At 41.9% G+C, this 128,637-nt stretch overlaps 4 protein-coding genes across 6 annotated transcripts; 2 read left to right on the top strand and 2 right to left on the bottom strand.

Annotated features, from left to right (window-relative positions):
• Positions 1-3,592: 3,592 nt before the first annotated feature.
• LOC134627107 (MICOS complex subunit Mic10-like) lies at positions 3,593-9,402 on the bottom strand. Its single transcript, XM_063473038.1, has 4 exons — positions 9,321-9,402; positions 3,973-4,020; positions 3,772-3,881; positions 3,593-3,680 (listed from the first exon to the last, which is right to left on the bottom strand). The coding sequence occupies exons 1-4, from the start codon at positions 9,379-9,381 to the stop codon at positions 3,672-3,674; spliced, it is 228 nt and encodes a 75-aa protein (XP_063329108.1). The 5' UTR covers positions 9,382-9,402; the 3' UTR covers positions 3,593-3,671.
• A 3,284-nt stretch (positions 9,403-12,686) lies between these two features.
• Positions 12,687-27,555, top strand: capzb (capping actin protein of muscle Z-line subunit beta). The gene is made up of 9 exons (XM_063474107.1): positions 12,687-12,934; positions 17,457-17,546; positions 20,185-20,306; positions 21,311-21,424; positions 21,513-21,654; positions 22,007-22,123; positions 22,226-22,291; positions 23,104-23,180; positions 26,388-27,555. The coding sequence occupies exons 1-9, from the start codon at positions 12,932-12,934 to the stop codon at positions 26,473-26,475; spliced, it is 819 nt and encodes a 272-aa protein (XP_063330177.1). The 5' UTR covers positions 12,687-12,931; the 3' UTR covers positions 26,476-27,555.
• A 2,644-nt stretch (positions 27,556-30,199) lies between these two features.
• On the top strand, positions 30,200-99,499 carry celsr2 (cadherin, EGF LAG seven-pass G-type receptor 2). 3 transcript variants are annotated; one of them, XM_063474108.1, is made up of 34 exons: positions 30,200-33,961; positions 54,964-55,665; positions 63,894-64,116; positions 71,653-71,768; positions 71,865-71,953; positions 78,418-78,575; positions 78,995-79,158; positions 79,443-79,568; positions 81,183-81,352; positions 81,753-81,932; positions 82,016-82,129; positions 82,316-82,472; positions 82,655-82,796; positions 83,023-83,143; positions 84,508-84,691; positions 84,811-84,912; positions 85,042-85,136; positions 86,170-86,379; positions 86,597-86,780; positions 88,831-89,149; positions 89,296-89,463; positions 89,538-89,661; positions 89,748-89,948; positions 90,035-90,209; positions 91,623-91,735; positions 91,974-92,056; positions 92,814-92,940; positions 93,033-93,143; positions 94,395-94,525; positions 94,612-94,697; positions 94,801-94,971; positions 95,888-96,100; positions 96,193-96,415; positions 98,216-99,499. In XM_063474108.1, the coding sequence occupies exons 1-34, from the start codon at positions 30,418-30,420 to the stop codon at positions 98,238-98,240; spliced, it is 9,051 nt and encodes a 3,016-aa protein (XP_063330178.1). In that variant the 5' UTR covers positions 30,200-30,417; the 3' UTR covers positions 98,241-99,499. The 3 variants fall into 3 exon arrangements, with proteins under 3 accessions (XP_063330178.1, XP_063330179.1, XP_063330180.1); XM_063474109.1 differs by having other exon boundaries at positions 98,219-99,499; XM_063474110.1 differs by having other exon boundaries at positions 98,271-99,499.
• A 1,769-nt stretch (positions 99,500-101,268) lies between these two features.
• Positions 101,269-126,269, bottom strand: dstyk (dual serine/threonine and tyrosine protein kinase). The gene is made up of 14 exons (XM_063474111.1): positions 125,059-126,269; positions 120,949-121,358; positions 114,278-114,772; positions 113,926-114,121; positions 110,636-110,874; positions 109,547-109,630; positions 109,263-109,439; positions 106,020-106,149; positions 105,451-105,607; positions 104,804-104,936; positions 104,550-104,663; positions 102,778-102,892; positions 102,490-102,624; positions 101,269-101,892 (listed from the first exon to the last, which is right to left on the bottom strand). Exons 1-14 carry the CDS (start codon positions 125,255-125,257, stop codon positions 101,705-101,707), a joined length of 2,772 nt encoding a protein of 923 aa, XP_063330181.1. The 5' UTR covers positions 125,258-126,269; the 3' UTR covers positions 101,269-101,704.
• Between the last annotated feature and the right edge of the window lie 2,368 nt (positions 126,270-128,637).

A 128,637-nucleotide genomic window follows, 5' to 3' on the forward strand; every position in this document is an offset into this window, starting at 1 on the left:
TGTGTTCGCCTTTATTCCCTCTAAACCACTAAAAAAAACCCTTCGGGATGATGAAATGACAATAGCTGGTTACTAACCAGAAGCTCAGAGGGTTTGATTTATTTCAGGCTCCTAAGTATGTTTGGAGTGAAACCACTGACAGACTCATGAGCAGTTGCTGAAATGCATTATGCTCCCCGGTTCTCCTGACTTGTGATTGGACTCCGTTCAAAACTAATTTAAACGGAAACATAAGGGGACAAGCTTGGAGTTGGGCCTTTGGTGTAGTCCATACCCAAAGTGAGATACTGATAGATGTCAGTGTCTTCTCTTGGCCTAAACCACTGACAGGAACCAATATATGCATTCAGTGGAGAATCCATTATGAAAATACACAACATGCACACACACAGTGTTGAAATACAATCACTGGACACTTTATTAGATTTACCGTTTTACCACAGAAATGCTTTAATTCTTTGTGGCATAAACGGAACAAAGTGCCGGAAAAAATCCTCAGAGATTTTGGTCCATATTAACAGCATCACACAGTTGCTGCACATCCATCATGTGAATCTCTCAATACAAACACTCCCAAAGGTGCAAGGTGTTTGAGGTGTGATGGTGACAGTATGTTATCCTGCTGAAATTAAGCAGCCACTAGAAGATGGGTACATTGTGGTCAGAAACTATACTCAGATAGGCTGTGGTGTTTAAAGGATGTTCAGTTTGGTGCTGAGGCAGCCCAAAGTGTGCAAGGAAAATATCCTCCACACGTTTACACCACTACCATCAACCCGAACCACTGATACAAGGAAGTTTGAATCCATGCATTCATGTTGTTTATTATTACCACATCTGATCCTACCATCTGGTTGTCGCAAGAGAAATCCAGAGATGTTGATCTGCAAATTTTCTGTTTCCCAGTTGTGGTGACCCCTGTGAGAACCTTAGCCTAAATTTTCTGTTCTTAGCTAACAGATGTGTCCTCTGGTGTGGTCTTCTGCTGCTGTAGCAGCTCTTCTGTATACCTTAGCTGAGTTGATTGAGTAAGCAACAGTATGCTTTCATATCAGTTTGAAGCAGTCTGGCCATTCTCCTCTGACCTTTGATAAAATCGAGGCATTTTTACTCAGACAGCTGATGCTGAACGGATATTTTCTCTGTTCAAACCATCATCAGATGGCTGTGTGGGAAAATCCCAGCAGATCAGCAGTTTCTGAACTATTCGGACCAGAATGTCTGGCAACAATACCATCTTTCTTCTCTGTTCTGATGCTCGATGATGTTTGAACTTCACGGTATTTTTGACCATGTCTATGTGCCTAAATGTGTTAGCTTTACTGCCATGTGATTGGCTGATTAGACCCCTAACCAGCTGCAGCAGATGACTGCCCCTCCCTGAGCCTGGTTCTGCCAGAGGTTTCTGTTTAAAAGTCCCCAAGTGCTTGCCCTCGATTTTGGGGGGTTTCTCACCTTACAATATAAATGCTTTGAGGTAAACTGCTGTTGTGATTTGGCACTTTGTGAATAAAACTGAACTTAATATTTGGGTTAATGGGCTGTTTAACACGTGTAACTAATTAAGCGGCCATGCATGTGAATAAAACTGTGCCAGATGATCGTTATTAAGAATTATACAGATTTAACTAACGAGTAAGAAGTGCAATTTAAGATGCTTGTACGCTTTTACTTTATTATTGATTGCTGCCGTCATAACATTTTAAGGTTAAAAATTTATGACAGTTATACCTTAAAAAGTAATATTTTGAACACATACTTCAATTAAATTCAATTTACAATTTGTCATAACAAGACATATCAATTAATGCACAAATGTTTTAGTGATATGAATAAATTAACACAGCATAGCACTTATGGGACGATTTTTTCCCCCTCTAATTTACTAATAATAGAGTGTCATGGGGTTTAGTGTTACTACTTTTACTTAAGTAAAAGAGCTGAATTTCAGTTCCATTAGTTCTGATGTTCTGGTAGTAAGTCGAACTGAGCCAAGCTGTGGTAACTACATGGAAATAGGTCCATTAGTCTTGTTTTATGTATAAAATCTGGTAAAAGGAAAACGTAAACTAAATGTGTACTTCACTCCTCTTTACCTTATCACCTCTGGTAACATCATGCTAACATTTTCCACGGCAACTCCAAGCTGGAGTCTTGCCCGAGCACATGCATGGGACATCTGGATCTGGTCTTGTACTTTGTGGCAGAAATTTGCCAGCCTTAACAGTTTTAGCCATTAGATGAGTAGTTGGTATTAGGTAGTGTTACTGGTCTTGTAATTATGGTTCATCATGGAGAACGTTGAGACACGTATAGCCTTTGGGTTTTGGCTGCTTTATTACACCTCAGCTGGGTCACCACTCACCTCCCCCTCCACCTTCAGTTCCCACACACGCACTGGCATCCTGTTCCTGCACTTCTACCGACCACTGCACCTTTGCTCACAGGTGTTCAGCTTGGCATGCGTTCATAAGCCCCCCTATCGGTTTCATGCTTCACTTACAAACAAATATTTTAATGGACATGGGATGAGTGACACGGCTTAATTTCTGACAGGCTTACTCTGTGCCTGATGCATTGCAGCACACCAGCTCTGAAGAAACAGGCCTTTGAACGCTTGGGGAATGAATATGATTCCATTGTGTGCAGGAATGTATGTGCCGGGAAAACCGTTACTGTGATGAAGAGGGAAAATATGAGCGTGTGTAATAGAGAGTGCATGCAGCAGTGTTTTCTTTGATGTGAAAGTGTACGGCATGTGTTGTGTTCAGACGTGCAAAGTGCAGAACTCACCTGTTAGTAATAAGCTCCAGTCTAGAAATGGCATTTCTCTGCATTCCTCAGATTCTGCTTCACCAGGGGGCTGGATAAACGTGTGCATGTGCACACGCTCACACAAACAATTTCTCTTCTCTCCCAGCAGTCCGCAAAACCACACATTAGTGATCAATCACACTCACAACAATCTCGCCAAGCAGACACGCAGCCAATGAATACACAGGACAGAAGAGATTCCTCCCAGTATGTTTTCTCCTACTCTGATGAAAACGGTCACAGTCATAGCAAGCAACCCAAAACAGGGCTCCACAGCAGGCCACAGCCTGTTTGGTCTACTATGAATAAAAACCAGACTGGGTTTCCTTCTTCTCGATATCAGAAAGAGATCCAGCCATCCATGACATAAACTAGCGGCTGATATGTGAATGCAAACATAGCTTCTTTCCAATTTTTCTCCTGTCAGTGCTCGGGTTTGTTCATCTAACAGTTGATTCCTCTTTATTCCACCATTCTGCACAACTTTTCATCCTCCCACTCTCTGAGAGGGCTGCAGATGCTGAACCTGGCCCTCATTCCAAAACAGCAGGAGCTCGAGTCTCCCAGCTCATTAACACACAAAATTACCTCCCACCCCCAAACCACACTTCATTCTTCTCGAACATTCGCACAGAAAAACCAAGAAGGAGACAAAGCTTTTTCCCACAATGACTTTATTAAATATATATTTAATGTTTTATAAACACAGCGTGGGCATCATTGCAGATTAATACCAGTACAGCAAAAAAACAAACAAAAAAACTCAACCCCCCCCCCCCCCCCCCCAAAAAAACAAAAAACAAAAACAAGGATTACAATAAACAGATGAGAAAGCCCTTGTCATCTTCAGTCCTTCATTACTGGTCCTGAAAAATGAACACAGAGGAGTCATGCAGCATGATGTGATCGTGTGTCACAGACCTCTGATAAACAATGAAAATTACACTGTGCGCTTACCTTAACCATGCGACCATGAATCAGATATGGTGACCTAAAGTCATGTTGGCAGTTGCTGTAGCCCATGCCCAGTCCCAAGCCTGAACCAAATGACAAAGGCCACGCGCGACCTAGCGGAGAAAAATAATCCCTGTTGGATGGCTTACTAAGAAAAGAAAAAAAAAAAAAAAAAAAAGGAGGGTTTTCTGAAATAATACTTACGTTTAAAGACAATGAGCGAGAACACAATGCCAACACCGAGGCCCGTTACTGCAAAGAGAGAGAATTATTAGTGGTTTTATTAAACTACCTCCTATTGATTTGACTTTATTACTGAGGTAATGTGATCATCTTCCATCCAGCGTGAAAACTGGCCAGCTAAAAATCTGGTCGGCTGTAATGAGCGAATATTTGGTGCAGAAGTTGGAAGGTAGCACCACTTAGCAAGACTAAACTAATGAGCAAAAGACAGGAATAAAGGGGAGGAAAGAAAAAAACAAACAAAAGAAAACGACTTAGAAAGAAAGCAAAGCGTAAAAGGGGTTCAGGAGAGGGGGAACCAATCCAAAGAGGAGAAACGCAGAGGGCAGGAGAGGTGAGAGGTCAGTGGGTGCGCAGAGAGATTGCCAAAGTTGCTCGAACTCCTGAGTCCAGAGTGGGATCTTGAGGAGGAATGTGTTTGTGCGCTTAACTTCACCTCGCTGCAGGCCACACCACACCCAACAGCAGGCCAGCCAGCACAGAAAGCACATAAAAACAGCCATTTGGGCCCCTCCGACTCCTAATTGGATTCAGAGAGCTATGCAGCATGACCGGTGCGCCTGAACCAGAACCCTAAGACTGTTCCCCATTACACAGCTTACAAATGTCAAACAAGACCACAAAAGACTTTGCTCATCCTCTTTATCAGCACACATCAACAATAAATCATTCCTTCTGCTTCCATTTCAAGCAAAGATTTAGATGAAGTTAAGATTTGCCGTCTATTACAGCCACAGTCTTCCTTTGCTCTTCAGCCAGAGCATTTTTTGAAGCCTCTTGATTTTCCACTGACTGTAATACAGTAAAAGCACTGGCAGAAACTGAGGGCAGATCAACATCTCATTTTGGCATCTTTCCTTTTGTCTTGACATCTCCAAAGGAGGGGTGGATTATAACAAAAACATTTGTTCTGGAGAAGAATGAAATACACAACCCACAGGACTGAAAATACTCCACGAGTTTTGCCAGCAAATCAAGTCCAGAGCCTGTTAATTGGGTTGCTATTCATTTAATCATTAGCTGAAGTATTTTCTGCAAATGGTATCAATAATAAAGTCACTTTTAATTACCCTGATTTACTGAATTTAGTTCAATTACAACTCGAGTCGTATACCTCTGGCAAATATTTTTGCATTGCAACACTGCAATTTTAAGATGATTTTGAGTGCATAGTTTCCTTTTAGAACTAATGATGATTCAGTGTGTTTGGACAGAGGCCACTGTTGAGGATCTGCTCTGCTTTAACTAAAGAAATTACTTGGCCAAACATGACAAGGTCATAACAATGTGAAATTATAACAATATTTTCTTTTTATTCTGCAGCTCTACTCTGGACAGACCACTTGTGTTTCCAGCTTTCGGCCTGGCTGGTGAGGTGCGTTTAGGGATAGCACAGCCTGGCATCACCAGACAAACGTGCAAACATGAATTAGTCGATTTAAACATAACGCAGAAAGCAGACGTCTTTGAATCAAACTCGCCCAAAATGAGACATGCGGTTCCAAATAGCCCGGTGTAGACGAAGTCGGGAGGAAATCTGTTTGCACAGGAGATGCATTCTGCAGCAAGAAGTGAGACACAGATTCCCACATTCATCTGGTTCACAGGACAGCGTTAGCAAAGTCTACCACTCTGATCACAACTGGAATATTTAAAACAACTATTGGATAGACAGCCAGGACAGACAAAAGACTGTCTCAGCGTTAGCAAGCAGGACTGTGGACTCGCAAGTCTTGTTCATATTCAGATTCATGGAAAAAATGCAAACAATCTTAGAAGTGTGTGTCAGAAGACCGAAGACCTTAAACTACAGATGATGAAACAATGAAAATAAAGCTCTACAAACAGGTCGACACCTAGAGGGAAAAAAATACCCAAGAGATCCTGAAGGATTGCTGAGTGAATTTCTTTCTGTAATAGTTTTGCCGTCCTGCTCAATACTTTATACGCATATAATAGTTTTTGCATTCCCGCTGACCCAAGCAGTCTGGTTATAATAGTAAAGTGCTCTGTAAATACAACAGAAAGCAGGAACAGTTTGACGCTTTTCTTACTCAACACTCTTTCTAAAAAGACCAATCTTGGAGAGTGCACAGCTGCTGGTTGTCAGCACAGCTGTATCTGCTCTTTCTGGTTAAAAAAGGTGAAGCTGTGGCTCATTTATGGTTGAATCTGTGTCATTGTGGCCATATCTAGATGTACCAAACCTTCTGTGGGAGACGAGTTCAGAAAAACAGCAGCTTGGAAATCACCATGATGTGCAGTTGAAATCTTAACAACCACAGTTACAGCCCGTCTCAATCAGTGAGAATGGGGCTAAAGTAGCGCCTCTTAAACTGCAACGGTGCAGACTCGTGTCTTTAACAGCTAAAGCTGAGGGTGCACGGACATGTGTTGAGGCACCAACCATGAGCAGTCTATTATATAAAGTTTTAACCAACCTTTATGGATCAGAAGACAGACAAACATTTTTTTTAAGTATGCAAAATGTAGTGGTAGGGAACACAAAAGCACCCCTGACAAAATAAGCAACAGTTCGATATTTAGGGGTTTAGTTTGAAATGAAGCATTTATAAAATGTATTTATGCTGAATCACTTTTAAATAGCTACACGCACACATAAGAGCAAGTCTCAGCTTGTTCCAACAATGTGATAGTGTTTCCAGAAATGACATGAATATTCACTATTAATGGCTGTTCTCACTAGCATTGTTTACAAGTTCCTCAAATTAAATACTTCATGTCCGGTAAACACAGTTTTTCCTGACTATGAAGAGGATGACGGCTCTTTTCTCAGCACCACTCTACATGAAACTCAGTCCCTTTATAAAAAGAGCTTGATTTATTCATGTTGTTTTCATCACAGCTATAAGAAAAATGTGATCTTTAGCTACATTTTGAGTCACAGTTCCCACTCTCTACTTTTATTTTGAAGCAAAAATTATTTTAAATCATGCAACAGATTATCTACATATTCTGAAGCTGTGAGAAAAAAATAGCATTATGTCTTGCTTTATTAAAATCCTGGGAGTTCTTAACACATCAAGGATAGGATAAACACATAAGCTTGAATGAATATAAATGTAGGACCAACTAAGCTATTTTTAACAACCCCCTGAGCAGAGCATGTACTGCAGTGTTTCTCTGGCTACCACACACACCTTGGCACAGCTGGCAATTTGCTCCACTGAGCACGAAGCAGTGCCATAATGCACATGTTTTCCTCCCAGCAAGATTACACATTTTATTGTGCTAAGACTGACGTCATTAGGTGTATCTTTGAACAGATGTTTTGCCAGTCTAAGTGTTTTAGTGCTGGACCAACACTGAACAGAATACCACAGAAGACCCCATGGGGGTGTGCTCACTGTAACTCACTGGTGGTTCATCAGCAGTGACTTTCACTGAGGGCCAGAGCCCACTGAGGAAAGTAAAACATCTGTAAATTTCAATATTGCTCTCACTGTGAAAAAATCCCTGCTTGTGTTGTTGCATAACTGATGGTTCTGGCAATTTAAACCTGTCTGCTGCAAACTGTTCAGTACTGTGTATTGTTATTTTGCCATGAAATTTATGGATATTAAATATCAAAGAGACACCGAGATAATGGTGAAAAATGAAGCTTTTGTTAAGTCAACAAGAAGAAGAAAGACTTGCTCATTCACAGTCTTTTCTCAGTGCTTCACTTTCTGCTAGTAATGGGCTAAATTTATCTAATTAAAATAAATAATATTAAACAAAATTACATAAAATTGTTTTAACAATTAGCTCGCAAAACAGTGAACTAAAAATGAGACTTTTCCCCCTTTTTACTCTGAACTGCATGCCAACAATTTTCTTTGTTCAAAAAAAAAAAAAAAAGATCTTTACAAACATCTTTACACTACAAATATGAAATTCTTAAAACATCTGTTTTTGATTTTTTGCTTAAACTTTAACTGCCAAATTAATGCCTGGTGTGAATACAGATTCTGAAGTTCAAAAAATGAATAAAAACCAGTAAAACTAGTTCAAAGGTCACCTGACTCCACCTCTTGCTGCCTGACGTAAACCGCAGATTACAGTAGTCTTAGCAAAGCAGCGGAGAAAATAAATTAAAAAATAAATAAATAGAACAGAGCCCTTACAGCCTGACCTCCACAATGGGAAAAATAAAAAAACAACAACAACAAAAACAGCAGTGCAATAAACCAGGTGTACATGCTAAAAAACACAGAGGCAAAGAAATTAGGTGTTCATATTAAGATTTATATCAAACTTATATACAAAAAATAAATGCCATCTGCTCCCTACAGATTACAACTTTAAATGTTTGTATACAGACACTAATGTCACAAACCTGTACTTAGATCAACTGTGATAAACAACTATGTTACTGTCATATAAATAGATATTTAAGGTGTGAAAAAAAGACACTGATAGATTGTTAACTAATAGCAATTACAAAACCAAATAAACCAAACCAAATTTCCAGACCAGGTTTTCTTGTGTCAGTTTACTTTCTGTTGTTCATGTTTAATTTTAGTTTTGTTTTTATTATTTTCCGTGTTATTTTTTAATTTAATTTAAAAAAATTTAATTATTAGTGTATAGAGGAAAATCAGTGCAGGAATTACATTAAAAAAAATACACTTTCTGTAAGCTGTTGACTGACAGTGTTGTAGACACCCAGAGTCTCAATAAACGGATCCATCAAAGCCTCGTCAGGAAAGCTGTGAGAAGTTTTGTTTAATTAAACTAACAAGTAATATAAATAAGGATAATACCGCTTCATTTTTATTTTATTTTAGTTAGTTATTTTCCAGGTTCGCAGAATTGTTTTAGGTTGTTTTAATTTCATTTCATTTAAAACATATTTTTATTAGTTTGTATATCCCTTCTGCAACTGCAGACATTGTTTGGTTTTATAACTAAAATAAATTATTCGGTCCTTATAATCCCTGTAAGATACTGATTAAGGCTGCAAGTAGTGGAGAAAGGGCAGGTAGATCAAGAGAGTCCAAAAACAGATAAATTAATCTGCTTTAGGGCGTGACTTCGCATACTTTCCTACTCAAACACAGGTAATAACTTCCACCTCGTGGCTATGTCTGCTTTTTTTTAATGATATATTACTACAGAGTTAACAAATATTAAGTTTCATCTGTGGAGCAGACAACTTTGACCTTAGTGTCACACTAAGGTCCCGCTTAAACGACTTCTCGCTCGGCTTTGACCTGTAGCGCGCCTTATTCTCCAGGTTTCACACACAGCCAAGTGTTTAATAAGAGCAGCAAACAATTACACTGCGTGTATAAAAATAAATTAACCTGTTTTCACCGCTGTGTCAGCAAGGCAGCGGTCCCACTTCCGTGCGTGTTCGTCTGCCATGTTTTCTGCAGTCAGGAAGATCTCGCGAGAAAAGCATGAAGTCACATGACTCATTCCTTCACGGCTCCTTCAGTGTATATGTTGTTCGGTAATAACACGTCAGTATTCCGGCTTTTTCCATTCACTTTCCTTTATCTTTTCATGCGTTTTCTTCTTTTTAGCTTTTATGAAATTAAAATTACAACTTTAAATTGTAATTACTTGGCGTGGTTTTTGTTTTATTAATTGATCTACAATAAGGTCTGTCACTAAAGTTAGCGTCATGCCTGAGGTAAAGCCTTATCTCCCACTGAAGGACCTGGAAAAAGTTATTCATGCTTTTTAATCACTTCCCGCCTGGACTACTGTAATTCCCTGGATTTTGGTATACAACAATCATATATCCTTCAGTTAGTCCAGAATTCACCAGCTCGCCTTTTACTGGTATTAAAAAAACTTGAACACAGCACATTTCTTCATTGGCTCCCTGTCCGTTTTGGAATTGATTTTTATATTTTATTGCTTACTTTTTCTTTTCTTTTTTTATTGCTTACTTTTAAAGCTTTAAATCGACTGGCATCTTTGTATCTGTCTGAGCTGCTTCACATTCACACAACTATAAGAGCTCAGATGTCATCTAACCAGTTCCTCCTATGCAAACTTAAAACAGAGAGGTGATCGAGCTTTTGCAGCAACAGCACCAGGTCTATACAAAAACTCTCTAATATCCACACAGCTCAGACAGTAAACACATTTAAGTCGTTATTAGAAATGCATTTGTTCTCCTTGGCATTGGGCTCCAGTGTGACATTCTTTTAGACAAATGCAATTTATTATTATTTTTTATTCTATTGTCTTTTAATGTTGGGTATTGGGCTCAAATTATATGGATATTATTGTAGTTTATCTATATAAATACTATATACTTTTAAAGTGCAGCACTTTGATCAGCTCTGTTGTTTCAAAAGTGCTATTTGACCTTTGACTTTTTGATTTCTTAATCATTCAGTTAGACACAAACACTGTATTTGAGAAAAAGTTACTAAGAGTTTGTATCCGGCTTCATGTTGCAGCATATTTGCTATGATGTAAACAGTCCAAATTATTTACCTCTGAGTAATCACTGAGACATCTGTAAATGGTGAAGACATTTTTTCTGGGTTATATTTGACCTTACCTTAAAACTTCCACTTTGATTAGTTGATTAGTCATCTCACCCAAACACATATGTGTGCAGGAAATTCTGCCTGCATTCACAAAGTGTTGCACATCAGATGTGTGCAGGCCAGGGTTTTCAGTTTAATGCAACCACAATTAAAAAAAATAAACAAAGTTGCCACTGAAATTGGTTGCCCGTGTGATTATATATGCTATGTGTTAAGTAAGAATTTTGCCTTTTTCTTATTTTATTTTCTCAGAAACACTCTGTGTGTAACACTGACTGTTTATGCTGGAAGTGGAGCTGTTCTCAAACACTCAGTAATATACAGATGTTAGTGAGGTTTGCAGGCAGGTTTCTAATTTGGAAACAAAATAGGATGTACGCAGGTTCTTTCTAGGGGGAGAACCTAGTTGGCATAATGTCATTATACGCAAAAGTCTTGACCCACCCCCGGTTTCTTTATATTTTGTTTCCTTGGAGACACAGACTTTCTTATACATTTTTAAAGTGTTCTTGACCAATAGCTCTCCAGGCTTTCTGAAGGTCTTTCAAAGTTTTTACTTTGGACACTGGCTGCTTTTTCGCTCATTTTCAGTCTAGTTTTTTCAGGGTGATGTTTGTTTTCTTTGTTAAGCCACTTATCACTGACCTATGAATCATTCAAGCATAAGGGAAGGACTCTTATGCTTGAATGATTCCGAAGACACAACACTGGGACGAACCAGTATTGTGTCTACAGACAACAGACAACTTAGCAAAGTACTGATTTTAAATTACATCTTTAGGCACTTTGTTGCTAGCAGCTTGTCACACATAAAGAAACAAAAACAAAAAAACAATAAGAGCGATGCGTCTGGCCCTTCACTGGATCCATCTACTATTCACTGAAGCCTCATCAAAAATGGTCTTAGTGGAAGCGTGGCTGTGAAGAAGTCAGTCTTAAGGAAGGGAAACAGGGACAAAGGGTTGCAGTATGACTAATTATACAAGAACTGGACTGAAAATCAGTGGCAGTAGGTCTGACGGGGTGATAAATCCAAATTTGAAATTTTGGGTTCAGGCTGTTGTGAGTATATACAGGGGGGGTAAGGCAAGAGGTACAACATTGAGTGTCTATAGCTATCTGTAAAACACGAGGCTCTGTCATTGTTTCGAGCTGTATTTAAGCCAGTGGATCTTGTCAAAATTTATTCAGTTATGAACACAGAAAAGTACTATGAGACATTGATCCACTATGTAATACCATCTGGAAAGCATTGATTGACAACGGCTCAACTTTTCTGTATGACAATTACTCCAAACACACTGAGTTGAATGTCCTTCAAGAAGCCCCGAGAACTATTCCTGAAGACTGCTTAAAGAAATAACAAGAAAGCTTGCCTAAGAGAGTTCATACTGTGCTGAAATATAAAGTTGGTCATACCAAATATTGACTTTCAAGCTCGTCAGAAGAGCACAAACTCAGTTTTTGCCTTATATACTGTATCAGTATATAAGCTGAAACTCAGTTTCAATGAATAGCTGCATATATTTTTAATTTTCCCAGCAAAATATAGATAAATTATGAGTGGCTCGAGACTACTGCATAGTACGGTAACTCTCAGTATTACAAGTAATAATTATCAAAGGTGATCAGCTTGCCTTTACAGCAGTGCCCTTAGCACAGTAAACTAACGGATTACCATACATATAGATATATATTTCCATCACTATCATGCACTTGAGGGAACATTTAGATTATATTAAACTTAACAAAGGGCAACAAAATAAGACAAATAACATGAAAACAAAAACAAGTTAGAAGTGATTTTCTTTTATAATAACTACTATTAAATATTTAAAGATCAAAACTTAATTTAAAAACATATAAAATTGCTCTTACCACGGAAGATTAATTGCACAAAAATAAAAGTGAGAAAGTAGTTCATAATAACTCACAGAAAAATAGAAATTAAGATCTGCTTTCTTGTTCATGAGACACTGTATACGTTAAACTTGCCGCCGCCTGCAGTCTCCGTGTTTTGGGGGTTTATTTTTTAACTCCCCCTCTGCTGCCCTCTCTGACAGCACATTTACTACACCACTCCTCTCTTTCCATACTTGGCAATGCCTTTCTTGCTCCTTCGCTATTGGCTGCTGCAGAGAAAGGCCAGAGTGACCCGGACATGCAACCGGGGCCTGTTTTTGTGACTGCAGCCTCCTTCCTGTAGCCCGGTTGAGGAAGTGAATTTCGCTGACAGGGCTGGGTTCAGAGAGGGAGACGCGAACAAAACATCTTCATCACGGCTCTCAAAAAACATCAAAGCAACAAGAGACAAAAGGAGCGACCTGTTAAACCATAGTAAAGTTAGGGTGTACACTCATCGGTGAAGTCGTGCTCTCCCCTGCCCAGCTGAGACCGCCGCAGACATGGTAAGGGCCGCGTTCAGGCTGCTGGGAGAGACGGGGACGGGGCTGCTAACTGGAGGGAGGGGGGTGCTAAGCTAAGCTAGCGCTGGCTAGAAGCGCACGGTAGTAACCGGAGAGGAGCAGCAGATGATATAAATCATCGACGCATATTTAACTTGCACTGCTGGCAAAACTTGCGCTGAACTACCGGATGAGAATGAATTAGCTTCGTGGTTAAGCTAGCTGCTGTTTCTTCCTGCTAGTTAGCTCATCGCTAGCCGGGCTACATGCCCCGTAGGCATAAAGTTAGCACAGGATGTTTTGGATTTAACACAAGTTGGTTAATAGTAATGGCGAAGGGTCCTAATATAACACACTGACACACGCACACACGCCTGTGCACATACACTTATACACAGGCTAAAATAGCCAAGCGCCGGGATGCCTGTAGCTAAAATAAGACCGCTCGCTCCTCCTATTCCTAACCATGACAAGCTGTCAGCCTTCTCTGCTTTTCCCAGCCTTATAAGTTTGATCTTGACTGAGCTAATGGTTTCTCTGGGGGAGGATATTACACCCAGTCCAAACAATCCATACCAGCACAGCACTCACTGTTTACTTATTCCTTATTTTGGCTCATTCTCCTACGTTTTCAGCCCATATAGCAGTAGGCTTGCTTTAACTGGACCCGTATTTGTGCTTATCAAAAATATATATATATTTCTATTAATATGCTTGACTTGACCACTTGTAAAATGGGCTTGCTCTGTCTTACACTGTTTATAAAAGCATTCGAAAAATGGGAAGAGCAGCTGTTTTTCTTCCACAGTCGCCTACTCTCTCCTCTTCCTCACCTCATCCATCCTGCCGGGCCCAGCCTCGCCGTTCTCCCCTGACCCTGAGGCTTGTTGGTCTGAGCTAGTGTTTACATGGAGACAGGAGCGCTGTTAAACACAGTGTCAAGAAGCACAGGTGTCTGATGGAGCCTTCGGCTGAGGGAAACGTGAAACGAGGCAGAAAGCATCTCGGAGGAGACAAAGTGGCCTGGGAAAATCTGCGTTAAAAAATTCTGTTACGTTCGGGGTCGCCCTTAAGGAAAAATATTTATGGATGGATTGAGGAGCTATGAGTAATGGATTATTAGGTTTACTCTCTTAAGGCTTTACTTGGGTGGTGATATTAGAGATTGTCTCACCTCTAGAAGACTCTTTCGCTTCATGTTCAGTGTTTTCTGGCCGCCAAACACATATCATAAGCACGTTTTTGTTTGTAATGGATGTCAGGATCGAGGAATTGTAAAGTAAATCCATATATGTTAATGGCTTTTAAGTAGGCATTATGAAACATGTTTAGCTAGATTGCTGAGTGGGAGTCAAAACATTGATCATTGTCTGATAAAGCCAGGCTGGAAGTGTTTGCAACAAAGCCAGTACCTTCTATGGAGAAGCTTGAAAAACATGTTTAGTCCCTTTTATTATCACACACTTAAAAACATCTTCCGGCACATTCCCCAGAGTTTCATGTTGTGGCCGGTCCATCCACTGCTCTTCTCCAACATCCTGCTGTTCGCTGCATAGTTAAGGCAGAAAACCCCCCTGGGGGTAAAAGCTATGTTATGTCAGTGCTCTGTGGTTATCACCATGTTCTTAATTTAGTTCTGAATGGTTTGCTTGGTGAAAGATAACTGTAGTGGTTTCCATTTCCCTAATCCTAAACCTGATGCACGACCAAGATGCTGTTTCAGATTTCTTTCTTCTTCTTTTTTTTTTTTTAAAGGAACATATAAAGGTAACAACATGTGTTATTGCTAATACAACTCGATCTGCTGCTTTACACTGTAGTCGAAATAAGTCCACTTCAGTTCAGACTGTAGTAAAGACACTAAATTGATTTTGGTGCCTTTGGTTCTGCAGATAATGGCTACTGTGCACTGTTTTTGATCATTCTACCAAATGTACCTTTAAGGTGTGTATTGATTTAACCTTACTGTGAAGTTGTAGCCATCGTCTTACAAGCCAGATTGACAGAGAGATGAGAGGCATCTGTCTGACTCAGCTTGGTGGGGGATTGATTGCATCGCAGGCTCACTCTGCAGTACTTAATCAAAGTTTCAAATTACAAGGTTGGGGAAAAGAGAAAACCTAAGGGTTTTGAAGAAGTGTAGACGCAAAGCGTAGTCGTACGCTTATCAGGTGAAAAGATGAAGATCCTTTGATCACGACGACTTTATCAGTGCAGGATTTTCAAGGCTTCGATTGTTCACCTTATTTTATTGTCGCATAAATCTGTCAGCTTGTGTGATTCAGACAAAGTCGATAATGGTCGTTTGGAGGTGGGTGGGGAGGGATTTTGTCATTAAATATCTGTATGTGTGTGGCAGGAACTGGATTAGAAAGTTTCTGTGTTTCTGTCCTGCCAGAACTTGAATGTGTGAAAGTTTAGTCTGTGGCCAAATTCACAGTCCAAGCAGCTAGTTTTACCTTTGGTCTCCCAACACATCCCAGTCTGCAGAAGTGGTGAAGTTCCTACATAAGATGTATAGTAAACAGCTGAGTCTTAAAAACTGAATTACCCGTGAGCAGTTAATTCCAAATAAAAACTCTACTGCACTGTCTCTTTACCTAAACCCTAAAGTAAAAGTTTGACTCGAATGATAAGGATGGACCTGACCTTTAAATGCTACTCTACCACACTTCCTGTTGCCCCATGATGATGATTCCTTAACCAGGTTTCACCTCCTTTGTTCCTACATGAAAATTATCAACCAAACACAACAAACCCTTGAACCACCACACAGCCTAGATAACTTTCAAGCTTGTGCGCTGAGGTGCTGTACATAGTTTTTTTGTTTTTTCTCCAACCCCCTAAATAAGGCTTTTCTTTTTGCAACTCTCTGCAAGGTGCTCACATGACAAATCATGAGAGATGTTCAGTCTGCTGAGCTGGAAAGTTGTGTGTCTGTATTCTAGCAGTGTGGGCAAAGGTTTTCCTGCAAGGGTGTGAGGGTTTCCTGCACGGCAACTGCAGTCGTACCCTTGTACAGAATGTAGCAGGACTTTTATTACCGTGCTGTGGTGGAGACACTGATGAGGGTACGGTGTGGTTGCTTTGTTTACTCAATCATGAGGGTGCGTATTTATACTTCTCTGCGTAATACAGCTACTCAGTTAATGTGAGCCTGAGTCTCTGTAAGTTTGCAGAGCTGATTCATTTTTTTTAAGTTGTGCTTTTTAAATAACATTTTAATTACCACAGCAGAGCATTTCTTTATTAAATGGAACCTACTTTTTCCCCCAACCCCCAATATTAGACTTGTATTCGCCATTTACCTGTTTTAGCTCATCTCACTTTCTTCTGATTGGCTGTGACCCACAAACAGAAGGATATAACAGCAGGTGAATGGAGGCTGCTGTGCTTTAAGACAACGCTATTCTCTTCTTAATGACACACAGCTACAAATAGAAAAAAACTGTCTGAAACTTTTGACCTTTTGGCCCTTGCATAATTTGTTGGGCCTATTTAACATGAGCATCTGCTTTTGAAGTCACTTTTAACATGTGTCATACCTGCACGCCATTGTTGGACATTCAGAAACCCATTCTTGTGAATGTATTATTGAGATGAATCTGCAGTGCATGAAGAGGTGTTAGTTGATCTTAAGATGACAAATTGAGTGAGTATGTTGGTTTTTGTTTTTGTTTAGTTTATTTCCTTCAAAGAAATTCTGTGTTACAAACCCGCGAACTTTGGTTAACACAGGCTGCTAAAGCTTATCATCCAGAAAACAAAGACCATGTCAGGAATTCTTTGGAAACTTGCCTCGGTGTCTGTGGGAAGAGATGAAGTTACAGGAAGAGTTCAGGTGATCCTTCCAGTCAGCACTGCCTGTAAAATCTAAGTTTTCCTCTTTAACTGTTAGTAGCTGTGCTTTTGGCACAGAAAAAGACAAATAGTGCAAATGTCCTTTCACTTGGTTTGGGCCCCAGGAAGACTAGCAACCACTGTTGTGGAAGTTAATGGGGTTCCTTCTAAATAAACAAATAAATAAACAAACGTAAAAGGTTAGCTGTGGTGAACTTACAGTACCAAATCTGCAACATGCACAAACGTAACATGCTTGGATGCAGTCCTCGAAGAAACCAGCAGTTAGTTTGGCGTTGATGACGCTTTGCGTTGGTCAGATTAGTTGAAAAGTCAGCCAGGAGGGGGAAGAGTGACAGCAGAGCTCCGCTCAAAAAGTCAAGTGCAGAAATCTAGGCGATGAAAAACTACGTCATGAGCAGCACAGACGGTTGCTGCAGTGGACACTTTTCATAGTTTTAACACTCAGTTTCCCTTCAGCTTCGTGGATGTTACAACTTAGCTCTCTTCAGTGGTGACCAAGAGAAGCCCGCAGACCACCAATGTTAGTTTAATGTTAAAAAAAACATACAATCTGTGTCTTGTTTATTCTGTATAGCACAGACATTTTGTTTTGAATTCATTTTTTAACTGTGATCTAATGTTACAGTGCTGTAAGCCGTTGTCTCTGCTGGTTGTTTTTCAGAATGACCAGCAGCTGGATTGTGCTCTGGACCTGATGAGGCGTCTGCCTCCTCAGCAGATCGAGAAGAACCTCAGTGACCTCATTGACCTGGTGAGTTACTGTCTGATCATCATCCTGAACACATATTAGGATGAGGCTGTTAAATCTGAAATGCAGTGTGACTAAAACTGTGCCTTTTTGGCATTTGGTTTGAATCCAGATTGGAGAGCCAGAGAGTTTCACTTGTTGTTCTTCAAACAGCTGATTCACAACTGAGAGTGAAATCTGTTCTTCTCCAGAGTGTCTCTGTATTCAGTCTAAAAATTTCCCGTGAATGGGCAAGTCACTTATTAAACTTTAGATAACTTTTACTTCTAAGGTTGAATAATTTGTTAGGTACACCACAACTGCCTGTTAACGCAGCTGTCTAAGCAACTGTTTACAGTGACACTTTCTTGATTCCAGTCGTCAGAGAAGAGATTGCTTAGGAACTTAAATAACTACTCGTTACAACAAAGGTTTGCAGAGGAGCTCTGATTTTTTTTTTTTTTTTTTTTTTTGTGTGTGTGTGTGTGTGGTGTGTGTAATGTTTTTTTTTTTTTTAACCTACAGCAGCAGAAGACCACACTGGGTGCTAATTGTCAGCTGTCAGCTAAGAACAGGAAACTGAGGCTACAGTTCACACAGGTTTAGTTTAACAATAGAAGACTAGATAAACATTTCTTGCTCTGAAGAATGTTGATTTCTGCTTCAACATTCAGATGTTAGGGTCAGACTTCCTGCAACAACATAAAAGCATGGACCCTTGCTGCATTGTATCAACAGTTCAGGCTGTCGGTGGTGGTGTAATAGTGTGGGGGTTAGTATCTTGGCATATTTAAGGCCCCTTTGTACCAACTGATCGTTGTTTAAATTACAGCCTAACTGAGAATTTTTCCAACCTTGTCCAACCCTTCATAACCACATTTTACCCATCGTCTCATGGCTGCTTCCAGCTACATAGAACACCATGGAACCGAGCTCAGATCATCTCAGACTGGTTTCTTCAACATAACAATGAGTGCTCTGTATTCAAATGGCCTCTGCAGTCATCAGATCTCAGTCCAAGAATAGAGCAGCTATGGGATGTGGTGGAAAAGGAGATTTGCATCATGGACATACACACGAGAAATAAGCAGCACCTATCACGTCAACTGCTGTCGTGTCAGTATGGATGAAAATCTCTGAGGATATGTTTCCAGCACCTTGTGAATCTCTGCCACGAAGTATTAAAGGACTTCGGAAGGCAAAAAAGGGTCCAACCCAGGCTATGCCTAATAAAATGGCTGGTGAATATAAATAGCAGTATTAGTAATGTGTTAATAACAATTTATTATGGATTTGTTTTATCAAGCTACCATAAAATGTCAGTCGGTCTGATTTGGGGAAAGGTCTTTCAAATAATAGCATGTCTTATAGTATTTGCATATCTCTATATGTGGTATTTATTTCCATATTATACAAAAGTGAGTTTTGCTGCACACCACTGTATTATTTGGTCAACTGATACTATTTTCAGCATTTTAAAAAGGGTTTAATTATATTTGTTCAGAGTGGAAGTAGCCACACCAAAGGGGAAAAAAAACTTCTGCTTGTGTGTTAGTTATTACTTCCCCCCCCCCCCCCCCTGCAATTTTCTGTATTTGAATTTGGTCTAGTTACTCGGTGCATTTTAACAACAGTCTCAGCTAAAGCTGACAGATTATAACTGGACACAAATCAAATCACACTTCTGCCTCTGTTTGCATTGCACCTTATTTTTGTGGGTATATCCGTACCCTTTCAGCCAGACTCCCCACCTGCTCAACTTCCTCTTCTCTCACCTTTAACCCTTCTCCCCCACCCGCCCGGACAGCTGCTCTTTCCTTACCCTATGACCACTGTGGCTGGTTGTTAGTGATTATTATCACAGCTGTCAATCACTTCTGCTGCCAGGCACCTTTAGGCTCAGTCCCTTCTCAAACTCTTCCACGTAATCATCTGAAATCACCTCTCTCTTTCCGCCTCCTCTTCTCCTCTCTGACCACCCCCCACCCTCACCACTACATCCTCTTCCCACTGGATTTTGTCCACCCTTGTTTGGCTTGTCTCAGCCAGTCTAGGCTGCCAGGTGTGCGTGCGTGTGTTTGTGTGCGTCCGTGTGTGTGTGTGTGCGTGCGTGTGTGCGTGTGTTTGTGTGTATGTGTTTGTTCAGGGGTATGGGGCTTTTTTTGGCCTGGGTAACAGGCGCTCCTTTGTGTCTATGCGCTGATGCAGGAACGCATAGCAAAGGGACTCCATGTCAGTCTGTGAGAACTAATTTGTACCCCCTTATCCTCCAGATATTATGTTTCCCAATGATATTTTATTCCGTCTCCTCTCAGTAACCTCTGCTTATGGGGTGAAACTGGAATGTGAGCGAAAGACGAGAACTTGAAAGTATGTTTTCATCTACAATGAGAAGATCACATGATGTGATCCTCTGTGTTTTGTTAGATTGTTCCTCCACGCATCAGTGATTTTATTTTATTTTTTTTCTTCTTCTCCCCATGCTGGTATCTGTTCTAGGAAGGCTAATTTTACCAAAACACCCTTTCATGTCTCTTGAGTACTCTCACGTCATACGGAACATACTTTATGAAATGTTTGAGGGTTTTAGATGCTCTGCAGCTGCTGTAATTAATCATCTGTGGTCATGTACTGAGCTTTTTCTCCCCATGTTTGCATCCAGGTGCCCAGTCTGTGTGAGGACCTCCTCTCCTCTGTGGACCAGCCCCTAAAGATCGCACGAGACAAAGTGGTGGGGAAAGACTATCTTCTCTGTGATTACAACCGAGACGGCGACTCCTACAGGTAGCGGTCATAGCTGCATTTTAGCCCACTCAGAGGAAAATACGCTGCAGACTGTGGGGTAAAAATGGGGATATTTTGTTGGGCTGCCTTTAGCTTTTTATGGTGGCACAAGTTTGCTGTGATTGTTGAGCTTAAGCAATGTCAGAAGATGTATTTCTATTCATAGTTTCATTCATTTCTTCACCAAGATCTTTTGATCATGGTGGAAGAGTCAGACTACTGTGTAAAATCGTCTCTAGCGCAACCAAAATATTCTCAGTGGTCTCAAAGTCTGGACTCTGTGGTGGCCAATCCACACATGAAAATTATTTCCCATACACCCTGAGCCTCTCTCTTCCCAAGGCTCTTATCCATTTGCTCAGGTATCTCCGGGTTGTGATGGGTTTTTTTTAGCCAGGCAGTGTCTGTTATAATCAGTATATCTGCTGAGGTAGAATTACAAATGAAATTTCAGTTTTTGTCTGTCATGCTAAAAGGCAACAAAATGTCCACATTTCCAAAAACTCACATTTTTCAGTTTGTCTTAATAAAAAAATCTTAATAAAACCAGCACATTATTTAGCTCTCAGTTTGAGAATTAAATTAAAGCTTAATACATAAAAATTCAAGAATTAAGCCTGATTTATTAGAATTTTTTCAAAATATTTGACAAATTTGGAGCACAGAAACCAGCGATTTGCACCATGTAAAGCCAATGTAACAGCAACCCATTTGATAGAGGTTCATGACGGTATCATGGACATCAAGAGAAAGATCAAATTAAGTATAAAATGAAATTTAAAAAAAAATGGCTTCATTCTTTAACTTATGCTTCACCTATATGAGGAGCGTGAACTTAACCTCCTTTGATGTTTGGACTTTTGCTTGTATAGTGCAAGCAAGCTTAAGGTTTCACTTTAAGCAGGTCACTATTTTCAGTTTTAAACACTAGTATCACAAGTATGTTTCTAACAGCTAAATTTAATATATACCTCTTTCTAAAATCTGAATGTTTCATTCATCAGATCCCCGTGGAGTAATAAGTATGAACCTCCCATTGAAGACGGTGCAATGCCTTCAGCCCGCCTGAGGAAACTCGAGGTTGAGGCAAACAATGCCTTCGATCAGTACAGAGACCTGTAAGTGCCAGAGAAGAAATCTAATGTGGAGTGTTTAATAACCTGTCAGTTTCAGCCTCTTGTGACAGCTGATGTCTGTGTTATTCAGGTACTTTGAAGGTGGGGTTTCCTCCGTGTACCTCTGGGATTTGGATCACGGCTTTGCAGGAGTTATTCTCATTAAGAAGGCTGGAGATGGATCCAAGAAGATCAAAGGGTGCTGGGACTCCATTCATGTGGTGGAGGTGCAGGTGAGAAGCAGATGAATGAAGCTGTTTGATATTTTACAGGCTTGTTTGATATTTAGCAGCTGTACCATTGTCAGCCAGGAGAGCTTCTAGCATCCAGGACACTGTTGCCAGATTGCAGATGCTTTTGCATGACTGTCTGGAGTTTAAGGTTAAAACTTAGAAAGCTTTTAGTGCACTTACAGTAATAGACCGGGTTGATAGCAGCTCGAGTAGTTGTCTTTCCTCGCTCAGCTCCATGTGCCATACACACATGCACAGCAGAGCTTCACAAACATGCACCATTATCATTTCTGGATGGTAACATGTTGTCATGTTTTGCATAATTGCTTGTTGCCTCTGTTTTTGCAAACAGGAGAAGTCCAGTGGTCGTACTGCTCACTACAAACTCACCTCCACTGTCATGCTGTGGCTCCAGACAACGAAAACTGGCTCCGGTACCATGAACCTCGGCGGCAGCCTTACAAGACAGGTAGCGTGTTGAACTAAACTGCTGATTGGTCCTCTCATGCTATAGGGATTAATTAATTAACTGAACGTGGTATCTCTTTTTTTTTGTCTGTTTTTTAAACAGATGGAGAAAGATGAGACGGTTGGAGAGTCCTCACCCCACATCGCTAACATCGGCCGCCTCGTTGAAGTCAGTAAAGCCATCGACTTAACTTCCTTCCCTCTCCCTGTCTGAAGCAGCGATACTGCTAAAAGCCGTAAAATGACTGCAGTGTGTTTCTCCTGAATCAGTCTCCTATGCAGGACTCTGCATGACTTCAAAAGTCATGTGATAAACAAGCTAATCCAGCAGCTTACTTGTGTTTTGCTCTCTTGCAATGCCTCTTTTCCTGCATTGCCAGTCTTACTGCTGTTCAAGTAAAGACTTAAAACGGCGCAAAAGTGGTTATGAAACAGTCTAAGAGGAAGCCTTCGCATTAGCATACCACAGTGCCACTTCACACTGCTGATAGAAAGTGAATCATAGGAGTCCTGTGTTGGGTGTTTTATATAGGGAGTACAAGTGTAAAAAGTGGTTTGAAATGGCCATGGCTTTGTTGCAGCTGTGTGAAATTTTGTTGTGTTGATGGACAAGATAGTCTTTTTCATTTTCATGACATCTCGATTGTGATATCTTTGTATATTTGCATGTAACAGGTTCTGCGGGAATATTTTTGGGGACTTTTTTTAATTTTTGCATAAGCAGTTCACAAGTAAAATCCTTAACATGCATCATAGACAGTAAGCCACAGTCACAGTGGTGGTGAGTGCTTCATTCTTCACCCTTGATTTACTGTTTTTTCACATTCAGCAGAGGAAAATCCCTTCGCCACATGGGACATTACAAAACCTGTCATACTTTACATCGCTGTCACACAACTCCATGTTCACGAAGTAAAGCTGTTAAGAATCAAATAGAAAAATAGAGCTAGCGGTTATAATGCATTCATATTGTTTTTCTAGGATATGGAGAATAAGATCCGCTCCACACTGAATGAAATCTACTTTGGGAAGACCAAGGACATCGTCAACGGCCTGAGGTACTGCTGCATAAGCTCTCTACGTGATGGGATCAGTGTTTTCTTCCACAGCACTTCCAGTCAGCAGCTCAGACGACAGATGTTGTCTCGCCTCCTGTGTTTCAGTCTCAACCCTGTATCTGATTATTTGAGTCTGCTTTTGCTGCCCCTCGTCTCAGCTGCATTTCTTCTTCTTTTCACTACACCTGCTCCTTCCCTGTGCCTAGAGATGGATGCTCAATACTGACGCTGTGGCTAACTGAGGTTTAGCTGTGCTTCACCCCAATTTCAATGAGTGGCTTACAGGGGCTTTATACTTTCGTACGTGTGATGTAACCGAAGATCCCTCTGAAAGCCCACAATGTAACATCCGCCATAATTTGATGTGCACCTTTCTGGTAATGTAACTACATGCTGCATTGAAGCGTCCTGCACCTATTGAGATTGGCCTACTGAGTTCCTCCTATGCATTTTTTTTTTTTGCCCCAGTGTTTGAATTTATCAGTGAGAGAATAATAATTGTCTCCTTATAAGGAATAATAATCATAGTCTCAATATGAAGGACAAAAACTTAACACAACAAAGAGCAGAGACCCAGAAGACAGAAAAGTTCCTCTATCGTTTATTACTATCGCATAAAACAGTGGGACATGACCACAAGGTAATTCACATAACACACTAGAATGAAGGCCAGCAACGTTGTTGACCACTCGTTATGTTGTAGGCAAAGATTCACTGCAGAAGTGTAAATGAGCCGTTTGCCTGCTGCTTGCGGGTTTGATTGACAGCGTGTAGAACAAACCCGATTACATCACAAACTCCTTGAACGTTTTTAAGCCATCATCATTAGCAGCTGACGCAGCTCAGGACTCAAAAGATACCTTTTGACAGCCAGGTTAGTGAAACTCTCGGTGCCCACAGAGGAACTGCTGATACCACAAAAGATTCCTCGCTGATGCAGTTATTCCAAGGACACAAGCTCTATTTGTTTATTGGCTGCAAAAACAGCTGAAAAACGAATCTTGTTCTTCATTCTTCAAATAGATTCTTCATGATCCACAAACATTGGCTACGTGGTACATGCTTTCAGTTCATTTCACAGTAGATGAAATATTTCCCACAACAACATGGGGCTTACAGTAGCCTGTCTACAAAGTAGGCGACATTCAAGTCCACAAAATATGTGGAATCAACATAGCAGCGTTTTTTCATAAACTGTTTTTGTCGTGCATTGTCCTGAATTAGTACTAAACTTAAACGGTGTCACCGTGGAGATGGGTGTTTGATCGGTTAAAAAAATACAGTCACTCAATACAGTTCTGTCACAACTGCTTCGAACATTTCAGTCCTTTCCTCAACTGCTCCTGTCTTTTTTTTTTTTTTGTTGCTGCCCTTTGTACTACATTTCCACTATCAGTGTCTCTCCTCCTCTTTAATCCCTCTGTCACCTCTCCTCCCTTGCTGCCTCTCCTCTGTGCTCCAGATCTATTGAGTCTTTGCGTGACAACCAAAAGTACTGGCAGCTCCAAAAGGAGCTGTCACAGGTGCTCACCCAACGACAGACCTCCATTGAGAAGGGGTCAAAGGTACAACCTAGCATGGAGAAGTTTGTATATGTGGGTGTGTCTATCTTTGTCTTAAGGTTTACGACATAACCTCAATAACACTGACAATTGATCCTTACAGTTTCTGTTAATCATTATTTGCTGGGAGATTTAGTCTTTGATCGGATGGAACAGCAATGAAAGGTTTCATGGGGAAGTAGAGCAGCAAATGTAAAAACAGGAACAGGCTATTAAGAGTGAAGGCTGTCATTCAAAGGGAAATGAAGATATGTACAGAAAAAAAATTAAAGCAACTTTTTCCCCCTCAAATTGTTTACGTATGTACACTGTTAGAAGTTTGAATGATCACGCAGTGTTGAAGATCAAAAGGTTGTATTGCAAGTTTTGTTTATCTTTGTGTTCAACTGCTGATTTCTGACAGAGTAGCATACTAACCAAGTCAGAGTATTCAAATGACTCACCCGGGTGTTGTTTTGCACTTTGTTGCCCTAATAAGGTTTTCTAAGATGCCGTGTTTACTCAGCATGTAGCACTGAAAACACTGTGTGTGTGTGTGTGTGTGTGTGTGTGTGTGTGTGTGTGTGTGTGTGTGTGTGTGTGTGTGTGTGTGTGTGTGTGTGTGTGTGTGTGTGTGTGTGTGTGTGTGTGTGTGTGTGTGTGTGTGAAAGCACAGCACTGTAAAGAAAACAGGAAATGGATGATTAACGGGATGGCATTTTCAGAAGAAAGCAGAATAAGTGGATATGTTCACATACACTCACACGGAGGCTTTATTAGGTGCACCTTGCTACTGCAGTGTAGGACACCACTTTTTTGCCTGAAGTCTTTGTGGCATGGTCCATGTTGACATGATGGCATCACACAGTTGCTGCTGATTTGCTGGCTGCACATCCATGATGTGACCACCACAACCTATAGGTGCTCTATTGGACTGAGATCTCGTGACTGTGTACGTATTGAGCAGTGATCTGAGCTTTGCAACATGGTGTGTTATTCTGCTGGAAGCAGCCACCAGAAGATGGGTACACTGTGGTTATAAAGGGATGGACTTGGCCAGTAATAGTACTCGGGTAGACTGTGGTGTGTTCCAAGATGCTCCTCTGCATACTTTGGTCATAATGAGTAGTTATTTGAATTACTGTTGTCTTCCTGTCACCTCGTTATTCTCTGTAAACCCTAGAGATGGTTGTGCAGGTAGATCAGGGGTTTATGAAATAGTTAAAAATAAAAAGTTGGAATATTTTATAATTCCAACTTTGCTGTGATGTGATTGGCTCATTTAGGTATTTACTTTAAAGAGCAGTTGAAGAGGTTTGGTGTTCGGTGAGTGTAAAATATAAATTTGTCAGGGTCATAAAGCTGCAACTGCATGACGACAACTGACTTTAACGGGTGGTTATGTGTGCAGTGTATAAACAGCTAACATGTTGTCATAACCATATGAAATCTCTCTGTGGTGAGACCTAAAAAAAGGTCTCCCCACAGAGAGGAAGACTTGAATTGTTACTAATAAATTTCTTACAGCCCGAGTGTTTCTGTCTCATTGGAGAAACTTTTTCGAGCCCTTTGAAGTTTTCTTGTTTGATTTTTTTTTTTTTTTTTTTTTTTTTTTGCACCCACTGACTTTTCTCACCTTCTGTTTTTTTGTGTCTCCTCCACACAGGAGTGTGCAGACTCTGGCTGACAAGTCAAAGCAGGATGCTCTGAAGGTCGACCTGATGGAGGCGCTCAAACGCAAACATAACAGCTAGAGATGCTACTGTTGTTTTCTTCTGTCTCTCTGTCTCTCTCTCTGCCTCATCCCTGCCATCTTTTCTCTGTTTCTTTACGTCTCTTCCTCCATGCCTGTTTCAGTGCTGCACTCTTGTTTATTTGTGGAAAAACAAAAAAGGAGAAATGCTTAGCTTTTTTTTTTTTTTTTTTTTTTGTCTGGTTGTTTTCATGCATCTCATCTGCCATGAAGCCATTCACTCACGCTGTCTTCTCCCCTCTTTTCTCTCTCTCTCTCTCTCCCCCCCCCCCCCCCCCCCCCCCCCCCCCCCCGTCCCATGTTATGAATATGATAGTATTACCACGGTTAATGATAATCTCAAGGGTCACTCTAGTAATAATCCCTGATGTTCTCACAGCTGATATGTCCTCAGTCGATTTGTAACGAGCGATTCTGTTCCTGCTCTTCCTCTGCGACGAGGACACAGACTGTGCAGTAGGTGGTGGAGGCTTGGCAGTGGTGTCATTATTATGTTCATCAAATTATATTCTTGCATCTATCTTTTTTTTTTTTTTTTTTTTTTTTTTTTCCTATGACACCCCCCCCCCACCCAACCCCAAACCCAAATATATTTGTATAGAATTAAAACTGTCCATGTATAACGAGTGGTTATTCTTCTGGGCAATATAAACGGTGCAAATACGAGGGCGGCCTTTCTGTGTGAGCAAGAACGTTTTTACACTTTATTTCCACTCTGTCCACATGCATGAGAGCCTTTGTGGAGCTGCAGAGGGTGGAAATGAAAACTTCTCAAACATAGGGATGGACTGTTATTATCACCGGGTACACCCTCGTCATAATCAACTCCCCCCCCCACACACACACTGTATAACATGACAGTTTGCTTCCCCTTTGTTCAGCCTGTTAACGTCTTCTCTATCCTCACCTATTATGTCTTTGTTGGGGGTCACAGTTTGTCTTGGTGTCACAGTGGAAACCTTTGTTTCCATTTTGGAGGGGAATCTTTGTTGTATTTTTTTTTTGTTTGTTTTTATTTTGTAAAGCTTATGACTCATATTGTATTAGAGCCTCCAGCAACAATAAAAATTGTAAAAAGCTGCTTGCTTGTTTTAATTTTATTCCTTTGTATGAATGTGATGGTTGGGTGGCTGTGGCTCAGGTGGTACAGCGGTTGGAGGATTGATTTCACAGCTATTCCAGTCTACGTGTAAAATATATCAAAGTATCGTTGGGGACCCCAGATTGCCCCAGTGTATCCATCGGATTGTGTGTTCACCAACGTGAGATAAAGCGCGTGTGTGTGAGATTGAAAGTGTGGGTCTGCTAACAGGGGTAAAGTTAGCTTGATTGTTGCTAATGCAATCATTAGTGAATATTGAGGAGCTATTAGCACTGATAGGCTAAAAGCATTTTATGATTTTTGGTATGTAGCTTATAGTTGAAGCTGTATAACTTCATCTGCTAAAAATAATACCAAACTGTTTGAGTGTTTATTGTAGCAGTGTCATTGTGTTTTTACAGCCTTGTCCTGTAAAAACAAAGTATCGTCCTGTAAAAAATTACAGTAAAACGCTAAAACTGTAAATTTTACAGTGTATTGTTGACAATCCTGCTGCCAGTATTTTACTATAAAATTTACAGGGGTTTTCATACACTGTAAGACACATTATCATAACTGTCTAATTGTTCTTCAATTTCTTCGGTATGGATAATGATATATAGAAAATCTGATATTGTGATGGCCTAAAATGGTTTAGCTTGTAAAATTAGCAGTCAAGCTTGAGTGCAATGTTGCATGAGTTGGATTCATAATCCTGATCCCAATCATTGTTTTAGTCCTCTTCCTGGGTCTGCCTTTGATGCAAAGGAACTGAGTCGGTCAACGATGATCAGGGACCTTGTCTCAGCCACAGCTTCATAAGTGACAGGTTTGTAGCCATTCACAGACCAGTCTAATGGTGTCAGCTCTTTGAAAGCCCACCACAGCTGAGAGGTGAATGAAGATCTCCAACATTTTGCTGCACACACTAAAGGATGTCATTGTCCTTACGACACAGAGCCTGTTTGTCGTGCTGGTCGCTCAGGTACACCTCCACCACATCAACATCCTGTCCCAGGATAGACATGGGTGTTCCGCCACCCTCTTTCTTCTGAAAAACAGCAACCATCTCTTTAGTGTTGTTTACATTTAGATTTCTCTCAGACTAGCCAACAAAAGCATCCTCTAGTGCTCTGTACTCCTCCTTTAGCCCATCGGTTATGCCTCCAACTACTACTTATCAACATAAGACAGAGGACTGCTCAGTCATCGCTTGCAGTGTCTCCCTCAGTAGCAGCAGTCTGAAGATACTGAGTGCACTGGGCTGTAGGAGAGCTTGGTCCTCGCAGGACATTCACTTCTGGGAGTGAGCTCTGCATCATCCGCTGTCAGATTTGGTTGGTATGCAAATTGCAGAGAGATACGAAACCAAGGCTTCACCACATGAGATGTCAGGGCAACTGGTCAACAGACACTAAAGTGTGATGGTGCCGTTCCCTTCGGAGCTGAAACAGGCATAATCTTTAGATTATGGAATTGGCCAGATTTAGTGTGCCATCTTTTATAAAAACTATTTTCGTTGCTGTTCGTCTACAAAAAGTCCAAAAGGGTCTTAGAAACTCAGCACTGACAACTGCATGGAACTTGTGCTGAGACACTTCCCCTCATGCTGTCATTTCATTATTTATGCTGCTGTGTCAAAACGGATTTATTTATTTTTTACATGTTCATTCACCGAAGCAACAAGCAGACATGAACATGAGCAGTTTTGAGCGAGCTTGCAGGAGGATCCTCTCTTTGCTGTGTGGCTGCAGTTTGCCCAGCAGGTGTCAGGCGCACTCAGAATATCAGCGAAGCGCCGAGTTTCAGTCCAAAGTTGCGCCTTGCTGCTCCGCACCCAAACTGAATTGTGTTATCATCGCTTTAGATTAATATGTGTTACTCTGAATATTTGAGTAAATTGAAAAGTTCCTAACTTCTGGAGCCTATCTGCACGAATGCCTCTTGTGATTCGGGTGTGTCTACTGGTACTCGGATGTTGCTTTTATTGCTCTTTAAGTAAGAGCAGGTGAATGAAGCCTTCGGGAAAACAAAGCACGGGAATTAGTGGATCTGAAGAAAACACCCGCTAAACAAAGAGGACTTGAATGTAGCTGAAATGTAATCCTCCTCTTTTTAACATGAGCCCGAGAATGCAACTTATCTTAGGTTGAAACAAGGTCAGCCAAAACCCACAATTTAAGGAATTCCGACCGGTTAATGAGCCAAACCATTCCGGAGGTGAGTGGTGGTGATCAAAACGGTTCTTCTTAGTCGTTATTAGTGAGTGCAGCATTAATACTATACTAATGAACTGAATGTTGTCTAATGAACTCCTTAATCCGACTCTGAATTGCTGCTGTTGTTCTGCGTTAATTAATGACGCTTATGGGAAGTTTCCATTTATCTCCAGTGGCAGGCTTTCTGTCAAGTCCTCAGACCCCTGTAGAGCCTCTCTCTCTCTCTCTCTCTCTCTCTCTCTCTCTCTCTCTCTCTCTCTCACACACACACACACACACACACACACACACACACACACATACACACACAGGTTTATTATAATGAGGAGCCTGGAGACACTGGGGGGGAGCAGGAGCCATTTTTCTCATTGAAGCGGAGTTGCGCGGACGGAGCGGAGGTTTTGCTGCTGCTGCTGTAGCCGGCGTGTGTGAGTGTGTGTGTGTGCGTTTGTGTGGATGTGAGAGCAGCTCCGGCCAAGGTTACTGCGGGTTAACCTCTTAAAAACATCAGCCGGAGTGAGCGGAGAGGAGTGCGCCCGCTGAGAGCATGGCTCTTATTCAACAAAGGGAAACTTACAGGTGGAAAGTTTAAAGAAATTAGGAGCCGCAGAATTCGCCACTCGGGCGCACAAACTGAGGAGCGATGCACTTCGTTAAATGGGATTTGTTGCTGTTACTCTGCTGTTGTAAACTGGTCGCACTGATCCGCTGTTACGTTGTTCACATCGGTGAGGATGCCGGAGCGAGCGCGGTGGTGGCCGGCGCGGAGCGGGGCGCGCGGTGCACCCTGGATCAGGTGCTGGCTCCAAAATTCACCGAGGGGTTCCTGGAGACTGACGCGGCAGCGGGCATCGTGTTTGTTTCGGGCTCCATAAAGTGCCCCTCGCTGCGCTCAAACCCCTTCACCTTGTACACCGTGGAGGACTGCGCGGACTCCGGCTACAGGCACCTCCTCACCAGCCAGTACCAGGTGCATGTACACGGTAGGAACTGTTCAAACACGCGTAAAAGAAAACCTCAGTGGGACATGGAGATCCTCACTTTGTTCAGTACCCACAGCCATCACAGCTTAGAGTGCCACCGAGCAGATTCTGCTCTATTCCCAGTGGGAGGTCTACTGCCTGGCCCTCCAATCCGCTGCAAAGTCACCAACAGCCGTGAGTTTTATTTCTCCGAAGGGAACTTGTTTGTGTCTGAGAAGCTGTGCTGGAGGCAGGACACTCTCCTGGAGCTGGACGTCCTCTGTGATGTACTCACAGGGAGTGGGCTGAATGTTCAAGTCAGCCCCATCTCCATCCACTGGCGTGTGGGAGAGGGCCCCTTTAGGCAGGGCCACATAGAGAAGCTGTTACAAAGGGCAGCTCAGTCTGATTCAGGGATTTTAAGCAGGAGGAGTAGAAGAAGCATCAACAGCAGCCCCCAGTTTCAGCCACCAATGTATCAAGTGTCTGTGGCAGAGAATAAGCCTGCCGGGACTCCTGTTGTTGTTTTGAAAGCAGTGGATGTGGATGAAGGCGAGGCAGGCAGGCTGGAGTATTTTATTGAAGCTCTCTTTGACAGCCGCTCGAACCATCTTTTTGCTGTGGACCCATCCAGCGGTGCTGTGTCTACAGTAGAAGTGCTGGACCGGGAAACAAAAGACACCCATGTGTTTCGTGTGACCGCAGTGGACCACGGCACACCCCGGCGCACAGCCATGGCCACACTCACTATCACAGTCAGTGACACTAACGATCACAGCCCTGTGTTTGAGCAACAGGACTATAAGGAAAGTATCAGGGAGAACTTAGAAATAGGCTATGAGGTGTTAACAGTGAGGGCTACAGATGGAGATGCCCCCATTAATGGGAACATCCTTTATAACATCCTCAACAATAATGGGTCCAATGATGTGTTTGAGATTGATTCCAGGTCTGGCGTAATTCGCACTAAGGGGCTGGTGGACAGAGAAGAGGTGGAAGCCTATATGCTGTTAGTTGAGGCGAATGACCAAGGTCGTGACCCCGGGCCCCGCAGCGCCACAGCTACTGTTCACATTGTGGTAGAGGATGATAACGATAACGCTCCTCAGTTCAGTGAAAAGCGCTACGTGGTCCAGGTGCCAGAGGACATGACCCCTAACACAGAGATCCTGCAGGTCACCGCAACAGATCAGGACAGAGGGAGCAACGCTGTCGTTCACTTCAGCATCATGAGCGGAAACACCCGTGGGCAGTTTTATATCGATGCTCAGACAGGTAAAATGGACCTGGTGAGCCACCTGGATTATGAGGCAAACAAAGAATACACGCTGAGAATCAGAGCTCAGGATGGGGGACGCCCACCTCTGTCCAACATCAGCGGCCTGGTTACGGTGCAGGTGCTGGATGTTAACGACAACGCCCCCATTTTTGTCAGCACGCCATTCCAGGCCACCGTGCTGGAAAATGTGCCGCTGGGTTACTCTATCATCCACATCCAGGCTGTCGATGCAGACTCTGGAGAAAACTCCAGGCTGGAGTATCGGCTCACTGAAACCACGCCAAACTTCCCTTTCTCCATCAATAACAGCACGGGGTGGATTGTAGTCGCAGCCGAGCTGGACAGGGAGAGCGTGGACTTTTACAACTTCGGAGTGGAGGCACGTGATCACGGCTACCCCGTCATGTCATCTTCAGCCAGCATCAGCATGACAATCCTGGACGTCAACGACAACAACCCAGAGTTTACGCAGAAGGCGTATTACATGAGACTAAATGAAGACGCGGCCGTGGGGACCAGCGTGGTGACCGTGTCAGCTGTGGACCAGGACATCAACAGTGTGGTGACGTATCAGATCGCAAGTGGAAACACCCGCAACAGATTCTCCATCACGAGCCAGAGCGGGGGTGGGCTCATTACGCTGGCTTTGCCTCTGGACTACAAACTGGAACGCCAGTACGTCCTCACTGTCACGGCGAGCGACGGCACCCGCTTTGACACCACCAAGGTGTTTGTTAACGTCACTGACGCCAACACACACCGGCCTGTGTTTCAGAGCTCACATTACACCGTCAGCATTAATGAGGACAAGCCCGTGGGCACCACCGTGGTCGTCATCAGTGCCACAGATGAGGACACGGGCGAGAACGCGCGCATCACCTACTTCATGGATGACAGCATCCCTCAGTTTGACATTGACCCCGACACGGGAGCTGTCACCACGCAGATGGAACTGGACTACGAGGACCAGGTTTCCTATACGCTGGCCATCACTGCGCGGGATAACGGCATCCCACAGAAATCTGACACCACCTACCTGGAGATACTTGTGAACGATGTGAACGACAACTCTCCCCGTTTCCTCAGAGATCACTACGTTGGTGCGATTATGGAAGACGTGCCCGTGTTCACCAGCGTGGTCCAGGTTTCTGCCACCGACAGAGACTCTGGCCTCAATGGCAGAGTTTTCTACACCTTCCAGGGTGGGGAGGATGGCGATGGAGACTTTATAATTGAATCCACCTCCGGCATTGTTCGCACTCTGCGCAGGCTTGACAGAGAAAATGTGCCCATTTACACCCTGCAGGCATTTGCAGTAGATAAAGGTATCCCTGCCCTGAAAACACCAGTAAACATTCAAGTAACAATCCTAGATGTGAATGACAACCCTCCTGTGTTCGAGAAAGACGAGTTTGACATTATGGTGGAGGAAAACAGCCCCATAGGCCTCGTGGTTGCACATATCTCAGCCACAGATCCAGATGAAGGCAGCAATGCACAGATTATGTATCAGATAGTGGAGGGAAACATCCCAGAGGTGTTTCAGCTGGATATCTTCTCCGGAGAGCTGACTGCTTTAATAGACCTGGACTATGAGTTGAGGTCTGAGTACGTCATTGTGGTCCAGGCCACCTCTGCGCCTCTCGTGAGCCGAGCCACAGTCCACATCAAACTTGTGGACAAGAACGACAACGTGCCAGTCCTCAAAAACTTCCAGATCATCTTTAACAACTATGTGACCGACAAATCGAGCAGTTTTCCCACTGGAGTGATCGGACGCATCCCCGCGTACGACCCAGACGTCTCCGATCAGCTGCACTACAGCTTTGACGTGGGAAACGAGCTGAACCTGGTCCTCCTGAACCAAAGCACAGGAGAGATCCAGCTGAGCCAGGCCCTGGATAACAACCGGCCCCTGGAGGCCTCCATGAGGATCTCAGTGTCAGGTGAGATTGTTAGATAACTCTCTGTAATCCACCTCCACTCCACCCAGTGAATGAAAAAAGTGCAGTAATGGGAGTGCAGGCTTACAGGGGTGTATTCTTACTGATTCTATTAACGCGTAGTGTCTCTTCATTTACATTTTCTCTCCATTTCACTGGGTAATGGAAGTGATGACGGCTTAAGTGTGTCTCTCTTGGCTTGAGTATTCCAGCGTGATTCTCCTGTAATAGAAATATTCATGAAGGAGGATTAATATTCATTGAAGCATATTTGTAATTCACTTTACAGGAAAAATCACTCAGGGTCATAAAAGTGCACTAAACCATTTCCTTTTTTATTAATTTTTTAATTTGGCTGATTTAATGGGGGACTTCTAACACATGTATTTTAGTCCCCTGGTTATATACACAATCCTGGTTTAGCTCAGTCTATTGTCAAGATATAAATAGCTGTTTGTCTGAGTGAGTAGAGTCTCCAGTGGCAGACTGATCATGTCCCATAATTGCCCGTCATGCCCACTCCGTCATACAATGAAAGGCATAATTCAATAATGGTTCATATCTGTAGCTTTATTTTGTTTGTTAGTGTGTTGTTGTTGTTGTTGTTTGAATGAAGAGTTGATGTGTGTGTCAAGCCCTGTTCTTTTGTTCTAATCTGACAGAAAATGCTTACATTCAATAGCAGCCAGGATGGTGAAAACTGATAATTCTGGTTTGATGATGCTTTTGAATCACATAAAGTTCACATCGACAAAATTTGCTGATTTTTCTGTTCATGAATTAGGAAAGGAAATATCACACAGGTCTAAAATGAGCTCCAGACATTCTTCAGTTCTCTTTTTCTTACTCTGCATGTCTTGAACTGTCTGTCTCCCCTGCACCGTTCATTTTGCGTGTCAGCACAAATTACAGAGTTTTATTTGCTCCTTTAATGAAATTGAACCTAAATTGCACCCAAAGAAAGTGTGTGGTTGTGTGTGGGTGGAGAGTGGTGATGGGAAGGAGGGGTGGTGACGGTGTTGTTTTTACCCTCTGTTGGAGCTTATTTGACGCAGTGTGATCTGCTGTAAATCTGCCTTCTCTTTGACCTTGGCACAAGCTAAGAGAGAGGGAAAGGAGCTGGGAACAGTATTAAGAGATTGGACATGAAGGTTAAGGATGAAAATAGCAATTTAACAGGAAAAGAGCAGATTAAGGCTGGCAGAAACCTTCGTGTTGGTCTTCTTTGATGGCAGTAGAAGTGTGCGTTCGCTGGCTGACGGGTGTTGCACGGACTGGTTAGCGTGGGTAGTCGTTTTGATAGATTTGAGCTGAGCTTCCACTCTCTGGAGAACAATGGTAAGCCGTCGATTAAGGGGCAGGCGCTTGAGCTCATACCAGGCTGTGGTTGGGGGTAACAGCTGTGACTCCACCAAAGACCAATTAGAGGCCGTGGTCCCCCCAGTGCGTCCAGCACCTGCTGGGGTTTATGTGTCAGCACCCCTGCAGGAGACAGAAGGAGACAGAGGAAGGCTGGAGGACAGAGGGGAGGTGAAGGAGTTTTTTGTGTGTATGTACAGTGAATACAAGTTGGAAAATACAGCAGTACTGTAAACCAGCAGAAAAGTCATTAGACAGGAGTTGCTGGAGGAGGAGATGGGGCAGAAATATGAGCTCCTTCTATAGATCCTGCTGACCCCAATTTTCAAAGGCTTTCCCCTCCAGGGACCTCCCAGGTCTTCCCATTATCTTTCTCTTTATGCTACTGTTTAAGAGGCCCCTTATGATGGACGATTTTTGATGGGCTCCTTTGTACGTTGTTGGACTGTGATTAACATCACTTCTGGGTACCGCTCTTCACACCGAAATAGATGTAATAGTTTAAATGTGGCAACACTTTGCTTTAAGTTTAAAGTGTTTCATATGCACCATCTCTGAGAAGGTAACCTTTAAATAATCCACACCATCCCCCCCAAAGTTAGGTTTGGTAAAATAACCCGTTGCACTGAGTGTCGCTTATCTTTTCAAAATATTATTCACATCACTTCCACTCGGATTGTTGTTGAGTGATCTCAGATATAAAACAGTCTGTGACTTAAATGTCATAAATAACCGCTGAAGTGATCGTTGGATTTTGTCGATTTTGATATTGCCATACTGACTAATATTCCTAACTTGTACTGTAGTTCAGCACAACAAAAAGTTTGAAAAGACCTCCTTGTTGCACAGTTAAGCATTTAGGAAAACCACATGAAGTATACAAAGTGTTGCAAACTGCACATACAGTTTTTGGTCTAGTTCTTAAAAATATAAACTGAGCAGTGTGATTCAATGCTTTTTCGTGGAAGAACATTAGACGATCCCCCGTTGTGCTTTGCAGGTTAATTATTTACTGAATGAGTTTCAAGGAGCCCAACTATTAAATGAAAAAATGTGCAGTGTTTAACAATCTAGTTAGAAATGTATCGCAATGAGAAGGGCAGTGGCTGTTGCTCAGACCGGGTCATCTGCCAGTGGGATGGTCAGGGCTTTGATCCCAGGCTCGTCCAGTCAGCACGGCCAAGTGTCCTTGATTAAGATACTGAACTCCAAATTACTCCCGATCAGAGTGTGAGTGTGTGTTTAGTGCCTGCTTTATGGGATAGAGTCTGTGTGAATGTGAGAATTGTAGTAGAAGTAGAAAAGTGCTGTGTAAGTACTAGTACATTTACCATTTAGCAAAGACTCCGCACCACCATTCTGTGATGTGATATACACAGTTTAGAAATCACCTAAACTTTATTTTCTTACTGTTTCTGTAAAAAGATGTTTTCATATCAGACAACATACATGCCAGTACAGTATATATATGTATATGTAATAAATCACTATCAGTCGATAATATTGGCCTTCTGATGCAGTGATTAGCACTGTTTCCCCACAGCAAGCAGGCCCAGGCAGCAAATCCACCACCTGCCTTTCTGTGTGGAGTTTGCATGTTCTCCCTGTGTTTGCGTGGGTTCTCTCCGGGTACCCCACTTCCTCCCACAGTCCAAAGACATGCAATTAGTGGGGTTAGGTTAATTGATGACTCTAAATTGTCCATAGGTGTGATTATGAATGGTTTTCTGTCTCTCTGTGTTACCCCTGCGTCAGACTGGCGACCTGTCCTGGGAGTACCCGCCCCTCTTGCTTTATGGCGGCTGGGATAGGCTCCAGCCTGCCCGCGACTCTGAGCTGGATAAGCGGAAGAGGATGGAAGTTGTTGAATAAATGTTGAAACTAAACCACATTTAAAGTGATGTGGCCAAAAATTAAACAGTATCTGTACAAAGAGGTCATGCACAGTAAACAGAAGGAGAAAGTGTTGAATTGGAAAGCTTGCCTCAGAAATGATTACCCGGGACGGACTAATATCTGCTTTCATAGAGATGATCAAACTTTATCTTGCTAAGATTTCTTCAGGTGGGTTTGATATGCCCGTGGATTTCTTTATGATTTGGGTAAGATAATTAGTGAGGAAATACATGTTATCCAGCAGCAACAGTAGTCCCTCATTGCTATTCAAATTGGCACTACAATCACTCAGAGCCAATAAGCAGGTTCTTCACAATACATCTGACAATCACGTAGCCTGGGGATCTTACTGGCTGTGTGCACTTGCATAAATTAGTAATCATAACAGTTTAATTATGTTAGCCAGTGAAGGAACCAGATTTACAGGAGTGGTGTGCAGGTATTTGAGCCTGTCTCATACTGAGTGGGTGAAAATAGACTCAGAAACACAGAATCAGGATTATGTCTTTTGATTTCAGCTTTGAGGAAACTGTTGTTTTGCAACTCAGCATTTGACAAAATGGAGACTTTTTTTTTTTTCTTGCATGTTTTATATCATGTCGCTTCAGTGTTATGAAGAGAATTCCCATCACACTGCAGCATGAGACACAGGTTTTCATCCATGGGATTAGGCATTCTGCATCTGTATCCTTAGATCTGTCAGACTAGTGTTGACATACCCGGGGCCTCATCTACTGTTCCCAGGCAAGCGTGAGCCTGCATAAATAGGTGTTTGCATTTGATTGCAGAGATTGTTTCTCTGCTTTTCTCTCATCCGTAAAGCCCTGTTAATTTTCATATAGAAAGTGTAGCTAATCATTATCTCACACTGCTAAATGTGAGGTCCGCTCATTTGCCTGAATATTTGTTGCACTCTAAAGTGACTGGCACGGTTTAGCTTTATACTCCGCGAACTGCTAGAACATAGTACCCACCTCATCCCCAGTGTGGCACCAGGACACTTTGTCCCTTTTAATCATATTCTGACTTCGAGCCAACACCGTGCCCCCACTTTGAAAGCATGAGTGCTAAAATTTAACAGACAAACACGCCTCCACCACTAAAGACGGCAGAGCGATTCAGCTCACATCACACTGCGGGTTGTGCAGGCGCTCAAGTTACATGGTGGACAGCGGGTATTGTCTCTGTCTGGTCACTGTATGGATGGAACACCCTTTTAACTTTCAAGTGTGAGTCTGAAGTGGCTGCGGATGCTGCAAGGTTAAGCTGCTACTCTGTCAAATGTGTGTTCGAGCCAAAGTCGCTGGCATTAAGCCCGACCAACTGGGGCAGGCGACAAATATGCTCAAATGAGTCAAGATTTTGCCTTTTTTTCTCAAAAGATAATTTGGCACATAAGATATCCAGACGCTTGAATTCCATGTTGGCTTTTTTATTTTTGTCAGATAAAACTACAGGGCAGGAATTTTAATGGTGGGGACTCTGCTGCACCAAGTGCCATGTATATAACAGCCAACTCATTCACAGCCTGTGTAATTTCATTAGGATCTATTAAACCTTTAAGCTGCCTGCGGTTGGACTTTCTCGAGGGGATTGTCTTCTGTTACACTAGCCCATCAAGCTGCACATATCTGGTATATTTCTGTGTGTGTGTGTGGGCCTCAACAGCTGGACCGGCCTGATTACTTTTCTCCACACTGTCATATAATTAGTAGAGCCTGTGCTCTTTATGTTTGATAAATTTCGGTTTTCCTCTTGCTCTCAATTCGCAGGAATCAAAGTCACTGCTTACGAAGCTCGAGTCATCTGTAACGCCTAACTCCTTCCATTCTTCCTGCCTCCCTCCCTGGATAGCGTTAGTCACACTCGCAGGCTTGCGTGGAATGTTTGTAGCACTGTTTCTTTTCTTTTTTTTATCCCTTTAACATCACCTATCACCTTGATCCTGTTTCTCTTTCCCTCTTTTTGTTTGCCTGTCACTATTTCCCATTTTTCTCCTATCTGCCCGGGTCTATGGCTCTCACCCCTGCAACCTCCACTGTTCCCTCCCATCATTTCGAGCTCCTCCACCCTCCCTCTTTATCCCCGTCCTCCCCTTCCTCTCCCTCCCTCTCCCTCCCTCCTTTGACTGTTGTCCCCCCCTCCTCCCCTTCTCTCTCTCCCCTGTGAAAGGAAGAATGCCTAAGAGAAATGCTTTGTTAAGCACACAGTTGTCATGGTGAACCCAGCAATGCCTGAGAAATTCCTTGTGGGTGGGGATGAGGGGGTAAGGCCTCTTTTGTGGAGCAAAGATCGGGGGGAGGGGAGACCCATAAAGTTCTAAAGAGCAACTGTCCGCATCTCCGTTTTTCCAGTGAAGCATGTAAGGCTCTCTGTGGACCTGTAATGCTGGAGGACACACTGACCTGTCCTGCCGGCTGCTTTCATTTTAACAGGACACGAAGAGAGTCGGCCGACGCCGGACTGCAGATATAAAGTTTCCAACCGCTGTGTTTTTGAACGCTAAAGTGCATGTGGGACTTCAGAGGCACTTTGTTTTGAAAGCACCAGAGAGTTTTAAGCACATGGACATTTGATAGTGTCCTCTTTAAGCGCTGTGATTTGTGACACAGATGCATTCAGAGGGTCTCCGATTTCTTGCCGCCCGCATGTTTCTTGGCAGCAAAACATCCTCCCGTGGGCCTCGCTGCTGCACGCTTGGTTGCGCTGAAGGTCCAGAGGTGGTGAGGTAGTGCAGAGTGAAGGTGCGGGTGAGATGGGGTGGAGGGGCGGGTGGATGACATCATCTATGTGTTTGGAGGGGAAATCATGTTTGGGATTAAGGCCGGCGCATTGCTGGGGCGAGGCCTTGCGGTGCTTGCATATATCGTAGCATTGTCCTGCATTGTCCTCGAGATCCCAGCAGACAATCGGAGTGGGCTCTGTCTGCTGCTGCCCCCACCACCCCCACCCCTCTAACCTCCTTGTGCCTTTGTGTCCACTTGTTTGCACCAGTCCTGTCCGCTACGGGAGAGTTTCACCAGACCTACTGTTCCTTCATGTATTACACAGTTTGCAGTTCAGTCTGTTGCAGAAAGCTTTTGGTGAATCACCAAGAAAACAAACAAACAAAAACAACAACACATAAATCTCAAGTACAATGAGTCCTTATCAGACATACTTGCTATAGGAACAATAGTGGAGCACATAACTAACTCCACATAAAAAATGTGAAAAATGATCCGATATGTTGGCTCACCAAATATCCTTATCCGTCTTAAACACCTGATATCGGCCGGGCTATAGCAAATGCATATGGTAGTGACCTGTTCAGGGCATACCATGCCTCCAGTCATATGACAGCTGGAGTAAAAGCCCACTGCCACCGTGAATTGGATAAGTAGAAGAAAATGGATGGATAAATGTAGCTGTTGAAATTGATACAAGTAATAGTTAAAGGGTTGAAAAAGGTGAATGTGAAATGGTAAACCGTCTAAATCTACAGCTGGTGGATGAAATGCAAATTTGTCCGAAAACAACATAAGCGACAGTTAAACTGTGTGAAAAACTTTGAAAGTTTATCTCTCTATGCTGTGGGGGTGCATCAGGGCTGGGAAGCACAGCTCTCCAACAACAACAGCATTGACAACAACAACACACAGAGCACTTTCTTGTCTCCTGTGCAGTGACGATAACACCAGAGCTCCACCCGAGTCCAGAAATCATTACGAGAAAAGACGTTTCTCACACTGTGAACGTGACAGATTATGTTTATTCAACAGCCTGTTACCTTTACGCTACATTGCACTCATTTAGTACTGAACCAGGCCGAGATTTCACAGTGACCTGGTTTCATATGCTTCAGCTCTGCAGTTCAACCTGTCAACACAGGACCGTTAGACACGAGGGTACGAAGTGCGACTGGTAGAGGTGGTGAACCCTGGAGTGCAGAATTTTAAGAGGTTTCATTGCTGACTGAATTATATTAAGACAGACTGAAGGGTGGGGAGCTAACTACACAGATGGTGTCATCCTGAGTTAGCTGAAGTGGTGTGTTTACACTTTCACAGTCTGGTGGCATTTGAATGAATGAATAACTATCTTTAGAGTTCACTTAGATGTTTTTTTTTTCTTTTTTACTTTTAGCACAGTTCCCGATCTGGACTGAATGTTTTCCACATCGTCTTCTAAAAATACCTCACCTGGCACAGTGTGCAAAGGTTTTTTTTGTTTTTTTATTTTAAAGCAGAGCTATCAAAGACAGAAACCGGCTCTGTTTTGCTGACTCCTGCTTCAAAGCATCTCAGTTGGATGACAGTTGTTACTTTGCTGTTGGATGCTCAGGATCCAACATCATTCGCTGTTGGTATGTTTGAGTAGCGGCCTCCTGCTTGGTCACGTCTCTGCATGCTAATGTCTCTTTACTGTTGCGCTGACATTGGTTTTTCTTTGATATGTAAATGTTCCGATTCGAGGAGCTCGAATTCTTTTCTGTGACTCTGAAGCCGCTTCGCTGTAGAGGAAAGGAAATCTGTGGGCTGTCCTCTTGTTTCGGGTTTTCAGAAACAGCAGAAAAGTGTCATCAGGGGATGCTCTGGCAGGTTCCACAAATGAGTACTGATGGCCTCTCTCCAGCCAAGTCAGCTTTCCTCTGGAATGGAGAAATCAAGAAAGGGATTTACTCCGACTCCCCAGGATTGAAATCCTTGGGTTGACATTGAGCTACACAAGCAGTTTTCATTATTGACTTCACGGGCGGTGGAGGAAATGTGTTGTTGTGGTGTGGTTATCATTACAGCTGATCTCTGGTCTCTTTCTATTTAAACCCAATTGCTCTGCAGAAAAACAATAAAAACAATTTATTTATCTTGTATTTTCTTAATGAAACGACGTCAAATCACATAAATAAACTTGCTCACGGGTAGTTATGATGCTCGCTGTAATTTTTGCTGTTTGACGTAATGGCTCTAACACTGCTCAGATACAGATCGCAGTAAATCTGCTGCGTAGGAGTTTTCAGCGTGCCGTCCGTTCACTCCCGTGTGCGAGAGCTGCAAGTGGGTTTTCTGTTAAAGCACGAGCTGTTTGTGTTCAGTTGTGCTGTTTTTCCCAACAATGCACTTGAGGTGAGAAGGGCTATACAAAAACCAAGCGCACATTTGCTTCTGTCGCCTGTCACCGTCTGTAAGGCTTTGAGCTGCAGTTGTTCAAATATGTTTCTCTTGATTAGAGAAGCTCTCCCTGCTTTTCTCTCCAGGCTGTTACTTCCTCAGCTGTGTTGACTTCGAAGACAAGCAATACAAATGTATGATGATAGCGGATAGTGTCGCTCAATGCACACAAATCATTCCACAACATTAAAACCACCTGCTTTTTGTCGCTGGGGCATGGCTACAGTTGGTTAGTGGGAGTTTAGAGAATTGGGCTTGTGCCGCCGCTCGATGATGCTCGACGCCATGAGGTCAATATTAAAGACACCAAGATTTCTCAGTGCAAGTGAAATGCTAGGAGTCAGTACATTTGAAGCTCTATTAAGAAATCTACTGTATACATTTGCAGGCTTAACAATTTTGAGAACAAGATCACTGTGGGCTTAACAGATATAAGGTTTGGGATCACATGCAGTGAGTGTTCATTGTGGAGACACTGGCGTGATTGTCTGTTCATGGGAAAGTGATTTAGGTGTATTTTTTAATTTGTTCTTCTCTTCTTTTTGTGTTATGTGACTTGTTTTGCTTCTATGGAGTATGAGTCTGGAATAATTAAGGATTGATTGATTGATCAGATTGAGATCTGGCAGTGTGGAGGTTGCTGCTGCTGCTGCCCTGAGGGGGTGTGTTTTGTCTGCAGTAATAATTAGCTGGTCGGTACGTGTCAAAGTAACCACCACATGAATGTCAGGACCTAAGGTTTCCCAACAGAACATTGCACTGCACTGCAATGAAATGATCACAGCTTATCATGTCACCTGTTCAGACAAGCAGACTAATAATTAGTAAGTAAATAAAGTTTATTTTGATAGTGTTTTTTGAAACAAAGAGCAGTCACAGAGTCCTTAACAGAGGTAAATAGCTAAAAACCAGCCCACGCCAAAGTAAAGCGGACACACAAACACTACCCAGAATGCATTTCTCAACAGATGAGTTTAAGCTGCTTTTAACGGATGTCAAAGAGTCAAAGGTGTGAAAAGAGCACGGTAAGCTGTTCCACAGTTTTGGAGTTTAGGCTTGTAAGGAACAATCCATCTTATGTTTCAGACACAGAATTATATTGATCAGTTGTTTTAAAGAGCTCACTACAGCTGTAAGTTGTATCACTACAAAGTGGAAGCATTTAGAAACAAAAACAAATTGCAGTTAAAGAGCAGGGTCTCTGAGTCACCAGTGCTCTGTTGACACAGTAACTGCAGAGCTCCAGACCTCCCCTGGCACTAACATCAGCACAAAGACTGCACTGGGAGCTTCACGGCATGGGTGTCCAAGGCCAAGCAGCTCCTGGCAGCGTAATATATAGGTGGCCCAGTATGTTTTTCCGCATTGTGCATATAAATGGATCCACTCAAATATGTTAGACCTTCTCATAGAAGTGTGTTTGGCAGTAAAATCAAAAATATGTGTTTAGATTTCATTTGACAAAAGCAGATGAAATATAGACAGAAAACAGGAAGACGCAAAAAGTATTGTTTAGTTTAAAGTAAATATAAAAGGCCAAACAACGTGTCTAAAGAGCAGGAATTGACACATTATGTATCATCTGTATAATTTCCATAAAATGCAAAGTTTTTTATTCTGAAGCTCTAACATCAGATTTTATATATGTTTGAATAAAAAATACAATTCAGAGATTTAGGGATTATTGCTGAGTGTTAAGAAGCTTTTGAAGCGACTGATAGGGTACAATTTAGAAAAAAAATCTTCAGAAAATTCTCCAAGTCTTGTCGATTGTCAGTTTTAAGTTTTTAAGCTGGTGGGTCTTTGTGGGGGAACCTGTGGAGTGTTGGACTCAGTGTTAAAAAATCTTAGCTGTGGCTCTGTGCATCCTCCCTGTGGTGTGACTGAGCCTTTGGTCTTTCCTGAGAAGCTTTTCTCAATTTCTGATGAGTGGATGATGATGTGAGCTGCTGCTGGTGGGTGGAAGCCTGGCAGGATTTGTTAGAGCATTTTATGCAGAGGGGTTGTGGTACTGGTAGTGGTGGGGGTGGTGGGATGTCAGCCGCAGCCTTTGCTTGTCTAAAGGGGATCAGTAAAGGAGGGGAGTGAGGAGGGGTTAGGGGTAATGGGATGAAAAAGCTACCCCTCCGTGCAATGCCTCACTTCCACCTACTAACCAGCCAACAGTCTCCATTCAGACCGCAGCTGAGTGTGCTTCACCTTTCAGCCCTGCTTAATTCAAACAGGCCACATTTTATTGCGCCCCATTTTGATCAAAAGAACCCGAGACTCCTGCTTCTGAATTAAATGAACACCAAACTGAGTCCTCTTAGCTTTAATTAAGGAGGAACTGGATAAGCTTGATCTAATAGATATTAGGCAATTTTAAAGTCTGCCAGGGAACTGGGCCGCAGTGCTCCGTCACCACCACGACAAACTTTTTGTTAACTCAGTTTTAACTCAGCCCACACGAGTACTTACCAGTGTCTGTCCAAGACTGATTTGAGTGTTTCTTTTTAATTGGAAGAAGTTGATAGAAGCTCAGCTTGCTCACTGGTATGAAGGTGGGTATTAAGCCTGTTGTCGTGCTGGGCTTTAGTCTCTTCCTGTGTGTTCAAATTAAGTTGCTTCCCAAGGAAACAATGATCCAAAAAAAAGAAAAAAAAAACCTCCATAAAATTGTTAAAAGGAGTTTGTGTGGTTTAATTTTTATTAATTACCTTCCATGAAAATTGCTTCAATTTGAATGTAAGTTGTTAAGTCAAAATTCAGCACAACACAAGTCGTTTTCTGTAGCCTCAAACTTGTTTTCAGCGTTTCATACCGACAGGTCGCAGCACCCGTAAAGTTTAGCCACAGACTGACAAACAGGCCATAAATGTGTCTCAAAGTAGCGACGCGAGTGAGCCGCTACAAGAAGAACAAGTTAACTGTGAATGAATCAGGGTCCCAAACACACATGCAGAGTCCAAGTAATTAGTCTGTGTGATTAAAGGCAGCTCCAGGGGAAGAGTATTTAATTTAAATTAAATGAGTGTGTGTCCCTGTTATTGTTGGCCCGACAGAGCCTGCGGTCTCTGTGGTTTGTTTGATTGACTGTGCGGTATGAACGTCTTGCCTTTCTGTGACCTTGTGTGAACACAACTGTAAGGTGTTGGTTAATCATACATAAATGTAATACTTCTGACAGTAGTTTCACACTACAGTAAGCTTGTTAATATTATACTACTACTTAGTGAAGAACCCTTGGAGTGGAGCTGCTTTCACTGAGTTTCACTAGACTTAAAGTTGATATTCAGATAAAACTCCTTATTGTAACTGACCCTAAAAACCTCAGAAACATGGTGTCTAACCAGATGCTTACTCTGGCATTAGCTTGGTGTCTGGTAACACTGTGAGGTATCTTGGAGCCATTTTATGGCCTTCAATGTGCATATTACACTCATATGTAGGACTGCTGTCTTTAATCTGCGCAATATCTCTAAAAATAGAAGCATCCTATCTCAGAGTGTCTCAGAGTGAGTAATAAATGCTGAAAATGTATTACTCATGCATTAAGTACTTCAAGGCTGGACTATTCAGTATTATCAGGATTTTGATTAGTCCTGTTGTGATAAAGCTTGTAGTTAGGGCTGGATCAGGATCACGTGACCCTGAACTCTCCCTTAGTTATGCTGCTACAGATTTAAGCTGCTTTTTTCTTTTTCTCTACTTTCTTCCGTCCCGGTTTCTTCCTGCAAAAAGGGAGTTTTTCCATCCCACTGTCACATAGTGCTTGTTCATAGGTGGTCACGTGATTGCTGGGGTTTTCTCTGAGCGGTTGTGGCACAGTGAAAGAGGGGGTCATCTACCACGGTTGGTGGATTGATCCCCTGCTTCTTTAGTCTGCATGTCAAAGAATCCTTAAGCGTGATACTGAACACGTCGCCCCTGATGTATCCATCAGGCATTAAGACATCAAGGTTAGTGCAAATATGTCAGTAGCAATAAGACAGACATGAACATGGACCTTCTGAGACATTTTGTACAGAATATAACTGATCAGTATTATGTAATATTTATTTCTGATTAACATGCTTTTGATTTTCTCTTGGTATTTCTTTTCATTTTGTTTATTTAGATCTTTCCTCAAGTATGCAAATAAGAAAAACAAACCTGTAAGTTTGCAGAGCGACTCGCAGGTCGGAGCTGTAAAGGCTGCGAACTGCAAACACATTCGCAGGCCTTATCCCTCCGAAGTGATTTTTAATTTATGCTCTTCCTGCTGATCTTAGAAATGGGACCCCAGCTTTGTGCTCTTTGATGTACTGAGTACTCGGTGCATGCTGCACATACTGTAGTGCATTTCTTCTGAACAACTAAGACAGGCTCTGCTCACCCTCATTACCTTCTTACCCGGAGGTCCCCCCCCCCAACATGACACAGTTCTGCAGCAAAACACAGAGCCCCCTCTGAGGCAGCATCAACCTCTCCAGGTCACAGATTAAATGCTGTTGTGCTTGAGTGAGATGTTCTTTGGGTGCTATCATTAGACATGTGATGAATGGCTGTTTGAGTGCCATTATTTATCAGCTCTCCACTGTCATTATGATAAATGCTATTTTTATAGTAGGTCTAATGCGTTTCCCATCCCCACTGTAACAGGAGGCGTTGTCATTGGCTCAGTGTTTAACCAGCACATTAGTGTTTAACACATGAATGTGTGTGTGACATCTGCTAAAGTTGCTCTGAGCAAGAGCGAGCAACACCGACAGTGCTGACATAATATAAATAATGTCCATATTTCAGACAGTACTAACTATAAAAAGATCTAGCATGCTAAACTTGGCATGCTAATTTTAGCATTTTAGTATGCTAACATTTGCTAATTAGCACCAAACACAAAGTACAGCTGAGGCTGCTGGAAATATCATGAGTTTAGCGTGCATTTATTAATAACTTACAGCCCTTTTTTTAAACTTGGTGAAAAGGCTAAAATTATTAAACTTGGATGGCATAACTTTGCAGATCAGGTAAAGGTTCACAGACTTAACTGAGGTAATGAGGGGTTTGGTACACAGGAAGAGCAGAGAAAGGAAAAAATCCGGAAACAGAACTGTGAAAGAAATCCGGGTGGAACAGGTAATCACACAGGAAAGAGGCACAAGAGGGCAGGGAAAGAGCAACAAAATAAAATCCACAAAATATGAGAAATATACAGTGATTGAGACATTTCAGTTAAGACTCTAAATGGCGCTCGAGGAAAGTTTCTGGGAAATTTGAATGTGCATACTCGAGTAAACAGAAATCCATGTTTCAGGTGTTTCAGCCTTAACCATATTTTTGGAGCAACCAGCCGATTAACATTGCTACACTAAAAAATATAACCAAAAATCTTCTAAGGACATTCAAGTATCCTTAAAATCGTACAATCTTGTGTACAGTTAAATGTAAGGATAGGAAGAAGTCCACAGATTTCAGTAGGTGTGTGTTCATGTTGTCAGTAGCCCCTTGGTATTACACCTGGGGCTAGTGACAACCTGCAGGAGCTGCTCAGCCATGGGAACCCATGCCACGAAGCTCCTGGTGCACAGTTTCTGATGTTAATGCCAGAGGACGTTTGGAGCTCTGCAGTCATTCAGTCATCAGAGTGTTGGAGACTTTCACGCGCTTTGAGCCTCAACACTTGGCGACCCCACTCTGTAACTTTACATTGTCTAAGACTACGTCCACACTAGCCCGGATAGATTTGAAAACGGCGTTTTTGTCTGAAAACGCTCCCCGTCCACACTAGCATTTTCAGTCGTTTTCACAGAGTTGTGTGTCCACACTGAAATGGCCGAAAACGCTTACGTAACAGTACTGCACATGCGTGAAGCGCAAGAAGATTCGGCCTGCCTCATTTCTGTCTGCCATTTATTTACTTTCCGGCTTGTTGAAACGTCGCGGCAAAAGGTCGAGGAAAAGCGCCGAGTTTTTTTAAATTGACTGACAATGAGGTGGAGTTGTTGCTGCGAGTAACACAAAAGTCCAAATTGCCAAAGTGAGTGAGAATTAAATAATTTGAAGAAAAGCATGTGGAGCATGTACAAACTGATATTAATCCTTAATAGGGCTGTCAAAATTGAGAGCAAACAAAGCAACTGCTGTATAAAACCCTCCGTTTAATTGTTTAATTGGTCACATGACTGCATCACATGACTAAAATGCGTCATTTTCGAAAGTCTGTGTTTTCGAGTGTCCACACTGCAACGGGACAGCTCCGTTTTGAAATGTATTCGCTTTCGAGAGCGTTTTCAAAACGCTGTGTTTTTCTTTGGGGAAAACGCTGTCTCAGTGTGGACGGGAGGCCAAAACGGAGAGAAAACGATGCGTTTTCAAACGAAAACGCATTAGTGTGGACGTAGCCTAAGTTGCTGTGTTTTCTAAACACTTCCACTTTGCAGTAATACCGCTTATAGCTGGTGGAGGAATATCTAGGTGGGAAGAAATTTTATGAACTGATTTGTTTACTTTACTGTACCGTACTCAAATTTGGTGAGCTCTTGCAAATGACTGATTCTTTCACAAATGTTTGTAAGGGCAGACGGCATGGCTAGGTGTTGGATTAAATGATATGTATGTAGGATTAAGGCCTGGCTTAAACTTCAGTGTCTGTTCTTCTTGGCTATATATTTAATGTAACACCACAGTATATTGGTTAATCTCACACTATCATGAGAACAGTAAAACATATGATTTTATACGTAGTGTTCTCATTATGGTAAAGCACTTCAGCTAAACTGCTTGCTAAGCCCTTCGTTTTCATTGGCTCAGCGTTTAACCAGCACATTAGTGTTTAACACACAAATGTGTTTGTGACATCTGCTGAAGAGCAAGAGTAACACGGACAGTGCCGACATAAAAAAGCCACTTCCTGGTTTTCGTTAATTAGCTTTTGTCTCTTTCTGTCTCTCTCCTAGCTTTTAGCCGTCTGAAGGTGAAACCTGCTGTGTCTTTTTCTTTAGAGAGGTTTGTGTTCCTTGAGTGAGATGCAGCTAGTCTTGTTTTTTTGTTTTCTTTTTGTTATCCCATCTCACCTTAAAATTCAAAATAACATCTTCCAGCATACAGAGAGGAGGGTAAATAGCTGATAAACTGTCACTTCACAGTTCAGGGGGACTCAGAGGGCCTGGGTTAGTGTCACAGTGCTGGGTGATGTCTCTGTCCTCTCAGTAACTTGGTCACACAGTCTTTCTGATCTTTATCCACCATGACTTTGTTGACATTTTCTGGGATTCAGCTGGGAGATTTGATGGCAACTTTGTGGTCTAATTAGACCAGTCTCACTGATTTGTTCTCTCTCTCTTGCTCTTTGTCCTGACCTTTCTCTCAGTCTTAGCCACTAAGACCCAGAGAAAGCTTTAAAAAGAAATCCATATAGTCTGGTTTGAGTATATATTTCCTTATATCAAGCACTTCATTGTAAAGATTCTTTGTGTCCATATAATTCATGCCAATGAATTATTTGATTTTCCTTACCGTTAAAGCCAGGCTTTGTTGATATTTCAGAAATGCAAAGCTGAGCATTTCTCCTGTGCAACATCCTGGCTGATAATTTATGTTCTTGGCTTGGAGGCCTCAACCTACAGTCAAACGAGGCCCGTCTGGATCTCTGAGAGACCTCTCTCTGTAAATCATAATGAGACAACCTGTTTACATTCGTCTCTTTATTACTGGAAATGTATTTGGCTCTGATGACGTGCTGGATTTTACATTAGAAAAGGTGAGTCATGACCTTCAGAGTGCTGTGTTTACAATACAGACGATTCAGCTTTTATCAGACAGCGCCTGTGCTCGTCTCACTCTTAACTTAAAAGCAATAAATGCGTCAAAATCTGTGCACGTATTAAATTATAAATGCAAAAAGTCTTGCTGTTGACTAATGACTAAACTAACCATCTCGCCTCTGCTTGTATTGACGTATAGCTCGCCACCACCCACCCACAAACACACACACACACACACACACACACACACACACACACACACACATATATATATATATATATATATATATATATATATATATATATATATATATATATACATATACACACACACACAAACAAACACACACAATGCTGTACACAGCCTTGGCAGTGCTGCAGCCACAGTGTGTGTTTAATCTTTTCCCTGGCGCCACTTCCTAGCTGAGAGCATTCCTGGCACCCAGAGGCCCAGAGGGGTTGGAGTTGTGGGCTGAAAGCAGTGTCACACTTCAGAGCTGGCAACTTGTCTCGTTACCAACTAAGCATCTCTCTTTTCCTCCTTTTCTGGCCCAAAATGCTTCGCTTGCCCTCCGTTCCTTCAGCGAAGTATCCTTCCATGGAGAATGACCTCTTTGAAGGATGGTCTGGTTCCTTTCAGAGGAGATTCTCCTCGCGCTCAGTTTCCCAGCGCTGCGTCTACCTCTGGAGCGCTGCCCGAGTCCCCCATCCAAGAATGCGAATTGGCAGAGGACATAATTAAGGCGATGTCTCTCCTCATACATGGTCTAACCTTTAAGAGCCCCAGTTCACTGAGAGCTGTGTTGTTCTGGCTACTGTTGCTGCAGAGTATCAGTTAATATACGACTTGAATAGATAAAATGGGTTGTTGTTTTCTAATTTAGGCTAGAAAGTGTGTCTACAGTTTGCAAAAAGCACTGCGTTACGTTGAAGTTTTACTACTACTTTATTTAGTAGTAGTAAAACGCTCTGCCACGGCAGTATGCAAGAAACAGAGACCAAACAGGGTATTTCTTTAGTAGTAAGCAGATGAAGAATCACATACCTAAATTCGTCCATATAATCATAAAGTCTTTATATTTTCCACAGTGGGTAAAAAATGGAACATTAAATATTTCAATTTAGTCTGTGGAAATATGTTTCTAATGTACTGTATGTTTCACTTGGAAAATAATCAAGATGTTATCAGATAAAGCTATCAGAAAGTAATTTCAGAGACAAATCGTAGCAGACTGTCACTAAAATCACTGGTTTAAGCCCTGAATACACTGAAATAACAGGTCGATTATCCTGTGACACCTCATATTTTTCTTTTCCAGCCACCAGGTCCTAAATTCCGCCTTCAGTCTTTAAACAGTGGTTTATGACAATAATCAGGAGTGTGACATATAATGAAAACAGTAACTTTGTAGCTTCTGCTTCAAATTAGTTTTTTTTTTTTCTAAAAGAAGATAGAGCATCATCTGCCTTTGTCTTCTCTTTGTCATCTTCTAGACTCTTATCTGCAAACATTTCATTGTGTACACAGGTGTGTGTGTGTGTGTGTGTGTGTGTGTGTGTGTGTGTGTTTACAGTAGAGTGTGAATTAGGAGCGACCCTCCTTGTTTTTGGTCTTTGATTTATTCCCTGCACTTCCTCTGCTAAGGCCCTGTATTATTACAGTGCTGGAAGCGCTTGAGTGAAAACTGAAGGATTAAAGCCGTGTCAAACATGCTTCTCTGTCTCACTTCCTCTATGAGCCCCCCTCTCCACTCGTCCCCATCCCACCCTCCTCTTCTTCCTCTCCTCCTCCCCTTCCCCCTTCCCCCCTCCCCTTGGCACTTTGTGTTTAAACTTGTCTGGTGCCAAAACAGGGATCTGGTAACTTTGAGCAGTGCTGTTTGTGTGAGTTCTGCTCACAGGTTCTGCTCTCTGGCCGGCGTCCAGACACCCCAAACAAAGCGTCCCATTGATTGTTTTGGAGGGAGAGGCCGAGGCTTGTTTTAGTGACACATTTGATTTGATTAAGCCCACTTTGTGTTTGCTCTCGAGGCTACAGAAACCCGCGGGCCGGCTAGATAGACAAAATGATAGTGGTCTCTCGCCGTGACCTCAAAGTAAGCCTGTGTAGCTTTTTAAAGGCGGATTGATGTAAGCTTCCACTTGGAAAATAATAATGTTTCAGTCTTTAAATAGACTGGTTCAAAATAATCAAATACAGATTATGGTGTTATTCTGCGATTACAGTGGCTGCAGTAGTGGCATTTCAGCAAAAGCCACTTAGGATTAATTAAGACACATGAACTTTTACATCAGCCGTATTCTGACATTTTGCTATAAATGCTTAGAATAGAAATGATTGTACATGCTTCTTTCACTGCTGCTGTTGATTTTTGAGCATTTTTAAATAATTTGTTGGCATAAAAAGGGAAAAAGAGAATGTTTGTACAGCTTAAAGTGTTTGAATATTGTCAAAGTGTTTTGGCAATTTATATTTATGATGACAATAAAGCAAGAGATGTGCCATGTACATTTAAACTGGTCCTAAATGTTAGGAGAACATTTAGCAGAAATGAATTAGGTTTTCAACAATGCAGTGCAAACTGTTTGTTGTGTAACTGTGGGCTGGCTTTGGCCCTTTGTCACTGGGCAGAAAGCCAAATGATCCAGGTTAGGAAGTACATTTGTGTTAGACTGTTTCTATCGACTGGATTTAGAGCAACATTGAAGCTGTAACAGACAAAAAAAAAAAGGTTTTGTGCTTGTTAGCCACGCACTGGACTTCCCTGTGTGCTCCTTACTCACATCGAGGCTGTTTTCATTATAATTTTACTCCTCAGTGAGCAGTGCTCCGACTCGTACTGTTCGACTTCCAGCTCATACTTGCTGATGAGCATTTTTACTTTATTGTAAATGGGCTCACAGTGGGGGGGAAATAACCCAAAAATATCAGCTCAGCAAAGTCATAAGTCAGTGCAAATGTTGGCCTGATATGATGCAACATAATGTCTACATTAGAAAGTGGACTCTTTAGTAAAGACCTAACACACAAATTCATGCAGTGTACAGTCAAGACATCATGTACAACAGCAGGAGTAAAACAACACTGTATTCAGAGCTGAACATTTGAAGTGTACTGATAATTAAACGCTACCAGGATCTGGTTTTAAAAACAAGAGATCCGCTGAGCTGAGAATTGCTGAAAGTGGTGAATTTGAGACTCGAGGCTTTCAGCGTGGCATGTATAATGAAGTAGCATCTCTGCTTCCGGACAAAGAAAGCAAAGAGTGAGCTGTGAATACAGGCGTGAAATTGCTGATTAGAAAGTTGGAATGTATTGAAAGAAAACATACACTTGTTCTTTCTTAGGGCTGGCATTCATTTCTTATCTACTCTGGCACAAAACAAGAAAAACACCCGTCTGAGCCAAGAACAAGTAAAGAGGTGTTATTATTATAATATTTATCAAAACACCAATTTGTACATTATTGTGGCTACTGTCTTTGCTTTATACCACCATCCTTAGCATTAGGAAAGATGCTGCTACACTGTGTGGAACAGCTGTGTAAAGCCACCACCATTCACCTCCATGCACCGTCATCTGTCCTGCTGTTACAGCTGCTCCGTGTGTTGGCGAGACTCAAGTTTAGATTATTATTATAAACTTTGGAGGATAAAAACATCCTGTTATTTCAATTACATTATGATGGTGTGGCATATTTTTCCTCAACCCCCCCCTCCCCCAAATCAAATGTATGTGTGTGTGTGTGTGTGTGTCAAATCAAAGTCAAGGATTGCTTAATACTAATATTATTTATTATTTAAAACACATTAATGAGCTGCAACATTGCACTACATTCCTATATGACTGTGAACACTGGCACGTCTGAGTCACTCCTATGTATACAGGCCTGGTTTTTTCAAATACTGCAACACCAACTGTTAACTCATGTCTGAAAATAGTCCCTGAACAAATACAGCGTTTACTTTCCTCTGAGTAACCGACTGCATCTAGCTTCTTCGAAGTGTATTATTTCCTAAATCAAAGTGGATTTTTAGTGACGCGTGCTTTGACATTTGTGTGATTGGGAAGGCCGGTAAGCTGAGAGGCGCAGATCGACTAATGCGTCGTTGTTTTTCATCTTTTAAAGATTTTTCGTGACAGCGTGACATAAAACCTGGAGTACATTCAGCCTTCTTCATCCAACCCACACACCAGCACTTCGCAATCGTCCCCATCGCTCTACTATTGGCTACCGTTTTGAAGCACCGAGTACAGCGTTTTGGCCGTCAACATGTTTTCTTTAGAGCAGCAAACAACCATATTTGGACGAGAAGGTGGAGTGCTGTGTTCATTAGTAAGCTGCATCCGTAGGCTGTACGTATGCATCCTGCAGACACAGATATCTGATTGTTAGTGCAGCTTACATTTAAACAAAAATAATGCACATATTTCACTCACTGGGAAAACAAATGGAGCCCAGACTTATTGGGTGGGTTGTTAGCTCAGTTAACTGCACGGCAAGACAGGAAATCACCACGAGTATGCTCCAGGGGTCAAATTCAGTGGCTTGAATGACCAGAATTGCAGGTAGTGCTCAAGTCGGCAGCCACCTGTCACACAGCAGTCTTTATAATGCATAACTTCAGGCCCAAATACAGGTAAAGTATGTTAGTTATGGAAAGTTCATCACTACTCTAAAGAGGCCAGACCTGTTTGTCTACCAGGCTGTAAATGTGATTTTTGATACCTTTAAGTTTGGCATTTTAAAACTGAAGTCTATAGACACTCATTTGTTTTTTCAGTCCTGGAGGTCTGCACTTGGTTTCTGCTAAGAGAAGTTCCAAAATTGCCATTTTTTAAACGTTTTTCTTTTTCTCCTCTGTTTCTCAGATGGTGTCCACTCAGTCTCAGCTCAGTGCATTCTCCAAGTCACCATCATCACAGATGAAATGCTGTCCAACAGCATCACGTTGCGATTGGCCAACACCTCCCAGGAACATTTCCTGTCCCTGCTGCTGTCTCAGTTCTTGGACGGCGTGGCCCGGGTCCTGTCCGCTGCCCCTGAAGACGTTGTGATCTTCAACATCCAAGATGACACGGACGTCAGCGCTCGCATTCTCAACGTCAGCTTGTCGGTGGCTGTGCCCGTGTTTGGGGAGGGACACCAGCGTCCCGGTGGGCTCGGTCACGGAGGCGACGGGCCGGGGAGAGGGGCTGAGCCTGGGGAGTTTTTCGGCTCGGAGGAGCTCCAAGAGAGATTGTATTTGAACCGCAGCCTTCTCGCTCAGATTTCCTCCCAGGAGGTTCTTCCCTTTGATGACAACATCTGCCTGCGCGAGCCATGTGAGAACTACATGAAGTGTGTGTCGGTGCTGAAGTTTGACAGCCTGGCGCCCTTTGTTGCATCCGATACCATCCTGTTCAGACCCATCCACCCCATCGCGGGGCTGCGCTGCCGCTGTCCCACCGGCTTCACGGGGGACTACTGCGAGACTGAGATCGATCTGTGCTACTCTAAACCGTGTGGACCTCATGGCGTGTGCCGCAGCAGAGAGGGAGGCTATACCTGCGAGTGCTTTGAGGACTACACAGGTGAGAGACTTCACTGAACACAATAAGCACACTTTTTAGACATAACTTAATTCAATAATTGACCCAGTTATGTTGCGTTCGTGTTAATAGACATATGAAAAGAAAAGCTGTCAGCTTTCTGCCTCTTTGCCTCCACATGTGGTGTTTTCTTAACTAATATCTAACTCATGGGCCTGATCCATCAGAAGGCTAACATAGAGAGACAAAGACCACCATTCATTTTTTTTCTTTGCTACTCTTGTGTAATGCGTCCTTGGGTTTCTTGAAAGGCACTATACAATTTGACAGTGTGTGTTTTTTGGTGAAAACAGAAGTGAAATTTGAAAACAAAAGTGGTGAAAACAGTTTGTTGGTTTCACCTTTAGTTGCAACGATTTTCTGGCATAGTTTGCAAAGTACTGTGCTTTGTTGGAGGTTGTTGAAGTAGGTCTGTTTTGAGGTACTAAATCGTCAACAGGCATTCTTGTTGGCTCACTAGGGAAGGTAAAAGCATTGTGCTGCTGTACAATGAAGTTGTGTTATGGCATTTTTATATCACATAAAGATTTATACGAGTATAATTGTGGACGGTGTTTGCCCTGGGATAGACTGGCGACCTGTCCAGGGTGTAGCCCACCTCTCGCTCTATGTCGGCCCCCAGCAACCTCGAAGTGAAATAAAAAGTTAAAACCTAAAATATTGTATTAAAAACCCTCCTCTAAACTTCAGTTGCCAGGTTTTGCACCATTCTGCTGTGTGCAGAAATGAGGTTTTAGCAAACTGTCACTTTCAAGCTCCATGAATTCCTGCTGAAAAGCACCTGTCTTCAAGTGTTTAGTGCCACTAGAAAGTGAAGCGGACCAGTTTCTGCCAAGCTGTTCACATGTCTGCTTGTCTCTTCACAAACTCCCACGGGGGCTTTAATGTCTACATCTGTCCCTTTCACTCCCCTTTTCAGCTCTTTATAACCACAGACCGTCCACTTCACTAATAACCCGCTCGGCAGACACAAGCTGAGTGATGACTTATTTGATTTATCCTCATGCAGTAAGTTACAGCAGAAGTAAGCGAAAAAACACGATTAACTGCTACACATCTGTGTGTGACCTCTGACTCACTTACCGGAACAAGATCCATAAATATCAGAATACTTTTTCTCCTTCTCTGTTTGTGTATTTGTGTCACAGCCACTGAATAAACTGTATAGTTATAGACATTCACACCTACACTCATGGGCTCAGCAGTGGACGGGGTCTCAAAGCTAAGATCCAAGGAACAGGAAAAGTGATGATAAAACAGCTCTGTTTGCTCTCTCATGTTTTTTTCTGAGACTGGGGACATTAAAAAAAAGTTGTTTACTGTGTTTTCCCCCCCAAAAAAACAAGACCACCAGAGCCCTGAGTGGAACAAGGGGAGGAAATTATTAAATATACATGGCTACAGATGGAGCGTGTCCCCTAGCTGTGAAATACCCCACGGCTTAACAAAAAAGCATCACAGAGCGCACACAATGTCGAGACGGAGAGGACAGAAGCTTCCATTTCCAGTGATAATGAAGGATTAATTTATCACTGTTGGCAGCAGAATGGTGAAGCAGTTGCAGGAATTGTAATTCATTCATTGCTCTAAAAATTATTCACGTCTTCAAAGGGTTAAAGAGGGTCTGCTCATTCGGTTTATAGTTAAGGGGAAAAGGGGGAAGTTGAAAAGGAGTTTAAAGAGAGTGAGAGTTAAAATATGCTAATTAATACAGTTTGAATATTAGGCTAGTTACCCTGTCTTTTTGTTGAGAGGTTAAGTGGGTCAAATACTGACTTTTTAATGTGATTTAAAGTTTCATCTTGTCTTTGAAGCCCCCATGATCGTATATTTATGATTACAGAGGAGCATTTTAACACCCTCTTTTCATCTTAGCTTGTTTATAACACAGAATAATATATACATATCTATATATTTGCACTTTATATGTCAATAATTGATATTCACAGTCAGAAGCTATGTGTAAACACAGAGTAAGTGTAAGATATAGACTGTATATAAAAGATGGAGAATGTCACCTGCTTATGCTAACTAGCTCCTTTTTTTAGATTATATTTTTTGTTTGCTTGCCTGCTAATTAAACTTAGCACACAACTGCATCTTAGGCCTCTGAAAGTTTTTCTCTATATCAGATATTATAGCTTTATTATGTTGCCTAGCAACCACCTACCAAAAGGCTAAATATGTTCCCTTCATGGTGTTTATGCGTCTACAACACTTTAAATTTTGATTTATTCATAAATACATTCAATAAATCTGTGTGATGTAAGGCATGCTGTTAATAAATAGCATTATTAAAAACCCAGCAATACAAAATATTATGAAGGCATATTTTATTTTATTTATTTTTATTTTTTTGTTTATTCTCTATTTTGCATGCTGAAGCAGAAAATGCCCTTACAACAGCTTAAAACAACTATAAATCTTTTATTAAGTGTTGACATATCTCATACATATTCCATAAAAGGGTGTAAAATAAAGAGTGCACATTACATATTTATTCTTTACTTACTGAAGGGATGATACTTAAATAAGGAGACAGTTGTTTTGGAGCTGATTAGTTTATGCGCAGATGTGTAGCAGCTGTGAAATCAAGAATGCAGACCTGGTGAAGGAGCACTTCACTTCCTGAATAATCCGAAGATGATTACATTGACTAAGATCTGCTTGAAAAGGCCTCTAGTTTAAAAAAAGAAAGAGCTGAACTGAAGAATTGCTGAAAACCCCGCTGTTGTTTTTGTGCTCTCATTAATAGCGTTGCTTCCTTTGTTCCTAATCAGGCAATGAAAGATTTTTTTTTTTCACCTAGAGCTGCTCACAAAGACTCAAATAGTGTCGGCATTTGAGTGTGTGGGCTGGGTTGCTCCGAGTCCAGGTTGAGTGGCACTTACATATTCTTGCACAGTTGTGGGTGTTGGAGCTGTACCGCAGGTGCTTTTAACGTGAATCAGCAGAGAGGGAGTGAATGTGCGAGTGGGTGAAGTGGGCGTATTTTTGTCCACAGTTAGCTAGATTCATTTGCATCACTTGATGAGGTTTAGACCCCGATGCGGAGCGTTACCTGAATATGATGCAGCGGTTTACAGTTTAAGATGTCTCACTTAATCGGTTTGATCAAACAAGGTCATTTATACACGGTTATACATGACGTATTCTCCTCTGATGTACAACTCCCGCTGCCGTTCCTCAGTTCATCACTCTCTACACTTCGATGGGGCTCAGTGAGTGTGTGTGTGTGTGTGTGTGTGTGTGTGTGTGTGTGTGTGTGTGTGTGTGTGTGTGTGTGTGTGTGTGTGTGTGTGTGTGTGCGCTCTAAATTGCTCACTCTGTCTCTTTCAGGTGGGTGGCTAAGTGCTGTATAACTGTGATTTTGTGTGTAAAGAAAGGTGGATGGACAATCTGTGCAAGGTTTATGTGTTAATGGTGCGTGTGCGTGCGTGCTGGGCAACTGTTGGACTGTAGGCGTCACCAGATGGTAGCAGGACAGAAAATGAAAAAAGAAAAAGAAACAAAAATGTATAACAGCCATCATCGTAGCTGTTTTTCAGAAACACGGAGTAAATGTTTTGGCTCCTCCGATTCATTCTGTAGATGACGAACAGCAAGATTGTTGTCCTGCTTTTGCTCTCACACATGGTCGTCTTAAAACACACGGCAGGAAGGATGCTCCTCTTTTCGAGCTCTCTGCGCGAACGTGACTTCTCGTAGGAATCCTGGATGTGTTTGTGTTGATCATTCAGCAGATAACTACTGACCTCCACCTCCCTGTGATGATGAGATATTTTTTTTCCTCTTTGCTAATTCATACAGTCATTGAGAATACATTTGTGGGCTTTTAATGTGCAGACATGGTTTGCAACAAAAATATTCACACTCACATTTACAAATCGCCATGAACTCCTGCCAGGCACACTGCAAGCCACTACAATTTTCCTCTGAGAGATGGCATGAATAAAAATGTTACCAGACACATGGGTGTGTGTGTGTGTGTGTGTATGTGTGTGTGTGGGGTTTTTTTTTTTGGTTTTTTTTTAATCACAGCATTTGCAAGATGCAACAGCCTCACTTTTTCTAAAGACTTTAGCTTGGGGCATCAGTCAATATGTATTCCCTGAACTGACTACCTCACTGTGTGCCCTTTGTCTTTATTTAGCAGTCAGTGGTGTAGAGAGTTGCACTAAACACCTGTAAACACCTCAACTTCAGTTTCAGGGATTTCTTGTTTTATGTAAAAAGAACCAGGACATTAAAAACTCACAGAGCATGTGTGGTCTTAATGCATGCAACAGATGATATGACTAGTGATGAGGAAATCTAATTTATGTGAACAAGTCACATTTGCCTCATTCTTTGTCCCTAATTTTTCCCTCGTATTTGCCTTAATTTTTTATTAATTAAAGAAAATTTTGAGACGATAGAAAATGAACGGAGAGAGAGATGCTTAGTGATCTTATCTCTGTGTTATAGGTATGTTTGTGTTTGTGCGTGTGTGTGCGTGCGCGCTCGTGTACCCAGATGACAGATACAGCCAGAGGTCATGTATCAGTTGGGCTATCGATCACTTTATCTCATTATTCCCGAGTGGTTGCTCGCTTTAGCTGAACACTTTGCATATGCTCGCCCTGACCTCCTTTCTGTTACAGAAAGGATCTGTGTTTGTTCTGTGATAGTGGATTTTACTCCCGGTTACTCTGCGTTTTTCGGTGCGTCCGGAGGGATCCACCCACCCGCTCTGTTTCACTGAGGAGGAGCGCTGATGCTCTTCTGTTACCTAGCAGCTCAGAAACACCCAGCTCTAAGATCTCTGAGGAAACGTCCCCTCTAGGAACGTTTTGCACACACAGGTGGTGCAGAGCTGCACTACGACCAGATATGGTTTTTTTTAATGTATTTACAGCATCCATGCCGTCATACTCACCCTGCTTCATCAAACACAACAAAGCGATAGACAAAACATGCATTTTTTATTGCTAATTGGCCTCAGATAAAGTGCAGCTGAATGTTGTTTTTATGTGCTGAGAGTGTGAGCCATAAGGAGTAGGTGTTGTTTACTGAGATAGCCAAATAATTATTAGGTTATTTTGTCATGTTTTGATTTTCAGGGGTACATTTAGTTTTTTTTGTTCTCTCTCAGTGTGACGATCCTGTGGGATTTATGATTATCTAAAAATACTATGAACCCATTTTGCAGATAAATTATCAGAGAAAAACATGAATCATTTTGCTATTTGTGTAGGCAGAGGTGTTAATATCCTATTTTATATTCCATGATGTTATTTGCTTTGAAGCTTTTAGTTCATTTTTACAGTTTGATGGTGCCAAAAGTGACGTCTGCCTTATTTTTAGCTATAAAGTTTAATTATGGTTATTAGCAGAAAAGCTTATCTACAGGGCTTGCTAATAATATATAAAGACTGTATAATGTATATATTTAGATGTACTCACAAAAAGTAGAAAATGAAGGAGCCCAGTGGTTCCTCCTGTCTAAATTAAAGCGCGATCTCTGAGGTGTCTGTTCAATTTGCTGCTTAATGATTCATGCCGGCAGCAAACAGAGAGTGAGGGCACTGGATGGACTTATAGAGGTGCGTAAACAGAGCACAGGAGACGTGTCTGAATTATTGATCAGGACATTGTGTGGAATTGGGATTGTGAGCCCGTCCCCGCCCTGCTGCGCCGCTCACCTAGCAACACAAAGCTGCCATTTGCAGCACCTGTGGTGGAGGCATCTCCGCAGGGAGCCGGCAAACACTGAGAAGCATTTTACCTCAGATCAGTGAGAATGATCTCTACAAATTGCTACCAAAATGTTCTGACTAATGTGTTTTTCCACAGTAAAGAAAACCTTGATGTTACTGGGACTTTTCTTCAACTTCAGCTTCAGTATGTTTGTCCACAGCGACTGCTTAAAGAAACAGAAGTACTCTATTGCCTAAACAGCAAGTTGCTGAATTAATAACAAGGTTGCCAGCAGTGTAACAAGAAGGTTTTATTTTACAGCTGGCTCCATCAGTGGCTGTTTGTTCTCAGGAAGCATCAGTAAGAAGAGGACGGCAAATATTTGCAGGATGACAGGTTGGAGCCACTGTTAGGCTTCACTCCATCTGGAACAGAGCACTCTGACAGATTTTGACTTTATGCCACTTCAGGAAAGAGCGCGCTTAGAAAGTGTTCACGATGGAGAGAAAATACACTGTTGTCCAGTTTTGAGATATTTTACTCATTTTTCCATTTAATGTTCATTTTATCCCACAACTCAGAGGTAAAGCAGCAGTTTATCTTTTAACCTCCCCATTAACCATCGCATTTTTATTCTGCAACCCTTCGGTGGACCCTGATCCCCAGCTGGGATGCTAAAAAAGCAGTCTACAGTTCATGGCAGACTGGGTGGTTCCCAGGTTGTTCCTGGCCAATTTCCTCTCATCTGAGGAAAACTTCTTATTAGTGGTTATTAATAAGAAGTTATGAATAAAGCAATGAATACTATGCCGATGGTTTTCTTACTGACAGAAACTGTGCTGTGAAAGCGTATATATCAGCTACAAATGGGCCCATAAATGTTGTTTCTCAGCATTAATCTCTGCATTCTGAAAGTGTCTCTGCTTTTGTGTTTATGAAATCTTTTCTGTTAATCAATAAATGTTCAGAGTCATTATCAGGAAGTCTCGACCGGCAGTTCCTGAATTTATTGAGACTGAATGGATGTTTTCCAACAACGGCAATAAAACAAAAAAGCGTGCTTTCTGTGGACTGTGAATGGAGTGATTAATAGTGAAGGAGTAAATGAAAGGGCTCTGTATCAGTGCTGTTGGATGAAGATGTGAGCTGTGTGTGTGTGCCAGTGTTACAGTAGTGCTGCACGCAGCGGAAGTCTTCCACACTGCTGGCTTAGTGGCTTTGACACAAATTCCTGTTCGCCCATGGGAGAGCGAGCAGTCTCGCCTCAGCAACCGCTGCAGCCTCCCGTGCCCAAGACCGAGACAAATGGCACATGTGAGACGGACAGCGCTGCAGAGAAGGATGAAGACTCATTCATGGAGTCACAGCTGTCCCACGGCTACCCTGGTCCTTCCCTTCACATTGATCACAGTCTTCCTTTACTGGCCTCATGTGACCTCTAACCTGTCACAGTTCACCTCTGTGGATCTGGGACTGCAACTAACAATTCTATCATCACTGATTAAACTCTCAGTTAATCCAAGAACTGCAGGGCTTTTCCTGGCTCTGAATGGACCTTTGCTTCCAGTGACTACATGCGTAAACAGGATCTCAGTCCATGTGCAGTTTTTAGCATTATTCTACACATTTAACTGTTTTTCCTGACAGTTTGTTAATCACAAAATGCCTCTTATGTCTAATGAAACCCTATTTAACAAAACGGATTAACTTGGAGGTGCTAAAAAAGTCCTCTATGCAGACAAAAAATCAACAAAAGTATTTACCGTCTTATATTTTTGCTTTGGAAAAATACTGATTTATTTGATTACCAACATTGCTGTTGGCTTATTTTCTATTTATCTGTTTATTGATTAGTAAATGTCTTGTTTCCAGCCCGGTAGTTTGCCCAGCCCACTATGAAACTTTACCGAACCCTAATGGATCAAAATAGCTCATTCTCGATGGAGTTCTAAAAATGATATTTTTTTATAGGTAAGGTAGGAGACAAGCCCTTTTTTGATTTCAAGTGATGAACTCGTCAAGTGTCTGAAAGGTGTGGAAAAAGCAGGGCGTAATCATCAGGAGCCACCTCAGTCTGCAGCAGAAAGTGCAATCATATCGTTTGATAGCTTCAGAGTCTGAATGCACTTCTAGCTCGCTGCTTTTCAGCCATCGTGTCATTCTGCTGAATATAATTCAGCACAAACTGCAGCCTTATTCCCAGAGGGAGCAGAGGGAGTCATGCTGGGTGTGATACAGAGGAATGAGACAGCCTGAAACTGCAGGCACTATCAAAGAGAAGCCAGTGTGCATGATTTCCTCTGATACACTCTGTAAACAGTCTTTCTAATTTATTTTTCATCGTCTCTGTTTCTGTCTAAGAGGTATTTATGAGCTGATATGAGGTGTTACTCTTGTGTAACGGCACATATAGGAGAGTTGCAGTGACAGAAAATAGCATATAGCACTGCGGCGTCCCAGATGGTATGCCTGCCTTGTCACAAGTATGAATTCTCATTTCGCTCCCCGTCCTTTCTTCTATCCACCTCCAGGAGAACGCTGCGAGCTGTCGTCCCGCTCAGGCCGCTGTGCGCCGGGGGTGTGCAAGAACGGAGGCACCTGTGTGAATCTGTTGGTCGGCGGCTTTAAGTGCGAGTGTCCACCGGGAGGCTATGAGAAGCCCTACTGTGAGATGACCACACGAAACTTTCCCCCGCACTCCTTCCTGACCTTTAAGGGCCTCCGCCAGCGTTTTCACTTCACCCTCTCACTCACGTAAGCTCCTCCTCCTCCTTCTCCCTGCAACCAGCTGCAGCTCACCTGCGCCACCTGTTCTGCACCATAGCTCTGTGATTCACTCTTCATCGACTCCCACACCCTGTGTCTGCATGCTCACTCACCAGCCCTCACCTCCGCAGAAGTGTGCTCTGCCACCTCACATTTATGTAACCATAATGGTGTTTAATAGCAGTAATGGGCTCACTGAACAACAGCCATCTCCTGTAGAGCCACTTTAACTTTAGAGTATAGTATCTGTGCTGTGAATACACAATCACTGCTCAAACATACTTTCTGTTTGGCCTGTGTGCTCTGCACAGGCGTGCAGCATGACAAGTAAATGTTAGAAGGAAGGTGACCTGAAGAAGCTATGGTTTTGGAGAGGAGCCCTGCATAACATGGGGATGCTAATCCAACTGCCAAGAGTTAGTCTGATCTTATTACAGTCAGTGTCACCGGTCACTGTGAGCTGTGAGTCAGCAGCTGTCCTATTTTAGCACAGTCTCCCTCACCAGGACAAAGACTGGGAGAGACTGGAAAATGTGTGGCAGCATTACTTAGATTTAACCACCCTTTTAAATGTGTTTTTTTTTTTATTCACAGTTCCTGGCTTTCTCTCCCTATTGTTGGAAAGAAGTCCTTGAATTCTTAGAAGAGTCAGCATTCTAAATGAAAATGTAAAATGTCATTTACATGTAGTCAAGGTTTTTGCCGTCTGTTTTTGGCAAAAACTTTCTTCTAATTGCTTTGGTTGCTATTGTAATTGGAATGAAAGTGATGGACTGGCTCCTCAACCGGTACTGAAACTGTGAAAACGTGCAGCACAAACCAGAAATGGTTTGCACCCTTTGAAACATGTTAGCTGCAGTGCTGAAGCGCAGCTTTTACTTTGAGGATGAACCTTCTGAATTTATGGTCTGCATCATAGTTTATCATGCTGCACTACCCCTCAGCTAGCAGTTAATATTTCCAGACAAAGATGCAAACTTGACGCAGGACTTCTTTGCAACCAATTTGATTCAAGAAGAGCCACCAACTTCCAGGAACCACTGCCCATATACATGTTCTCCTAGCAACCAGCAGTTGTTACACATCCTCTATGGCGGACAACTCTTGAGGAATTTGCACATGTGAGAAACGTCACATGAAAAATTTCAGTAGATATATAATCAGAATACAACCAGTTGAGTAAAGTCATCTATTGGAAACCGACACATTAGTCGCAGAGAAGTTGCTCTCATTTGCACAGACTGACTCAGATTTATTGCAACGTGTTGGCAATCTGTCTGGGTTTAAAAGGAAGGCAGCAATTATTTGCAAACCTTCTCCGATTTGTCAGAGACTGATTGTAGTTGTATGTAGACTGGTTGCCTCCCCTTGCTCAAACTGTATAATTGACTTGCAACTACCGTCAACCTCAGGGCAATCAATTGGTCAACACTATTAGTTGCAATAATTACTTGCAAACACCAAGAAACCCACAATTTTTCTATTGTTGCAAGGAAAAATATCTACTCTAGTGTGACTGAGCCATGTCGCATTAGACAGGGGGATGTGTGTATCTGCAATATTTTTATTGCACAAATAAGATATAAATCTAAATCAGTGAGCCTGGTGAGCTGTTGGTGAGAAGAACAAAGCAACCCATATCCATCTGTTAACGAATGTAGCATTATCTATTCATCTGTTTCATCTATATCTATTCAAATAGCAGGAACAAATATGCACATTTTCTGTCATCTAACATAAAGTTAGAACTCAAAACCAGCCTCTTTTTGTTCCTTTAAACTTTTCCCTGAATTTAACAGCGTAAGTGATGTCAGTGCTATCACTGGCACTTTCTCTTAGAGCTAGAGGCGATACCTCAAACTAAAATTAGCATTTAGCAAAAATAGGAATGATTTGAGCCCAAGGTTCACTTTATTTTTTTTATACAAAAAGAAAAAGCTAAGCTACAAACCTCTCATGTATATTTCATGAAGCTCTGTTAAGTTTTTCTTCTTCTAAGTTGTTACATCTTTTCAGCTTTTATTTCCTTTTATTTTCCTATCACGACAGTCCTTCTGTAGATAATAACACTTATAGTTTTACCTCAGAAATGCTCTGTAGTATCTGTGAATGCATTCTTTTTTCTTCCTTGTGGCATATCCTCCTTAAAGGTATTTTATCATATAGGTGCATTTTTTTGTGCAACTTTAGCAGAATTCAAAATTAAACCAGAATCTTTAAATGTGTTCTGATTATTTTAAGGAGGATCATGAAGGGGGAGGTGCTTTAGAGGAGAGCAGATAGTGAACACATGCAAAGACAGCAGGTCCTGCTGTCTTTGCATGAATCCTCCGTGTTATGAAACTAAATCAATGATTAAAGCTGTCCGTTGTGTTTGATATATGTCACAACAAGTGACAACAAGTATCATCTGTGGGATGGTATCACAGGGAGTATGTCCTGACATTGTGCTCAGCTCACAATGGCTGCTAGTGGAAATAATATCCTCCCTTTGCGCTTTCTGGACCGGTCCATGTCTTTAAGTGAGGTTCAGATGACAATCTTTTTTGATGGAGAACTGCTCAGACCAGTTTTCAAAGCCATCTGTATTTCATGCGCATGTGAGAGAAGCTGTGAAGTAGCTGCTGTGCCAATACTGAGAGCTTAAAGCAGGTGAGGTCAACAAGTGGCTGTGTTACCTGAGCCTGCACCGATTGGGTTTCTTGCAGAGCTTCTGACATGAAAAATGGCTCAGGGTGTGTTGTTGTTCACTCACTCAGTGTGACGACTAATTTTTGGTGGCTGAGATTTTTAACAATATTACAAAAAGTGTAATTGGCTCAGAGCGAAAAAGATTTAAATAAATTGTTTAAAAACTCAAGCTAAAGATTTTTGGGAACTTCTATTTTATATTAATCTTTTTAATATTGTCTGTAAGTGAAAAATAATATAGAGGTCACAGTTTATCCCATTTACTAATTCACATTAAAGTCAAAGTAGTGCTGAAAAGGATTGTAAATGATATTTGACAGAGTGAGATGGAGGCAGATGATTTGCTGTGGTGACCCCTGAAGGGAGAAGCGAGCAAAAAAAAAAGTAAAAGTTTTTTACAGGATTAAGGAAACATCAGACATCCTTTGGTCCAAGCAGAAACTGCTGAAGCAATGGGATGTAAAGGCCTTGTAGTAGTCTGGTGGCTAGATGGTTACAGGGCTCACTTTGTTGGGAACCCTTCATCAGATTCAGCAGGTATCTCAGAAGTGTCTCAGGTTGTAGTAGATGTTATGGGGTGAAACACCGACCCTGCAGAAGGGTTCTCATCATGCAACTGGTCTCAGCTGCCCACCTGCTTTCTTCAGTTTTTGAAGCTTAAATGCAAACCTTCTTGAGGACATAGTAAAGCAGAAAACCACGGCTGTTGAGTTGGATGGTAAATGAGACGTGCAATACTTCAGCAAGGACCTCATCAAGCAGATATTGGTTCTCAGCTTTCTTCTGTTTCATAACAAATAGTCTGTCCTCCCAGGACACAGTATGTCTGACCACCACAATGGTTTTTGTTGTGTCTGTATGGTGTGCGCTGTCACCTATTCTGGGAGTCTCCCAGTGAGAAGCTCGGTACAAGATGGAGGGCAGGTTCTAGGCAGGTGTTTGTCACCTTGTCGCCTTCCCATTGGAACTGAACAGGTTTGATCTCCCGTGATATATTAGTGAGACCATGTTAATTGTGGCCTTTGTTTCCTGCTGAAGACGTTGTACCCAGTGTGGTCTTCTGCTGCTGTAGCCCATCTACTTCAAGCTTCAGCATGTTGTGCATACTGAGATGCTCTTCTGCAGACCTGTAATGAGTGGTTATTTGACTTACTGTTACTTCTCCTATCAACTTGACGCAGTCTGGCTATTCTCTCTGACCTCTGGCATCAACAAGACATTTTCACCCAGAGAACTGACTCTCACTGGATATTTTTCTACTTTTCAGATCATTCTCTGCAAACTCTAGAGATGGTTGTGTTTCTGAAAATCCCAGCAGATCAGCAGTTTCTGAAATACTCAGACCAGCCCATCTGGCACCAACAACCATGTAGCATAGTCATCAAAGTCTCTTAAATCCCCTTTCTTCATCCTTCTGATGCTCAGTTTGACCTTCAGCAGGTCGTCTTCATCAAGTCTACATTGCTAAATGCAGTCAGTTGCTGCAATGTGATTGGCTGACAAGGTGTTTAGTGAACAGTTTTTTTTTTAAAAAAAGAAAGAAAAATGTTGAGGTTATAAAATTATTAAACAATTAAATCACTATGCACGTGTGGGAAGCTTAGTCTTTTTGAGTTTTAGTTTAAAGTATTTTACCCAACCCTAGGCTGTAACATCAATAAAGGGATCATTTCTTTTCCTCCTGACTTCACACGTCCTCTGTATCACAGCATGTTATCATAGCGTGACATGGTTCCCCACATAAGGGGAGTCTGGTTGTTATTTTTACTGATGGGTGCCTAATGTGACACGCAGTGATGCCCGTGGAGTCAGTATTTAGTTCTGGCTGATTACCCTCATAGTTCAGAGGGCTCAGGGGGGCATTGTAGAGCAGCCTTTTAAATCGATACGTCAAAGACGAAGGACCGCTGAAGAGCCTCCAGAGCGGAGATAATAACTCTCCTTGACATTCTCTATTTTTCACTGCATGTTTAGAAGGAGTGTGACGGCACTGTCTGTACTCGCTCCACCGTCATTATCAGCCGGAGCATCGGCATCCTCTTTTCTCTGAGGTCGTGATTATCGTATCTCTCAGTAAGCAGGTCAGTGGTACCATGCCCTCTGGCTGCTCTTCAGCTGGAGAACACTGCACAAACAGCATCATATACAGTAGCCCCTGAATCCCTGAAGACTGGCGGGGGGGGGGGGGGCAGCTGTTCATGTATGGATATTTGGATGTATGAATGACATCCTTGCTGTAGAGACATAGCTTAGTGGGAGGCTACAGCTTCATTTGGGTAGAGGAGGACAGCAATTTTCAAAGTCTGAGCGTGACCTTTCTCAAAGAAATATTTAATTAGCTCTTTCGAGGAAAATTTAAGCCGGATATCAATCGAGTAAAACAACCTGAAAATTCAGATGCCAGAAAGTCACACATTCTTCTCAGCTGGCAGATTTGCCCATTGTTGGTTCCCCTGTGGGGTGGATAATGAATGAATGTGGTAGTTAGCACCGGATCTAGTTTGTCATGGCACACTTTTAAATATCTCAGTGACCCATTTCCACAGGATCAGATTTACGACCACAGACTGCAGCTGACAGGTAAAGGCATGTTATTTTTAAACCACACGCTTTGATCACATATAGACAAAGCGTCGTCAACTCTTTGCACCTGGGCTGTAAACTGTGTGTCCATATGTTTTGAAAGGTGCATTAATATGCGAGGACTATCCCTCTCTCTCTCTCCTCTCTCGGTGCACCATCAAGACGCAAATTTAAATCTGAACAACCAGGCTGTGGATATAGTGGCAGCTGTCTATACTACAGCAATGACTCCTTTTATGAGAAAGCTGCTGTTGTCATCACTCTGAGTTGTCTTACGGTGTGCATCTTCCTTAGTTGCAGTAGTGTTTTCCCCCCACTCTGCTGCTTTGACATTGCCCTAGTTTTCTGTCTCAGTGTTGCAGTGTGTCATTTAATGTGGCTCTGCTTCTATTCGTGGCACGCTGATTCCTTGACTGTCTGTGCTTCAAATAGTACTTTTTCCTCTCCTTTTGTTTTGTCTTGGCCTTATGCACACGATTAACCATATTATCTGTTTAATGATAGTTGTAAAAAATGTAAAAAATTGACTCTTGAGCTCATCCTCGTGCCAGCAAGCTGCACATCACACTGCGTTACTGGCTGTTTCCCTCCTAAGTGAAAGAAAGCAAGGTGATTCAGACGGGGTAGTATGAATCTTTTTAAATGGGTCAAACCAGACCCCTGCCCTCCTTCTTTTCTCTTTTTGCAGCAAATACAATCACGGCACCCTGCGTTTGCTTTTTCTGTTAGACGTCGTGTTGTTTGGCATCCTTATGTTTGAAGGCAGCAACATAAAAAGCAAATTCCATGCAAACAAAATTCCTGATGACCACAATACTTTAAAAAATACAATAATTTTGGGTTGGAGACACATTTTTTGGACTTAATTTCCATGACACATTAATGTGCATATACACTTACAGTCAATGGGAAAACGACTGTACAAAACTAAGCACGCTTTTACTACTTCCATATGAATTACGAGGGTAAGAAGCCAGGTGCTGTAAATCAAATGCACATGATTAATTGATCATTGCAAGTGTAAAGACTTCTGTAAACAGGCGGTTTTATAGAGGACTGGGATGTGTTAGCACAATGCCAAGGAGGAAGGGACATTGGTAATAATCTTAGAGAAGCAATTGTTGGTTCCCATGAATCTGGGAAGAGTTTTGTAGAAGAACCTACACACACACACACACACACACACACACGCACACACACACACACACACAGTGTACTGAGCATTTTGTTTTTGTTGCTCGACCCACAGCAATCCTTTTTGGTTTGGCACACATTTCTTACTGCAGCTCCCTCCCAGCATTGTGCACACCTTCTGAAGGAGAGACCTCCCGTCCTCTTCACTCCAGCGTTACTAAAAGGAGTAGAGACCTTGTCAGTGCCACTCACCTGCCTGGCACCACCCCTTGAGCTCACTGCGCCACCCCTCCCCTGCAGCTGAGCCAGAGACCACACCTCCGCCACATGTTACAAAACCATTTTTAAATAATAAGAAGTCCATCATTCTTAATGATTATACACAAGTGGAAAAAAAAATTAAGAAAGTTGCCAATGTTCCCAGTAGTGGATGCCCCAACAAATTCACCTCAAGGTCAGACCGTGAAGAAACTGCAAATAAGAAACCAAGAGATACATTTCAGACTCTACAAACCCCAGTTTGATGTTAAATATTAAAGTTCCTGATAGTACAGGTATAAAAAAAACAACAACAAATGAACTGGTATGATTTGTTTAGAAGGGCTGCCAGGAGAAAACCTCTTCTCTCTGAAAGAACTTGACAGCACAGTTTAGGTTTCCAAAGCTGTGTCTGAATAAACTACAAGAGCCCTGAAAAGGACGAGCATAAACACCTCATAACAACTCTGAAGTACGGTGGTGGAAGGGTGATGATTTGAGCTTGTTTTGCAGCCCTTTCTTTGCAGGACCTTAACACCTTGCATTCATTGAGTTTAACATGAACTCCTTTCTGAACCCAAATGGGAGGCCATTTGTCCAACTGCTAAAGCCTGAGCAAATTTCCCAAGCACAGCAGCAACTTTCTTTTTCACATGACTGTGTTTGCAGGTGTATGAGATGAAAATATAATATAATACAATAACCACAATCATTGTTGTAAAGTAACAAACAGTTAAGTTTAAGCTGTGTAGGCAAATTTTGCTAAATGCAAAGCAACAGATTTCTAACTTTAATTTTGGGGTGGAGTAAAAGAGAGGAGATTGAAACCGGATTATACTGTGTTTTCTCTTTTTTCAGGTTTGCCACCAAAGAGCCCAATGGTTTGTTACTTTATAACGGCCGCTTCAATGAAAAGCATGACTTCATCGCAATGGAAATTATCAACGAGCAGATACAGCTCACCTTTTCCGCAGGTAGAGAAGTTCTTCATCAGGGTGGTGTTCAGAAAATACCTTTTTAATTCTCATTATCCTTGAATCTGTGCAGTCATTCACCTCATTGTTCTCCAGGTGAAACCAAGACTACAGTTTCCCCCTACATCCTCGGAGGTATCAGCGACGGCCAGTGGCACACGGTGGAAGTTCACTACTACAACAAGGTTTGTGTGAACTCTTAATTTTGCGTGTATGGTTCAAAGCAGTGGTCCTCACACTTTCCCGGGCATAACCCTGTTTCAGAAGTTTACACTCACTTCTCACAGTTTTGTTTAATCAGTAACCAAACGAATGGATCTGAGGGGAATTTTCTTGAAAGAAAGGTCAACACATTAGCAAGCTGTCACTTAAATAAATATAATTTCTTGCAAGTAAACTAACAAAATTCAGATATAAAAGAGGATTGATGGCAGGTGGAAAGGAAGAGATGGCCAGCTTTTATAGCCTGGAAGGCCCGAGTGAGCTGCACTAGCTCACATGTCAGTTAATCATTAAGAGTAGGCCGGGACTTTCATGCAGATAGCAGGAGGAACGTCACAAAACCATAGAGAAAATACACTATTCTGTTTTTTTCCACTCATTCAACTTAGTTTCACTCATGATTTTTTCCCCCTAATCATCCACAGCAACCCTGCAGAGGCTCACTGCTCAACTGTGCTTGTCTATGTCCAAAAGTGCTTACTTGCTAGGATCAGGACAAACGAATTGACACATTTGTTTTGTTTAAAATGTGCCAAAATAGTTAAGCCCTTTCTTTTTGACTGGCATTTTTCTTGTGTAAAATTATTTACTTTAGACATTAAATATTTGAAATGGCTTCGGTTAAACATGAAAAGCAATCTTTTGTCTTACACTTATGTTTAGGCAGAAACAAACTCATGATCTCGTAAAGATAAGAACAAGATGAAGTAAACATTCATAAAACCATTAAGGAAAACTGGAAGGAGCTCGGGGATAGGAAAGTGTATACCAGGTGGTTAAATCCAGCCAGGCTGAGTTAGTGATGACATCTGGAGAGAAATCCTGATACTCTGCAGTTGACAGACTGCAGTGCTCCAGCATTGCTGGCAGCAGCGATAACTGGCAGCTGACGCTCTTCCTCAGCGGCCTTCAGGGCATTCATAGAGGGCTGACTGTAGTGGATGTAAACCGGTTTGCAGACAGGAAGCTGTGTAAGTTGGCTGTTCTGGCGCGCCGTCAGACTAAAGACGTTGCTGACAGGCTGATGATCTGGAAGAGAGCCAGCATGCCAAGCAGACACTGATGGAGGGAGAGAGACAGACGAGAGAGGAGGGGCGGTGAATGAATGAGTGGGGAGGCCCGTGTTTTTTCCAGACATGCTCAGATCGGGCTAAATATGTCTGACTGGTACATTTCTCTGTAAGAATCTCACAACAACTCAATCAGTGGAGGAACTTATGGAGCTGTTGTGCCAGTATTTTCCCACCCAGGACCAACAACGCAGGATGTCACATTTTAGTCTATTGAGGAAGTCACTTTGCATCATAAAGATGTTGCCAGGCAACACCCCCGCAGTGCATATCTTCTATTCAATGCGTATAATAACACGGCCATGTTAGATTTTAGCCAGTTGTACTGATAAAAGGAGGAGGGGGCATCTTGTTAACTTTTGGATGGAAACTTGTTGATTCTTTGCCTACAAACATTTTTGTCTCATTAATCAAATCGATAACAAAAACTCCAACAGCTCTGATTCTTTTTTAAAATTCTCTTACCTTTGAAATCTGTTATCTGATTCGGGTAGCATCGTGTGGATTTTTGCGTGAACAGGAGCATGTTTCTAACAGCTACAAATGGAGACTGTAGATATTTGATATGTATGAGAAAAAAATGCTCTCCTGATTTTAAATGCACCTCCAGGTAGCTAGAGATGAATTGTTGGGATGTAGACTGGAGTATGAAATTAAGTTTGAGTTTAAATTACATACACTGCTACAATAATGCTTTCCAATGATGAGGTCAATGTATCAAAGTAGTCCATGAGATTCAAAAGCTCAGGGTGCTCTAAATGCTCTGCCTCAGACTGTTTTTTTCTACTCTTGGCTCTGTATGATGTCAGTAAGGGTAGAAATTCCCAATACAGCCAACTGAAGCCTGATTTATACTTCTGAGTGAAATAGACATCATAAGCTATAACTTAACTGGAAACTCTTTTAACCCTACACCCGATCCTTCCACGTAACCTGACGTGGATGTAGAGAAATTTTGCTATACGTAGAGTCGGCGCGATCCGCAACACCTTAGTGGCGTGGAAGGTTATGGGATAGGGTTAAAAGGGTTTCGGGTTAGATTGTCAGTACTACAGTGTAGCTTTCCCACAGAAGTCTAAATCACGCTTTAAGCACATGGCTCTGGCTGTGGCTGTGGAAGCCCCACCCACCTGCTGCTGTTTGAACTTTATGTTTATGAGGGGCAGCCAATCAGAAGAAAGCTGGCTTACAGGGAGGGTGGCCTTAAAGGGAAGTAGTTAAAACAACTTAAACAAATAATGAACATTGAACTCATTGAGACGTATTTGTTCGGCACAGTGGCCAGTTCATTGAGGAGAAGAGTAATCCTGCCGTCACTAAGGTTGTTCAGTATGTTCATTCAACAACTCTATGATGATTTCAAGGCTGTAGTTTGTGGTGCTGTTGGAGGGAAATGTAAAGAGAGGTGTTGTTCTCATTTTTTCCACCTTGTTTATAGCAATGAATGTAAGCCACATAATATCAAACTAACGCAGAGCAGTTAGACTTCTCTGTTTGCTGACAATATTCATTGCACTGAAAGCCTCATATTTTCAGGGGCTGAATATCCCAGAAGTGTGCAGGATTCAGCTCAGGCTCTAGCTGAACTAATCCTCTCATATTCCACATCCTGTGAGTCGCTGAGGTAGAAACATGGCTCCTCCCTCAGGAGGTATCCCACGGTGGCCCTCTCTGACCCGTCCCTGTCCACGGGGGGGTGGGGCAGGGTGAGTGAGGGAGGAAGGGGGGTGGGGGGGCATTTTTAGATTGAAATGTGGCTTTCAGGACGGCGGGGGACTGTGGAGAATGGCAATGACCGCTGCCTTTGTGTTTGCCTCTGCTTCCTTTGGGACCATGGGCAGTGAATGATGCTGCCCCGGGGAAGGTGCCCCTCTCTCTCTTCTCCGGCGAGGACAGAAAGGCAGAGCAGGAGAGGAGCGAAAGGAGTGTAAAGAAAGGCAAAGTGAAGTATTGACTCGGGCTTTGAACGAGGACGCCGCGCTTCAGGGCCAACCCCTCTTGTTGCTATGGTTTTACTAGTCAATCTTAGATCCCATATTTGTGTTGCTCACTGCCAGGCTACTCCTGCGCCACCCCTGTCACCCTCTATGTCAGGGAACTCATATTCCCATAATCCCCTGTAGCGGCTGGTGAGAGCAGCGTTTTAAGCGGTGCAGAATAAATATGTGCGCTCCGATCAGCTCTGACAGGACGTGTTTTGTGCAGCAGAAAGACGCGCTGACAGACAGTCATTATTGGAGAGTCAATAGCCGTGACTGATGACAGCAGAGGTCAGTGAAAGGAGCGTCCAAGCTGGAGCGCTGCCTGTTTCAGAGCTTTCACAGCGAAGGGAAAACCGTGGAAAAGAGCATGTCGGGTGATTTCACCTTTGGCAATTCAGACAGCATGTTTGCTTGTTTCATCATCAACAAATTTGTAACAAATTGGTCTCAAGGAGGAAAAACTGCAAAGCAAAAGCCACCATCAGACTCTCCTTTTTCCATTCACCGCTGAGCGTATTGTGACTTCCTGTGGGAAAGGTGCTCAATAACAGGGCCCGTTGTGCTTTTCTGGGCTTTGCTGGAAATAACACTTTCAGGACATGCACAAAATGGATTCATCTTCATATTTGACTCTGTAGGTTTCAAGTGAGTCAGTCTGGAGGATAGATGGGCATTTGTGGCGACGGTCGTTCCAGCAAAATAATTAGTGCACCCATGATGAATGTGAATGAGCTGTGTGCTGTCAGGGCCAGACATAATGGCCTAAGCATCCTTTCTGACAGTTCTCACCATTTATCGCCTCAGTTTGAGCCCCTGTGAGGTCTGCAGCTCTGTTCATGCAGTTAGATACCCTGCATTTTAAATTATATTCAAGTGTTTTATGCATCTTTTTTGATGTATGTGCAGGTTTATGCTTTTCTTTCAGAATCAGAAAAAGTATTTTTCTACTGCACAAAGCTTTGGACTATTTCATCTCCACAGCTATAGCACCAAGATTAAATAATACAGTATATTACAAAATATTACAAATGTTCCCTAATAATACAAATAGGTCTAATAATAATTTAAGAAAGATAACTTACTATAAAGAAGTTGTTTCTGACTCACTTTCAAAACCTCCTGAAGAAGCCTTCATGTTCAAAAAAAACAGCAGCACTTTAGATTTCTTTAATAAACTTGAGTGTGCTCAGTCCCTCCAGTGGATCTTCCACAGCTGGAAGCAGAAAGGCTTAAAGGGATAATCTGGAAATTTTTGTGTCTCAGATTGAGGTGTCGGTACCCCTGGGGGCACTCTGGTGTACTGCAATGAGTGGATGAGGTCTTTTGTAGCAAAAACAGCATTGAAGTGTTTTTCAGTTACTAGTTTGTTTAATAAATCAGACACTGATGGTGCACTGCTGTTTTCATGTACCCATACATATTTTTTCACCCTTTTTATTCAAAGTGGAATACGGTTCTGAAAAACAAACCACTACTTTAAAAGCGTCTCTATGATCTTTGTGTTTTTGAATACTTTGACTTCTTTGCAAAAGTTCTGATGTTTATGAGTCAACGTAGGTCGCATGAGTTCAGGACAGAATCTACTGCTAACTCATAAAAAAACCTCATGTTTAATCTTTTCTGCATTATATTGCATTAGCATGTGCTTTTTGCAACATTTACAAAGCAGCGAGCTGCAAAACGATTATCAGAAAAGAAAATAATAAAGTAAACCTCAGTGCACCTAAAAACTTCAGTAAGCCCTCTCCTGCCCACTATTGTTTTACCACCTTTTCTATAAACCATCCTTTCTGTATGTTTTGAGCTTCTGAAGAGTCGTTAGTGATTAACTTGGATCAAAACCTGAAAATCCACCTACATGATCCTCTTTGCATTGTGAAGCATTTCAGGTGAGGTCTTGTGAAAAGACCAATTATACAGCCAGATATGTTATTGGGTTATTATTGGTGCTGTTCATATCACCAGCACTGTGCACACTGCAATCACAAGACACAAAAGGGGAAATTTAACTAACTGTCGCCTCTCTGTTACAGATTTAATGCAATCCGCTCGGTGAAAATCATCTGAGATGAGTTAAATTGCGGCAGTGCTTTCAGCTAAAATTATCTGTCATTACTTCATACTTTCTATACTGTTTTTTTTTTCTTAATAGTCTTGCTAGGATTGAGCTGCTGAAAATCTGCAGTATATCTCTAGCTGGGTGTCTTTCATCAGAGCTTTTAAATTAAGAGATCAGACGGCAGCGACAAAGGAAGTCATAACAGTCAGGAAATTATCATTCCTGAGGCTCATCCAGAGGGGATGTGTTTTAATTTAACCTCATGGAGGACTCAGTTTTTCAGACAGCGAAAACAGAAACCTAATGTGTGCTTCGGAGCCATCAACAATGAGCCAATTTTTTCTTACTATCGCTGCACATGAGACTAGATAATTCCTGCTAAATCCTGTCTGACCAGCTGACGGCTCAGCGGCCCGTCCTCGCCTGCAGACGGCCAAACTGGTCAGCTGTGCGTGAGGGTGGTCACTGCTCTGCTCTCAGCTCGTGACACCAGCTTGAACCTACACTTAGGGTTATTAGGAGCTTGACGTGACCCCGGAGAAACTGGGCGGTTTGAAAAGAGGTCGCGACCTTTATTGACAGCATCATAATTCTCTTTTTCCAGCCCTCCTCCTCCTTTTCTTACTCCCCCCCTATTGATTTCTCAGACAATGAAAAGATCCTTTGTCGACCGGGCGATGTCCTGCGGAGAGCAAGCCCATCTCCCGCATGTGTGTGTGCATGCATGCGTGCATGTGTGTTTGCTTGCCAGCCGTTGCCTTTACCTCGAGCTGCTATGATCTGAATTATTAAAATGCTCGACGGCAGCAAGCTGATGCTGAACGGGAACTGAACTGAGTGCGATGCCAAAGATCATTTATTTGCCTGTTGTTTTCCACTTTCAAAGCTTGAATCTTTAATCTGGCTCATAAAGCTACAAACAGCTTAGCTCCGGATGAGACCCGCAGATCTTTTAGCAAATGGAGCACAATAATGAAGTATTTTCATAATAACACATTTCTGAGGTTATTTATGAATGCTGAGTGATCAAAAATACCTCAGCGTATCAGAAAAATAGCAACATGGTAATACTGTTTTTTTTCCTTTTCTGTGGTTCATGATTTTGTCGGTAATTCTCATTTATATCTGACATGCAATACAAAAATGGCAAAATTCCAAATCCCTGTGAATATGGGTGAAAATGTGAAATAAAACTATTCTTAGTTAAATCCTCAGTTGGCAAGATAGGAGAAAAACCAGAAGCAGCAATTTTTGGTGCTCCCCACCTTATGGAGAAAGTGCCCCATAATTTATCACGAGTTTGTTTCGTTCTACAGCCAATCTTAAACCAGGCCGGTCTCCCGCAGGGCCCCTCAGACCAGAAGGTCGTCATAGTGACGGTGGACAACTGCGACACCTCTGTGGCCCTGAGGTTTGGGCACATGATTGGAAACTACACGTGCTCTGCTCAGGGCAGCCAATCAGGGTCCAAAAAGTAAGTTTGCAACAGGTACACCAGAGAAAAGAGCTGTTCTGTTGAGATCGAGAGATAAACCATAACTAACCCTCTTTTCCTTTGCTTTGTGTAGTCTCTCTTTACTTCTGTATTGATCTCAGCCATTTACTTTATTACTGTCTTTGCCTTCACCTCAGAAGTTCGAGTAAACTTGTTTTGAAATGAGGTTCCACATCTGCGGGGTGTTAGCTAAGCTTTGGTTTCTTCATTTACTGCAATGTTTATCCTTTTTTTTCCTTTTTTATCTCCCAAGGGAAAATAACACAGCAAGACCGTGCCTGTAATAAATATTTCATCACCTCTCTCCCCATACCCCCCACATTACTGTTGATGATGTGTTTTGGTTTAGGCAGAGTGATGCTCTGGGTGCATGTATGTTCACGGTTCTGTGTCGTCAGGTCTCTGGATCTGACGGGCCCCTTGCTCCTCGGAGGAGTCCCTAAACTCCCAGAAGATTTTCCTGTTCGTAACCAGCAGTTTGTGGGCTGCATGAAGGACCTGCGTATCGACAACCAGCACATAGACATGGCCAGCTTCATCGCTAACAATGGCACTCTGCCAGGTATGCATTGTTTTTAAGCTCGCTGTCCTTTAGTTCAGCTCTTAAACCTGGCTCTGCTTTGCAGTCAAACAGTGCACACTGTTAGATCAGCCAAGTGAGGAAAACCTGGCAGAGGAAACAGCAGTGACTATAATGAGAGCAGCGGGGAAGGTAGAGTCAGTGGGAAATGATTGTTGTACCTGCTATGAATAGTTTATTACCATCTGACTCTTTTCTACTGATGAAATAATGAGTTAGGATAGATCAAACGCGTGGATTACCCTCTTATTTTCCTGCCCTTCAAGGATGCTCTGCCAAGAGACACTTCTGCAACAATAACCCGTGCCTGAATGGAGGAACCTGTGTGAACCTGTGGGGCTCCTTCAGCTGTGATTGCCCACTTGGGTTTGGAGGACAAAACTGTGAAAGAGGTGAGTGAGTCAAGTGGAAAAGAGCGAGGCATCAGGGAGGGGGAGACACTCAGACATAAGATAATAGTAGATATGAATTTGTCTGCAGCTGTGATCGAGGTCTGTGAACTTGCAGGTGAGTGTGGAGGCGGCAGCTAATGCCAGAAAAGCCAACAAACAAAGAAAAAACCCTGAGCAGTCTTGAGTGTTTTACTGCACACTGATAGCTGCTTTCTGGGTGCAGTGATCTCATTACAGCAGCTTAAATGCCCGATTTAGGACCGAACTTGAAATGTAATCTGCTTGATGTTGAATTTTCTCTGGTTTACATGATGTTGAACCAGTTTAATACTAATGCTTTTTGACCTTTGAAGATATATACAGTATGTAACTTATATTTCTGTCCAGCGTCTCTTTATGTTTCACTCGATCTCCTGCAGCTGTTGTTTGCACTGATTTATGGTTTAAAGGAATTTGAGAAGAGACAGCCGAAGAGAAACGAGCTTTAGAAGAGACGGCAGTAAAAAAAAATTGTTCAAAAAGCACCTTTGTTTTAACAAGAAGTTGGGTGGGGTTATTTATTGGTGTGTTTCTTTCATGCAGAACAAGTGAGGATTGCAAGTTCCTGAGTTGCGCTGACAGGTGTGCTGTGAAGAACAGACACGTGTGAAGGAAAAGTGAGGATGAGAGTGTGGAAGTGGGGCAGACTTTAGTGTAATAATGTGAAATTTCAGCATACTTTAAATAAAGGAGTTTTTAGTGTCTTGATGTTTGTGAAGCTATCAGTCACTTTCACCCTTCAGCAAATTGCGTTTTTCATTATTCTCTGACATTTACCAGACAAAATCAATAGAAAAATATATTTCCTAGCTTTCAGCTGGATGCACAAAATATGGATTCATAAATGACGACTGCCAAAGGTAACCAGGTGTTGAATGAAGTTTTTTTATTATTATTATTATTTTGAATCTAAATGATTGAAATCTAACTGGAGATTCTCTTTCTGCATCTCACTCCCGCAGCCACAGTGTGTCAGGTTTATTTGTCATCGATAATCAATCCTCAGGGCCTGGGTGACTCAGGTGCTTTCCTTCACTTCACGCAGAGACAGCTTAATGACGAGGGAACTGCTCCACATAAGGCAGAGTGTCCTTCTGTGTCACTTTTCTCAGCGTTTTAAGGGACCAAGGAAACTTCTCATTCAGTCCGCGTTGGAAGTTGAAATGATTTCAACGATTGATACAAAAAAAAAAAAAAATGATCAAAAAAGCAAAAAATTTAATCAGAGTTGAAAAGAGATAACTTCAGAGTCATCTTATCTGTTCCATGGAAGCATTTCTAGAATTTCTAAAAAGCTGCAGTTCAGAAAGCAGATCTGTAGAGTAAGGTCTCTTACGTCTCTTTTCTTACCTCAAAGAGTGACGGTTGTTCAGTCAGTTTTGGCTAAAATCCGAAGAAAAGCTGCAGAGAGCTTCCTTTCTGACAGTAATGGCTCCCTCTGTCAGCTACTGTGAAATTCTCCCTCCTCATTTTCAGCATCACCCCTTCTGCCTTTCAGCCACTCGCATTCTTTACCATGAAGTATTTCATGTGATTTTTGTCATCCGTTTTCGTCTCTGCCCTCTTTTTCTGTAGTTATGGCCAACCCACTGCGTTTCCTGGGTAACAGCCTGTTGCAGTGGAATAACCTCGCCACGGTGGCGGCCTCCGTCCCCTGGCATGTGGAGCTCATGTTCCGCACACGCCAAGCCAGCAGCACGCTGCTTCACATCTCCTCTGGCCTGCAGCACAACCTCACATTGCAGGTGAGAGCCACATATCCGAAACGCGCTTCCTGTCAGGACCGAAGCAGATATGTGATTTAATAGAAGAGGAGGAGCTGGGGTGATGATGGGTTGCAAAGAAGCTTGCAGATGTGCAGTCGCTGATGTTAAGAGAAAACATGTCCCAAAACACGGGACATTTTCAACTTTATTCTAACTTTTTTTCTGTTTTTTTGAGCTTGTCTAGACTGGCGCCTCTTTGATGTTACATAACTCACTGCCAGTCTATTTCCAGCCCTGCACACCTATGATGTGCTGCAACACAAGGGATGATCTTTTGAACTGAGGCTGTTCAAAGGTTGTTATCTTCTGCGGTCAGTTTTTCATCCTGTGTCCGTCTCCCTCCTGCTGTGTCTTCCCTCCTCTCTTGTCGTCTTTGTAGCTGCGTGGTGGGAGTGTGTTGATGGGGCTGCACAGGGGAGAAGACTCCACTCTCTCCCGTGTGGAGGAGGTGCTGGTGAACGACGGAGACTGGCATCATCTGCAGCTGGATATCAGCATAACAGGGGGAGCGGCAAGCCACCATAAGGCTGTTTTATCTTTAGATCACGGACTCTACCTGGTGAGTTATTAAATTCTAGCTGCGATTATAAATGAAACTCTTGTAGCTTTTAGCCATGAAGTCACTGCCGTGTTCCTTTTCAGGCCAGCATGGATGTGGATGGAAAGCTGCAGGACTCCAAATTGAAGACTGTGAGCGTAGGTGGTTTGGCAAAGCCTGATGGGAAAATTCAGCATGGCTTCCGCGGCTGCATACAGGTTTGTCCTCTCTGCAGACCACATTCATGTCTGCGTTTGTGATCGTGAAGGCGAGCAGTTCAGTTTGATGTTTTAAAGTTTTGGTTCAAATTAAGCTTTATTTGAATTTGTCTGAACAGCTGTTTGTGTAGTTTAAAGACATCGTTCTTCAACCCTTTGCCTGCATGTATGATTGTTTCCCTGCAGGGTCTGCGTGTTGGCGGGGCTGTGAGTCTCTCTCAGGCGAGGAAAGTGAACGTGGAGCAGGGCTGCAGCGTGCCCGATCCCTGCAGCTCCAATCCCTGTCCGTCCAACAGCTACTGCAGCGACGACTGGGACAGCCACTCTTGCAAGTGCATCAATGGTCAGTCTCGTCACATGATCACAAACCCACGAACGTAACATGTTTTTGCCTTTTTATCATTCTGTTTCTGTCTTTAATCTTTAGTTCAAATGAATAATCATTTTTTAAAATTGTTGTTTATTGTTTTTACCACGAGCCACTGCAATTTACTGAAAATCCCCACCTGCTTTATTTTTTTGCAGGTTATTATGGCTCCAACTGCACTGACGTGTGCTCGCTGAACCCCTGTGAACACGAGTCGGCGTGCACCAGGAAGCCTAGCTCCTCTCGGGGTTACACCTGTGACTGTCCCAACAACTACTTTGGCAATTACTGCGAGAAAAAGTATAGCCTTCCACATTTATGTAAAACACTGCAGGGTTGGTTTTAACTCAGCTAAATCCAGCTGGCCAGGTTTAAATCCAACCCTTTGCTGTGTGTCTCTCCCTGCTTTTCTGTTTCCTCTTCACTGCACTGATTTTCCAAATGATAACAATAATAAAAAACACTGCAGTGTTCTTCCTCCTGCACTGCAGACAGGACAACTGACCTGTAATGTCTGTGTCCACAGGACCGACCTGCCGTGTCCCAGAGGCTGGTGGGGTCACAAGACCTGCGGCCCCTGCAACTGTCAGACAGACAAGGGTTTTGATTCTGATTGCAACAAGACGAGCGGAGAGTGTCGCTGCAAGGTGAGCTAGCATCCCCGATTCATTCATCTGTAATAAAGCGCACATCATGATACGCCCACCACCGTGTTTCACTGTGACGTTGATCTTTGGGTTGTGCGCCTCTCCCTTCTTTTGCCAAACATAAGCAGCATCTCTGTGGTCAAGGAGCTCTAGTTTCATGTTATATTCTCATTACTTCAGTCTGGCTTGAAGATGTCTTTTCTGCAGAAGTGGAGTTTTTCTTGGTCTGATAACGTTCAGTTCACTCCTGCAGGGTTCTAGTGACAGTCTGCTTTAACACTATAATTCCCAACTTGGATAAGTCATTCACTCCTGTCTTGGCAGTTGTTCCATGTTCTTTAGACTCATCTCTCACTAGGTTTCTTTCCAGAGTCTTTGAAGTATTTCCCTTCCTTCCTCTGCCAGACTCATTCTGTACTCTTTAGCTCTCTTCATTGATCTTGATAATACTTCTCACTCCAGGTCTTGACACTTGGAATCACTGTGATAACTTTGTATAGCCATCTGCTGCTTTGTGAGCATCAGCAATTCTTTTTCTCAAGTCTAAACTGATGCCTTTTGTTTTCGGCATGATCCTTTCTCAAGTGACTCCTAAAATCTTGCTGCAGTTTTTATACTGTGTGCAAATTGGAAAATAACCCACAGTTTAAACTTTATTTTGCAAGCTTTGAGCTTTACATAGTTAAAGCACATTATTGAACACCTATAATTAGGCTTTCTAAAGAATTTATGTTTAGAAATGCCACGTTGAAAATCCTCACTCTGCTAATAATAATAGTTCTCATCTGTATAAAGTAAAAACAAACCTGTAAAGAGATATAAGCTTTGGTATCAAAATAAGGTGAGTAAATATTTTTAAAGTCTTTTAAGGTCATTCAAAAAGCATGATCCTTAGTTGCCTTACATTCACCCACATTAGAAATCTGTAGACATCCATCAGACGTCTGCTGCTTTATGGGAACTCTTTCCTGAGAAATGAAGAAAGAGCTGCACAAATGTGGCCATCACAGGAACGTGTGAAACCTCTGAATCTGTGTCCAAACTTGGTTTCTTGCACACTTCTACGACACGTGTAGCAGACTGGCTTAATATTAAGGAGGAAGCTGTTTTCATAAACAGTCATTATACATCTTCCAACATTCACCACTGATCCATTTTTACAGCTGTGTTTGCTTTGCATTGCACTGCGCTGAGGGGCAATTAAAGATTTATTTTGTGTGCTGAAGGTTTGTAGCGTCGTTTTCCACCTTTTTCTCTGCTAGAAAAAATCTGGGTGGGACAACAACTTGTCTGCTGGCAGTCAGATGCTTTTGAGCGTGCGGTTTGAGCTTTCCGTGGCGCTAAGGAAGAATTCTCATTTGCAGGACAATCATTACCGGCCTGAAGACAGCGACACCTGCCTGCTGTGTGACTGCTACCCGGTCGGCTCTTTCTCCAGAGCGTGTGACCGAGAGAGCGGCCAGTGTCAGTGCAAACCCGGCGTCATCGGACGCCAGTGTGACCGCTGTGACAACCCGTTTGCTGAGGTTACCCCTAACGGCTGTGAAGGTCAGAACACGTTAATTACAGCTTCGCATCAAGTCCCTTTTTTTCATTATAGGTACAAATACATTAGATATTGTTCTAATTTTATCCTCATCATCTCCTTCCTGCTCCATCTCTCTTAGTAATATATGACAGCTGCCCTCAGGCCATCGAGGCTGGGATATGGTGGCCCAGGACTAAGTTTGGTCTCCCTGCAGCGGTTCCCTGTCCCAAGGGAACTCTCGGTATGATGGTTTTTTTTGGCAGCTCATCAAATTACCATATAATAATGGCACTATATGAAACTTGCCTCAAGCTCTCTCTCAGCTGCAGCCTTTTCCTCATGCGATAACGCTCCCTCTCCTCCTTCCCAGGCACAGCGATTCGACACTGTGACGAGCATAAGGGCTGGCTGCCTCCTAATCTCTTCAACTGCACCTCCGTTACCTTCAGCAAGCTGAAAGCTTTGGTGTGTAGCTTCTCTCTGTCACTATTTTAAATTTTAAACTCAGTTTCCAGTTTCTACAACATCATCCTCATTTGTGAGGAGAAATAAAAATGTTTTCATGAGTGTCTGCTGCTCTGCGGTGCTGCTCTGAGCATCACTGGCTTAAAGTGATAGTCCCAAAAAACTGTTCTTCGTTAGGTACACTGTTAAATATGTGCGTATGTGTTGTGCAGATTAACGGCACTTAATAAAGTCCAGCTGAGGCTGCAGGTGTTTGGTTATAAATCAAAGCTAATGTGATTAATCCCATCGGAGGCTGGACCGGATTTCATGATGGTCTATTTAATGTCTCTCAAAATATTTCACACAAAATCTCACTAAAGGATAAATCAGGCGATTGCTAAAATCAGTATGGTTGATGCTTTTGAGACCAGTTCACAATCTACTTCCCAGGGGTGCTACAGGAAAAGTCAGTTACTTCCTGGGATAACTGATAAGTGGTGCAATGACACGTCACAAAATACAGGAAAAGATCAAAGGATCATTAAAACCTCAGATTCATCCTCTGGGAAAAATCAATGAATGTACTAATCGCTCACCCCAGTGGGCGGATCCACTATTTGATTTGGTGCAGATTTTATGTTCGATTCCTGATGTAACCCTTCCACTTCTCCGGGCTTAGAATAGAATTGAATTCAGTCGAATTCAAGTGAATATCTTTATTATTTTAACCACCTCTGTGGTGTTTACGCCCCAGGAGAAGTCTGTGACCCTCTCCACACCTCCCACTGATAATTAAAGGCTTAATGTTCTTTTTTTTTTCTTCTTGAAGTCATGTGATCAGTTCTTTTGTCGACTTGTTATATCTGCACCAGTGAGACAGGCGCTCCACCTCATCTCGGGCACTAGGAGCATACTAGTAATGAAGCATGCATGGCAACAAAGGTGTTGCTTCAGTTTTAATCTCTTTACACTTTAAATCTCATCTCTGTGTTACTAACACTTGTCTTTGGGATTTCTTTTCTTGTGAAAATTGATTTATTTTCTTCTTCAGTCTGAAAAGTTTTTCCGTAACGCCTCGCTCCTCGAGTCTGGGCGCATTCAGCAGATGGCGGCAATGTTGGCCAACGCCACGCTGCACACGGAGAAGTTCTACGGCAGCGACGTGAAAGTGGCCTACCGGCTCACGCAGAGTCTGCTGCGTCATGAAAGCAGCCAGCAGGGCTTCAACCTCACCGCCACACAGGACGTCCACTTCACAGAGGTGAACAACCACGTCACGTCTAACACTCGTACTGACGGAGAGTAAGAACAGAGCTCTGTTGTGGCTGTTTCAGTACACAAAACTGGAAACAGGAGGCCAGTCCTGCCTGGCTGGACATCACAGCCTGTCATGTTGTATCTGCAGGGAGTACATCACACTTCATTTCACTCTCTGCGCTGACATCCTGTCACGCTGAACTCTCGCTGTTCTCTGACAGAATCTGGTCCGAGTGGGCAGCGCCATCCTGTCTCCAGACACACGGCAGCACTGGGAGCTGATCCAGCACACGGAGGGCGGCACGGCGGCGCTCCTGCGCCACTACGAGGAATACGCAAACACGCTGGCGCAGAACATGAGGAAGACTTACCTCAGCCCCTTCACCATTGTCACACCAAACATAGGTTTGTAATATTTAGTGGCCAAAGTTTTCAGCTTGTCTGTCACAGCTGTCATCACAAATGAACTCCACTTAAAAAAATATATATCAAAGAATATATTAAAAGAAAATTCTTATCTCAATCTTACTCTGTGAGATATTAGTCCATGCTTTCATATCAATCAGGTTAGATTACTGTAGTGCTGTATTTGCAGGACTGTTCAGATCATCAGACTAATACTACCCCAGTACTGAAGTCACTTCGTTCATGCCCAGTTAAACATAGAATTACCTTTAAAATCCTTCTATTAGTTTATAAAGCCGCTAATGGTTTGACCCCCACAGTACTTCTGTGACTCGCTCAGTGCCCATAACCCTGCTACAGGGATATCAGACTCACTGTACATCGTGGGCCTCTTTCTATCGATATAAAGAAGTGCACACTTACTCCCTGATATATGTTATTATTAGAAAAAGAAGTGCAATTTCAACAGTGCATCTCAGTTTTCCTGTATAACAAAATCATAAATCTCCAAACAATCATAAATTGGAAACATTACAGAAAAGGTTCTGGTTGCTCACTGCCCAGACTGCCCTGTAATTATAAAACAGGAAGTTTTTGTTATTTCACAGTGAAATGTTTTTAATTGCTGTGGACACATCTTCATAGTAGTTTTTATAGTAGATGTCTGTTAGTTTGATGTAATAGGAATGGTTGAATGGCTGTAGGGAGATCAAAGCAGGAAAAAGTAATGAAAATATAGTTAAAAGTCCAAAATCTATGCCCTCGTTCACTTGTTCCAAAGCTGTCAAGTGGGCCAGATTGGAGTCTTTTGTAGGCTGATTTTGGCCCCGGGGCCTTATGTTTGGCACCCGTCCCTGCTATATCTCTCAGGTCAACGAGTGCAACTCTTTTAAATGTTCCCAGAATTTGATCTAAACGTGCTGAGGGTTTCAGTTACTGTGCTCCTGTTCTTTGCAACAAGCTGCTCGCTGACCTGAGGTCAGTCACAGCTGCGTCTACATTGAAGAACAAACTCGAACCCTTTTTAGTCTCCCCAGCTTACATTTAATCACTGTGTGCATGTTTTTGTCTGTTATGTTAAGCACATCGAGTTTACACGTAATGAAATTTGCTATATAAATAATAATGTCATTGCCGTGATCAGGACACATGCTGCACGCAACAGGAGCACTTCAAACACCTTTAACTGCTGGAAATGCTTCACACATGACTCCCCACTCGCATGCTGTGAGGTTATCTGAGCTATCTGTGTAAGAGTTTGTATCAGGCACAGTAAAGACCGTTTAACGTGCACATCACAGCTGTTAAAGCAGAATTTGCCCTGAAGAAACCGGCAGTGGTGCAAACCCCAATCACAGCATTCATGTGTAGTCGAGATCAAATAAAGGTTGAGTTCAATACTTGATCAGTTTGCTACGTGGACAAAAACGATACACAGGATTTATTAAAGAGTCTAAAACGCAAATAAGAGCAAGAAAAAAGTTGTGCATGTGACTCAAGTATGGAAAAGCTAGCAGTTGTTGTGTGCAGAAAAAAGAACCTCCACATGACAACAAAATAGGTACGTGGAGGTAAAAATGACAGTAAAAACTGGGAATATTTGTTTCCTGTTAGGCTCCCTTTTCTGTTTTATTAAAATAAGGTCAAACTTTATTTTTAAAAACAAACACTTAGTGTGGTTCTCATACTTACAGATTAAAAACAGGCTGTGTTGATGATTTTTCTATAAAAATTTTGAACAATATCAGTTCAGTCACAGGGAAAGCATCCTTCGCCTTCTTCTGTGTCGCAGGTTTTAGCAGATTATGTCCTTTTATTTCCATTAAACTTCTTATTTCACAGATAAATCACATGGTTTATAAAATGTGAGAAAATTAAAATGATTAAAAAAGCCCTAAATTCAGACGTCCTCTTTTTTTTTTTTTTTTATCTAAAATGAGAAATCAGTTATCAGATTTGTTTCTGTCAGATTAACTGTTTGAACTTAAAAACGCCGAAGCCCGTTTTGAAGCAGCGTTCTCTGACCTTCCCTGTGTGCTGGTTTTTGCAGTCATCTCCGTGGACCGTTTGAAAAAGATGAATTTCGCCGGCGCCAAACTGCCGCGGTATCAGTCCCTGAGGGGCCCTCGTCCTGCGGATCTGGAGACGGCTGTCACCCTCCCAGACTCAGTCTTCCAACCACCTGTGGAAACGAAGGGCCACAGACACCTGGACGTCTTCCCAGAGTCCTCGCTGAGGAACCGCTCGGCCAACAGGAAGAAACGCCACCCCGATGACAGCCAGCAGGACGCTGTCGCCAGCGTGATCATCTTTCACAGCCTGGCCTCGCTGTTGCCCGAGAGCTACGATCCAGATAAGAGAAGTCTGCGGTAATAAAACTTATTCTGACTTTTTTCAGAGTGTAGAAAGTATAGAGAGGCTAATCTGCTGCTGCTTTTAGTCATTTTCATTTCCTTTCCTGGCAGAGGAGAGAAAAAAGAAACTTTATTTCTTCTTTCATGTATTTTTGCCTCAGTGTCCCAAAGCGTCCGGTCATCAACACCCCGGTGGTCAGCATCACTGTGCACGACAACGACGCGCTGCTGCAGCACGCGCTGGACAAACCCATCACCGTGCAGTTCCGGTTGGTCGCCACCGAGGAGCGCTCCAAACCCATCTGTGTCTTTTGGAACCACACCATACTGTGAGTGCAGCTGTAAGTGAATGGGGGAGCCCGGGCGAGGTTGTGCTGTGCTCACGTTTGTGTTTGTGTGTCAGAGCTGGTCACGGCGGCTGGTCGGCGAAAGGCTGCGAGGTGGTTTTCAGAAACAGCACCCACATCAGCTGCCAGTGTTACCACATGACGAGTTTCGCGGTTCTCATGGATATCTCCAGGAGAGAGGCGAGTCACACTCACACTTTTCATGTGATCAGAATCAGAGTTGCTCCTCACTGTAACGTCGCATTATCTCATTCTAAACGCACCAGAACGGAGAGATCCTGCCCATCAAAATCCTGACGTGGAGCACAGCCGGTGTGACGCTGGGCTTCCTCTTCCTCACCGCGATCTTCCTGCTCTGCCTGAGAGCCATGCAGTGCAACAAGACGAGCATAATCAACAATGGAGCCACCGCTCTCTTTCTCTCAGAGCTCATCTTCATCCTTGGCATCAACCAGGCCGACAACCCGGTAAGCGCTTTGGTTCTCGTCTCTCGCCTCCGCCCTCTGGCCCTGACAGCTCCCAAAGTTTTAATCATTCTGTATTCGCTCTGCAGTTTGTGTGCACAGTCATCGCCATCCTGCTGCATTTCTTCTACCTCTGCACTTTCTCCTGGCTCTTCCTGGAGGGGCTGCATGTTTACCGCATGATCAGCGAAGTCAGAGACATCAATTATGGACCCATGAGATTCTACTACCTGATTGGCTGGGGAGTTCCTGCCTTTATCACAGGTGTGAACCTCGAATTTAAAACCCACTTTTCAAAGGAAAACCACTCCACCCGGTTTGTGTGTTGAGTGGAATAACGAAGATCTTAAACCTTTATAACGTCTTTCGTGACAGCGGGAGCAGAAATGAGGAAAAGAATCAGACACGTCTCAAACACAATCACAAAGAAGTTGAAAAGCAAATAAATTTTTTAAAATAAAGCTGAGTGGATAATAAAAATAACAAACCAATTACATTTGAATTATCTTTTTCATTATATCTGCTCTGTGAGCTGAACACATCGCAAAAGGTTTGAGGAAGGTGTTTTTTTACAGGGTCACCTTTCTTGATCAGATTTCACAATTATATTATTACTGGCCGGCCGTCAGCTGTTGGCTATTTTTAAAGTCTTTCCTCACTGATCCACCCAACATTTCTTTGAATCAAATCATTTTTTAAATCTTTTCTCAACATTTTTTTTTTTTTTTTTTTAATTTTAAGGATTTTCTATTAATCCACACTGCTAAAGAAAGAAGGCAACACTCGATCATCACAGTGTAACACAAAGTCAGTTAAACTTCAGGGATATCAATCTGTTCAGTTAGGAGGCATCAATCATTGTGAGTCCATTTCAGCTGTTCTGGTGGAAATAAAAGTGACAACGAGTGTGCTGGAGAGGCAACAACACAACCTCCAAACAGGGAATGGTTGTGCACACACTCTCTCCTCATCCTGGCAGGCACTGCCCACTAGAGGACGTCAGACCCTCAGGCCACCCTCATGAAGTCTGTTTCTGATTGTTTGGGCAGAGACATTCACACCAGTGTCCTGTTGGAGGTCATTTTGGAGCTCTGCCACTGCTCATCCTCTTCCTCTTTGCACACTGGAGCAGATACCGGTCCGGCTGATGGGTTAAGGACCTTTTAAGGCCCTCTCCAGCTCTCCTAGAATAACTGCCTGTCTCCTGGAGTCTCATTGTTGCCCCTCTAGTCCACCTGTTATTTACTTCATTAAAACCAAAGCAGCTGAAACTGATTAACAACCCTCTGCTACTTAACTGACCAGATCAATATCCCAGAAGTTTAACTGACTTGATGTGGCAAACCTGACCCAGGACCACAACAACTAAAGAGATTTGTGTTTCTTCCCAGGATCAAACCAGGGTTCTGAATAGCAGATGTACAAGTTTGTCATTATCAACAGTCTTACAGTTAGTTTCGTTGAACAGCCAATTAAGTTAGTTCCTGTACAGATTATAAACCCACAGAACGTGTCCATATACCCAGCCACACTATGAGAAGTCATTATTTATTCAGCTTTAGTAACTTTCACTGTGACATCATCCTCTGGGGATAAAATAGTTTCAGTAAAAAGTGAATCAAGGCAAAAATTAAACAAACTTTTCACACTGTCTATTTTTTCTGGGGTCAACTCCAGGTTTGGCGGTGGGTTTGGACCCCGAAGGCTATGGAAACCCTGATTTCTGTTGGTTGTCTATGTACGATACCCTGATCTGGAGCTTTGCAGGACCCATCGCCATAGTGGTGTCGGTGAGTACCTGCATCCATCCATCCAATCGCACATGAATATCTTGTAGTTTTACTAAAAGATATAAAGACACGGAGGTAAAGCTGTCACCTCAGCAGCGTACATAGCATTTTCACGCTACATTAATTATTGTTTAATCTTCTAACATGCTGCACTGCAGACCTTCACTTTACTTTAGTTTTGTCACAAACTCCTACTGTGTTGCAAGTAGTGACATACTGGTGTGTTGTGTATCCACAGATGAACATCTTTCTGTACATCTTGTCGTCCAGAGCCTCCTGCTCGCTGAGACACCACAGCATCGAGAAGAAAGAGTCTCGTGTGTGAGTGTCCCGGCCTGTCATTCAACACCAGCGCCGTTTACTTCCTGCCTGATTAGAGGATGTCAGTTTGTTATTTAGACAGGAAAATGTTTTGTACATAGGCAGTCACTATGTTTAGCAACACAATTCAATTCAGTTTTATTTATACAGCACCAGTTCACAATGCCAGTCACCTCAAGCCTCTGTAAATTTAAGGAAAATACCCAACAAGTAGTAGAGGGAAAACCCCAACAATCAGCAAGCACTTGGCGACAGTGAGAGGAAAAACTCCCTTTTAACAGGAAGAAACCTCCAGCAGAACCAGGGTCGGGGACCCAGGGACTATGAAAACAGTGCAGATGTCATTATTGGAAAAGAAACCAGGCTGACATCAGCATGTTGTAATATAAACATCATAAAACATCAAATCTTTAGTCTAGCCCTTGCTCTTCGGGGGGAGCTGCGGTCTGTGCGTGCTCTTTTTTTTAATATTTTCTGCAATAATCCCCTGACCCAGGCCACTCTAAGCACTCAGTTTCAGCTCTTGGATCTGTATGATGTCATAGAGAGGGGATTCCCTCAATATGGTCATCTCAGGCACACAGCTTCGGCATGCTTATCATTGCTGGTTTTGTTGCTGTTTTTTCCTCAGATTCATGTCCTGCTCTGTTTTTCCGTGTGTTGCATTGAACTCTTGTTGTTGGTTTCCGAGTCAGGTCCCTGGTCACTCCAGAAGTCCTTCCTCACTAACTCCTCTTTGTGCTTCCTCTCGCTGCAGCTCTGGCCTGAAGACCGCAGGCTGTGTCCTCTTCCTGGTTTCAGTCACATGTTTTCTCGCACTCCTCTCCGTCAACAGCGACATGATCATCTTCCACTACCTGTTCGCTGGTTTCAACTGTGTGCAGGTGAGCCCATCGGTTCACCCTGAAACTGCTTGAAAGGCTCAGTTGTGCCTTTTTACTAACCATGTTTTACTTTTCATGTCGTCCAAATCCAGGGTCCCTTTGTTTTCTTCTTCCGTATTGTCTTCAATAAAGAAGCAAGGAACGCCATGAAATACTGCTGCAGCCGCAAACGGCCCGATCACATGATCAAATCCAAGGCCTCTGTGAGTCCCTCGTTACAAGCGGCGAGAAAATATTTCATTCGGTTTGACACCTCTGGGATACGTAGTTAGGCTGTTGTCATATTTGGAGTTTCTTTAAAAAAATATATATATGTAAGCTGTTGTTAAAGAAATAAATCTGTAATTATCTCAGATATCAGTTATGCTGTTGATGCTGCACCATCTGTTCCCAACAGACTGAGCTTTGAGCTTTTTTTGATATTTTATAAAAAAGGAGGGAGGATTTATTCTCCGCCCTAAATGACTGACTCTACTAAACAAGTAAATAAATCTCATTCATCTGTGCCAAAGAGCGCTACCTCCACCGTAAAACTGTTGCTGTAAAACAAACAGGTAAACTGGAGCGTGGCATGTAATCCACAGACAAATACTCACTCAGATATTGAATGGATATTCTTAGCAAAAAGACCTATCCTTATGCCTGAAAATCAGTCATATTGAAACTGATTTTCAGGCAGAAGGATGAAAATCAGTTTCAATATGACGTTTTTTGTAAGGATAATGTTGTGCTCGTTGTTCCAAAAACAGAGCCAGAGAGGCTGGTGTTTGTGAGCACTGATCAGGAAGGAAATAGACAGTCTGAGTTTGGAAAGGGGAATCTGTGCCGTATCCTGAACTGTTACGTCTGGCACGAACTGATTATGTGTGCACGTGCTCTGGAGCTGTGATTTCTGTATGAGATCCTCTTGCCAGGCCTCTCTTAGATACTCCAGTGTGGCTGTACATTCGATTTGTGACAGACCTTCTTCAATTGTAGATTTAGAGACTGATCCGGTGGCTTATTGGAGAAAGGGTGGAAATGTTTTCATTAAGAAGCTGCGAGGTTGCAAAATTCTGAAAAAATCTGACTTGGATCAGCAGAACTTTTCTTATAATTGGCAAAATTTGGGAAAATCTCTTTTATAAATAAGTCCTTTACTGGTTGTCTTCACTTAGAGTCTTTTAGAGTGTGATGCATCCTTCAAATGACTAAACAGACTAAATGACTAAACAGAGACAAGTTCACATGACAGACCAGTTTAAATATTATTTAGAGAATAAATTTCACAATTAGGCGATTGTTTGTTTAAAAGAAAAGATGTTTTTTCTCTCTGATCCAAGTTTGTTTCTTAGCATCTGTACAAAAAAATTGCAGTAACAATAAACTCCCTGTTATGTTCTTTGCATTTGAAATAACTCTGCATCGTATTTTTATAACATGTTTCTCTGCCTGCCTCTTACCTCCAATTCCAGAGCTATAAATGCAACACGAACTACATGGACGGGAGGTTGTACCACCTCCCCTTCGGCGAATCCAGCGTGTCGCTGAACGGCACCATGCAGAGCGGGAAGAGCCAGCAGAGCTACGTGCCATTTGTCCTCCGGTGAGGAAACCACTTAATAAAAAACTACTATGAGTGTGCTGAGTGACGGACTGAGTTAGTGAACTGAACTGTTTCCATCTTCTCAGTGACGACGGGTTGAGTAACAGTCAGGCACACATCGCTCTCAACGACCACACGTCGCTCTTCCATGAAACTAAGGAGCACTTGGACGGTAGCGTGCTCATTTTCCTCAAATCTGTTCTTCACTTTCCCACTTTGGCACTGATGGCGTTACTGGATTCGTTTTTCACTCACGCTAACCCGTCAATGTTTAGATCACGACAGCGACTCGGACAGCGACCTGTCTCTGGAGGACGACCAGAGCGGCTCCTACGCTTCCACTCACTCCTCTGACAGCGAGGATGAGGAGGGCCCCCTCCCGCCAGAGGAATGCTGGGAAAATCTGGCATCCAATGTCGCCAAGAGACCCCAACCACTCAGTCAAGGTGCTCACCTGAACCTGCTCACATGTATTGCCTTTACACTAAAGTCACACCACAAAATGGTTTACTTTCTGAAAAGCAGTCAAACAGTCAGGGTGAAAAGAAAGTGCACCCACGAACTACATGGAGGACAGGCTGTACCACCTCCCCAGTTCTAAAGTCTTAGAAGGAATATAAAAAAGTCATGTAGTCCTTAGCAGGTCTTAAAATGAGGTCGATACAAGCTGCGATTATCAAAAAAACTTGACACGACACAATGGGTCAGTATTTATTTACCTAAGGCGAAATGCACCCCACGATTCAGCAGCTTGAGGTAATAGTTTTCTGCATGACGTTCAGTCTCGCATTATTGTGGAGGAGTTTTGGCTCAGTCGTCTTTACCGTGTTGCTTCTGTTCATTGAGCTTTGCAGGCATTCATTTACACACAGCTCTCTTATGGTCTCACACAGGATTTCAGTTGTGTTGAGGTCTGAACTGGTGCAACACCTTACTTTTTTCCTTTTTGCTTGGCATTATGTTCTTTTGCGTGTTCACGTATTCAGTCGAGCTTTAGCTGTCGGACAGAGGAGAGGAATTCATGAGCAACTCGGTGACTGCTCAGGTCCCATGTATGAAAAACAAGCCCAAATCACCACCCTTCCCCCACCGATTTCAAACTTGGTGACATGTTTGACCAAACATCTCCACTCCGGTCTCATCTGTCCAAAGGACATTGTTCCAGAAAGAAAAGTGTATAATTTGTGTGTATTTGTGTACATGTATAATAAGATTCCAGTATAAGAAAATTGGATTCTTACTTCATGATCTTTACATGTGTGTATGTTCACCTACGAGGACCAAGAATACATGTTTGTAAAGCAGGAACATCAACCCAATCAGAGGAGCTGAGCTCACTCTCTGTGTGTTTTTGTTTTCCAGACAACGGTCTGAATAAGCTGTACTGGCCCGGAGAGTACGCTGCTACAGTGAGTGACAGCGAGCTCACGGGTGGAGACAGAGCAAAGATGGAAGGGCTGGCCAATCAGGAGCCAATCGTCCGCGACCCCCGGTTATTATCGGACGACAGAACAAAGGAAAGCGTGACAGTGCTGCTGCCTAGTCTGCCGAACTTCAGCGCCCACCCTCACAAAGGTAAGCTCATCCAAACCTCAGAGCTTTAGCTTGACCATTATTAAATAAATAAGCTTAACCTCTGACACAAACCAAATCTTACCCCTGTCCAGGGATCCTAAAGAAGAAGCAGCTCTCTCCCATCGTGGAGAGGAACAGCTTCAACCGCATCAACAATGAACTGTGCGAAAATGCTCCGGGTACGGCGTCCCCTCATGGATCTTCCTCTAGTGAAAGTCGAGTGGCCTCGGCTAAACGCAGCCTGCCTGACCAGCTGAACGGGGTCGCTCTGAGCATCAAGGCGGGGACAGTGGACGGCGACTCATCGGGATCAGAGTGAGTATCAGGAAGTCGATTCAGATGAAAACCAGCATCAGATTCTGAGAAAAGGGAAACTCACTCATGCAAACGCATCAGTGTCGTCGCCTACGTGTGTGTCCGCTGTTTGTTGCTGGAGTCGTTCAGTGTTTTGTTCAGCTGTCTGTGTCAAATTATGAGTCTTGCTGCCATCAGTGGTCGTTTTCATTCCTGGTAGTCTGTGTCGTTTCCACCCGAACCGCTTAAATGTTAACGTGAAACCAAATGAAGACAGCACCATTCCTGATATCCTGTACACAGTGAAAGTCAGTGTGGGCTCAAAGAGTTCACTTAAGTCTAAAATATTATCTCTATAGGCATTGATCTTAAAGATCAATATATTTTTGGATTAATCACTATATTATATATGTAATACATTTCTGTGGCCATCCTGTTTAAAGGAGCAGTTTAGAACTTTTCTATTTTAAATGTAAGTTTTACTGCCATCGCTCCTTTTCTCTGTTCTGGACATCGGCAGCTTTCTGTCATTGTTTTAAGGCAGCTTAGTGCTTCACGCAAACACATCTTACTTATACAGAATAAAGCAAAGACAACATGTGCATGTGCAACATGTGAATAATACTGTGCAAATGTCTTGAGTCCCATTTATATTTTACTTTGAGTTCTGCAGACTTTCTCGAGGTCTTAGTTATGGCCAGAAGAGAGAGAGTTCAGACTGAAGAATAAAGGAGATCGTAGCAAATATTGACTTCCAAACGCATTAAAAACTGTACAAACTCTGTTTTTGCTATATTTACATTTATGTTTGCATGTTTCAATAAATCGCTGCAGCTATTGTCTAAAAAAATATACAGAAATAACAGAGGGGCTCAAGACTCATACACAGTACTCTTAAGTGTGGTTATTACACACAGTTTGAGATTTCTGGAACAACAAGCCAAAAAATACCACATTTATTAAACTTCTTGTTTAAGGTTGTTAAATGGCGTCTCAGTGTCACTGATCATGAAGTCAGTTTAACTGTAAACGCAGTGATAGGTGACGATTTTCACAGGGTAATGAAAACTTTAGTGCCATAAATGTAAACATAGTGATAGTTAAAGATCCTGCACACCTATCCATAGGATTTTATTAAGTCTTTTTTTAGCAGCTGTTAAGAAAAATTAAAAGTGACCCTACTCTTGTTCTAGTAGGAGAACAAATCAGGCCAAAGATTTGATACCAACAGATGCTAGAAAAGCTTCTCAGTTAGGAGAAGGTTCATTGCAAAGAGGATTGAGACAGATCGTCAAATTTGCACATTAAAAGTATTTGAAAAAAGGCACCGAAATTATTTGTGATCATGTAGACAAAAACCTGGAGATCCAGCAAGAAGAGAGGAAATCTTTTACTATGACACTGTATAAAACCAGTGGCCCACGGCTGGTTCAGACGTAAACACCTTTGTATTCATTAAAAGGTACTTTAAAGATTTTGAAATGCAGTCATTATTCACAGCAGTGTGAATTCCAGTTTACTAACCAGCCTTCTTTACCCCCTTTTTCTCTTTCCAAAAATCTCAGATTTTTATTCTTTAGTTTTATCCCATGAAGCTCTGATCCTCATTCAGAAACAATCAGGATCACTGTCTTCAGATTGGTGCATCATTTTTTCGGTCACCCCTCACAGCCCGTGTGTGTGTGTCTGTGTGTGTCTGTGTGTGTGTTTCATTGTCATTTTTATTTCCTTTTTTTAATTTATTGCATTCGTTTCCAACACTTGTCTCTCCATCCCATCATCCTCTGATTCATCTTCATCGTACCCACCCTGTTTTCCCAGCAGCCACTGCAACACCTCCATGTGACCTTGCTGACGGAGGGGTGTGTCTTTGCAGGTCATAGAGTGACTGCAAACAGGAAGCACTGGATTTCCCCCTTGATAAACTGTGGAAAGAAGGAATTCCCCCTTCCCCTCTCGTCATCTGAAGGAGTTTATGTGTGCGTGCGAGTTCATACACGTGTGCCAAAACTTCAGGAGTCCCTGCGCCACCACCCCGCCCGCACCCTCACACAACAAGCCTCACTCTCCCTTTAAAGAAATGGTTTTGTTTACATACTTGAAGAAATGCACTTTTTTTTTTTTTGATTTACTGTCCTGATTGGCTGGTGGTCCATTTTTTTTTTCCAACTTTGTTTATTTTTCCAGGATTTTTATATCGTTTTGATGACAGATAATAAAAAGAAGTCATACTTTCAGGCTCATTTAGTTGTACACTTGCAAACATTCAGGGAAATTTTCCATTTTCATCTACTGCTGTGTTTTGTGCCGTCTCTCTGGTCACTGGAGCTGTTGCCGTCTCTGCCCGTCTGACGTTCGATGACTTCAGACTCAGGCTGTTGAGGTTTTACAGGCCTGAAAATATCCAAGAGACGCAACACGCTCGAGTGCGGGTCGTCCTCAGAGGCTCTTTGCGTGTTTGTGGACCGTGAGCTGCTCACTAAGACGGACTGCATCTGCCTGGATTCTCCATGTAAGCTACTGATTACTGAAGGGTGTTTCCAGAGGCCACAGGTGGGAACAAACCTGTATGTGCAGACCTTAAAAAGTAAAGACTCAAAGGACTTTTGATACACTTTTTTTTTTGTAAGCCACTGAGAGCACATCTTTTTTTTTACGGACGTGGGAATTTTTCATTGTTTTATCCGAGGGACGCACACATCTGAGTTCAGTGACTAAACAGCTGTATTTTATAGACTAGCAGCGAAGCTTGTGTCTTTTGTAAAGTAATTAAATACATGCAAATTTGAGCTGTAATTCATTTTTACTGTACAGAGTGGCCTGTAAATGAATTGAGAACATATCGTTAAATGTTAGTAAATATGTACACACGTTCAGACCTTGGTTTTAGGAAATACTCTTGATACCTGAGAGGAGAGGAGAAAAAAAAAGTCTCTTATGAGTAACTACTGAGATTGATGTGAAGCCATTTTTTACCAACCATATGAGTTTAATGTATAAATGTCATGCCAACACTACCACGTCAGTCATGGTGTTATAACACTGGTGTCCAAACAGAGGATTGTCTTTCACTCTGCCGCTCCTGTTTGTACTGATTAAACTGTTTTCTACCATTCCCGTTGTTTCGGCCTGTTTATTGGAGCCAGTTCAGGTAACGCTGTGTTTCAGATGTGTTAGTTTGATAGTCCTTCAGTACAGCTGTTTGCAGCTGTCACGCATGGGTTATATTCTCTAAAAAGAAAAAAGAGTTGATCACACTTACACACTTTAACTTTATAAATTAGAGTGTTGTTGTGTTCTTATAAATGAACATCACTGGAATCTTTTTGGAATTTGGAAAAGTGTGCTTTTATGTCTTGAGAGCTAGAAAAATGAGTCATCCGCAGCCACAGCCAGGACACGGTTATTTTAGATAAAAATGGTAATGGAGCAACAGCCTGACAGCTGTGATTATTGAAACAGATGTTATCTCCGTGTTTTTTCTAACATTAAAATGACAAATTGTAAAAACAATAGTTTTACTTTATATATTAAGTGTTTAATGGGGACTTTAACCTCCACCCGCAGCAGTTCAGAGCCACCTGAGAAAAGCCATGGCAGTGGTGCGCGATTAGTTTTTCCTAAAGGGCCACATGAGGAGCTGGGACTGTCATGGAGGGCCGCACCCTTATTAGAAAGGGCCTCCACAACAGTCCCAGGTCCTCATGTGGCCTGTTGGGAGTCATGTTAGTTGTTTTATTTTCGCTTTTTATGCTAAGCTAAGCTAGACATGTGAGCTGCTATTTCACTGGCAAACCTTTTAACTGTAACTACATTTTTCTTTTCTTTTTTAAACTGTGTTTTGTTTTGTTTTCTAACCTTTGGATTGCAGGGTTAACAGTAGTGTCATTGCTTGGCCACTCTCAGAGATGAGCTGCCAGACAGAAAAAACTGAGTGCTGGGAACACAGTCATTCATTTCTTTCATTTTTGTTTTTAAGTTCATGCTTTAAAGTTCAAGTCTGTTGCTATAAATTCACCACACACAAGAAAATTGTTTGTTTTAAACCATAATCAAACAGACACACACAAAAAAAAAAAGCCAGATTTGTGTTTATGTATTTAAAAACAGACGCATAGTCAAGTTTATACCGAAATAAAAATATAACACCGAATATCCTGATCTGGTCATGAATTATGGTCTGATGACGAGCAGGTTAACTTAAGATTGTAACTACCGCAAAACAGACATAAAAGGTGTTTTTATAGATCATTTATTTGCACATGTGACCACAGGTGGCCTGGGTTTGACTGACCTCTGTCCAATAAAGGCTAAAATAATCATTCTAAAAACAAAATTGATGGACAGTATGATTGCAGTTATTGGCGATTCATCACTCAGATATTTTAATCTGTTTATTATTTATAACAAATTAGGAAACGTTTTCTGAGAGGTTAGGACTTTTAAATGGAGCTGGATGAATTTGGGTTGTTTTCTTATCATGTACAGTATGAGCTTTCTGTCACGAGTCACCCATAACTGTCCAAACTTGTCTCTCAATATTACAACTCGAGCCTGTAGCCCACTAGATGGTGCTAATGCTCTTTACCTGCTTTCTGTCTGGCGCTCCAGCTGCTTCTGAAATGAATGCACAAACTCAGTATCTTCGAAAAACACTGCTTATTAAACATCTGAATTATAATTTTCCCTCAACAAAATATTCTTGTTGAGGGGTCACTGCGAGTGTTGATGCCTCTTAAGCACACGCTGCTTCTTTTTGAATGATCACGAGTCGAGAAAGCTTTAAACTGTGCTTCCTCAAACACTCACACAGCTCATTAATGACTTAAAAATGAGTCTGCGACACGACTGATTGGTTGTAACAGATAATTTTATTTAAAAAAAAGATGTGCTTGTATAGACAGACATGTTCAGTTTAAATACAATCTAAAATTAATTTTATATTTTTTTTCATAATACTGGGAATGGACTACTTTTTAAAACACTTTGAACCTAGTAACATTTCTATGACAAAGTAGCAATTAGCAGTGCAGCTACAAGAAAGCAAATAGTAGAGTTTGTATACAAATCAATTACACACAATCAATAAAACATGTATTTGCAAACTTCTGGTCAACATCTCATAAATAATGTAAATGCAACAAGTGTGAACAAGGAGGTCAACTTGGACATCTTTTTGTGTTTTTGTAAATGGCGCCTGGTTTTCCGAAATTCTCCGTTCAGCTCCGTTCTTCATAAATACAACAAAAATACTTTTCCAAACAGTATCTCTATCACACACACACACGTGTTAGTTTGTCTGGAGTGTATTCAGTTTGAGTCCTCCAGGCTGCTGCTTTTCTGCTCCGAGTTGCAGTTGCAGAGCCGCTTCATAATACTTTGCAGGCTCGGCTCAACGATACCAAGCAGGGGTCTCTGGGAGGGGTCCCCGTTCCAGCAGGCCTCCATCAGCTGCCAGCACTCTTCGTCAAAAGTAGGCACGCGCTCTGGTCTGGAACCTGATGGAGGACAACATGGATACAAGTGAGTCTCTGGCCGAAACACGAGCGATCCAAATATTCACCCTGTTTGACAATCAACAGATTATCTGTGTGTTCAGCAGTGACAGTTACACTTCCTTACATGACCTACCACTTCATGGCCGAGTTGCTGTCATTCCCAATTGCTTCCACTTTGTTAGAATACCACTAACAGCTGACTGTGGAATATTTAGTAGTGAGGAAACAGCTGGACTTGTTGCATAGGTGGCGCCCTATCATGGCACCACGCTGAAATTCACTGAGCTCCTGAGAGCGACCCATTCCTTCACTAACTTTGTAGAAGAAGTCTGCATGCCTACGTGCCTGATTTTATACACCTGTGGTTGTCGAAGTGACTAGAATACCTGAATTCAATGATTTGGATGTGTTAGTGAATACTTTTGGCACTGTAGTGTACATTTTGTTTCGGGATTATGATCTCATTGCATGCATCGTAACCCTCTCCAAAATTCGCAAACTAAACTAAGATTTGTATTCTCCAAGATTCAAAGTTATTAAATGAGTCCGAGTCCACCACCTAGGCTCATGTGATTCTAAGGTGTTAGGGCCGTTTACCTTTTTTAACGTTGGTCCAGAGCTGATCCTTGCTGGAACATTTCTCAAAAGCCTCTGGAAGTTTCACTGAACCGGTGCACAGGTACCAGAACAGGATCCCAAAGGCGTAGACGTCGACAGAGTTGTCATATTTTCCTGTCGGGAGACGAGCCACAGTGGAAACAAAAGTTAAAACCTGACACACAAAACAAGCTGCAGTTATGACTTCCTGCTCTTATAACTCCGCTGTCTTCTTCAGTGAGTAAAATGGCAAGGTTTCTTTTTTAATGTACTGCCCCGTCATCATACCTGTAAACAGCTCTGGAGCCATGTGGATGGGAGTTCCTACTATGCTGCCAGACATCATGGCCTCTGGTTTACAGAAGCCCAGGTCGGTGATCTTTGCCCGATTTTGTTTGTCCAACTAGAAAAAGCAAAGAGATGGTTATCTAGTCAAGTACAAGTACTCGTTGTAAGAATCCAGCTGTAGGACACATGCATAGCTATTGTGCTGCAGTCTGTGTATTTGTATATTTATTTATAGCATTTGTGTATATTTTCAATTGTATAATCAAAACAGGTATACAAGATCTGCTAGACAGGAGCAGGCATTAACGAGCATTTGATTCCTATGCTTTTTCAAACAGGAAAGGGTCAACTTATTTTTCCATGTAAATAAGAAGCTTTTTTTGATTTCATCTTTATTCATTTTTTTTATGTGTATTAACACTTGTTACTTGAATGTTTAAAATAAAGATTGGAAACTGTACCTCTAATGTAGGCTACAGCTATTAACAAAGTTAAATCAAACTACACTAATAACAATTAAACTGAACTTGCATCTGTTGAACACTTTAGTGTGAAACCTCTTTCAGCAGCAACAACCTCCACCAGATGCTCCTTGTAGAACGTACACAACACAAAGGACAAATTTAGGAAAATTTCTCACTGCAAAGCTGTCCAATATTTATGAGATTTCCTGATTTAACCCTGGGCAGACCATGCCACAGCATCTCTACAACCACTCTGATAATTTAATTTTGTGCACTGAATTAACTGTTTCCTCACTGAATACAGGCTTCAGAGCTGGGATGAAGTTTTGTTCATTTTTCTCACAATTCTGTTTATTAAATTTGTGAAAGATAAAAAAACAAACTACAAAAAACTATCAAACAACGCTACAGTGATGCTGCTAAACTGAAGCTCTGACATCAGTAATGCAATGAGACAATACTCCGCACTTGCACAGGGCCTCGTTTTATATAGCGAAATACAACAACTAGTCCATAAATCCAGTCTATGTACTTTAGACCAAAAAGGTGGCGATAGTCCGTGTCATCTATTCAATTCCAGATTATAAATCAACAGACGTTCCAGTGATCACGTTCTTCCATATTCACAACCTCTGAGATTACAGATTTCCACAAAGAAATAGAGGAAGGATCATCTCTGACCCACTTCAACATTATAGCTTCCCTTGCTAGCATTAAGAGACTGGATCACATCCTCTTTTGCAGACAGGAGGGAATCTTCCCAAGCAGATGTAAGAGTGCATTTTCCAAAAGCTGCTGACCTGTTGTTGCACTAACACTTGAACATACTACCGTCCAGACGGTTCGTGCATTCTCACAAACAACGCAACCTGAGATTTACATTTACTTTTCTCAATTTTTGCACCCGTCTGTAAAACCTTTAGCCAGAATGTGTGGGGAAGATCCAGGTGGTCTTTTGCAAACCTGAGACATGCTGCATTTTCCTTTATGGTGTTTTTCTGTCAGCACTCTGCCCATTTACTATTATTCACAGTGGAAACAGACATACAGCTGTTTTATTAGTGTAATCAGACTCTGTTTATATTTGTAACTCAGATCACAGGTAAGTAATCGATGTAGAGATTATTGTAATTGTATGATGCTGAACCTATGGAGTGCATTTTCTTCTGTGCTTGGAAAGGTGTCATTTCAGATCAACTGTGTCATTTATTTTATGAACGCGGGTCACTTTGATAATATAGTGTTCAGATAGAGCTACACAGTCACAGACTCTATAACCAGTCTAACTGACAGCTGATCTGAACTTACCAGAACATTTTTTAGCTTTATGTCTCTGTGCAGGAGACCCTGACCATGGAGGAAACGGATCCCCTCCACCACATCCAGAGCAATCTGCAGTCTCTCCTTCAGTGATAAACCAGCCTGGCAGGGATGGACAAAAACAACAGAGAGAGAGAAACCGGAGACTTAACAGGATGTAAAGAGCAGAGTAGAAGAGTACGGAGCTGCTCCTATAAAGCAATGACCTAAGATCTTTGTTATTCGCTGCTTTATCGAGTCACCTTCAAGCCTGTGTAGAGGTCTCGATGCAGCCGCTCCATGATAAGCAGCACAGATATGCTGGAGCCGTCTCCATAGGTGTAATCAATCACAGAGCCGTGCAGGTCGACGAGCCGCTCATGTTTGGGCAGTGACCTGAGGAGACGCACACAACCAAAGAAAGGGGAGGGAAAAAAATATATTTTAGCTATAAATCATAAAATGTTTACTTCTAACCCCCATCCACCTTCTTCTGCTTATACTTCTGTTATCTTGAAGTCAATCTTGTTTGCCTTTGATAAATTCGCCTCTGCAAAGTTTTGGAGATTCCAGAATTCCTCAGAGCTGAGGCGGTTATAGCGCACAAGCATTAACTGTGCTAACGAGCTCATGCTGTCACCTTTAAAAATAAACACTGACATGACACAAAAGAGCCTCAAGGCTTCAACAGCCAAAACTACTTTTCTATAAGCTGGGTGGAGTTTGGCCTTGAAAACAAGCAGCCTGTCATTGTCTATAAGCAGAGCTCTGCTCTTGATGAATGCACCTGCTGCCTGAGAAACTTTCTTAGTCACAACTGCTGAGCGCGAGTAAAGCTGTGTTGCATTTGGAGCCAGCTGTTTGGTGTGAAGACGCGACTGTGTTCAAACACTTGTTCCTAATAACTCACCGTGTGTAGTGAAACTCTAAAGCCAGGTCGTTCCAGTGTTTATCGTCAGGCGGGACCACGGACTTTAGTGCACATGGGTAGTGTCCTCCCCAACTGTCACACAAATACACAACGCCGTACTGACCCCGACCCAACTCCCGCCCGAGCTTGGGCTTGCCTGTGAGAAGAGAGAGAGAGAGGGGGAGAAAAAAAAAAAAGAATTGCAGATAATAAGATTGTGTTTATAAATGCAGCTTTGAAGCTGAGGTCTGAAACTTTGCCAGTGTCTGAGTATTTTAACCAGTTACTTATTGTGTTTCTAAATTAGATTTGCCTATTTTTAAGTAATGTACTCCCACTCAAATATACAGTGACCTTCACTGTGCAGTTTCATCTACTGGGAGTGGAAAGTTTCCCAGTGTTTTCCCCCATGACCTAAAATTTATACTTGTCATTCAATCAGGGACACATCTTGGAGTTAAATTAGTTAAGTTCAGATTTAGAACTTGACGGAGCCACAGTTTAGCAGAAACGTGTGAGTGCACTGTGCCCGTTTGTGGGAACGACGGAGGAATTTGGTGGTGACTCACCGTGCAGCAGCACATCCCTCAGAGAGCGGCTCTCCAAAGACAGGCGGGCCAGTCGAGGGGCGTGGTCCTTCCTCACACGCAGCCACAGGTCCTCGGTGCGCTCCAGACGGCCCGTGTGCCCTTCCTCCAGCTGCAAACACAACACATGGCGTAACAACTCATGCCCAGCATTAGGACATATCAAAGAGCTGATCTCATTCGTTAGCAATAACATTTATTTTCCAAAATTAGTTACTAACCAGTTATTTTTGTAGGGAAAAAAAGCCAGCAGAGAGGCTCCTCTCTAAAGGTTTAAACTTAATGTAAGCACAGCTCTGACTGCTTCTTGAAAATCCCCCTTTAACTGACAGAGTCCATGTACAGAGCTGATGAATGCTTCATTGAGCCACCCATCATGTTTGTTTGGCCCAAGAACGTTCTCCTTCATAGTAAAACAAGCCTGGTATCAAAAGAGTCGCACTAACATGAGTCAAAGACTGCTTTGCTCTCTACAGAAACATAACAAGCACAGGCAGCTCATTACACATTTTAAGTTTCCTCCGTTTCTTTTAAGAAAACCACATCACACCATGCTGAGATATACCAAAGTTCAACTAACAGCCTTGGTGAATCATCTTATTAGTACAAAATGTTATTTTATGTCTGTCAAACTGGGTTATCGTTACCATTTTTGTAGATTCAACTAAATAAATGGTTTTTGTGGTTTTGTGACTAAAGAAAATGTAAAATTTGTCCTTTTTGCACAGTCCTGTACATCATTTTAAAATGTGTATAAAAAGCTCTGACCACATATTTTTGGATTCAATAATCTCGATCCATCTGTTTGTTGTTTTTACATTAAAGCGTGAGATACTACCATGGAAAACTCACTGGCCCTGAAGTTCTCAGTGACCCCTGGCCAGCTGTTTTGACCCCTATGGTTATGTGACGTCATTTGTCAGAGGACAGCGCAGAGCAGCTCACTGACTCACTCTTTTTTTTCTTTTTTTTCTCCTTTTTAAACCAGAGAGCAACAGTAAATTAAAGAACGTGTGCTGTGTGTAAAACAGCTCTTATCTACACGGTCTGGTCACCACTAACAGCTCACTATTACCAAACTAATAACAATATTTGAACTTGCAGTATTTTGAGTAAATTAAATTACTTATTTGTTTACATCAGGGTTTTTCCTGCATTGTGGAATTTTTTTGGTTCCAACTCAAAGAGAATTCAGGCAGCTCCAGAGGAAATCCCCTCCCGGCTTGTAATGAAATTATTTTTTAACCAGTTTTGTTAATTGGGGTTTCATCAGCTCAACCAGAAAAGACATTTCTGTTTATCCAATGTTCCCCACAGCCCGATTCTGAGCCAGAAAACAAAATAAACAACAACAGAGTAAGCTAGATTTGTTCATATATTCAACACAAGGCAGCTTTGCAGCTAAAGACAGAACTATGCTAATCTCAGGTTGTCTCGTAAATAAATCACGAGACAAGCTGAGATTATTAAAAGACATCTGCAGGAAAAAATTCACAACAATTAGAGTGATTAAAAAAAATGCTTGATTGTATAAAGAACACATTTTTCTTGGTTCTTATTTACTCATATATGTGAAGTATGAGCTTTGTATTTAAGCAAATAAGAAAAAAGAAAAGTTTGGATGCTGCAAGCTGTAACGTGTTGCTTAACGTGAGAATCTCTGAGAATCGTTGGGACTGGAGATCATCCATATTTTGCACCAAGAAGCTGAAAAATTGCAGATAGTTTAATATCTGATTCTACCGATTCCCAGATGCAGCTCTGTAATGGAAAAAATTACAGGTCTGCAGTGTGTAAGTGAAATCACCTTAGGGGCTCATGTAAAGTGCCGAGTATCATTGTTGTGTGCTCTTTTAGGCACTACTACCTTTTTCTTATAATACGACCTTAAGGCCATTACACACCGTTGTAAAAAAAACCATGACATCAATTTGAACATCTTACGTAGCTTCACGAGTTATCGCATTCACAAGATTTTCAGAAAACTTGATCTGTGACCTTGACATTGAAGTCGAGGTCACCAAGGTTCAAACTTATTTGAGATTTTTAGTAGATACACCCTTGGTATGAATTTGAAAATCCTACGTTGCTGTGTTCTTGAGTTATTGAATTCACAAAGCTGGGAGTCCACGCAGCTCGCCCACCTGTCTGGTGAGGTGACAACAATACTTTATCAGCCTTTCAAGTGTTACTAATCCTGAATATCACACCAAGCCTGTGTTTTAATGTCCGTTATTCACCGATGTCCTGCTTGTTTTTCTGGTCACTCCAACAGGAACGTGACACACGTATGATGTTATTTTAGTCAGCTGGTTTCCACAGCACTCGACAAGTGGATCAGAAGCATAAATAACCTAATTTTCATTTAGTTATGTTCACCCAACATCACCTCCTCTTCTGTCACAATAAATCATTGTATTTGTGTAACTGCATGATAATGGAGACAGTGATGTAGCCCACACTGTCTGTCATGTGATAATTATCATCACTCATTTGTCGGGGGCTTTATGGAGGGATGTCCACGCCATGCACGCCATTTGCATAAATACAAAAATAATAACACTGAATCTGATTAAATAACTAATTTGTTGTTTTATGCTATATTCTATTGTTTGACATTGTTAGTTTACATTTTTACTTCTTGTTTTATTGTGATTTGTATCTGTGAAAAGTGGTATTTAAATAAGTTTCACTGATTTAATAAATTCTCCATTTTCGAGCTGTGCGGTTAGCAGCCTTTAGTCTTGCAGCTGCTAAAGAGAACGGGCTTTTAAAGCGTTCTGGTGAAGAAGCTGCTGTGAATTGCTCCCAGCTCTCGCATTTTTTGGCTCCCTGTGAAACCAGCTGCTAATGTTACACTAACAATACTAGAGCCATCCCAAATACCTGGAAATGTCTCATAAGGCATACCACAGCATCACACGGCACTTTCATCTCCGCTGCTCAACAAACAAACAAAAATGTGTAGATGCTTTGTGGTCACGATTTTTTCCTATACACCAGCGGTAGCTCTAGTTTCACAGCCTCACTGCCCTGGAGGTGGTGCCTTACTTTAAACCAACATTTTTTTGACTGCAGTGAGAGTTACTGGTGAGTAGTCAACCTTTAGTGAATCATCACCATTTCATTGACAGTTTTTTACGTATATTTAAGATCATACAGGGGAAAGTATTTGTAGGAATAGTGGGAAAAAAGTGCAGCTAAAGCAAAAGAGAAGGTTTTAACCTGACGCAGAGACGCCGCAAAAGCCTCGTGGGAGCTGTTGAGCCGGGTCCTGAACTGCGAGCAGATACTTCGGGCCAGTTTGGCAGCGCTGAGACTTTCGATGGCATCCTGGGCCACTTTGCGCTTCCACTCTGGAGTGATGGCAGGAGGGTTTACAAACGTTATCCGGTGGATTATCTGCAAGGAAGAAGAAGAGACTCATATTAAAAGGGAAAAAACATAGCCATCTCATCAGAAATCTGTGTACTATAAAAATTATTTGTGTGAATGTTTGAGACACCGACCTGTTTGATTTGCTCCCAAACGAGTCTCGTGACAGAAGATCCAGAATGAAAGGTGACCTCTACGTGATAGGCAGCATTTAACAGCTGTGACAGGTGAGAAAAGGGTTAGCACAAAACCCAAATTTTAAGACAATCTGTGAGTCTAAAAAGCCTCTAGCATGACTAATAAGGGCTCATTATTCTACTTTTGTGTAAAAAACAAAAGTCTCGAATAACATGTGAGAAACCACCTTTCCACTGCAGGAACTCAATCAGGAACACATTTACAGAACAGGCTGCTCATCAGCACTTTAAGCTGCTCTGTTCCACTGTGTAACATCCACTCACCACCTAACGTGGTGACGTAACAGCAGCAACAGCTTTGACAGTGACACCGTTCAACAACACAGCACAAAGTATGAATAACTGTATCTGTCAGACCCAATCAAAGACAACAATATTAGAATTAAACCGAGAAATTCTTATATGTTGTTAGACGGGCGCTCTACAAAAGATAAAGTCACCAAAAGAGTGCATCTTAACCAAAACCACAAACCCAATTCCAAAAGAATTGAGGTGCTGTGTGAAATATTAAAAACAGAATGATTTGCAGATCTCAAACTCATATTTTATTCGTAATAGAACATAGAAAACATTTCAAACGTTTTAACTGAGAAAACATAAAAGACACATCCTAGTACACATATCTGTGGTATAAATTCAAAATCCTACGTCACCATTGCATTCACCCCGCTCGCCCACATAACAACAATAAAGGCTGAGGGGTAAAAACAGTGATATAAAAGAAGAGAGAAGCAAACCAGAGACACCGGACGTCACACATCTTTGTTGTGCTTCTGAAAATGAGCTTTCAAAACTGTGCTTGTTTTAGGTTTAATTCCTGTTTCTTTAGAGGCCCTCAGAAGTCCATAACCCAACAGGAGATACTTTCTTTCTGCAGTGGAAAAGACAATTGTTCCTGTTGGCCCTTCAGTAAAGTTTCCCCTTTAAGCTTTAATGAAATACTTCTGACATTTTTATATGCGATTAGTGTTCACACCTTACATTTCTTGACACAAACATGCTACATTAGCCTCCTTTCTCACCCACCTGTTTGAGATGATTAGAAGTGATATTGTGAACAGAAGAATCAAAGTTGGACTTCTCCAGACTGTTGAGGCATCGCTCCAGAGTTCCTACAAAGCTCTCCCTCAGATAATCCACGGAGCTGATGAGCTTATTCGCCACAGCCTGATTCAAACTGGCCACTATCAGCTCCTGGATCTGGTTGATGCAGGATTTTATCTCTTTTGACGTAACAGGCTCTCCATTTGTTGTCACGATGACATCTATTTGACGTAAAAGAAAACCATTTGTCATGTTAACGTGTGGCACATGTAAACAATAAGGACAAATAAATATTGAATAACTGATGTCACTGGATTTTCATTTGATGCTCAACATGTGTACTGGAGGATCAACTTAAAGTATTTATATGACTGCATCGGTTTTTGCGAAGACTTCTTGCTGAAGATCACGTTTCTCCACAAGAACAAATTTAATAACGCTTCCTACAAGAAAAATAATCACCCCCAGAGGGTGGCAAACTACCTCACAGGTACTCTTCATGCTGTTTGGAGGTAGATTGACTCTCCAGGGTTTGAGCCAACAAAGATTTTTAAATGACGAGAAGCGATCATACACTTTAATTATCATCCAGCATTAAAAAAAATTCTTAAAAAATTCTTATAAATATTATAAATTTTGCCTTTTACTGATCATCACTAATATTAATAAATGTAAACACATTTTAAAACACCCATGTTTTTGGATGAAAGGTGAAAAAAAAGGTTCCAAACTCCAACACACATTTCATTTTATCACTCATTAATTGTGTTGTAGGAGCGAAAAAAAAAGGTTCTGAATTCTATTAGCTAAAAAACTAGTTAAACTTCATTTTTATAGTATTTTATAGTAACTACCTGATACTATGATTTTATGAATATGGACTCTCAAGAGTGTAGTTTAAGTTAAAATAGAACGATGAATGAAGTCCTTAAAATATTTTGATGTTCATTGTCTGGCAGCAGATTTGAAGGCCTGTAGAAACTGCATAAACAAGGAACTTAATTCTTCATACTTTTTTAAAAACAGCCCAAATCACAGATCTTAAAGCTTTAAAATAAAAAAAATAGAACAATTAAACGTCAGTGCAATAGTCCCGACGTACAACACCACGTACCAAATTCAAATGATTTTTTTTTTCTTTTTAGAAAGAGAAAGTTTCAATTAATATACTGTCCAAACTTTCTTCTCGCGTTCTCTGTAATTTCTTGATAAACTCAATAAATTTTTGAATTAATTTTTTTAATTTGATGAACTGACACTGAGTGCTCCAGAGCCAAGCTGGATTTTTTTAAATTAAAGTAATTAAAGTAAAGGGTTGACGTTGGCACAATAGCGTTTGCAAACTTGTCAATATAATTTTCCACTGGATTCTGCTTCCAACAGGTCTTCTTCTCCTTTGTGTACAAAGCATTGTGTCAGACTTACTGTAGTTTCAACAATGATCTCTACTATCTTTCTCCAGAGGAGAAAAATCTATTTATATTGCAACACTGATGATAAGGTTATGGGTAGAAAAATTGCACATTGCCGATTTCCTGATTAATGGATGACTAAAAAGAAGAAAAAAAAAGAAAAAGAATTGGTTCAGTGTTAAAACACCTGCACGGAGTATTACTCAATGTTTTCCAGATAACCAAGAGAAGTTGTTTCCCGAACATACTCTGAGCAAAAGCAACAGCCAATGACTGCCTTTTCTTTCTGAATATGTTGAGTCAGACAGTGCCAAACTTTGGGGGCAGATTGTGAAGCACAGATGGCTTGGTTACATCTGCTTAGATCTATGTAAGTATCTAAAGACTATGCAGTCTGGCTTTGTAGGTTGTAAACCTGAAATCTACAAAGAGATTTTGAGAACGTCACAAATGTAAACAAGAACAGACACGATAACAATTATCTGACAAGGCAGCAGCCTGGGTCCAGTCTATCACTTTCTGTAAAGGACACTTAATAAAGAAAGCAGCTTTTCTTGTTAATTGTTCTATCAAAGAAGATTTTGATCTCGATATGGGTAACATCCATGCACCTCATATACACTCACTGGCCATGTATGTATACCTGTTCAACACAAATTTCTAATCAGCCAATCAGATGGCAGTAACCCAATGCATTTAGGTACGCAGACACAGTCAAGACGACCTGCTAAAGTTTAAAAGGAGCATCAGAACGTGAAGAAAGGTGAAACTGAAACTCGCCTGACTGATTTTGAGTGTCAGTCAGGCTGGTTTGAGTATTTCAGAAACTGCTGACCTGCTGGGATTTTCCCACTTAACCATCTCTATTGTTTACAGAGAATAACAACATGTTGCAAAGTCCAAATCATCTCAAACTGGTTTCACTGTACTCCAGTGGCCTCCACAGGTACCAGATCTCATTCAATAGAGCACCTTTGGGGTGTTTTGGAATGGGGGATTCACATCATGGATGCACAGCTAACAAATCTGCAGCAACCATGTGATGCCATCACTTCAGTACAGAAGTGAACAGAATGAACACCCTGCATGCACGTGTGCCAGTGTTCAGCCAAAAACATTATCAGGGTGATTAAATTAATCTCAAACAACACCCATACACCCCCCTCAAAAAAAAAATTAAAATAAATAAAAACAAAAAACAAACAAAAACCCAACAACAGGCTCCTGTAGATGGAAACGTAAACATATTCCATTTATACAAATCACAAATAGAAATACTGGGGCTCTATTAACGATATATTAATGTTAATTAGTCACAATTAAATATTTTAAGGTTTTCCTCAGAAACAGAAAACCTTATCTTGCTTGGTGACATCTAACAGCCACAGAGTCAAATTACCAAAAACCACAGAAATCAACAAGTCATCTATGCTAGCCACAAAGACCAAACATGGAAACCGCAGTAGTGCTAAGGTTAAAACACATCCTCTGCAATGCTCATTCAAACAGCAACTTTGTACATTGTGTGTGCAGACGTACACAGAAAGACTACAGATGAGGTGAGGTGCAAAACATTATTATTATTATCACCATCATCATCATTACTATTAACAATAAAAACATTAGTTGTGGTTTTCCTTATACTTTTTCAAGGCTACGTAACATCTGCCAGAAGTTTATTTGATCACATCTGAAAAACTGTTTAGACACAAACAAGCCGATCAGATTACTAAGATACTTTGATGTAATCTGTGTCGCAATCTTTTGTGCATTTCACCATTTACAAACAGGTGCAGATGGCATTTCCCTTATATGAAAGATCCTACGCCTGTCTATTAGCACCGGTGCTTATCTGCTCACCTGTAAACTCCAGGTTGGCAGCATCCTCCAGTAACTGCTCTTTCATGCTGGTGAGTGTCTCTACTATCATCTCCTTCATCTCTTCCTGTTTGCGGTTAGCAATGGCCATAAGGGAGTTGAAGAGTTCACCCTCTTTCTCGCGGGTGTACTCCAGCCTGCGTGGTGTTATCTGCAGGTCCCTCTGCATGTCAAAGGCCTGCAGGAAAGTGAGGCACAAAGGACAAAGGTCTGTTTGGACCCCCACTGTGACCAAGCAAATCATCAAGTGACTGTGTCTACTGTGAAGCAGTAGAGCAATACATACAAACATATGAATAAAGACGAACAGTAGTAGGAAACATCATTGTCTGACCTGGTTGATAAAAAGATCTAGACACCGACAGTGAAGTCCATTTAGCAGGCTGGCAGCTTCCACCTGCTGATTTTGAAGCACCTGGCGAGCAAACGGCACCAGTAACCGATGCAGTCTTTCGAAAGATTCACCCAACATGCTCTGGGGCTTGGAGCCCGGTGTGGGCATCTGCGTTGGGGTGCCACAGGAACAGTTTCCTGTCGGGCTATTGAGAAAGCCAAGTGACAGTAGCTGCTTGTGAAGGGGGCTCTTCTCCTTCTCTGTGTGGCGGCCACATTCTGGGGACGCTGCTGGAACGCTGTCAGGCAAACGGACAAAACAGATGGGAAAGGAGAGCATCTCTTTGACCTTCCAGAGCTGTGCCACCTGTTCTGAGCTGAGGGAGTCCTGGTTGATAGCATAGAGTATGACTGGGATCACATTGCGAGTGCAGTCTTCCAGAGCTTCTTCTATGGGCTGGACACTTGGGCAAGGCACCACCATGACCTTTGCTTCCTGACGAGGGAAAACAAAACAAAAACAAAACAATGTGACGCTTATTAAAAACAAATGTTCATGCAGACATCATTACAGGCAACGTGTTCATCTTTTTAGAAAACAGACAATTCAATCAAATTAAATAAAAATTAAAATTTTTGTGAAATCTAGCAATACAAAAACTACTAAAAGGATGACGCCGGGTTTATTTCACAAATATCTGACGAAACTGGCGTCATTTAATTAAAACTAATAAGGACAGAAAACAGAGTTACCTTATTTATTTTTATTATATGTAATAAAATATGTACAATTTCCCATGTGTGAAACAAAAACTCAACAGCATCAGGGGAAAAAAAACTTCAGATAAGACCTTCGTTCAACCTCTGCTCAGCACCAAACAAAAGGCCGATAAACACAGTGACTATAAGTAAATAAGTAAAGTAAATCCCCTTACAGCCAGACTTCTGGATCCCACTGATTGGCTGTCTCGCTATGTGGCCCACAGATTACAGTCAATCAATTATATATACTCATGATCTCAACTCATTATGTATATAAGACGCACCTGTCCATAGGATCAGTTTCTTCTATTTAAACATCTCCACCATCATGGGCAAAATCATAGGTCAAACAACGTCAAACCCTTGCCTCATGGGGTGAGCATGGTCATGGGAAAAGTGGTGGATCAGCCCAAAACCACACACGAGCAGCTTGTAAATGATCTGAAGGCAGATGGGACCACAGTCACCAAGAACAGTAATGGTAACACATCATGCTGTAATGGACCCACAAGGTCTTACTGCTCAAGAAGGCAGATGTACAGGCCCAGTTTAAGCTTCCCAGTGAACATCTGAATGATTCAGAGAAGGCTTGAGAGAAAGTGATGTGGTCAGATGAAACTAAAATCAGGGTTCTCTGACATCAATGCAACCCTTTGTAAGCAGGGAATCAAATGATTATTTACCCCACTGTAGGTGTCTCATGGGTGCTGGTGTAGGACATAGATTTAAAAAAAAAAAAAAAAAAAAAAAAAAGCTGAATGTTTTCTTTTTTCAAAAGTTTTTTCCAAGCTATTACAGCCGTGGCAGATGTTTATGTCTTTAACCTGCGGTGTCATGTGCACGTCGAGATAACACCAAAGTGTAGAGGCACACCAGCACTTCAGCTGACGTGACATCACTTTTTGCGCATGCTCCTTTCCGCAAGCATAAACCAAGATGCGGTGCTGTGCACTGGCTAGTTTACAAATGCAGATAAACATTAAAGAGCTAATAAAACACTATCAGATGATGATGACTTCGAGATTGCATTTTGGCAACTGGAATTCATCTTTTTCTCAACATGTAACAAAATGCCTGCTTAAACAGGATTGGTTGCTAAAACCCAGTGTACAAAACAAACTAAAGAGCTACTCTCACCAAATATTTGAACCCTTGCCTACTGCTCAGCTGTGATATGTGCCCTGCTAATAGAGAACTGTTAACAAAAGCTGAAGCCACACTGCAAACTGTCCAAGCCTGTTTTTCTGCATTAGGTTTGGCAGCAAGTACAAGCTTCCATATTGGTGCAAATCAAAAGGCAAATACACCGATACCAATCTGTGATTGGTTAATTCCCGATCATTAACCAATGGACTGCTATTAGTCAGGCTCTAACTCGGCCATTAACCTTATGACCTCAAATACCGCACGACAAACTCCTGTTAAATACAATCTACAATTCATGCCACAAGATGTTCAAAGAGCTTTCCCTCTGGGAAAGAAACAACACGTCACAGACCATTTCTAATTCTGAACACATCATGGCACATAAATATTTGTAGTGGTCCTGGGAATGGCTGTGACAGGGCAGAAAAAAAATTGATGCAAAACGATTTTCTTAACCCTTAATAATTAACGACATTTACAAAAATAGAAGGAGAGACTGTGACGGGGTGGAGGAAGAAAAAAAAAAAAGAGCCAGAGGGGGGGAAAAAAAGGCAGAAATGACCAACAGCTACACAAAGGAGACAGTCAGTCCTGTCTCCAAGAAACAAGCGGCGAGGCCGTCTGAGCAGTCTCTTTGGAACAAAGATAGCCTGCAAACATTTGGTTGCAACCAATCAAAATCAATACAATGTCTGAATTGCCTTAATGGGGCCTGTTTTCAACAACAACCCTTCAAGAGGAAGCCTGTAGGGTATTTAGATGTTACTGTTCAGGTTTAATACGACTTCAAAGCCCACGTTAGACTGGGCTTCTACAAAGAAACACAGCAAAGAGAAACAATCATATAAAGTAATTATAAATTTCCTCTAAATGCATATTTTAAGGGTGACTGGCAAAATCACAGTTGTTCGTAAGAGTCTGCAGAACTGTGGCAGTAAACATATTGGATTATATACCTCAAAAGAATTTTTAGAAACATGGTGGTAGATTAGCACCCTCATATGTCAACATGGTTAGACTGCAGTTAAGTTGAAGCAGGAGGCATGCGTAAATACCCCGGGATGAAGTGAGGGCCAATTAGCAACTGGGCTCTCATCTGCTGGCCTCCTCTATGGCAGGAGTGTGTGAATGCCACAGCCAGCAGAGAGATTCTGTGCCTCCATTTATTTCTTATTCTCTGCTCTTCGTTCAGCAGAGACTTAAATCACTGGGCTGCTTTAGTTTGAAGAAAGTGGATTTCATTTTCTTCAAGTGCAGTTAATCAAATGCATACAATACGAGATCACACTGGTCCTTCTGTCTTTAATTTTTTCAGAGAATCTGAATCGTTACTGAAAAATGTGTCAGCTATTTCAGCTTCTAAGGTCACAATAAGGCACATCTCATGCCCTCCAGTCACACATGAAAGTAAATGGAGATTTGAAACAACCGCCTTTGTTTTCAGTATTGAGGTTTTCCCTTCAGACATTAATCTGTAAAATACTAAACTGCCGCTAAATTAATTTTAATTGGGTACTTACAAATTAACACGATTGGGATTTATCTCTGTCTGTTGTGTTTTTCTCCCACACGCATATTGTGATGTGTGTTTATAAACCCGAACACTATTGGATTTTTAAAGAAAAGTTTTTAATGGATCTTCTTTTATTAGCACAGCCCACATCAAATGCTGATCTATGCCTTTGAAAACAAAACAAAACACCCAAAATATTTTTCCTAGTGATATGAACACCCAGTGTCCCAGATCTCAACTGTAACCATGGCAATTGTACCACACCAAAGGGTTTGAGATCTGTTTTTTACATGACCTAGTCATGTGAATCACACCAGACCAGTAGCATTACGTAAGGGGGTTGGGCGAGTGGGCTGGAAAAGCCAGGCCTAGTTTCTGGAGATCTGGGATCCTTTGGGAGGCCTTTCCATGTGTCACGCATGATAAGAAATGACTACAATTCACAGACCAAACCAAATCATTTAATTTTCTCAAGATGCTGTGATTTTCTGGTCACACAACCGCAGAGCGTGTGTGAAAAACGGAGGTGAAACACTGCATGCCTAAACAACAGCACAAATCAAAGTGAAAAAGCGAACAGCACAAGAAATAATCAGCTCTGCTCAGTAATCTGTTTATGAGCTAAGCCATGTGAGCAAAAGCTAATTCAAGCAGGAGACAATGATGAAAAGAATAAATCGATCCACGAAAAAAAAAAAAAAAAAGGGAGAACAATAAATATCAGCACACAAAATATAAGTACACACTGAATATTTTAAAATACATTTCACGACTAAAATAAACAATAATCAAAGCACTGTTTCATCATTTTTCCACATGATGAAAAATTAAAGCAAAAACATTATCTTTACCAGGCTCTAAGTTCATGTAAATAAAAACCTGATATGAACAAAAACTAAATATTACAAAAATATTACGCTGTATCATTATTACTTTAAACAAAAACTAAACCAAAACGCTAAATTCCTATTTTCCAGGGTCAGCATCAGCCAGGTGCTGATAATGAAATACTCTTGACTAACTGATCAACAAGTGTTAGGACCTCTATAAAAGCTGAAGTTTTAGCAGTTAATAAGTCTGGAGCATTTCCAAATGTTGAGAAAGATAATTCACAAGTGTAAAATGTTAAAGACAGCCCCCAATAATCCCAGGAGCGGTCATTCCAGCAAATTCAGCCCAAGGTCAAACTGTGCAATGCTCAGAGATATTGCAAGAAATCCAAGAGCTACAATCTCAGACGCTACAGGCCTCAGTGAGCATGTTAAATGTTAAAGTTCATGATAGTGCAATTAGAAAAAGACTGAACAAGTGTGGCTTGTTTGGAAGGGTAACTGGGAGAAAGGCTTTTTTCTTTAATGACTTCTGTTCGCAAAAGTTGCATCCAAACAAATCACAAGACTTCTGGAACAATGACCAAAACTGAGATATTTGGACATGATATACAGAACCATGTTAGGAAAAAACCCAAACACAGCATATTTGAATGAACACCTTATAACAAGTGTCAGCACGGTGGTGGAGGGGTGATGATTTGGGCTTGTTTTGCAATCACAGGACCCTGACACCCTGCAAGTGTTGAGTCAACCATGAACTCCTCTGTATACGTACTCTAAAGCCAAACTGGAGGCCATCTATCCGATAGCTAAAGCTTGATCTAAAATATGGATCAACAGGGTTGGTCAACAGGGTAATGACCCCAAACACAGCAGCTAAACTACCCCAGAACGGCTGAAAAAGAAAAGACTCAAGGTGTTGCAATGGGCGAACCCAACCTGACTGAAATGCTGTGGCAGGAGCTCAAGAGAGTTCTGCCTGCAAACCCGATCGAAGTCAAGCTAGTCAAGTGTAATTTCATTTTCACACTATATCATGTTCTAATAGAAATCTATAATGTGTAACAATACACTCTATGATCATGATTTTCCATAAATCTGCTCACACCAGATTCACCAAAACCTTTCAATCAAGAATCAGACACAACACAACCACACATTATTGATGAACAAAATCAAAAATCACCTGCCTTCACCCTAATGAACTTTACAACAATAACTACACAACCGCTCGAAGCTTTGGAGTCAAATGGTTCTTGAAAGAAACGCACGTTTGTTTATGAAAGGTTGTAAATTATGACGATGATTATGTTTATTGTTATATTGATTCCATTAAACAAGTAACCACACGGGTATAAAAAGCGCGTTGCATTACCTAATGCCTGTTTATTGTGTTAAAAGTCTAACTGATAATGGCAGAACAGCTTAAATCCACTCTGCTGATAACAGATGGAACACAATTGGCTAGTTAAATGTCTGAAACATCAGCCTTTGCGGGTTGACCACATAATCAAAATGCTCCTCAAGAAAAACTTCATTGACAAAACGTCTCAGGATATTCTTACTATCCTAGTTTACTTTTCTGTAAAAGGAGTAGTAAACACGACTGTATTGATCAATAGTTTTCACTTCAAATTACTTTAAAAAAAAAAAAAAAAAACCCACACAAAAGAAAAACGAAAGTTTTGTGTGCAATAGTGTACCGTACATCAATGGGAAACACATATATGGCACCAATCTCACATAAAGGGGTTCATGTCACACTACATATTTAAATTATGAGGGTAAAAAAAATTGATCCAGCCATCTGTCACTTATGCTCCTGAGCTCACCTAGCAGGCATCCTAATCAGATCCGTGAACCACCAACAATGGCTCCATTAACACTAGTATCAGCTCTACTCTAAGCCTTTCATGAATGGCTCAACCCAAACACCCTTCAGAACAAACTCATTATCCGTGCTTCTATCTCCAATCTTACTAATTCAGTCTTTATCCACAATCGTAGCGATCACTGAGGGCAAGAACGTGGATAAACCTATAAATCAACAGCTTTTTATGCTCAAATCTCACTCCTTCGTTCAAACTCTTTCCTGACCCGGAGAGGGAGCGCCACACTTTTCTGTCTGAGAGACATGGCCTCGGATTTAAACAGCTCATTCTCTTCAAAGACACTTCACACCTAGTTGCACACTCCCCACCACGGGCTGGAGGTCACCGCTCGAGGAAATGTGCACCTTGGTTGTGACTTGAAATTCTGTTTACAATATTTATTAAAAACAATTTTGACAAAGGAGAACCCTGTCAGAGTCCAACACCACCTAGGAATGAGTCTTACTTATTGCTAGCAAAGCAAAGCAAACCCTCTCTAGTGTTAAACAGAGTTAATTCACGACATCTGCACATGTTTCAAGCCTACCTGAAGCAGCGAGAGATGGAGAGTGATTTCCAGCTCTGCTAGCCTGTGGGCTGGGTCTTCACATTCCTCATGGATCTCCAGGTCCTCCCTGGGAACCGTATCCCAGCGACCACAATTAGCCGCCAACTGGTGCACCAGCTCATACTGGCCAGGCAGTGCCAAGCTGAGCCGTGTCTGTCTCCCATGGGTGAAACAAAGTTTCCTCCTCTTGCAGACAGTGCCCTGGACTCCTTCACAAGGCTCTCCAGCCTCACTGCCCAGTGGCAGCAGCTTCTCCCCTAGAAGGCTGTTGACCAGCTGGTAGCGAGCAGTGCAGTTCTGGCCCAGCACAAGGATGTAGGGGGCAGCACCCACATTGTTGCGTAGGAACTCTTCTTCGTGAGCAGGGAACGAGATGCAGCTCAGCTGACCTGGACAACATGAGGAGGACATGTTATCTAAAACCACATCAGTGTAGTAGAACAAACACTTAGACTCAGTAAGCTGTTTAGAAACTCTTGGTCGGCACTACAGGTGTCAGCATCAGCATGCTATCTGTGTTTCACCTCCTCCTCACAGCGTTTTTGAATGTTTAGCCAGCGAAAAATTAATGTGACATGACAGATAGATATCAGCCACTGTAATGGGTAAATCACTTTGCTGTAGTCCTATTAACCTGCATTCACTTTACCCTTGTTTGATACGCATCAAACCAAGGAGTCATAAAGTGGTGACTCTTGTAAATTAAACTGGCTGTGTGTGTTTGAGCAAACATTTATGGTGGGGGGGTTTTTACATCTAAAAAAACATCATGAGATTGTGTTGTGCATGGATTTTGCACTGGTTTTGCTTTCAAAGGCAGAATGAAGAGCTGAATGTTGTTAAAAGAGAAGCTGTTCCTCAATTCCCTAGCATTAAAAAAGGCAAATAACAATAAACAAGTAATACCTGACTTTTTGTGTTTGTTTCGTGTAACTGTAAGAAAATCTTATCTATCACTAAATATTGCTATCGGCATCCCTTTAAAAAAATCCAATCAGTTAGACATCTCGACTTTACCTACCATTTGTTAGATGTTACAGTCATCTTAGATGCATAGAAAGTATAAAAACATGGATGTAACTAGCATGATGTCATCCACTGGGTTCAGAAACCCCGTTTTGAAGCTTTAAGATTTGCGTTTTAATTTCCAACTTGGATAAAATAAAAATTTAAATGATTTTTAATTGACTAACCACTTGTCATTAATATGTGTTTACAGGGGGAAACACAGTAAGCCATTTTCCCTTAGACTTCTATAGAACCAGACGTCCTTTTTTCCCCCAACAGCAGCTATCGCAATCTGGTGGCCCTTAGACAGAACGCAGGTTTAAGGCACTTTCTCATCAAGCCCCCAGTATACCCGCCGCAGTGGTCGCAACCTCGTCTCGTAGTCGCTTGTATTTATACCCGCCATTACAGTGCAGGGAGCCACTGCAGGATTCTCCTGAAGGATAGGTGTCGCCACTCAGACAATATCATCACATAAACACTGCTATAGGAGGAGAAAACGGGAAAACAGAAAGACTTTGTCGAAGGTTTTTTGCAAAGTTTTTTCCACAAACTCAAGTTTTCAAACTGTTCCAACATCTCCCTTTGTATATCTGTGAGCTTCTATGCTGGAATATCATGAAAATGGTGCTAAAAAACAACACACACCAGGTTACAAAAATCAAGAGGCGCATGACCGACCAAAGCACCACAAAGATTGTGTTGCACGACACATGACGTGACATCAAAATGGGTGTGCGACACAGGCGATGTTGCGAGCATAACAGCCCCATTAGCTTAATTTTTCCCAACACAGAAGCTACGTCCACACGTTAAACAGTCTCTGGTTAGATAAAGGAAATCTTTAACAGCTCATTCTACAATAGCTGCGCAGTTAAAAGCCTGTAAACAGTATTAATGTTACTTTGGCAGTGTTGGATTTTTCCTGTCTTGTTTCTTTTTGACCCCATAAATAACTTTGAAATAATCCAATGAAAATAAGTGAAGATTCAGCTGAGTCTGTAAGAGCTAGTGCTGCTAGCATTATGATGTGGAGTTTGAAACATGGAGGCTGCCATTAATGATATCTGCCACTCTCCTCACAATGCCTGTGTCTACTAGAAGTGCTGAGGACCCCTTCAACTGTTCATTGTGATTGAATACAATGACTAAGAGGGCTTTAACTATCATCCAAGATAAGATTCTACTGTTTTGTATATATTCCTCTAGTTTGCATACATTTCTCCTGTTTGTTATTTATTACTGCACATGTGTGCGCCAGGGGTAGTGTGGAGCACTCATAATTTCGCTGTACAAGTACAATGACAATGAAGGGCTATTCTATTAATGAAACTGTCTTTGTGCCTAACCGGTTTTAAATCACAGTACAGCTCATTTTTACCGCATGCTTTCCTGGGCTATTTCCAGTATAGATATGGCATTATGGTTAAAGATTTTCCACTGTCCTGACAAACTAATCAGAATTAAAAGGTGGTGTTGTATCTGTAAAATTGGTAGAAAGAAAATTGGGCACAAATACTTTAAAGGTATCCAGGATACCTTTAAAGTATTTGATATCCAAGTACTTGTAGGATACCGTATGCTACAAGTACTTGGATATCACTAATACAGTCATCAGAGATACCCAGCTGTTGTTGTGAACAGTCTTCCCACCATTATTGCTTTTCAAACCTTCTGTTTGCAAGACTCAGCCAATCAAGAGAAAGCTGGCTTGAAAAAAGAGGAAGCACTAAAACAGTTCAAAGAATGAAGTGAGGTAATGCACCACAGTCCCATATAAGATAAATATGGGATTTTTTAAAATTATTTTTATGAAACATTAATAAGAATAACAGGTTATCTTTACACATCAATATTGGCTCATGTGCACCCTTATCAATAACATATCACATGAAGAAGCAATACAATATACTACTGTACTAAAGTCTTCTCCCACCCCTAGTCAGCACTGTTATCAAAGATGGGACACTCAGATTATTACATCTATATTATTCTTGGTATTTTAGCACAGCTCCAAGAATACAGGATATTATATTCCACAGCAGAGACAATGAACCACTCTTCATCAAATATTATTTTTTGGGATTATTTTTTTCCCCTAAGGTATGAAGCGCAAACAGAAGAATCGATTCATTTTGATTATTGCGGGGCTCTGATATAATCCCCAATGATGCTGAGTCACAGTCTAAAACACTTACATAACGAAGACAGCGCATAGCTGCAACAGCCGCCCCTTTATAGTCACATACCACTGCATTACTTTCTAACACTACAGTGGCTTTACTGCACTTCTAACCTGCCCTTATTGAGCTAACATGAAGCAATAACCCAAGCAAGTCTACACAGAAATGTGCCTACCAGTACAGGACCCCCGCCCCCCAACACACACACACACACACACACACACACAGAGAGAGAGAGAGAGCGCAAGTATATATACCCAGGACATTTCCAAGATGAATCTACTCTGGCAGGTGAAGACATGCACTTGGCAGCATTTTGTTATCGTTTTTTTTCTGTTGATTATGGCTAACCTTCAGTTATCTTTGAACATTCAACACGGAGAGGAGGAGGAGGAGGAGGAGAACAGACTCTGACCTTCTCTGTATGCAATTCCTGAAGATGATTATCAAGTCCAATCTGTTTATTTCACAGATACCTTAATTATCTGATGATAATTATATGATGAAATGATGCTGCTGACAGTGCTCATAGTTTCGGACACACAAAAGTAATGGCGAGTAATATTATATATATCAAGAAATCTATGACCCGTAACTTCAATCTAATCAGAGATGAATCAAGCAGCCAGTGCATAATTCTCAGCATATTTGGTGCACTTATTCTGCACATGCTTTCCAGAGGGAGTTTAATCTCTTTAGTTTTCTCTGACCCAAATGAATGGATTTTGCTCCCAACCTGCAAGCTGGTGCAATAATCACTTGGCAGTAGCAGCAGCAGTTAGCCTTTTCTTTTTACTTCCCTTCTGCCTGCTTAAGTGTAACCCCGGCTGTGGGTGCTTTAAACATGCAAACATGTGGGTGCAGTACTGATGTATTTCCAGGTGGTGTTCAAACCTACCTGCCTCCAGAGAAGCTGAAGCCGAGCTCATGGTCGATGCACAAGCATTGCTGTAGTTTTGCCGTATTTCCCGGAAGAAAGCATTAGTCTCCTTTAGGTTTTTCTTCAGCTGTACGGAGTGCTTGTTGTAGCTGGTAAATACTCTCGTCAGTTCCCGAGTTAGAGGAGTCGGTTTCTGCTGTTGTGCATTTCCCTCCATGATAAACAGACTGGGCTGCTGCTGCCTTGTCCTCGATGCGACTTAAGTGGTTGAGCAGGTGCCAAACACCTTGAGTGAACCCGAAATGTCTTAATGCACACACCTTTCCTTGCGCGCTAACTAGTTAGTTAGTTCCCATGCTCGCCCAAAACCACCTGCTAGCATTTGTTAATTAAAAAGAAAGAAAGAAAAGGAGTCAAGTTAACAGGTAGTCCTTAAACATACATGAAGTAGGAGTGTGTCAGTGCTGAACGGTCCCCACAGTCTGTTGTGCCCGTGAATGAGAAGAAGGCATTTGTTGTTGTCCTGTTGACAAGCACGGCTAGGCTAGTTTCACGTCAAGCTTTGAGTGGAAGAAAACCGCTTCGAGTTACCGCTATTTAATCATTTTTACGTCCTTTTGATAGTCGCAGTTTTTTTTTTCGTTACTAACTACAAACTTGTGAGTGTCTTAAAAACAAAGCACGCCTGTAAGGCTATGTTGTGTCGGCCAAAACGCTAAGAAATCAGTGCTTCTGCGACCTAGCTGCGGTCCACTGAAAGTTAGCGTTGCTAGCCACAGGGCATCTCCGATCCGTCCCCGCCTTAGCCTGGCACGGCACACATATCCATTTAACCTAACGAGGCACACTTTCACAGCAGTGCAACCCCGTGTTTAAAAGAGAGGCCCCGGCTTTAGCGTTTGCCTGTCAACGACAAAAACAGCCCGAGCACGACTTTAAAACAACAACACCAAAAAACCTCCGTTTTTTCCAGAGGAGGCTGCGCTATAGACCGTTCCTAACCAACAGTGGCCCGGTGGAGCCAGCGGACATCCTCCACCCCCGAACACCGACGACTGACAGCGGCCAAACTGAGCCGGGTGCTGTCGCTGGTGGTGGCGATGAAGAGGACGAGTGGTGCTGGTGCAGGGCGAGGAGTGTCCAAATCACATAGCTGAGAGAAGCAGGAGTGAAATCACAGCAAAACAGAAACTCGACGAGAGCGGTGTGCGGAGGAAAAAGGCGGGGCCCAAGCGGCATTCTGGGAAGTGTAGGCATTAGCGAGAACGCCGTTTCCACCGGGAGGCGAAGATATAGAAGCCTGGAAAAAAAGGAATTATGAACGAAAAAAGAAGAGTGGAAAATATCTGGTTTATGGCTTTTTGCACACAGTCTAATATATGATAAATAATAATCCCAGCAGATATATAGATTTACTGATTAGTTCTCCAATTAATTCATGAGCACACATGTATGGATATCCTTGGAAATAAATGTAACTTGCTTTTGTGTTTGGTTATACTATCACCGGCATGTACATGTGGTTTAATTATTTAGTTTAATAATTGGTTAATTCTAGGTCAACCACAAGTTTCCTTGCTTTTCTCGCAGTCTATCCAGCATGCGGTTACCTCTCATGACACATGGATTTCTTTACATTCAAATCATTTTTATATCACTCCACATGACAAACTTCTGCTAGACAAAGACACTAAGAAATTACAAGTAATATGGGGCTGTTATTAGCCCCATTCCAAGCCCATTAGAGTGAGAAACTGAGTGCAGAGATGTGTCAGGACTACAAGCTGCTAGTGAGCTCCCTCTTCTGGCAGAAAGGTTGAATTACATAAACAATATCTTTGAAAGGGTTAGTTAAGGTCAGATCAAATCAGGAATATTTTCTCTGACAAAGTTTTATATGATCTGATTTAATGAATGTATAATATTTCAGATATAACGTCAGATAACACTAATAATATTTGGACATCACATGTACAATCACTTTACAGATTCATTTATGTTCTCTTTTTGAAACTTCTTCTTTCAGTTAAAAGGTTGCCACTGCAGAGCATCTGCCTCCATCTCACTTTATCCCCTATCATCCTCCTCTGTCATACCAACCCTCTGCATGTCCTCCTTCACTACAGCCATGAATCACCTCTATGGTCTTCCTCTTGTCTTCATACCTGGCAGCTTAGCATCCTGTCAAAGGTCAAAGGTCAAATGTATTTATATAGAAGATTTAAAACAACAGCGTTGACCAAAGTGCTATATATTAAAAGTATATAGCCCCAAGAAAACCTACAGTAAAATATTTACCACAACACATAAAATAAAATAAAATAAAATAAAATGCAATTGTCGAAAAGTATGTTGCACTCGAGTCAAATGCCGAAGAGAATAAATGTGTTTTTAATAAAGATTTAAATGTGTGTACCCTTTGTCCAATGCATCCACAGTCCCTCCTCTACACATGCACGTCTCCAAATTGCTCAGCTTGAGCTGTCGATCTAATCTACTCATTTCTATTTTTGTCCATTCTCATCACTCCCAGTGAAAACTTTAACATCTCCAGCTCAGCCTCCTGTGTTTTTCTCAGTTCTGCCGTCTCCAAATCATACATCACGGCAGGTCTCACAACCATCGTGTAAATCCTTTCTTTCACGCTTGCTGCTATCCTTCTGCCACAAATCGCCCCTGACACTCGTCTCCACACACTACACCCTGACTCCACTTTTCTTCTTCACCTCTCGTGCACTGTCTGTTACTTTAGATGGTTGACTCCAAGGTGATCTACCTTCACCTGTCTCCTTCGCATTCACATACATGTATTGTGTCTTGCTTCTACTGACCTCCCATACCTCCTCCCTGCTCTCACTACAGATCACAATGTCATCTGCGAACACCACAGTCCACAGTGACCTTATCTGACCTGACCTCATTGCCAACAAAACATTTTTGGTTATCTAGCTGGTATTTTGATTTGATTCCCAACACAACAACATATAATTGACCAAATTACTTAGCTGCGAAAGCACTTTTATATTACTGTTCTTTTTTTTTTCTACATCACTGTTGTTTATTTGTTCACAATGTTCCTCTGCATGCACGAGTGAATAATCTGTGAAACATTACTGAGCGGTAAACAGAAAAAGGCCAATGAGTTAGAACACTGGTTCCCAAAATGTGGAGCAGACCCCCTGCTGAAGCATAGCATCGCTGCGGGGTGCGCAGGCAACCAGAGTGGGAAAAAGTGCAGTTCAAGTAAGTCTGACTAACATGGTTTATGCAAGGACAAGTAAAAGCAGCTTGTTTGTTTCAGTGAAATGTAATGCTGTATGTGACTTTTCAGCTCCTGAAGGAGAACAGAATAAAAGTTTGAGGTCCTGTCAGTTAAAACAGAATGTGTGAACACTCAGCTTTGCTTGGCTTAAAGTATTAATTCATGAAGATCAGGGAAGGCGGCTCATCTTGTCTTGACTGACAAACACTTGTCAGATGTTTTGCCTTAAAGTATTTACTGAATATATAGTGATGAACGTGTGGCCTCAAATCAGGTTAACCAGCCAGCAGTGTTGCAAACAGTGACTGCTTGCTGACCTCCAGTGGCCCATAGCT

The sequence above is a fragment of the Pelmatolapia mariae genome, linkage group LG5, assembly GCF_036321145.2.
Source record: "Pelmatolapia mariae isolate MD_Pm_ZW linkage group LG5, Pm_UMD_F_2, whole genome shotgun sequence".
NCBI classification, from domain to species: Eukaryota; Metazoa; Chordata; class Actinopteri; order Cichliformes; family Cichlidae; genus Pelmatolapia; species Pelmatolapia mariae.

Coding starts and splice junctions, on each gene's coding strand:
- LOC134627107 (XM_063473038.1), bottom strand. CDS start 9,381: ATGGCAGACGAACACGCACGGAAGTGGGACCGCTGCCTTGCTGACACA. Junction 4,021..9,320: donor TGACACAGCGGTGAAAACAG/GTTAATTTATTT, acceptor CTCTCTTTGCAG/TAACGGGCCTCGGTGTTGGC. Junction 3,882..3,972: donor CTCGCTCATTGTCTTTAAAC/GTAAGTATTATT, acceptor TTTCTCCGCTAG/GTCGCGCGTGGCCTTTGTCA.
- capzb (XM_063474107.1), top strand. Junction 21,425..21,512: donor TTCGATCAGTACAGAGACCT/GTAAGTGCCAGA, acceptor TGTGTTATTCAG/GTACTTTGAAGGTGGGGTTT. Junction 22,124..22,225: donor GCGGCAGCCTTACAAGACAG/GTAGCGTGTTGA, acceptor TTTTTTAAACAG/ATGGAGAAAGATGAGACGGT.
- celsr2 (XM_063474108.1), top strand. CDS start 30,418: ATGCACTTCGTTAAATGGGATTTGTTGCTGTTACTCTGCTGTTGTAAA. Junction 64,117..71,652: donor CACTTCACCCTCTCACTCAC/GTAAGCTCCTCC, acceptor CTCTTTTTTCAG/GTTTGCCACCAAAGAGCCCA. Junction 96,416..98,215: donor GGCGACTCATCGGGATCAGA/GTGAGTATCAGG, acceptor CTGTTTTCCCAG/CAGCCACTGCAACACCTCCA.
- dstyk (XM_063474111.1), bottom strand. CDS start 125,257: ATGGAGGGAAATGCACAACAGCAGAAACCGACTCCTCTAACTCGGGAA. Junction 109,631..110,635: donor CTTCTAATCATCTCAAACAG/GTGGGTGAGAAA, acceptor CACCTGTCACAG/CTGTTAAATGCTGCCTATCA. Junction 101,893..102,489: donor CTGGACCAACGTTAAAAAAG/GTAAACGGCCCT, acceptor GTCCTCCATCAG/GTTCCAGACCAGAGCGCGTG.